Here is a 140,345-nt window from a genome sequence, read left to right on the forward strand (position 1 = left end):
ACGTGCACTATGTGGTGTTTCTTCTGCTCCATCACCACAATTCTGTATCTTTCCAACTGCAATATGGTCAAGAGAAGAGCCGGCTTAACAAAGCCACGCTGCCAAGACAGAAGGCACGTGCACACAGTGCTCCAAGCTTGTTCTTTTCTGCTATGGCTGCTGTAATAAATTCAACCCATTTGCACCAAAACATAAAAGAGAGTAGTATCATCACACACTGAAAAACAGAGGCATAGATTTTAATCAGTCTATCATCTAGCAAATGCATCTGTTTTGTTTTGTGACCGAACATAACATTTTTGCTTTAACTCTACACAAGGTCTTCAGCAGCCTCCTCCTTCTAAAGCCTGCAAATTTTCTAGATATTCGGTGACAGCCTCTATCTCTGCAAACTCCAGCAGTCTGTTGATCAGCTTATCCAGTGCTTCTTTCCCACTTAGAATTTCCTACGAAAAAAACAAAAACAGACAACAGCATTACTGACTGTACATCAGTATTATTCTGAAACTCTTGACTACTCAAACGAGGAGCTCCTGGAATGCACTTCGCCTGCAGTCTTATCTTGGTGCATCCACTTGCTCATCTTTGCGGCTCCCCCGTGGTGCACAGCGGCGGGACTTCGGCTGGCCGCCTGTGAAAAGCACACTGATTTTGGCAGCAACAAAAGGAGCTACTGGTGCCTTCCTGCCATGCTTTCATGTAACCCATGCGTATACATGAAAATCCCCTAGCAAGAACAATCAAGGATTGAAGAACTTGATTTAAATACTGTCTGTTCATGCCAAGAACTAGCTTGTTTTGCAAGCAAAGCTCAACTAACTTTTGTTAGGCCGTTTACCGTTCCAGTTTCGCTCAAGAAAAGTAACGAGTTCCCAACGCTAAGTAACTGAAAAGCTCGACTAACAAAAGTCATTTTTACACGATCGTGGAACTTCTTTCCATCCTGCTCCACCATGGTATTGGTGTACCTGTTCCCCACTCCATTCAGTTTGAACCCTTCCATACTCGGCATGCCCTGTGTTCTCTGAAGTTACCCAGGACGCCGGGGGGTACAGTTCCAAAAGTGTTGCTCCTTACGCAAGAGCACGTACACTTAACTGGATACCTAAGCCAAAATATTGAAGGGTCACCCTAAACTTTGTCCTAAAATTCAAAACATTTTCATAAATTTAATATAGAAAAATGCATTATTAGGTATTTGCTTCCCTGTAAAAAAACAATAAATAAATATGATTCAAGCCGTATGTACAGATTTACTCAGAAATAAGACCTCAGGTAATCTTAAAATGAAAGCATTCAGTTTCTTTTAACTGTGGCCTGTGAGGCAAACATAAAAGTTTCTCTCTTTCTTCACCCTGGCATTAAGAGGAAGAAAAAGTGGCTTATCAAAAAAAAAGTCCTTTGTGTCAGGTTTTTCTTTTGGATGTACTAAGCTTCAAGAATCTCAAATGTCACTTGCCCAGTTTGGCCAAGGGACTAACGCAGTTCACTGAGGACGACATGCTTGATCATTTTTCACTCCTATAGCAGGAGAAAAAACACACAGAGAAATAGGCCAGCAAATTATATCCTTTGCCAGTCATCTTTAACACTACAACAAGGCAGGAAAGAAAGTTTAAGCTTTCTGAATCTACGATATTCTGTCAGAGCACAACCAGCTATCTGATTTCCTCATATATAGTAAATTGTTTGCACTAAGTTAATTTTTTCTTCTAATGGTACACATAAGTATGTAACTTTAAATACTCTCATAAGCAACCATTACCCTGATATTGCGTGCATCATATGAGATCCTGTGGTCAGTGACTCTGTCCTGGGTGAAGTTGTAAGTACGAATTCTCTCTGACTGGGCTCTTGTTCCCAACTGTAGTGAAGCAGCAAAAAACAAATTCTCTTATATTGTGTTTAAAAAAATAAATCACATACTATTCTAAAACATCATACCTAGAATAAACTTAAATGGATCAGCCTGTTCCAACTACAAACCTAGCAGTCATTGGCTTAGCATATGGGTTTTTTTAAATATTGCAGCATTACTAAACTGTATTATTTGTGATTCAGTATCACAGACCATGTTTTTACATCCTCCAGTACACTTCTGTTCCAGCTCTGTAGCTGGAAGAGTTCCATTAACTCTCAGAAGTCATGTAAGGCAAGAGCTATGTCTATACAAGTCCTTAGTTCAAAAATGTTAAGAGTGTTTTTCTTTTTTGGGGGGTTGTAGCTCCCACCAAAAATAATGAAAGTAGGCACCATTAATAACAGAAGCAGCACAGGCAACGTGTGGCAAAGCAGTTCCACTAACGTTTGGCTGTTGGAGATTAGCACTGAAAGAGGAGAAAATTAAGAACACGAAGAGTAGTCCTCTAGTGGTAAAGTGCAAGAATGCAAGCAATTCTAAAAGTTTTAAAACAGAAATCCAGATGTAGCACTGTTGTGTGGTTAAACACTTTATTAAAATGGAGAATTAAATGCTAAAAACTGCTTAGAGAAATAGATGTCTGCTTCAATGGGCTTTTTTAAAAATTTCATCTGCACCCAACATGTATAATTTCAAAACAAGCAATTTATTGAATAAATTCTGAAACATTAGGAAAGATAATTTACTTTTGCCTGATTTTCTGTAGTATTCACATAAATGCACATCTAAGTCCTTTGTGCAGCTTTAAAGGCTCTCAAGCTAAAATTAATAACAAAAGATAAATGGCTTGCTGCTTACAATGACTGCGTTAATAATCTGCAGGAACAATACATTTAAATGCAACCTGAAATGAGTGATTAAACAGCTAAGCTGGAAGCTTCGGAGTACTGAATAATTCTGTAATTCTGAAGTATTTTTATTCCTGACGATCACTGTTGAAGTTTGCACCACAAATGGGTAAATACTCAAAGAATGGGAAACGAATGACAGCACATTTCAAGAGAAAAACACACTTTGCAGTGTAACTTGAGGTAACTTTTTTATGGAAGCTTCCTTAAAAGATTACCTAAACGTATCAAAGAAACTGCTACCTAACTGCGTAGTGGCAGGATTGTTTATATACTTGTTTCTTGCAAAAGGTCTGTATGGTCTTATCAAACAGTCTGGTTTAGAAACAGGTTAAAATACAACTTTTGAGAACTTCTGATCCTAGTTCTCATGGAAAATAACTTCTCACTGATGCTCTATTTGTGTAACTCTGGCCTTAATAGGGGGATTCAGTACATGCTGTTTGAGTGTTGCCTTTTGGATAATCCCAGCAAGTCTTTTGGCTCTTCTTCTTCCAGCTACAGTTGATGTCTCTCTTTCATTGCCTGAGAAGTCTAGAATAGTGTCGAACTGGGATAAGTAAAAAGCAGACTTACCATTTAAAAATACAAGATTCTCCTCTGTAAGCACACCTGATTAGACACACACACTCACTTGCTCTGTCACTGTCACTCAAAAAGATCAGAAAAATATCTACAACACAGCACCCTCTCCAAATTTCAGCAATCACATGTTCTCACCTGCAGTTTTCTGGCACTCTGCTCTTGACTTAGCTGTTTTTCAATGATCTGCTGGTACAGCTTAGCTCTCAGTGTCCGCAGGGCTATTTCCTTGTTCATCTGCTGTGATCGCTCCTGCTGGCACTCAACCGCCAGTCCTTTACAGAGGGGATTCAAGAGAGCTCAGATCAAAAGCCCATTATAACAAAGAACAAACAAGCCAAATTAATTCTAACACATTAGGCAAATGAAACCTTCCAGAGTGCTGGTTTGTAGGGCCTTTCAGCTGTAGGATAAAAAGTCATTTTAACACACTGCTCAGAACCATTAGTATGTTTTTAAACTCTTCACAGCTGCACCAGGGGCTTTGTTCAGTGCTACAGAAAAGTCAGGGATACTTTGAAATTTCATGAAGCAAACAAGTTTCTGACATTGCCTCCAGAAAACAGGTTCACTCCAATTACCTATCACATGATAAAAATGTAATTTGCACAGTCTACAGCAGCATGTTTAAAACAGTCTAATACAAGTTTTTAAAGTCTTAGTCTCGATAAGCTCTTGGAGACTGGCAAATTCATTATTCTAGCAGAGAAGGGTGTCTAAACAATACTGGTGAGTCTTGGACTTAATTATGAATAATGAAATAAAGTAAAATAAAGGTCTTTAAAAGAGATTTAGTACTATTTTTACTTCTCATTTGATTTCTGAAATAAAAAGGCATATAGGAAACAGCTGTTTTCAGGGCACTACTGGAATTTCCTGCGCCTAAAGAGATTCTGCATCTGGACAGATAGAAGCCCACTGAATTTCAATACAAGCAAACCCCGAGAAAGACAGAGTGGCCCAGTCTATCTATACACTACCTTCCCATCAGTATACATTTTCCTTCCTATTCAACATACAATAGCATTATCTAGTACTGAATGAAAATCTTCAAGCCTCCTTTTTTCTCAGTCATGTAACTACACAGGTTCCAGCTAGGCAAAGCACGCCCTCGGTTGCCAACGGCCATTATTCCTGAAGGTAGAGAGCACACAGCACGAATTATTTACATCTTCCATCCCATCCCTGTCACTCTCCATTTGTTCTTTCATCCTTCAAAGGCAGTGTATTCATTAAACACTCCCTGTGAAGACAACACTGGCATAATAGCAACTTGCTGACCATTGTGCCACTGGTACATATCTCTTTTCTTGCACGTTGCCTTGCTAGAAGAGGGGCAGAACCAGGGGGGACTACTTCCTATTTTTGGTATAAGGCCCAACTCTGCAAACTCATTCTAAGAGACAACTTGCAGGATCACAAGCTTTCTCTGCAGGATACAGATTTAGGGTGATTAAAAGTACAAAATACAGTCAGACATACCTGTGGGAAGGTGGACAATTCTCACAGCACTATCAGTTTTGTTAACATGTTGCCCGCCTGCTCCTTTGGCCCTGAATGTATCTATACGCAAATCTTTGGGATCCACTTTAACATCAACCTAGAATCAAAGAAAATTACTACTTTCTGCTCATTCTAAAAATATTTGAATGTCAATGATACTCGGTGTAAAAAAAAAAAAAATCACTTCTCAAAAATTTGCTCCTTTACAACTGTTCCTGAGTAACAGCTATAATTATTATACTTTAAAAAAATGCAGTGTCAAGTATCTCTGTAAAGCAAGTGATGCTTTAAATATTTCACTTATTTTTTCAAACTCTCTCTCCAAGTCCTTCACAAAACAAAGTATGTGTGTGTGTGAAACAAAACAAAATGAACAACTTTTTGTAAAACCACTAGCTTTGGCAGGGAGACTACGAAATAAACAAATAACCCAAAATGACTTCTAAACAGCAGTGCAAGGATCTTGTTCATGCGTCAAGCCTGAATGACTCTTGCAACAGTGCTTAAAAACATCTAACTGAGGAAAAAATGGGTGTATCCAGATCCAAGTAGGGATTGCAGCATTGGAAATATGAGTCCATGATGACCTGGACCATAGTTTGAGCTCAGTGGATGGGAAAGGAACATTCAGATCTGGTCAATATTGCAAGGAAAGCATTACAAGGAAGCAGGGGAATGTGCACGGAAAGCCTACAGGATCTGGTTTTGTTTATTTTGTGTGTAAATTGCTGGTTTAAGTGAGAACTGTCGCTATCAGTGAGATCTCAGAAAGACTAGCCAACACACTCACTCATTCAAATTCAAAGCACACTGTCCTTGATTTAACAGAGGACACCAATAATTTTAATGAAACCAAAAAAAATCAAAAGGACATGCAGAATCACATTACTATGCAACACTGAATATTTTCTTGGATATATTCCCTGTCTTAATACATGACGTAATTTAAAATTGGCTTACTCATAAGCAGTCAGCTTTGTGAGTGTTGGGGCTGGAATACTCATTGAAACAATCACTGATTTACATGCCATTTCAGGCAATAGCAAATCTCTGCAAAGTTGCTTCTGATGACCCATTTAAACATGTAAAGTACAGAGCCAAGGACTATCACCTTCCAGACACAGAGAACTTGTGGTTCACTTGCTGGGACTTGCACAAAGCACTTGAGTATCAGTAAAATCCCCAAACAGTAACAGTAACATGGTTTTAAATAACACCTACTCCAATGCCAAAATGGGTGAGCAGGGATACACTGCCTCACCACCCCAATTAGTTAGTTTACCTCCTCTGGCTGAGGGAGGACAATAACTGACATTGTCCCAGTGTGAATACGCTGCATTCTTGATGATAGGCCCGTCTCAGGGATTCGCTGGACTCGATGAGTCCCTCCTTCATATTTCAGATGCCTGTAGACATCATCTCCTGAAATATGAGCAGCAGCATGATGCAACCCACCTACAGAGACAAATAATGTGTGACAAATATAGCACAGAAACACTGCTTTTAATTTCATTGTCTTGGTGGAATGCCCAAAGAACTACTGTACCTATCTCAGCCGGCGTATAGTTCACGATGTCAAAGGTCCAATGTTTATAGTCTGCATAGTTCTGGTACATCTCAAACATTTCTTTAGTGAACTGTTGGCAGATGTCTCCTAAAAATATAAAGGCACTACAACATAAATAGCAGTTCGCAAAATGGCAGCCACCAGTTTTTAGATTTAGCTGCAACTCTAACCACAGTCGTTAGACAGATTAATACTCTTCTTTAGAAAGTATTACTTTATACCATTAAAGTATAAAAAGGCATTAAGAATAACCCATAAGAGGTTTAATAAAGTTGGATGGAGGTTTGAAGTAATCTTTACTGTGGGGACTTTGCTGACCTCCAGTTGTTCTGCCAGCTGTCACTTCTAATACGACATGACTTCTATCATATTTTTCCTTTGGCACTAGAAGCTGGAAAAGCTGAAAAGGAAAATAAAAAAAGAATGTCATTATCTCCTTCATGACTCTGTATCTCCTCTTAATCAAATTTACAGCCAGCCTTCACAATTGCCACAGCCTGAGTGCACACAACCACTGATTTCTTTTGGCAAACTAGTAAGTAAGACTAAAAACCATCCAATGGCCATTGCAACTCAGTGCAGTCAGTGTGGAAATGGGATATGCTGGTGCATCCACAGGAAAGCTAGCTGAAAATTCAATCCTGAAAAGTCAGGTGCCAGGTCACCCACTCCAGTCCCAACTACCTATGAACACAAAGTTATTAGCTATAACCCAGCCAATCTTTACATTAATCTTATTTTTCAGAAAGTCCTATTTCGTATTATTTCAATCTGAACGTAGAAATGAGCCCAAACATAGAGCTCTCCACTGAATCGTTTCAGCTTCTCTGCTTATAATTAATTTCCCCACTCATGGGGCGCTGAAGAGCAAATGAAAGACTGCAAGTTCCAATCAGAAATCTTTCAAGACTGCATGCTTCGCTGCCACAAACAGTTACTAGGATGTCATATCAGGTCTCAATAGTACAGACTCACCATTTTTTTAATCCCCTTCAGCACGTGCAGACAGACAAGCAAGCAAGCAAAAGTGACTAAAACAATAAGCTTCTAAGACATAATTGTCAGTAAGAAGCTTACTAATAATTAATGTTGCCACCTCTTTCCAGGGAGAATACAGAAGCTGGACTTCTGTTTCATTAAATGCAAGTGTCAGAGTCTATTGATAAGATCACAAAGCAACTTTTTTCTGACATCTTTATTTACAAAGCTGTATAATTTTATCTCAGGCTCACCTTTCTGCACAACATGTTGATTTGTTTATCCAGGGTTTCCTTCTCTTCTAAGGCAAGTTCTAGAAGTTGTTTCTCATCTCTGCTGTCTAGCTCTAAATTCCAATAACAGGAATAGATGTTAGCCAATCTCACCTAGCGTAGAGCAAATTGTCATACAGCTGTCCAAAGACATGCATTGCAGCACATAAAAGCTTGCAGTTGCATTTTGCCAGCATGAAATATCAAATAAGAACAGCCCAAGCCAGGATGCATATTGCTAACTAAATGATCATATTTTTCAGGTGTGCTGGAAGGAGTAGCGGATATCTTACCTCTCAATCTCTACCTTATGGCTCAAAGTCTGCATCAAATAGATGCCAGTCCCACCTGACAGTTACTCACTCTCAGTTATATGTCACATAGATTGACAGTCCAGGGGTAAATCCACAAACGGGTTTGACAAAATACATCAAAAACATGCCTGCAGACAAGAAGTGCCTCAGTTTCCCTTATGACAATTTTCCATGCAACAAAATTTTTTCTTTCTAGACTTGCCCAGAAACACCGAAATATTCAACAATTTGTAGACAACTCTTTAAGGTGAGCACTACAAATAATGGTATGATGATAATAATGAGGTTTCTAACCTTCTGCCTCCTGCTATTCAAGAGATCACTGAGATGTGGGAGTTATGGATGCAAGTCATCAGGATGTGGGAGACCTCACTTGAACTCTTTGCTTTGCTTAAGGAGATTCCCTTCCCCTCTCTTCAGCACATGAGACTACAATCTGCAGTACCGTGTCCAGTTTTGAGCTCCCCAGTAAAAGAAAGGCATGGAAATATGGGAGTGAGTCTAGTTGAGAACCACCAAGATGGCCAAGGGCTGGAACAAAGAATGTATGACAAAAGACTGAGAAAACTGTGTTTGTTCAGCCTTAAGAAAAGCAGGGGGAGGGAAGGTTTTACTGCTGTGTACAGCTACCTAAGAGAAAGACACTGAAAAGGTGGAGACAGACTCTGTATATCATGATAAAAGGAGACATAAGCTGGAATACAGGAAATTCTGATTAGATATTAGGAAAATTACTTTCACCCTAAGGGTGGTCAGACACTGGAACAGGGGCTCAGAGAGGTTGTAGGATCTCTGCCCTCGGATATATTCCAAACTTAACTGGACAAGGCCCTGGGCAACCTGCTCTAATTGGTCCTGCTTTCAGCAGGACATCAGACCAAATGATCTTCAGAGGTCCTCTTCAAACTACATTATTCGATGATTCTGAGATTAGATTGCCCCCTCCTACATTTCAGAGCTTACTACCAAACTAGGAAACATTCTCAGGTAAAGCTAGCAGAAGCTCCAAACCTTTTCTGCTATGGAGGCTCCAGTTTACAATAATTAAAGATGCTAATCACTTAGCATTAGATTATACACTAATTAGAAACTTGGAAGACAGTTGGAGTCAAGTGGAAAACCTGCCACTGCCAAAATAGGGAGCACCCTCTCCTTTTCCATCTTTCTTGCCACTGTTCTACCAGCTGAGGAGTGGCTCTGTCACTCATCTCATCAGAAAGTAAACCAATTTAACTCACCGAAAGAAAAAAACAGGTCTGGGTAAATAAATAAGTGAATGTATTTTAGCTTGCCAAGTTGAACTAGATTTAATTTACAACTGGACAATTACCAGCACAAATGGGGGAATGGGGGAAGACAGCTTTGAACAGCTGGGAGTGAAAGCGAGGGAAAAAAAGCAACAAAAAAGGAGGAGAAAGTCTTATGCCTTGTGGCCAGCATGGAAACCATAGGTTTGCCTCAGACGCAGCATAAAACCAGACACTCAATAGCGGAATGCATCTCCTCACCTTGCAGGACCAGTCGCCTGAGCTCTGGATTCTGTGGCAGGAATCGGGTGTCTCAAAGGCCGGCACAAGGACCACGGGCTCCACATCTGTGGGCATCTGGAGCCTGGTTCCCGTCCACAGCAGCTAACACACACGCACATTTACTGGTGGCCTCAGTGGCGAGTCTTAAGAACTAAATGGGCTGGGATGTTGAATCAACTTTGTATACTGGGCAAGGACAGCAGCAGCTTCTCTGTATCACCATTTTTAATTTATGCTCTGGGGTTTTTTTTCCTTAAATAAAAGATGTCAGATCAATACTTGAACCTGGCATGCCCTGTACATAAGGCAAGAACTGTATAAATTTCCCTACCAGTCTGTCACAGCTCCAACCCAAAGCTGGTACTGAATCAAAGGCTTCTAGCTGCTCCAAAAAGCTTCATTATTGATTAGTTCGATAAACAGTATCAAATTAACTACTGGCAGCAGAGATGAAAGAATGGTCTAGTGGTAACCAACGAGCTTAAGGGTCAAAGGATTGGTGTCCCATTCCTACCTCCCTGCAAACCTGACCTTTAAGAATTCACTTAATCTACCCCATGACTCACATTACCAGTGGCAAACCAGGAAATGATATTTTTCTGCTCCACTGAGTGTTGCAAACATAAAATCCTATAGCAATTGTGAGGAATTCAGGTACTACAGACAAGAAGGTCAGTTATGGAGCTAAACAGAAAGGAAAGAGCAGTGAAATGAAGGGAACATCTGTGTTTTAACTTGGCCACATGATAAACACTAGAGATAGAATAATTTAAATAACTCCATTTAATTAACGTCTTGGTTGTAATTTTCTTGCATTTTATTTTCCCTTCTTTCAACTAGAGCTCACTCCATTCATCCACATTATAATTTATAGTATTAGAAAGATTCTTCATTACATTTACTTGATCCAAAATGAGCCTTTTTAAGTTGAAGTATAGTATGAATTTTCGAGTGTTTTCTTAATACTTTCTAATTCTTCCAAGAACATTTCTTTTTCAGTGTTAAATTTTTGTCCTTCCTTACCTTCAATCCTTTTCCTCTTTCTCCAGTGAAGAGAACTTGAAAGGATTGGGGATTAAAACATTTTCAATAACCACCATTTTTTCCAAAAGCACAAACACCTATCTATCTCTAAAATTAAAGAAAACAAATGTTTTCTACCTTTCTAAACAAGTTACATTTTCACCAGCTTTATTTCAATATGGCTTTTACTGTTTTGTCAACACCCCTTGGTTCTTTCTCTGAAAACTTTCATCCTCCTTCAGTTACACCACTGGCTACCCATTTCCTCTGTCCTTTGCTTTTTCCTGGTTTCACTTCTTTAATGTAAGCCCCATTCTCTCCAGGCAAATGTTTCCCTCTCTTGCCTTAATACCTATGGGTGTAGCAGAATGGATGACATTTTTTCTTTGCTACTGGGTAGACCTCCTCACACTTTTATCAATATTTTTTTTCTCAAAATGTTGCAAATTCTTTTACTCCCTATGTACTTTCTTATTCCTGAACAGTATCAAAAACAGTGACAATTTTTAATTGTTTTTTACCCCAGCTTCTACTGTAGTAGAGTATTGAAAAGCAGCAGCTTCTTAGACAACCATCAATTTTTATTCCTTGAAGGACTCCTCAACTATCTTCAAAGAAATATTAGCTTTTGCCATTTCAGTTGGAAGCTAACAATTCAGGGCCTAATGAAAGTTCATGTAATTTGCTCAACAAGTATCACTGAACTGGCTAGATGGAATCCCATTTTAAATAACACAATCTTCACTGGCAACTGCTCCAGCCACACTGCCCAAGTTGCAGAAGGCAAAGGCAGAGACAGGGAGAATAAATAAGAAGATCAGGTTTGAGACTATCTAAGGAACCTGAAGGCGCACAAGTCCATGGGACCTGATGAGATGCATCCGCAGATCCTGAGGGAACTGGCGGATGAAGTGGCTAAGCCACTATCCATCATAGTTGAGAAGTCGTGGCAGTCCAAGGGAAGTTCCCACTGATCGGAAAAGGGGAAACATAACCCCTATTTTTAAAACGGGAAAAAAGGAAGACCCAGGGAACTACAGGCCAGTCAGTCTCACCTCTGTGCCCAGCAAGATCATGGAGCAGATCCTCCTGGAAACTATGCTAAGGCACATGGAAAATAAGGAGGTGATTAGTGACGGCCAACATGGCTTCACCAAGGGCAAATCGTGCCCAACAATTTTGGTGGTCTTCTACAATGGGGATACAGAGTTGGTGGACAAGGAAAGAGCACCTGACGTCATCTACCTGGACTTGTGCAAAGCATTTGACACTGTCCCACATGACATCCTCGTCTCTAAATTGGAGAGACATGAATTTGATGGATGGACTAGTCGGTGGATAAGGAATTGGCTGGATGGTCGCACTCAAAGAGTTGCCGTCAATGGCTCGATATCCAAGTGGAGACCAGTGACGAGTGGCATTCCTCAGGGGTTGGTATGGGGACCGGTGCTGCTTAACACCTTTGTTGGCAACATGGACAGTGGGATTGAGTGCACACTCAGCAAGTTTGCCAATGACACCAAGCTGTGTGGTGCGGTCGACACACTGGAGGGAAGGGATGTCATCCAGAGGGACCTTGACAGGTGGGCCCGTGTGAACCCCATCAAGATCAACAAGGCCAAGTGCAAGGTCCTGAACGTGGGTCGGGGCAATCCCAAGCACAAATACAGGCTGGGTGAAGAGTGGATTGAGAGCAGTCCTGACGAGAAGGACTTGGGGGTATTGGTTGATGATAAGCTCAACATGACTCGGCAATGTGCATTTGCAGCCCAGAAAGCCAACCGTATCCTGGGCTGCATCAAAAGCAGCGTGACAAGCAGGTTGAGGGAGGTGATTCTCCCCCTCTACTCTGCTCTCGTGAGACCCCACTTGCAGTACTGCATTCAGCTCTGGGACCCCCAGCATAAGAAGGACATGGACCTGTTGGAGCAGGTCCAGAGGAGGGCCACAAAGATGATCAGAGGGCTGGAGCATCTCTCCTATGAAGACGGGCTGAGAGACTTGGGGTTGTTCAGCCTGGAGTAGAGAAGGCTCCAGGGAGACCTTATAGCAGCCTTCCAGTACTTAAAGGGGGTCTACAGGAAAGCTGGAGAGGGACTTTTTACAAGGGCATGTAGTGATAGGACAAGGGGTAATGGCTTTAAACTGAGAGAGGGTAGATTTAGATTAGATGTAAGGAAGAAGTTCTTCACCGTGAGGGTGCTGAGGCACTGGCACAGGTTGCCCAGAGAGGCTGTGGCTGCCCCATCCCTGGCAGTGTTCAAGGCCAGGTTGGATGGGGCTTTGAGCAACCTGGGCTAGTGGAAGGTGTCCCTGCCCATGGCAGGGGGGTTGGAACTACATGATCATTAAGATGCCTTCCAACCAAAACCATTCTATGATTCTATGAAGTCTGCATCTATCAAATGTATCAGGCTTCTAATTTTTTTTCATTCAGTTAACACTGCTCTCGGTTCTATCAAAAAACAACCTTAAAACAAACATTTCCAAACTATTTCCGCTAGATGGATAGCCCTGAGATTCCAGGTGATCCCTACCCTCCCAAGTTGGCTGTATAAAGACCCAAAACTGAAGTGAGGTGAGATGAAAAATGGAAGGATGTGGCTGGATGCAGAAAGCCCTAGCAGCATGCAAGCTCCCAGGAGCAGGTAGGACCAGAGAGTGTCCCAGGGCTGGCTTAACTTATTTAAAACCTTTCCCCAAAGGGCGGGCGATAAAGTTTATCGCAAGCAAAGCTACTGTTTTGAAACAAGTAAGTAGAGTTCTCCTTACCTCTGCACATAGCTTCTAACTCCTGAACTTCTCTTTCAGCCTCTTTGATTTCTTGAAATGCAGCTGCAATGGGGGACAGATCGGCACATCTTCTCCTCAGGGTTCTTTGCTCAAAGTCATTTATTGAGTCAGCATTTAACAGATGACTAACTTGCTGGTACTCCTTGCTTAGAGTCTCCAGATACTTCTGCACAGCCTCATGCTTCCACAATGCTCGAGAATCCTGATGTTTTTTCCTATGCCAATTTTTAAAAGACAGAGTGAACCTTGCTGTGCCAAATAAAGATTTTGGCCTCCAAAATTCCCAGTTGTGTAGTCCCACCACATAACCTATCTTCTTTGCAACAGGAGGGAGAAGACAGCTGTGAAGTTGACCGTGACAGTAGCAATTGGCAAGCAGGCTCTTGAAAAGACAGACACTTTGGAAAGGTTTCATTTTGTTTCTTTTTTTCCCACCACCTGAAATTAAAAGTAGACAACACATGGACCAGTGTTATTATCTAGAAAAAGAGAGCACTCTATTAGGAAAAAAAAAAAATAATGAAACCCAAACAAACACAAGAACTCTATCGAGTCCAAATCCTGTTCTTTATTACACCAACACAAATGCAACTGTCATGGACAAAACTATTCCTGTTTTAGTCCTGGTTTAAACCAGAAACTCTTATCAGCACCACTGTACTGGCTGAGGGTTGGAAGAGGTCTCTTCCCTCACATACTCAAACAGTTTATTTATGTTGTGGAAAAGCTGCTGTAGATGAGGCTTTACAGCAACAGCTTCATTTTGCCATGTGTCTCATTGGAAAAATCCTACCATTTCATGCCTTACTGGTGAAAGAAAAATGTTGCTGAGAGAAGACAAATCTATACTAGAGGTACAGAATCCTATATAGAGAATGTATGAAATGTCCAGAATTACGTGCAGAATTATATCCACTACCATAACAGGATATAACATTGGCAGGAGGACATTAGTAACATGAAGGTGACCTTGCAACAGATTAGTCAACAGGACTACAATACACTTGCAAGAAATTACTCACCCATATATGTACTATATAAGACATAGGAGCAGTGTGTTATGTCCCCTGTGTACTCCTTCCCATTATATATTTACATATAAGTGACATAAATATTTTCCATCCAAAAAGTGAGTAAGAAGCTGCTACTCTGAAATACAGCCCCTGTGTTTTTCTGAGACACTTGGCCTACAGTTTTGCTGGACACAGGCTCCCCTTAGCATCACTGTTGCTCTAGGAAAGATCTTTTCCTCTTCATTTTATATCATCAACATTGCAAACTGTTATGAATTCTTACTGTGTGCTAAAAATTTGTACTGGAGTGCAAGGGTCTACCAAGAGGACTAAATTGAAATCATTTGTATTCTGGGACTACTCACATAGCAAAGGTTTAAAAAATAAAGAAGCACTCCTTAATATCTCTGCCAGTGCCACAATCCCATCTGTCTACTGATTTTTACAAAAAAGTGAACTCAGAGAAAATGAGAGCATGAAACTTTTGCAACAGGATCTCCCTGAAACATACACTTCAGTTTTCTAAGGAAATTATTTTTTACCCATCAGTGACAAGACCTTCTGTGCATCGTCAGACATTTTAGTAACAAATTACTATGACAGTCTAACTACTCAACTTGGGTATTATCACCTATTTACTTTCATCCATTTGTCCACAATGAAGAAAGAGCAATATCCAGTAAAACCAGAAGTACTGCGTCCTGCTTGTCTGGATGCCTGCTTTACTACCTACAGAAGGAGGGAAGGACCTTTATCCCACTTCTGCACCTTCCCCAGATTCCCCATCCAGCAGGTGCTATAGAACCCACAGCGGCAACTTCAGGACAGCTTTAATTTACAGAAAGCCAACAATACCCCTCATGGATTGCTCTAGTGACTAAAACCAGCTGTAGCAGAGGGATCACATTCCCCTCACCAGGAACACAGCAAAAGGTACAAAACCGGCTCATCACCTACAGTCCTGGACTTTGTCGCGCAGGGGCACATGTAGACTCAATTCCAAAAGACCTAATTCTGCTGATGATACTGGAATTGCTCCAGATCAGCATGGCCCATTGTCTTTTGGTCAAGCGCTAATCATCATTAACTCATTGTTAAAATAGTCATGTTATATTTTAATTTAATTAATTAATTAATTATAGAAATTAGAACCATCTAACTCATTTTTACCGGTGTAGTTAAGCAGCAATGTACTCAAATAATAACAGATTTGTAGTATTGTTCTGCCTGAGCTCTCAGAAATAAAATTCTTGATTTTAAACGCCTAAGAAACCTAAGTGATGGCACGACACAGACCTTCAAGGAAGTCAGAAATTTCAAAATAACTTTGCTATGTTAAATAAAAAAGGTATCTCCTTTCAGAGAGATGTTGCCGCGTTACATTTGTGCAGAAATAAGCACACATAAAACTTTTACAGAGCTATGAGCAGTAGATGACCTATTAACTGCTTTCCAAGCCAGATTTTAATAACTTTTTTATGTGACAAAATTACCCTGTGCACATCACAAATCAAAACCAGTAAGCACAAGTGACAACTGTAATTGTCTTATTAAAATAACAAAAAAAAATTAATTAAAAAATCATAATATCCAGAAAGGAAAGAGTTATTGATACTGCAAACACTTTAAGAGGTTTCAAAAATCATTCCTAACAATCAAAGATGCTATTAACTCCATGCAGCTGAATTCAGACATAGGAATATGTAGGTACACGGAAGGAGCACATATTTCAAGGCACGCTGTAACAGGAACAGCTCAGGGCCGTGCCTCCGAGGCCACCTTTCGTACACCTCTGCCTCCCACCACAGCTACCCCGAGCAAACCCCCCGAAAGCCGTGCACGAAGTCCCCCTGGCAGCGCTCCCCCATTGCAGGGGTTACGGGTGGACGGGGAAGGCAGGAGCAGGCAGGAGCAGGCAGGAGCAGGCAGGAGCAGGCAGGAGCAGCCGGAGGTCTGGCGGCTATGAGGGGCGCGGGGGGCTCTACTCCCCAGCATCGGTCAAGGAGCTTTGGCACTCACCGTCCGCACACGTCGGCGCCGGACGGATCCTGCCTCAAAACACGAGGCCGTGGCCGACGGGAAGTAGAGCGGAAAAACTCCCAGTCCCAGAATGCCTGCTAAAAAACACGACTCCCGGCATGCTTCGGCACAGGCCCGCGTGGCCAGCCAGCCCCCCGCCGCACAGCCAGCCTGCAGAGGCGTGGGGGTACCGTCACCACAGGTCTGCGAGCATCGCTCGAGCAATGCTATCAGTAAAGGCTGACTTTGCTTTACTTTGTGACACGCAAGCGCCGAAATAAAAAAATGGGGAATGCGACCTTAAAAATAGGTCTTAATTTTCGGGCATCTTCCTCACAGCTGCACAGTAACACACTCTGACTTCAGCACCACTTTGGGAGAAATGGCAAGAGTAACAACAAGGGGGAATACTCGCTTCTGTTTCCAGATTCTAAGCTGTTGTATTGCATGCACTTTTCCATGTATTTTCCCAAAACACAGGCTGAAAATAAATGTCGTTTCAAATCTGGTTATTAAAAGATTAATTTCAGAGAAGTTTGCATAAAACAACGTTAAGTTTCACTTTATGTCAAAGCTCACTATTCAATTACATTTAAGATTAATTATTACCATGCTACTAAAGACAAACACCAGTTACAAAATATTAATAAACATAACCATTCAGATTATCATTATAATAGGCTGCAGCTAGCTTCCTAATAAGGTATGTTTTAAAACAAGCTATGTATATGCACATTTTAATAGATAACATTAAACAGATTATACAACTACCTCCCTAATTATATTTGCGTTTTAAAAAGACTTAAGTAACACTGGGTTTTTTAAACCTGTAATCACCCAAAAAGCTTTCTTCGTCATTCAACAGGATTAAAAAAAAAAAGGTAAAAATTTGGCATTTGGCACATATAACATCATTGGGGTTTGGTGAGGTAAATATTCCAAAAGACTGAACATGAGACCGATCAATTGGCAGGATTTGTATCAAACCTCGTCAGCACATGAACAACAACTAACCGCTTGTTTAGATCTGAGGACAGATTCTGGCTCTGCTTCGTCCCCTGGGACAGGAGGCAAGGCAGACAGATTAAAAGGCTCTTCCAGAGAATAGGACCCACCCCAGAGCTGATCCAATCTACAAAAGGGCCACAGCAAACAGCACCCTGAAACCTCAAAGGCGCTTCCCCCGGCCTGAGCCCGCAGTGCTACGCCGTGGGAGATGTCATCGTCCAGACGCCATCCCCACCGTGCCTTGCTCTTCTTCCACTACGACCTAGACCTTGGTGAAATGAAATAATAAAATTATCCTTGCATTGGCACTCTAAATATGCAATCTGATACTTAAAACTCTTGGGAAGGTAATCTATGGGAGGACAACCGAGAAGCTAATAAGAACATGAAAAGTGTAAGCAGACTGCGCACTCAAAAATTGATTTTAAAAGAAGTGGGCAGGCCAAGGAAAATCAGATCAGCTTCTACTCCAGCCAGTAATGGCTCTTACATTAAATCCTCTGATTAAAAGCAATCATGATTTAGTTTTTATTATACCTTGGTGGTGAGTTATTGAACTTAACTAAGTGTGAAAACAGAGACTGTAACAAACTCTCATCCCTCCCTAGCAGGCAGCAGACCACGCAGGGACCACATGGCCAAGACAAGGGCTGGACTCTGTACTGTCAGTAGCGTTGCCAGACATACCGTCAACCACAGGACCTAATCGATACATCTCATATTCAAAACATACAAGATACACTCTTCCTCCATATTTACTGTATGCTTTTAGAATGCAGTATGGGAATTGAGTATGAAGGATGGGAAATCCCATTGCTGTCTGTGCTTCCACCCCCCCTTACGGTTTGCTTTGATGCCTTAAAACCTGCGTGGCCGAGGCAGCTGCCTGTAGAGCTGGTGAGGACCAGGGGTTACGGGGGGGAAGCTGCTTGGGGCAGGGTACCACCGCCTTCCTCAGCCACCACGGCAGCCCACAGGGACGTCGGGTGCAGAAGGGAAGAGTGACAGCAGAAATACAGCTGGGCTTCAAGGCTTCGGGACAGACGTGGCGGTCCTGTGCTTTAAAATCTGGCAATCCTAAACTGCCAATTGCTTTAGAAACTGGAGGCAAAGAAATGGCTCACCAGACAAAACAGGCGCCAGGCCTTACAGTGTGCTTGGCTTGAAGGCAGGTCCATGCCCACATGGAGGCCCTGATTCGTTCAGGGGGCCCTAACTGGGTTTAGCGATCTGCAAGCATCGTGCCACAACTTCTCCGGATACTAACTGACGTTGACGCATCACAGAGTAAAGCGAGAGGCACGGCAAAATCACAAGCTTGTTATAATGTATATATCACTTTAATATTGCTCCCGCCTTTCGACCCAAATAGTTTGTCAACAGACTTCTGAATTCTTTCTGTTTGAAGGAAAAACTGGTGACAGAATCATACGCGTCTTGAATACAGTCCTGTTTATTAACAAAGCCTGTAGAAAGAGCTTTGTTTTGCCCAGCACAGTGGGATTAAATGACAAGAAGTTTTCTTGACTGCGCTCCCAAACCTCACTTTCAACTAGGGCTCTGCCTCCCCCAAAAGCTCATTTGTTTATTCTCTCCCAGCTAGTCTACAAACGTTTCTTTTATTGCCTCGTTGCTTTCCTTTTCTTTCTGCTTTTAACACAGATTTTTAATACAGACACATGTCTAAATCGAACCCCTGCCTCTTATTTGCAATTTGTCTATTTTCAGACAGAGTTCTTCCCAGTATCTGGAGTAGCAGGAAACAAGAGACCTTCAGCCATCAAGAACAGCCTTATTGCTTCGGACCAAAGGTCCATCTAGCACAATATTTGCCTGACCATCTCAGAGATGCATCTGTTTATCACTCAACCCAACCGGAGGCATAACATGCCTTTTCCTAAGACAGAACACTAGAGTTCATAAAGTCAAAGCTTCAGCTAGTTATAAAAAGTGCTGAATACATGCTGTTGTACAAACAGGCTCTGAAAGCGATGCAGCAGGGCAAAGTCAAGCTGGCCATCCTTGTCAACAGTACTCCTGCTTTGAAAAAAATCAGATACCGAATACAGCAGTACTATACCACATAGCAAAAAGAACAGTGAATTGGGTACAGCATGTGGAAAATACACATACTGCTATCAGTGATCCAGGTGACTGATATCATTAGAAGCACGCTGGAACAAAAAAGTGAGAAATAAACACAACAAAGATATTCCTTCTACAAAGAAGCTTATTACAGACCATACATCTAAACAGATTAACAAAACAATACCAAAACCAACCACCATCCACAAAAACAGTGGCCATAAACTGATGCTCAGATAAGAAGAACTAGGAAAGCATATGCTGTATTTCTTTAATATTCTCCTCGCCTTTGCTATTTTCATCTCAGGAGGCCTCCTAAGCCTACCACATTTTTTTTGTTCTAATTAGTAGACCCCATGTCAGGCCATCATCCAGGTTACTCTCTTCCAAGAAATTGTCTACGCTCTTGTTCCCTCCTTCAGCCTGAAAGGAAAGCAGCTATCACGTCCATCAGCTTCAGCAAGGCTTGTGACAAGTCAAAGACACGCTGCTTGGGATCCTCAGTCACAGTCACGTAGTCACCTACTTTATGTGTAACCAAATAAAATGTGTTAAGTACACAGCTTTTCTAATTGGCTCATCTCATATACTATTTTCCATACACTTGCTTTACTGTGGGTATCTATCATGTTCATCATCTGGGACTGTAGGTGGATAACCATATTATTACAAATTTAATATCCTTTTAAAACAGACCAAAATATAATTAATATTTTTAAAGGGTAATTACATAAACAGAGATTCTAATTGAAGCTGCCTAATTTTTTTCCCTGCAAGATGGTCTTTTTAATTGGGCGTAACCTTGACAGTTTAACCAGTTTTCCTTCTAAGTAAATGCCCCAGGCCATGTTTCTGGGTGTTGGGGTTTTCGTTTTTGTTTTTGGTTTTGTTTTTTTTAAGTTTTTGCAAAGATTCATTTAAGAATGATTTCTGGGAATAACAAGAAGACAAAAATATTTTCAAAAGACCTTAAACCTCCTTTGGCGAAGGAGCCAAGCCATGAATAAATGCTTACTGTTCTAAGCATGCACGATAGCGCTGGCAAGTTTTACATAACCAACTGCTGAAAAATGCATTAATGCAATAGATGACATCCCCGCTTGCTAAAAGTCTGACTGCTAAGTTCGCTGTTGTTTCCTTAAATACCAGCCAGGGCACAGCAAGCACGCAGCCTCTCAAAGCTCTGCAGTTTACAGAGACTTTGCTCTCTTCCAACCATACCTCCCGGGCTTTCAGGCAGCCTGCCTCTCCAAAATACCAATTTAAGCAAGCTGTTGGGATGGCGGCCACTAAAACTAGGTTACTAGGGGCAGAGAAGCAGGACAGCCAGCACACAAAGGAGACTTTCTGCCCTCCCAGCCGCGGCCGGGGGAGGCCAAACGCCGCAAAACCCTCCGCAACCCCCTCCCCGCAGCCCTCGCCTCGCCGACGGCCCTCGGCCGAGCCGCAGTTACTCTCCGTTAACAACCTCCGCGGGTGGGAGCCCCCGTCCCCCTCCTCCCCTCGGGGCGTTGCCGAGGGCTCCCCTCCTCAGGGCTGCCCGCCTCAGGGCCGCCCGCCGCCGGCCTCCGCTCACGGCAGGTAACTTCCCCTCAGGGCCGCCGAGAAGGGGAGAGCCACAACCGACAACACCGCGAAGCGTCCCCTCAGGCCGGGCGGGTAGAGGGGGGATACGCGGGAGGGGCACCGCGGGAGATCCCCTCACGCCCCGAGAGGCATCGGGGGGGGGGTTGATGGTCTGTGAGGGGGAGCAGCGGGCGGGAGGCAGGGGGGGCCGCCAACGCGCCTGCGCGGAGGGGACCCCGGCTGCCATTTTGCAGCGTCAGCCGGGCGGCGAGGCCTCCCCGGCAGCTGCGCAGAGGGGCCGCGCTCGTCGCGCAGCGGCTGAGGGGAGCCGGCGGGGAGGGCGGTGCAGGCCAATGAGTTAAAGAGTCGCCGCCGCCGCCGCTCGGGCAGGAGTCGCGCCGCCGCCCCGCGGAGTTCGGGGTTTTCCTTTCCTCCTTCTTCTTCTCCTTCCCCTCCCTCGTACCGACAGCCGCCTCTCCCGGGCCGCCCCCTTCCTCCCTCCCTCCCTCCCTCCAGCCGTGCCTGCCCGGGGGCCGCCCGCACCATGCCGTCCGTGCCGCTGCCGCCCAAGGAGAGCAACCTCTTCAAGCGGATCCTGGTGAGCCACCGGCGCCGCTCCTCTCTCTTTCTCTCTCTCTCTTCCTTCCGCCGCCGCTTCTCCCTCCTCTCTGTCGCACACCGGCCTTGCTCGGTGCCCTCCCACCCGCGGCGCGGCTTACTTCGCCCGCTGCCGGAGTTGGCTCCGACGGAGCGAAGGAGGATGCGGCGGCCGCGCTCGCCCGGGGCGGGAGGGAACCGGGGCTGCCGCCGGCCTCCTCGTCCCGCTTCGTCCCCGTTTCCTTCCTTTGTCTGGGGCCCGCCGAGCAGGCCGGGCGAGCCCCCCTCGCTCCCGTGGGGGGCCGGGAAGGCTTGGTGTCGCCCCCGGCCGGGCGAGGGCGGGAAGGAGGGAGGGAGCCAGCCAGCCAGCCAGCCGCTCGCCCCCCCCCCCCCCCACCCCGGGGGCCACCGTTCTCCTTCCTCCCCGTCCGCCACGGTAACTCCGGGGCGAGCTCCGGCTGCGGGGCTCGGTAGCGCGCAGCCGCTCCGTCCTCCCCGTCCCTCCCGCCACAGGCGGGCGGCGGCTCCGCCGGCGGAGGCGGGCCGGTACCCGCGCCCTGAGGGGGCCTGCGAGCGGCTGGAAACGGCGGCTTGTGTGTGTATGGGGGGGGGGGGGGGGGGAGCTGTCATCCCACCCCCGCCTGCCGTACGGCGGGGGTCCGGCTTCGGGGTCGGTGTGCTGGTCACCGCAGTCGCCTCCTGCCCGTGTCGCCGCGCTCGGGAGGGTGGAAGGAAGACCTCGGCGCACGCTGGGAGCGCGGCGGGGACTTGGTGTTGCGAAGTTGGTCTCCGTAGGTACTTCGTTTTCAGTCGGAACGTCAGTTTTAGCGCGGGGACTAGGTGAGAGCTAGTTCACTGAGCAGCCTGAGGTGTAGTTGACGATGTCTGGTGGATTAAAGTATCCTGACTCCGTACGTCCTTTGGAAGACTTGTCTCAACTTTTATGTGCTGGGCTGCTTTGACTCAGTTATTATTTTGGGCTGCTTCTGCTCTTTGAGACTTAATGGCGCAAAGGACCTTTAGTGTTTGTGAGGTAACTTTAAAGAAAGAGCTCACTTTAACTGTGTTTCTGCCCAATCACTGTATATTTGGTAATGCTAACTCTTTATGGAAAGAAACAACCCACCCCCACCTCCACAACAAAACACCAGATTCCCCTTTTCATGAACTTTTCAGTGTGATAGTAATGGAGCTCCAGCCTTAACAAAATCGAGGCATTTTGTGCCAGTTTGCTAGTCCACAGGCAGAGGAGGTCTATGCAGCACAGTGGTAATCTGTTGGCAGGCATGAATTTCTCCAGTTATATCGGAATTTGTTAGGCTAGTTTCAATAACTTCGTGGCTGAGAGGTGAGCATTTTGGTTTCAGGAAGCTGAGCTCAAAACAAACAGTATGTGTAAGCCTGTGTACTCTTTATGTAGCTGGCGCATTTCAGCAGGTGCTTCAGAGCTGTTTTCTTTTACTTGCTTTGGGCAGTACCCAGATTTTAAAAGACTTAATGGTTCTTAATGGTGATTTGTTGCTTACTGCATGCTTATGGTATGCATCCTAGTAAGTCATTCTAGCACTCCTCTTTCTCTCTGCTAAAAATAAATTACTAATATTAGAACAGTTAAGTGATTATTTTTACTAGTAGCAAACAAGTTCACAGTAGCAGTCACTTCTGAATTTTTTTTAACTGAAATATAGAAGACGTTTTCTGGAGATCATATTTTAGACAACCTGGGTTTTTTGGAGGTGTTGTTTTTTTGTTTTTTTTTTTTTTTTAGTTAAGCAGTGGGCAAAACCTAAGTGCTTAGGCAAGGAAAAAGAGAGGCATAAAACTACAGTGAAGCTGATACGGAAATTTACTTGCTTTCTAAAGCTTTCAGAAGGTTTACCTGCTGCTGTGTAGTGGCTAGTCACAGTTTCTGAAGTGTTAATCACAAACTTTTACTTGTTGCCTTGTCACTTCATGTGTTGATACTTCTTGACACTTAATGTCTTACTACTTTTTCTAGGTAGCTTTGACTTTTTCATGTTACATTCTTTCTGGAATACTAATGTCTACGTAGTACAGATTGAATCCTTCAGTTGTTTTACATGTTTCAGAGTATTTTAGCATAGTAGTATAGCTTGTAGTGCTAAAGGCTCTTTGATTGAAGCAGCTTTTGCCTACTTTGGCACTGCCAGAATACTTGAAATTACTAGGGATGCTATGGGCATTTTAAAAATGGGGGGGGAATAATAAGACTTTACAAGCATGTAGTGATTTAATCGCTTGGAACAGATGCGAGGGAACTATACTCATATATTAAGACTAAGTATTTTTACAACCACTCTGTGGAGAATTAGCAGTTATGAAATGGGAAACTCATTTGGAGATCATGAGAATTACTTAGGAGTCAGTGACTTGTGTGTATGTAACATGTGAGACAGGTTATCAAAAGTCTGAACGAGATGCCCACATAACAGCAAACCGAGCTTACAGAGCTACCCAAACTAGTGTGGCCTCATGGAGTTCAGTGTAAGCTGTGAAGTCTGCTCAAGAAGCTGAGCAAATAGTTTCTAAGCCACATCAATTTGTGTGCCTGCATGCTTGGCAGTACTTGAACAAGCTGACTTAAAACTAGCTGTGATGTTATTAGGGAACTAATAGCAATTGCAGCATTGGTAATAGTTCTAGTTTGTCAGTACTACTGTAAGGTAGTGCTAGAGCTTGTTTCTCTTGCTGTCGTGACTTCCAGGTCTGTTTTGTTTCTTAAGCTTTACTTCCACTCCTCTACAGGGGCTTTTTCTCAGAGTAGTGCTCTTCCCCGGGAGCTCTGATGGTGCTTACAGGTGTGATGTTGCCTGAGAGAGAGGGGCTGAGCAACTTCAGGCTCTTCTCTTTCACTTCTCAGTCTCACAGAAGGCATGGAGGAAGTGTTTGAAAGCTTCCTGGCTCCCCCTTTATGGAAAGAGAAAGGCATCCATAAAGAAGAATTAGCACAGGAATGCTGCTGTGTTTCTTGCCACTTAAAATCAGTCTTCAGCTCATACAACTTTAAGTGAATGGTGCAGATGCAATCTAAAATAAACATGTACATGTGGTAACTTGAAAATGCTTGTTGTTAACATTGAAGTTTGGTTATGTGCATTTTGTGTTTACTTCTAGTAAGCTTAGGCAGCTCTTTGTGTATTTAAAACAGAGTTGTAAGCTTGCTTTCAGAGTATGTTTCTGTTTAAGCAGCTTTGATTTTTTTTTTTTCTTTTCCCTTCCACCTGAGAACCCAGATTATAAACTATGTCTCATCTTAAAATTATTTTTAAGCTTTGGCTTTATGGCATCAAATCATCGCTGTCTGGACAGGGCATGGTAGTAGTTCTTAGGAGTGCTTTAGAGAAGAGCCATGGGGTGGTTGTCATACTTTCATGGCTTACTTGCCAAATAGTTTTTGTTTTTCAGAAATGCTTAGTGTCTTGTAATAACTATTGGTGTTGGCCCAGTATCACATAGTGTAAGGTATTGTTTGCTGTTTGTTTCATGCGTAATATAACTGTGGATAGTATCATGCCTGTAAATAATTAATCCTTTGATTTTTTTTTTTGTTTGTTTAGTGAATTTCATATTGTTGCATAAAATAGGGTTTGCTGCTTTAATTGCAAATGTGTTTCCCTTGAGGAAGGGCTAGCCTGTGAATATTTTGTCCTGTTATGAGGGAGCTAAGTCCTAGTACCTCTTCAGGTACGAGGCATTACTCTTACTGAGACCAGTTTAGCCATTTACTCTTGTGTGACTTGAGGTAATTAAATACAAAAAGTCTGCAAGTATATCCCTTTGTAGCAGTGGCTTGTTGCCGCTTAGTTCATTCAGACATGTATCTTCTGCTTTTTTGGGTGAGGAAATCTTAGAAATTACCTGAAGTGCCCTATCTCTGAGGAGTTGTTCAGCTTCACTGTAGTGTCCTTTTTGTTCCCTGACTTCTACAATAATCTTTAGATTTCTTCTGTGATAAAAGATAAATATGCAATTGTTTGTGGGAGTTAATTCTTACTCATAAAATTCTAAAAGTTTTTTTATTTTATTTAATGAAATAATGATGGATTATAAGCATGCAAATAGTCAGTCTCCTAGTAATGATGTGGGGGAGTTACCAAACAACTATTAAACTCAATAATTGGGAAGGTATGATGCTATGCTAATCAGTGCCTCCCAAATGACATGAATAGCATAGCTGAGGTAGCCATTGTAATCCGCTACTGGTATAGTGGATGTTTGAAGTCTCTGTTAAAGATCCCCTCCTTTAATGATAGGAGAATCGAACTGTCAGTAAAAATTTTCTGGTGTAACTAGTGAGACTCATCTGTGGTGTGGTTGTTACTTGTGCTGCTAAGGAGGGGCAGCATAGGAAGAGTGTAGGCTGTTTCCGTGATAATGACTTTCAAAAGAGGTGGTGATGATGCTTGGCCAGCTGCAGACTACTAAAATGACAGAATTGTGGAGGATAGATAATAGACTAATGGTAGGAGTCAGTAAGACTTTCATAAGGGAAAATCATGCTTCATGTTTGTCAGTGATTTAAAGGAGTCTGATTTGGAGAAGACTTTATCCCAAATAAATATTCCTGGTTTAATTTTTCAAAAGGCATTTGTAAAGGGCATTGTGAAAGGCTCATAAAGCAGGCTTCCATGGAATGGTGCTGGTTGGTTATTCACTCCGGACTTTTTTTTTTTTTGGAAAGTTCCCGTATGAATAAATAACTTTTCAGAGTTAAGTCCCATTGTGTTTTGTGCTGGAGCTCTTTCTTAATTGCCTGTGGTTATATTGAACAGAACAAGTGATGAAGGGCAAGGAGAGTTCAGTTGTACTAAACTACTCATGGCACAAGAAGTGAAGGCCACCTGAAAATGTGCAGAAGTACTTCATGTTTCTGGAGTAAGTTGGGTCATAGCAAGTAAAATTGTTTGCAGATGAATGTTAGACTTGGAAATCCTAATTTAATATAGAGCTAGTATAGGCTGTGAGCTGGATTGCCCCTAAGATTTGAGATTTTTAGGGATTTTTGAGGTTCTGTTAGAATAATTTCCTTGTACAGTAGTTGAAAGCTGGTGAATCCTGGGAAAAGGATGCTGTTACACCACTGCTGAAGTACGCTGTAAGTCTACATTTGCAATGCTGTGTGTGTAAGGTTTTCCCTGGACCTGCCCCTGCCCCGAGCCTCCTCAGAAGAAGGATGCTTGTATGAAATTACCTTCTTGAAGGAGAAAGAACTTAATAGAAGATTCTGAAATTATAAACAATCTGGAGAAGTTAAGTAGGAACGTACCTATTTTCAAGCTATCATGCCTAGTTTTCATTTTGGTAGAAATGGTGGCTGCAAAGAAGCAGGCTCCAAACAGAAAGTTCTTAAAAGGTAGTTATACTGTGGAACCCTTTGCTGCAAGATGTGGTAGCTATGAAAAGTTCTAGTTGCTTTAGGGTGTGTGGGGGCGAAGCCCGTCAGTTTTTTGTGTGTGTGAAGACATACCCTTTGGCTCAGGATTGGTGAGGCACAAATAACTGGAGGCTGAGAACATTCTGGTGAGAACTGTAATAACACTTGTCTTACTCATAAGCCTCTCCCTGTGCATCTGACACTTGCATCTTACCTCTAGTGGCCTGTACCAGGTGGGTCTGATCTCTGGCTTGAGCTGTTATGATTCATGCAACTTTTTTGTCTGAATTGCTGTGAAATCTTTAATGGGATGTTGGGATGAAGTTAGTGTTTAAGGCTTGCATCAGTAATTGCCTTGAACTTGCTTTAAGATGTCTAAATAAAAGCATAACTTTTTTAAAGCCTGAGATTTATATGTGCATGTGTATCAGGTCTCACAAAACAGTGCTGATGCTGGTGGTTTTGTTTGCTTAACTGCTCACAGATGCAGTTCCACTAGCTTGTGGAGCACCTGCTAAGTCTGAGTTCTTGCTAGGCAAATTGCAGTTTCATCCCAGGAGATGTTGCACATTGGTCTCTTCAGTACTTCTACACAAAGTGCAGATTAAAAACTAGTTGAAAATGTATGATGGGGCTATGACTGGTCTAATTTCTAGTGTTGCTGTTGTGGTTTCTGCTTTGCAGAGGCGTACATATTTTCATAAAGGCTAGAGTACTAACTCAAATACTGAGGAAGTTACAGGTGCTAAGTACTTGTAAGCAAGAGCTCTTTCTACTGCATGTTCTCTTGGTTCTGCCCCTTTGAAGCGAAGGCTAATTCTAGGGATTCAAGTTGTATTGAGTGTGTGTGCATAGTGCAGAATTAGACTGGGCCTTAATTTAAGGCAAGCTTTTTAATTATGAGCTGCCCCCTTAAAAAGAGGCATAGTTTATAGGGCTTTTAAAGATGTCCCTGACAACAAATGTCGAAACAACATTCTACTATCACACATGTTCTTTCCGATAATAAATAAATACAGTATCAGTTTTACTCTGTCAATAATATAGAATACAAACAGCAGTGATTACGACTGTTACTGTACAGAATGCAGGTGGAAGTATGTTTTTTGTGTTCTGTAGATGTAAGTAACTGGAAAAAGGTGGTTAAAGGAGAAAATGCTGTTGTATACAGAGAATCAGGATAGTGAAAGCTTAGATATTACTGGGACATTAGTACTTTTGATCAAAATGTTAACACTGTACACGATGCTGGCTGCTTGTTCTATTGTACAACACTGTCTGTGGTCTGACTCAGCACTGTTCTGCATTGCCAAGTCCCCAGGTCTGGGGAAGAATGATGTGGCCTGTCCATTTTGACAACTGAAGCAAGCAAAGCTGGAGCTAGGTTGTCTTCCTCTTCTTTTTATTTCAGCTGATGAGGTTAACCACCCTTACCAGCAGAGAGTAGGGGGTGGCCGTGCATATAAAATACCAGTAGGGCTTGGGGGAAGGAGTAGAAGAACATGTTGATACACTGGAAGGGTTGTCCTGGGACTAGAAATCTAAGATGCTGTGACAGGGCGAAAGGGGTAATGAACTTTCTCCTTGGCCTCCATAAGCTGAAGCCCCTTCCAGCTGATACTTTTTTCCATTCTCTCAAGCATCAGTGAACTGAAATCAGTGTGGAGAGAGGGCTGCTGTTTGGGGAACCCCATGCACAGGTCCCTAGTCTGTCTCTGAAATTTAATAGTATCATGATGCTTTCTTTTCTGGTGTTGGTATTGCAAAGTATCCAAATATTTCATGATACAAGGAGCATTTCCAACATAGATGCTGGACTCTTTTGGAACTTAATCATATATCATTCAAACAAGATGGTGTCAGACCTAGCTATCAAACTGGTGAATAATTTAGTAATTATTATTTGTTAGCATAGGAACAGTATATACTGAATTCTGCCTAAAATCTAAGGTACTTGGGTAACTAATTTCATCAGCTGCTGTGAGAAACATCGATTGTCTGTTAGATGCAGATGACATTGTTTTATAGATGTGAAATAAAACGAGGCTTTTTTAAAAGGTCCGAGTGTTAAATGCTAATTAAGAAGAATACTGACAGTGTGCTGATGTTCCTGTATTGATTGTGCCTGGTTTTGGACAGCCCCTAAATACTTGTCAGATAGCTCCCAGGAAAAATTGCTGATCAGTCAGTGATAACTTTGAGGGTTTTTTATTACTGAACTTGATCACCATTGTGGCTTGGACAGATTTCCAGCACAACTGACTTCCAGCATTCTTTCCATAGGGCTTGATGTGTAAGCCTTGTCTTTTTCTCTTGGCGCTGATGTTCCCCATTTACCTCTTGGGTTTCTTCCTTACCCAGCCCCCCCATTGGTGTTACACAGCAGACACACAGTTTAAAAAACTGAAGGTGTAAGCATTGAGAACACAAGATTAAAATTTTGTTTAAATGAATTCTAGGTGTTGCCAAAAACACCAGAGTTTTGCACCAAAGTCTTGGCAACAAGAAAGGAGATGCCTGGCAAGAAGAATGTTGAAACTCTGTTGAGTGCTGAGAGGTCTGCAGGCAGGATTATATGGAAGTACAATAGCAGAGAAGACTATAATAAACTGAAATGGTATTGTTCTTAGAAAGCTTGAAGCTGTTTTTATTCAGCTACTTAGAAATGGTTAAATCAGTTGAAATGCTTATTTTTCTTATTTGTGGTTCTGATGGTCCAGCATGTGTCTGGTGAGGCAGCCTACTGATGTGCAGACCTGTATTAATAGAATGTGGGCTTCACAGGTAGGATCAGAGAATAGTGTTAAATTGCTGGCAGTGGTTTGGATTTAGTATTTGACAAGTTCTTGCCAAGAAACAGCAAAACCAACTTCCAAATTGCAGTATTGTTATTAAAGAAAATTGCACGTAAAATCATAGAATAGTTTGGGTTGGAAGGGACCTTTAAAGATCATCTAGTCCAACCCCCCTGCAATGAGCAGGGACATCTTCAACTAGATCAGGTTGCTCAGAGCCCCATCCAACCTGACCTTGAATGTTTCCAGGGATGGGGCATCTACCACCTCTCTGAGCAGCCTGTTCCAGTGTTTCACCACCCTTATCGTAAAAAATGTCTTCCTTATATCTAGTCTGAATCTATCCTATTTTAGCTTAAAAACATTGCCCCTCGTCCTATCACAACAGGCCCTGCTAAAAAGTCTGTCCCCATTGTTCTTATAAGCCCGCTTTGACCAGTCTCATGGTGAGCATATGTAGCGTGTCTCATTTGGATTGAACTTCTTTGCTGCAGCTCTGTTATAGTCATAGACCGTCTTAAACAACTTAAAACTATTAAAACATTTAAGTTGATCAAGGAAGTCTGGTTGCCATGCTTAACACTACTTTTTGGTTTGATGCGATACCTGTCCTTCTTCGAAGGTGATACTACATTTTATTCAGCCTTTGTATGAAAATGGTTTATGAAATAATATGTCACTTCAGTACATTCAGAGGCAGTAGGGACAACAAGGTGTGAGGAAGGGAATTGGTTGCTGCACCTGCAGTTTCTCTTTGAGTAGTCAGTTGAGCCTTTTATGTTAGATGGCTTTTCAGAAGTGAGCGTTAATGTCTGAGGGCCATAATGAGATGTTCTTCAGCCATAAAATGGCCGATCTGTGTATTCTGTCTTCAGTATGTGAAAAGCATAGCTGTTCTCTCAATACAAGACCTTTTTTTTTAAGCGGCAAATACTTTGTCTAGGGAGGTGTAGTCCGTAAAAGCATCCCTTTACTAACCTGATGTTGCAAATAGTTAAACATAATTTACATGTAAATGGCATATGTGATTGAGTAGTCATATGTGAAGTCCTTCTGTTCTATAAGTAATGTTAGCGAGCCATTCAGATCCCTGATTCTGTTGATATTTAGTAGTAGGAGGGGGTTTGTCTCTAAAAAAAGATGGCATGATACAAAAAAATAAGTTGGAATTTGTGAATGGAAGTTCCTTTAGAAGCAGCAAAGCACTGTAATACAGGATTAAAGTCTCCTCTTGCTCTTCATTGTTGTATCCTTGTTACTAGTATTTTTAAGCTTTATAGTTACTTCCTAGATGCTGTGCCTATCTGACCTCTACGTAGATGCACTTGATACTTACCTGAAAGCGCATAAAATGATGTCTAGCTTAATTGTATGGCAAAGTCTACAAGTGGATTATATCTCTGAGTTAGTGTTGAAAAAGGGAATAAACCAGGATGAGGTGTTTGCCAGAGGAGGTAACATCCTGCCAGGAACATCTGGTAGCAGAAGTTCTGGATAACATTTTGGCCTTGCCAAAATCTCCCTTTGAGGTTTCAAGCATGTAAACATTCATGATCTGGCTTTAGTTTTAGCAGGAAATTATTGCCTTAAAAGGGTGATGGGGAGCTCACATTAAGCACAACAGATAAGGCTGTTTAAAAGCTCAAGTTAATATGCTGGGTTTTGTGGTTTGGTTTTTTTTTTTAATATACCAAAGATGTAATGCAGTGGGACAGACACAAATGAACACATTTTAGCTATTATTTGTTGTGATTAGTACAAAACTTGAGAATACATATGGAGACATCAGGTTTCTCAACTACGAAATTCCCATCTGTACTACAGAATGAGATGGTATTGTATGGCATCAACCTTTGGTCTCCTGTAAACAAGACACAGGTGGAGCACAGTGTGCTTATTCACATTTTTTGGACAGAGAGAAGTTTAAAACAGTCGATTCATGATGTTTGGATGCTTTAAAGCCCCGGGCTTGTCCATGTAACTGAATCTGTAAGCCTTTCAGTATATCTATATAAGTTGATGAGAGTCAATTTGTCTTGCTGAGCAAAGTCTGTTTCTCTTACATTGGTATACATTTAATCCAATGTATTGGTATAAATACATAACTTACACACACACATGTGCATTTGTAAATATTTGGAGGGAGCAGGGCTGGGAAGTCACCTTCTGACTAACCAGCAAGGCTTGTCCCATGAGCAGTGGAATTGTGTGAAGTTGTATTTCATACTGAATCATTATGTTTCTCTAGTCAGTCCCTCTTTTGTCTAGTAACTAGCAGCTGGGCAAGAAATGCTGTGGTTTGTGTCTGGTTTTGAGCTAACCTGTTTATTGACACGTACAAGCATGCTGGTTGTCTATCAGCAAGCCAAACAACTGTGAATGTTGAACTTGTGCTTCTCAGTGGAGAGCATTAACTTCTCTCTCCCATCTGTCTGTTGGCCTTTGGAAAATGTGATCTTTTTTGTCCTCCAAAAATCTCAAATTTGTCTATAATTATTGAAGTTCAGTTCTTATTCTAGGCCTGAGATTGAACTCTATAGGATAAAAATGTTGGAACAAGGATAATAGATATGATTTCCTCAAGTAGTGGATCTATTTTAAGTGTATACTTGACTCAAATAGCTACTGTTCTATGGTTAAGCATTGCTGTATATTTGGAGTTTCACTCAACGTTGCAAGAGCTGTAAAATCATGGATGAATGTTCACTATTCTGTTACTTTTTTTAGGCATACCTGAATAAATTTAGAAAGCATACTTAGAACATTGTTGGTATTTTCTTATGATTCTTTAATACTAAGCATCTTATGTTAAGAAAGGAAAAATAGATGAATGGAAGAATTTGACCTTATTCTAGAGGGGACTCCGAGTTTTGCTGCAACCTGTGTTATTTCTGATAAAGCTGTGGAAACTAGTTCTCAAAGCTCTTTTGTTGCTGTTGTTTAAATGTTAATTGCCATAGTATAACTGTGTGCCTCTGATGGGAACTCCCTGGCCATCCTGCCAGAAGTCAGTCAGGCAGAGCAACCTGTTCTAATATCAAGGTTAGCTCCCCTTTGTTTTGAGGGGTGATTTAGGTGACCTCCAAAGGTTTCTGCTGACCTAAATTACTCTATGATTTAGTCTCCACTTAATCATGGTTAACTGCAAGTGTCTTGAGTTTCAGGCAACAAAGGCTTAAAAACTGCCTGCAGTTAAGCCCTTTCCCACAGACTGGAGGAGGACTCTTGTTCTGGCACCTTAGCCAATTACCTGAAAGTGAGAATAGGCATGCTTCTGTATTGCTTGTACCCTGGGAAGCTATGTGATGATGTATTATGACTGCGAAGGAGTTACTACACTCTGCGTTAATGTAACAAAGATTTTACCTCTGTCCTGGAAGATTGATGGAGTGGGAGTGATCTATGAGAGACAGTTAAAGTACTCAAGCACATAACTGAAATGACATAGTTTCTCCTGAGAATAGCTGTCCAAATTACAGCAGGGCAATACACCTTATTAACTGAAAATGGTGCCAAGTTAAGCCTGGTTTGGGTTTTTTTTCTTCAAGTTAAGAAGACCTTAAATCATTTTCATGCTTACTGATAAAAGCATGCCTTTAACAGGCTTAAGTAAATTTATTTTAAAGTTACCATCTGTAGTGATCAGTAATCAATTTAAATTATGAAGACCTTAATGACTTATTAACATCAAGTAATATCTTTCAAAAGAAAAAAAGGGACCCAGGTTCACATGTTTTTGTTTTTCTTTTTTCCCTTGTGTTCCCACAGTGGAACCACATTGTTTGCCAGTTTACCTAGTGATTAGGTAAATGGTACCCTAAATATATCTAAAAGTAGTCCTTAGCTTTACTATTCCAGCCAGAAATTAGATTTTTTTTTTGGTTTTTTTTCAATGCCCAGGTAAATTCTCTCTCCCTGGATTTTTTTTTTTTTTTTTTTTTTTTTTGGTTACAATAGGCCTAGCCTACTTCATGGTTTCTCTCTTTCTCCCAAAAGTCTAAATCGGCAAGAAGGAAAGTCTTCTGTCTGAGACTTCTTACTCTGGGAGGTCACTAGGCCAGGGAAATGGGATGTTGAAGGGAGTGTCTAGGCTCTTTAACTCTTCTCAAAAGTTCTGTTGAGTCAAGATTTCTAGCTTGGTTCTCTATTTTAAGAATTTCTGAATTGAAGTAGACATTCCTACTTGCCTTTCCTATTTCTGTTGAAAAGGAATTACTAACTTCTTGTAAAAAGGAGACCATGAGGTAGAGCGTTGGCTGCATGTAAATGAAGGTACATACTGTTCTGAATGCTGAAAAAAGGCAATGTAGTATGAATAGTCATATTCAACTAGAGCTTGTTAGTGATCTGATTACCATACCTTACTGAAAGAACTACTGCATTTGTAATACTGTGTTAAGGTACTCTGTTTTTAAATGCATTTCAGTGATTGTATTCCACCTTTTTTCCAGAAATGCTATGAACAAAAACAGTACAAAAATGGACTCAAGTTCTGCAAGATGATCCTCTCTAACCCGAAATTTGCTGAACATGGAGGTAACTACAGACTGAAAACGTATTTTTCTTTTTTTCCTGTCATGAGCTTGAATGTAAAACCAGTCTATTCCATACTATTGGGAAACAAAGGAGCCTCTTGCTGAGTATGATTCTGTCCTTATGACTGAATAACTACTCTGGATTTTCAGTCTTTGTGCATTCAGACCAAGTTTTCACCCTAGCTCAGTCAAACACTTCTGTGTGGTGGCATGATGAAGATCAAAATATATGGTGGAAGCACACTTAAGTGAAGCTTCCAAGTAAGTTGCCTTTAATAGCAAGCCCAGCCTTTTTTTGACTATTACATGAAGGTAGTCTGCCAATGAATTTGAAATCTTGCTTTTTTTTTTGTCAAGTTCATACTTTTTAAATTTTCTGTACTGCATACCAAATTGCTAAGGAGCAAAACTTTGCTCATAAGGAGCAAAGTTAAGCGTAATACTGTTGCTGCTAAGACTTGAAGCTAAAGACAGAATCTGGAGATCCTGTTCTGATAAATATTGTAGGAAACGGGATGGCAAAATGTTGCTTCTATTTACATCTGTCAGAACTTAATCCTCAGTAAGATACTCTAGTCTTACTGTATTACAGGATTTCTTTTGCATGGTTCAGCCAATCTTTCCTTCTGATACAGTGAATTTTTCTTTTTTGTCTGCTGTTGAAGCAACCTAACACTAAGTGTGCATGTACTTTGTCAGTAAAATGATTTTCCTATTTGACTCTGTCAAATCTTGGCAAAATAGCCGACTAATCCTTTTCATGCTTCCACCAGTGTCTGCTGTTTCTTCGTTGTCTTCATTACTTCCCTAGAGATAAAAGTACAGTTATCGTCTTGCCTCAAAGCTAGAGTGGCTTGTCCAGCTCTGACCTAATGCATTTGTCTCTCCTAGCACTTGTGTTTTTGTAACATCTCAGTATACATCTCGGTCTTTTCTGCTCTTGCTGCCTCTTAAACTTTTCCAGGACAACTAGCTGACTTGGCAGTCCACGTACTACTTGGGCTCTGAGCCACTAATGGCTTTGAAGCTTGGGAGCAAAGCCTGGAACGAACAGCTGAAGCAGAACTAAGCCAATGAAATGATCTTATGGGAAGCTGCACTGTTGTCACACTTAGCTTCAGAGACAAGGAATTTGAAAAATGTAGTGAGAAGGTGGCAAACAGATGGATTGCTGTGGCTGGACAGTTATCTCCTTGGTGTGGGAAGGTAGGAGTAGTTTGCCCTCCTTCCCACAGCAGGGATATTCTTTTTTAAGCTTCCTGATATTATTGGGAAGGTATCATTCTAGCTTTCTCTGTTCTTACAGTGTGCATGTAGGACAACTTAAAAACAAAACAAAAACCTTGGCTCTTGTTGGGTCATCATTCACCTTAGGTGTACTTTACAGAAAATGGTGTTAGAACAGGTCTATCAATGAAACTTCAAACTGCTGTTATGGCTGACCTTGAGATGATGGGCTCTTGCCATTAATACTGGCAAAAAGGTTGCAGCTGGAGGAAAAGCAGAGTACTGTGATGAAAATGTGACTAATCTTCTCACAGGGGCCAAAACTAAGTGGTCTTTTATTTAGCAAAAAACCTGAAATATGAATCTGGAACAGCTTTCAGGCATAGTGTGTGTGTTACATGGAACTTCTTTCCCACAGTGCTACTTGAAGAATGGGGGAGAAAGGGGGAGCAATAGTCATATCGATGTCTTATTTGGAATCTTGTGCCTCTCAGAATGTTGACTAAAATGCTGCTACTTTGAGAAGATCTCTTACCCTCAAAATACTGTAGCAGGAAATATGGTCCTCTTAACTAATGATTTGTAAGCAACCTGATAATAGTGGAGCTTACTGTGACAGAGATCTGTTTCTTACAGTATGACACAACCTAATGAATTTTTTTTCTTGTTCTGCCTACCTGTAACTTCAACACACATTGAGAAGCTCTCTAAAATTGCTTTAGCTTATTGATAACTCCCTTAAAGCCAGTTAAATGTCTTTATTAATAAAGTTTGTGTTGTCTGTATTCATCACATCTGTATGATGCTCTGCAGTGGTCTTTTTAAGACCAATTTCAAGAAAGGAAATGCTTCCGTATAACAGTCTTTAGCTGTGCTAGGCTGCTACCCTGATCTAAATCTATCATTTAGTGGGGAACTTTACTGTGTAACAACTTCAAAGGATATCTGCACTGTGAAACTGGCATATGGGAAGTCAGAAACATAAGTATATGATATTTCTTACAGAGACGCTCGCGATGAAAGGACTGACCTTGAACTGCTTAGGGAAGAAGGAAGAAGCATATGAATTTGTTCGTAAAGGACTTCGTAATGATGTAAAGAGTCATGTCTGTATCCTTTGTAATACAAAACCTGATCTTTTTGCTAAGAGTTCTCACTTCTGCAATTGCTACATTAGTACATGCTTTTCAAGTACATAATGTGCTCTGTATAAAAAAAGTCTAAGGTGTGTACAGTGAATATTAATTGGTAATCAAATACTTGAAATAAGGTTTTATTTTCCTCTCTACAATTTTTCAGAATATTTAAGAAAAATGCCTTTTGCATTTATCTCTTAGGAAAAGACCATCTATGCTGTCTACTTTGTGCAGAGAATAGGTATGGCTTGTAAAATCTGGCTTCTTCTAAAGTTGTCTTCTCTCTTAAAAAGGTGTAAGAAATCCAATCTAGAGGTGCTCTGAAAAATACCTATTTTGCCACTGAATTTTAGATAATGCTTTAGGTCTACTGGCTTGACGACTACTACTGTGTTCTAAGCTTGTCTTCCAAAAGTTTATACCTATGAAATACTTAACAGCTACCCAAGAGCTTTGGGAGTAGCTGTCTTCTGTTTAAGCCACAGGTAGGAGGCTGCTTCAGATTTGCACAGAATGCCTTACTTGTTCTGTATGCATTTGAGTTGCATGTTGTGGGACAAATTTCCCATGAAATATTTAAGTTTTTAACATCAAAAAAATCTTCCTTTAGTATCACAGCAAACACTTTCTCATGGCCATCTAGCTAAGACAAAGGAATGGCTGTTTACACCATTCCTATATTAAATGTCCAGGGAGCTTGAGTTTGGGAAAAACCTCTAAGTTTATGGAGGTTGTCACTAGAGGTATGCCGTAGAGCAATCAAAGATAGTTAGTACCTTCTTGATCTTAAAAACTGAACACCTAAGGAATACCAAAGCGACTTTAATCTATGTGTAAGAAGTCTTGCGCCTTAAATCAGGGAGCAAAAGAATCTGGGCGAGTTAGTGGAGAGTTTTGGGGGGATTCTGATTCCTAAACAAAATTCCAGAGTGGGATTTATCAGCATCACTAATTCTTGTCTGTAATTCATGCTGACACTCTTAAAACTGTGTAGAAGACTTCCCTACAAATGCTGGAGGGATCTGTGCTTTTTTCAGATCTAATTTGGCAGATGGGGTGGTCAAAGGGATGCTCTTCCTGGACAAGTTTTAAAAAAAAAAATTGATTTTTTTTTTTTTTTTTGTTATGAGTTTTAGTGGATTTTTATCACTGTGTTACTGACTCATTAAACTTACCTTAAGAAGATGACAAGGATTTTTTTTTTCTGAATTCAGAAAAAGTGTAAACTCATCTGAATCCTATTAGGCACAAATGTTCCTGGTTTTTTGGTGGTTTTTTTTTTAGCTGCATCCATAGAACTAGATCTGACAAAGCAAAAAGTTCCAACTTTTTGCATTCAAGTGTATTGTTACAGCTCTACAGAGAATCCCCTAGAGTAATCTGTCTGTGCAGAATTACTTCTCTAGTAAGCACAAGCTAGCTGATACTGAATTAATGCCAGACTATCCATGAAGTTCTGACGAAAGCTTGAAGGCCTCAGTGGTACATAAGCAGAGCTTGGGAGGTTCTCTAAAATAATGTTTACATTTCCTGTTTTATGAGAGCTTAATGCCTGTCGATTGGTTTAAAGGGAGAGGCGGGGGATAGCTGCTGAAGTCACCTTGTTCCAGTAGCTGGTTTCGAGGAGGTGGAATACATCTATGTGTTCTTAACTTCTTGTGGTAACATTTGAAGGTGCTTTTGGTGTATTTTGTCATACGTGCTTTTTAGAAAGCATCTGGTAGAGGGTGTTTAAAATACAGCTGGTCACTTCAGTGTACTGACTTGTTTAAGGAGGAGTAGAAGGTTTTAATTCTTCTGAGGTTTCCCATATTGAGGATTGGGGGGAAAATGGCTGTTCTGAAATTGTTTAGAAATCCAGAAACTTTCTGGTCAAACTACAAATGAAGTCTGACCCATTTTTGGATATAACTTGAGTAGTTATCTGGTCAGAGATCTACACTTATTTCAAGAATAAATGTTTCAGATAGTGGCATGTTATACTCAGGACACCGTAGGAACACATGCAAGACTACCCAGAGCTGTCTACTATAATAACTTGGTGGCACTGTGCTTTAATGGTTTGTATCAGCTGTTAAAATTTCTTATACAGTAGTCAAGACTAAGCATACACTTATTTCTGAATGGGTTTATGCTTTTCTTTACTTGAATGCTTGGTGAAGAATATGATTTATGAAAGATTAAGCCAGGTTACCAGTTCAGTCCAGGAATGGTGCTGATGCCTGATAAATTACTCAAAGCATTGTCTTAGTCTAAGTACACTGTTAAAGTGCACATAAAGTCTTTTGGACTGAATTGTCTTGCTCTAGGCAAGACAGGTATATGAAGATGCTACATTTAACTTTGATCCATGTCCTGAATACTTGAACTCAAATAGGCAAGGCAGGATTTGCAGGAAGAAGTAGCAGTATTAGACCAGCTGCTGTAACTGTATCCAAAATTGTTTTGTCCCCGTTTCCTGTTTAGTCTTAAATCATCACAGCAGCAATAGCAGCTTTCCTAGCAGTCTCAAAGATGCATATGGAGTTCATGTGCTTCAGCTGGCTGAAATTAATTTGGTGTTCCCGTAGAAATGCAAAACAGTGTCTCTTGCTTGTATATTAGAAGTTTCCCTCAGAGTTAATTCTCACAAGTCTTTTCCTTTGTCTGGAGTCTTTTATCTTTTACTCCTGATAATTACAAACCTGCTTTATATCTTCATATCTAGAACTTAATTTAGGGCATGAGTCTTTCTAAGAAAGAGTGAACTTACAGTTCTGTTTCTTTGATTAATTTGACCACATTAAATTTTTTATGTGGTTTCTCAACTTTGAGATATGAAGTTTAGAAATGATTGTATCTTTGGAGGGAACAGTTGGCTTTTGTTTCAGTTCAGTAGCATAAGAACTCTTAAATATTTTTGTTATTAGCACTGTGAGTTATTTGTGCCATCTTAATTGAAAGCGAGTGAAGGATGCATATGCCTCTCCCCAAGATTTGCTGTGTTTTACTGCTTCAGTGGCACATGGGAGAGCTTCTTCAGAGAACTTTTGAGCCACTGCTAATTTGAAAATTCAAGTAAGTTCAGATTTACTGCTGTGGAAGATGTTGCCTCAGTGAGCTACTAGTAACCTCGAGTAGCAAAAGGTAGATCATGTCAAGTAATCTTTCTTTTAATATGACTTTTGGAGACTGATGTAAACACGTGTGGTGTAATGCGTTGCTATGACATGTTGGTTTCATGCTTTGAATTCAGAGTCTTTCCAGGATAAAAAAAGGGTGCTTGTGAGAAAAGTCTATTGAAATGACACACTGCTGATGGAAATCTGAGATGCTGAAAATGTGACAAAGACTTTTGACGCACAGAAATGCTAAGATTTCCTTTTGTCAATGAATAAAGTGTAGCTCTGTGTTTATCCCTTACTGTAAAATCTGGAGGCTAATTGAGGTTAGATAAGCAAGTGAGGAAAAGTAAAACTTGTACACCGATTGTACTGACACTTTTAGGAGTAAGAATTCCTACTGTCATTACAGTAGTATGTTTTAAACAGTACATCTCTAGGAATAACTCTTCCTGGTCTTGTGGAGTTTGGATCATTTAGTTTGCATAACAATGTTTGGGGGGGGGATTATGAATGTGACTTAAGATTTTTAAAGGAGACTTTATTGCTTATTTAGAAGCATTTAGTGTTTTAAAATGTGTCGGTAAAGTCTGGCTGCAGTAATTAAACTTAATTTGTAAGGGTGCTGATCTTCAAGGAAGATGTCAAGTTGTTTGGTCTGTAACAAATGCATTGCAGTTACTTTGTGAAAATGGTGAATGTGTCTTCCTTAACGTGCATTAGGTTGGCATGTCTATGGTCTTTTGCAACGTTCTGATAAGAAATACGATGAAGCCATCAAGTGTTACCGGAATGCACTCAAACTAGATAAGGATAATCTACAGATCTTGAGAGATCTCTCTTTGTTGCAGATTCAGATGAGAGATTTAGAAGGATATAGAGTAAGTATTCTCTTTGAATTCCTGTTTACTGCTGTTAGCATTCTCTTGTCTATGCAATTCTTAAGTCTTTTATTGGAATCAATTCTGTTGCTGCTTGCTTTTACTGTTTCAAAAGTGTTTTAAGCTCTTGTTCAGGAAAGCATGAAAATGTATTGCAGCAGAGCTCCATATAATGTTGAGAACAGAACTAGAAGTACTGTTATTCTGTGCAATTTGACTTGTGGATCACCTTGTAAAACCTTAGTTCTCAACTCATTTTTCTCTAAAATAATGAAAATGAAAAGGATAAGACTTAAAAGCTTATCAAGTAGGAGTACTTATTGTACTATTGTGAAGTACTGCAAATGGTGGTTTGGGTGTGTATACTGAAAGTGGGTTTTTTTGTGAGAAATACACTATCATGTTTGTTTTGAGTATGTGGGAAACTTGCCTCATGACGACTGATTTCTTGAATGCCAGTACTGATTTTATCATAAATAGAACCTTAAAATTTGTCTAAAAACAGAGTTAGTGGTTTTCAGAATGTCTGAACTGATTTGGCTGTGGAAGGGAGAAGTCCTGTTCCTGTTCCATCCTCTTATTTCATGTGAAGTAGAGGACTGGATTGTGGGCTTAGGCATTAGTTGGTCACCTTCACTGGAGATGTTGAATTTGCTAATGCAAGAAAAGGGAATATCTGATTTAGGGGTATGGTTTGACTCGTAAGGGGATCTGAAGTGCTGCAGCAGTATGAGGACTTTGTGACTAGGCATGAGGAGAGTGGGACTGCTCTTTCAGTAGCAGTGAGCTCATGCTTTCTAATGGAAACCTCTCTGAGATTTCAAAGCTCTGTCTTTGGAAATAATTTAGGCCCTTAACAGGTACTCTTGAAAATGACAGCTTTTGTGTCCCAACAGATAGATCTTACGCTTTGTCGTATGACTCCTATATTTAGAATGTAGCGCCCAGTTTTGAGACAAACATGCTGCTTTTCCCCATGCTGTTAGAATTTTAAAAACTGCCTAGGGCTTTTAAAAGATCTTTTAAAATATTAGCTGGACTGGTGTTAAATCATAATAAAGGTGTAGTAACTCCTTTTTAACATCTCTGTTATCTTTAAATTGCTTTTCTTTTACTGAAGGAGACAAGATACCAGCTACTTCAGCTACGCCCCACACAACGGGCTTCCTGGATCGGATATGCCATTGCATACCACTTACTAAAAGATTATGATATGGCCTTAAAACTACTTGAAGAGTTTAGGAAAACCCAACAGGTAAGACTTCCTATTCTGGAAGGAGAACACTTTCTGTATAAGAGACAGAATCTGAGGCATTAGTTCTTTGTAATTAAGAACAACTAATTAGGAATCGGTTAAGAATTAGGAAGAAATTTGTTATTTGTGGAGCACTCTGCTTTGAGCAGAAAGGTTTCTAGCAGCTTAGCAGCTGATGCAAATTATACAGGAATACTTTTTCTCCTCACAATAAGCTGTTAGGGTAGAGGATGTAAGGGTAGACTGATGTGGAGTAACTGAGTAACTTAATGTCTGTGATACTTGTAGCTAAAGAAAACCTGTGATGATCCTGTCCCTTTACAGTAGGCAAAACTTCAGAAAATACTGTTTAGTGTTGGATGTGCTCATTTGCTTTTTCTCCTGCATAGCCTGGATGCCATTACATCTCTACAAAGAATGTGAAAAGAAACTTTTTCATTGCTTTGTATGCATCTATATATTAAGCACTTAAAATCAGTGCTTCGTGTCAAAGCAACATGAAAGCATAGCTGAAAATTCTTTGTTTGAGAAGATCTGGCGTTACTGAAACTTGTTGAAGTAAACCAAATGTTATGATGCTAAAATCACTTAGTATAACCTTTTTTGAGAGAGACCATTCCCTTGTTCTGTTATTGGTAATGCAGAACTATCAAGTCTGAATTAACAGAACAGAGTGGATGTGTTGATTATTCTGTAACATGGAAAGAAAAGCCATGTTTATAGATGCATTCAGCTTGGGAGGCGTGCTGGAAGTATCATGCAGGTGCAGGTACTAAGATATTACCTGACCTATGGATTGTGATTTTTTTTTTTTTTTTTTGAACAAAAATCTCGCATCCTTTCTGAGAACTGCATTTGAGATCTTATCCAGCCAGAATGGGACTAGCTGTAGGAAAGGAAATTAATAATTGCTAGGAGGGACCAGCGTTTGTGTCTTGATCATGTATCGTGGTCAAAGGATGTTGCAAGCCAGGTATATATAGCTTGATATTTCAAAAGAGCTGTAACTTCAGTGTTGAATAAAAACTGAAAACAATAAGTTTAAATGAAAATTTGGTCATCTTTTATGAGCATTTCACAGCCAAAAAAGTCATGGTTCTTGAATGAGTCGGCAGAGCCCAGTCTGTGTTCAGTGTCGAAATGACTGTTTGAATTAGAATATATAATAGATGGAAACACTGCAAATGAAGTGTAAGAAATTGAGGCTCTTTCAAGGACTAAGAGGGCTTAACAGTAGTATTGGTCCCTTGGAGAGAATGGATGTGATGCTGTTAATATCTTTTCTAAAAGGTTTTGTGTAAATATGCTTGTTTGAGGGTAGTCATGATGATAAACTCTTTAGTCTAGTGACTAAGCCAGATTTAAATACCATCTGCCATAGGTAAACATGCACAGCAGACTCAACTGATTTAGTAAGTTATCAGAGTCTTAAATCTTGCCCTAAAATAAAGAAATCCTGAGAAAATCTCAAGCTCTGCTGCTGCTTTTTTTTTTTTGGTAAAACTGGAAATATTTGGGAAATTTCCATAAATAGGAAAATGGTTCATACTTGAACAATGAGCTGTTTAACTGCTGATTAGCATAATATCAGTCACAGGCAAATGGTGGAAAAGCTGGTTAAGCATTAAAGGACAAATACGCTGCAAATGCTGGACAACATGAGTTTATTGAAAGTTAGTAGTGTCAAGCCTTTCCTCTTTTTCAAGATTAGTAGAGACAGTTAACTGGTGTATTGTATTTTCTCCCCCAAAACACTAAAAATAAGGATCACCGCATTAGTTTCATTTCTCTTGCAAATAGGAAGTCTTGTGCTTTGCTGTGCTAGCAACCTGGGGAGTGCAGGCCCATGTAGAGCCCCAAACACTGGAAAAGAGAATCAATGTGTCGGGTCCAGAACAGTCAGGAGAGCCCAAGCAAGCTCCCAGTTCAATTTTGCCACACTTTGGCTCTTCCACAATAGTCCCCAAATGTACTATTTGTGTGGTCTCTGGATATTTAACAGTCCTGCACTTGAAACAGTTGAGTTCAGGATACTCCACTGATCTTTGAGGAGGTATGCTTCTTGCTTTCTTTACTTTCCAAATCTCCCCTCTTGCCCTGTACTTTGTATGCACTCCAACTCAATAGATGAACTTTTTTGACTGACTTGATAGGATATTGCACGTAACTGTGATAAAAGGGTGATGTTGTTCAAGGTTTAAAAGGAGGGTTGAAAGACAGAAGGGTTTCCAAATCCCTAGTGAATGGGAATCTTCAACAAACTGGTTTCAAGGAGTTTTATGGCAATCTGTACTAGGACTTTTATGGCAATCTGTACTAGGCCTGATACTGTTCACTAGTATTGTTAATGAATAAAGAAGTAAATGGAACATGTTATGTAAAATGCTGCTGTCAATAATTGGTAAATAGTGGTGATGTAGGGTGATCATATTAATTTACTTGGATTACTCAGGCAGCTCTGTCCATTCAGATATGAATTAACACAGCCAAAACCAAGCAGTAAAACTAAGAAAAAGATCAAGGAACTGTCACTTTAGTGATTGTAGGTGAGTATCTGAAGATGCAGTATTACAAAGTAACGGAGCTAATCTAGCTACAAGCTGTTGCCAAAACCAGCAGTCTGACTTTTTCCTGTGTGCTCCCACTGCTTCCTTGTGCAGCACTGGTTGACTCGTGGAGGGCTGGTTCAGGAAGCCCAAGTGACAGAAAAATAATCACTCTTTTGAAGGATTGATTGGCTGAACTGAACAACTGTGAGGTGAGAGGGGAAAGAGGAAGGGGAATAATAGAGGGAAGTGAACTGCCTTTGTTGATCCAGGCTGCAGTTAGATTGACTTAGCTTATTGTAAAATTGTCCCTCAGGGTAGACTTACGGATGAAAAAGCAAAAAACACCTTTATTTCTAAGAAGAAGCAGGGATTTTCTCTATACAGCACTGATTACTGTGAGAGATCAAGACTTACTGATGACCCTGTTTTTAAAAAGCTAGAAAATGAAAAGAACAATATGGAAAGATAAGAGGACTGGAGAAAATGCTGTCTAGTGAAGGGCAGAGATTCTCTTTGTTTACTGTAAGCAGAAAAAACCTAGGTGATTCTAGCACAGTTTAGATACTGCTTTTGGGAGGAATGACAGCTAGGAGGATTGCTTAGTGGGGAAAAATAAAGGAACAAGTGGCAGGAAGTTGAGCAAGAAATTCAAATGATAAATCACTTTTTATCACTGACAGTTTTATTCTAATGGCTAAGTTATCATTGGAAATGGTGAATTCTCTGTCTCTTAGTGTATCCAGATCAACGTTGCCTGTCATCTGAAAGCTGTAAATTAGCCAGATGGACAATATTTCAGTCAGAAACAGGTTATGAGGTTGAATGCAGACATCACTGCAGGAAATATAACAGCCTGTGCTGTCCAAGTTAAATCAAATGATTTAAGAGTCACTTCAGAATTTAAATTTTGGGAAACAAAGGTGTAAAACAACTATGCAATTTGTTTTACTGTTGTATGTCCCATTTTTCCTTTCTTCTTTTCCAGAACAAAATTTTTATTCTTAATTTTTATTTTATTCCTAATTTCTGCATCAGGCCCACAATTACAGATATGGACAGAAAACCTCTGGAGTTTTGGGGGTCTGCTCTTAGGTATGTTTTGGCTGCCTCTTGTCACATTCTTTCAGTGACAGTTATGTTAGGGCATCTACGGTTGTACAGTTGATTCTTTTTTTTGGTCCAGGAGAGGAAGAAATTTATTCCAAAACAGCAGAATTGAGTTCAAGAGAAAGTTGGACATCCTGTGCAAGAATCATAACTCTTCTGGGGGGGGAGGGAGGAATAAAGATGTATTGTGCAGCAATAACAATGGTGTGGAAAAAACTTTTTATAGAATAACTTATTCTTTATAGGACAATCTGATTATTCAGATTAAGTACTGGGGTTATAAGCTGCTTGCCTTCTGATGAATTGCACATTTAAATCATTATTAACTTGATGAGATTTCAAAAAACGAACTTTTCTTAAAAGTACTTTTAAAAATGGCTTTTTAAATGGAGTGACAGTAAGCGCAGTATCTTTCTGGTGGATTTGCCCTATGTTTAAGCAGCAGTTCATTTGATTTTTTGACATTTCATAATTTCTTTTGTTAGTCCAGCCAAGCCAGAAAAGCTACGAGAAGGTTTATTGATATCTGTTTCATGTCTTTTAAATATTTTTTTAAGGGTTTTGGGGGTAATCTATGTTTTGAAGGCCTAAAACCAATTCATGATGTGCCAAAAAGCTGTGCTACTTGTGGAATTTAGATATATGTATTGTCTTGGAGGGGAAGATGTTTTTATGGGGGAAGTGAAGGAGAAAGAAATAAATTGGTGCTCTGCAGTTTCAGTTCTGTGGTATTGCAGTAAGGATAAGCAGGAAGACATGCTTTAATGCTTAACCACTGTTGCATGTGTCAGTGCTGTGAAGCAGTTAAAAATGCCTTCCAGGTAACAAGGTTTTTATTAGTGACTTCCAATATTTAGTATGGATAAAAGTTGAGCAAAGGTGGAAACAGAAATGGAGCTGCAGATAGAGGAAGTAGACTTTAAGAAATGGGTAGGATTTCATGCTACCTGGTGACTCTAGTATGTGCAAGGTCTAGTCTTGTTCCGTTAGCCATCATTTGCTATAATATGTTAGCAGTTACTAAAAAACACTTGAATGCTGTTACTTTCAGCCCCCAAATTGATACTTATTGTTGGATATACACTTCTTTACAGTATTTTATTTAGTGATGCTGTCTTTCAGAACACTTTTATCTAAAAGGAAATCTTCCTTCTAATAATTCACAGTACTATAAAAGCTGCCTCTAAAAATTCAAAGAGCATGTAAACAGAAATGTTAAATCTCATACAATTGATCTGTGCCTAGGGAAGAGCTGGAAGTAGTGATTTAGGACAAGATTCTTTTAATAGAAATGTTAATTTCAATCAGTTTAATGTTTTGGGGTTGTTTATTAAATTACTTGGATCTTTAAAGAAGACAGAGGAAAAACTTTACTCAGGGAACAGAATAGTAAACGGTTTGGTGACCAATGTGACTTCAAAGTGTTGCTTGTTCAGGAAGAAACAAAAGTATGTAGTGTCATGGGAAAGAAAATCACTAGCATTTATCAAGCTCAGCTGCTTATCTTTTTTTGTTATTAAAAAAATCATGTTAGACTCCCTCCTACAATTTCTATTGAGGCAGTATATTTCACATAGTAAACTTGTATAGATCTGCTGGGTATTGTCTGCAGACTTCTGCATTTGGTCTCTGAAGTTCCTGCAATTTTATCATAATTGAAGTAGGTTCTGTGTGTATTAGTGAAGAGCATTTAGTATGAGATAATTATTATAATTCTGGCAAGACTTTTCATTGCCTAAATACACTTTAGGGAGTTAACCCAAGAAAGGAATACTGTTGAATGTCATCCTGTTTCAGTGGCTGATGTATCACTGGAAGGTGGATGACCCACTAGTTTTACTATAGCCTGTAGACAAAGTCCTAGGTATGCAACTGCAGCAGACCTCAAAATAATTATCTGTTGCTTGAAAACACTCTTTGCATGCTTGTGCGCTGTACTTTCTGGGGGATTGAAGTGTAGTACAGAGAACACTTGGTTAGAGAGAAATAGTGCAAGTTTCCTGGCTGAAAATTTCTAGTTGCCAAACTATGGCCAGTATTTGGGTGGTTCATTGTTCTTGGAAATAGTTTGAGTTTTTGGTATGCTGAGTATTGTGATATCCCAGCAATGTGCTACAGAATTTAGGTCAAAATTGTTGTGGAGTACATGAGTTCTTCAGAAGGAGATGATGACCAAGATCTTTGCGAATTTTATTGAATTGTATGAGAGAAGGCAAGGATTGTGTTTTTAATTAGCTCACCACAGTGATAGAGAAAAGAGAAATACAGGAATTCTTTTGAACTGTTCTCTGACAAGGGATATCCTGAATGAATCTAATTCAGTTGTGAATAATGGGAGGTTTACATTTTGAATGTTTGAATGGGTATATAAGTAGACCTGATATGTTCTGTAGCCTGACTCTTGTGTTCTGTAATATTGCATACAGTTGAGGTACAGGTAAATGTTAACTAATTTATTGCTTTTTTTCCCCCCCCAGATTCCTCCTAACAAAATAGATTATGAATATAGTGAACTGATTTTATATCAAAATCAAGTGATGAGAGAGGCAGATCTATTTCAGGAATCTTTAGAACATATAGAGACATATGAAAAGCAAATATGTGATAAATTAATAGTAGAAGAAATCAAAGGTAAGTCATTCTTCTTCCCTCAGCCAATTTTGTTCTAAACTTTTGCTACTGGCTTTTAGATACGATAAAGCAGTAAAAGAAAAAAAATGTGATATCTTTAACTGATTTGAAACAATTACTCTAGGGAAACTGGTAACATCAGACTTATAATTTTGTGCTGAAGTAACTTCCCCTACTAAAGTGGAGAGTGGATGTAGGTAGTTTAACTTGGGTTGACACAAGAACAGAGGAGATCTCAGAGATTATTATACTTCCTCATACTAGAGCAGCTTTCTGTAAATCAGAGCTAGTATAACCCAGTTTTAATCTCATGGAGAATACTGTTTGTAGTACAAACACGGATTTTTTTTTTTGACTGAAGTATCAAGTTCTTGTTTCCTTAAGCTTTCTAATGCACTTACTTGTATTGCCCTATTTAAGTGAATACTGAAGTTGACTTTTTTTTTTGGTTAAAAATAACCCACAGTTGTTTTGTGGATTCCAAGTACTAATACAGAGTTCTGAATATGCACAATTATATAGTGTAATAGCACATATTCTTCACCTGCTCCTTGGTTGCACAGTCGTGGTGGATTGACCCTGGCCAGCAGGTGAGGCCCACACAGCTGCTCACTCACTTCTCTCAACCTCCCTTGTCAGGACAGGAGAGAATAGGAAGAGCAAAAGCAAGAAAACTCATGTGTTGAGATAAAGGTAGCTTAAGTGAAGGAAAGAGGAAGGGGGTGTGGGGGGGAGGACCCAGATGCCAAGCGATGCAGAGGCAATCACTCGCCACTTCCCACAAGCAGGCTGATGTTCAGCTAGTCTGCAAGCAATGGCCATGTGCCCAAACACTCCTTCCCCTTCATTTTTATTACTAAGCATGACACTGTTTAGCATGAAATATCCCTGTGGCCAGTTTGGGTCAACTGTCCAGGTTGTGTCCACCCCCAGTTTACTGTCCACCCTGGTGGGGGTGAAAAGTCTTGATCTTCTACACGTACTGTTTAGCAGTAGCAAAAACATTGGTGTGTTACCAATGTTTAGGCACAAATCCCAAAACACAGCACTGTACAGGCTGCTGTGAAGTAAATGAATTCCATGCAAGCCAGACCTGGTAGAAGAATTTACTTAGCAGCAAACCAGTGTGATTTAACTGGTTAAAAACTGGTTAGTTGGTGTGAAAAATATAGGTGTAGTTGAGTAAACAGCCTGGTAAGAAGCGATATAGTCAAGTGTTGGAGTCCTGAAAAGAAGAGTCGCTTGTTCCTTTGATAATCCCAATAGCTATTTTAAATACTTAGATACAGGCATTCAAATAATCTTTGTTTTCACAGGTACTGAATGTTCCAAACTGTGTTGAGCTATATGTGTGGTAGCTTCAAGTAGCACTTGTAATAAACAGTGAATGCCTCTGGAAAAATAAAGCCTCTTTTTCAGTATCTACATACGATTAAGCCCAATTTTGTGTGTTTAGTTTTGTAAACTTTACTCCCAAGCCATCAGTGTTTTCTCATGTAATTCCCAGTTCTTTACTGTGTTGTTTTTAGGAGAGATGTTACTGAAGTTGGGAAGACTGAAAGAAGCTGGTGAAGTATACAAAGAGTTAATTGAGCGCAATGCAGAAAACTGGCATTATTATGAAGGCTTGGAAAAGGCCCTACAACCTAGTAAGTTAAGATACACAGATACTTTGAAAATATGTATGATAAAGTATATACTTAAAATTCCTGTTTGATATGCTACTGTTTTAGGTTAAAAAGTTTTACGTGGCAGAAAATTATGTACCTTCTAATCTTGAATATGATGTAGTTGTGTTTATCCATCTTAAAAATGTTCACTGAAAAACTTGTATGCATGAAAATACCAACAGCAAGTCTTTTTCTTGGAGCTAAATGTGGCATTTGCTAATGTGCTTACACAGAGAACGTTTCCTTGCCACACACGAACTTGGAAACCAAATTGCAATTCATTCCTGTCTAGTAGTTTATTGTCAGACTACTATCGTATATGACAACATAAAATTGTCATTCTGAAACTTGTTTAGGTGGTACCTCTTTCTAAGGCTATGTGGAGAGATACTCAAATAACTATTTCAGATGGCCTTTTAAAGATAGGCCATCTGAAAAAAAAATTTTTTTCTTTAAGCTGACTGTTCTCTGGAGGAAAAGGTGATAAATGTGATAAAATCTGTTACTCCGATGTCAGTTCACATTACTGCCTTTCTGTCTTTCCAGGAAAATAGCTCATTGTTTGTTTGGGTTTTTTTAGTTACAATATTGCAACAATTTATACTATAGTATAAGTGTTTTGCACTGGTAACTTTCCCAAGTGTTTACCTTTACACAGGAATGGTTTCCTTGTATTTCACTGTTCACTAATTAGTGAAAGTTTTATTGGAGTTATTCTGATGACATCATAAATCATAAGCCGACAAGGATATTATTTGTAGATATTATAGCTGCATTATATTTCTCAATCATCTTTCTTCTAGGAAGTTTTACGGTTGGGTTTTGTAAGGTCTGGGAATATGGCTTGTGATTGGGAAATGAAAATGATTGCATTTGTTACATGTATGCAGAAAGTAGTGTTGCCTTTTGAATGGTTTTCCTAGTGTATCCACAGAGTTGAACTTAGTGATTATTGTTTCGGAAAATAAATTACCCAGGAACTTGATTATTCTGTTTGATGTAATAAATATGTTGATGTAAATGTGTAGTTCTTAACAAAGAACCAATCCAGTAGTTTATTTGATGTATTAAAATCCTATGTAGATTAAAACTGTACTAATTTATAAAACTAATAATGCTACTTTATTTTTTAGGTGGTCTTAGGACTATTTCCTCCCCCATGGTAAGTTCTGGAGCTCCAACTTGTGACTTCAATTAGGGCTTTTATATGCTTTAGTTCCAATCCAAACATGATTTTAGTATAACTTTTAGAACTCTGTATCTCTTGGAGCCACTGGGTAACATATTTCCCCCCCCTTCCCCAGCATCTGAGCTCAGTGACAAGATAAATTTTTTTCTTATGAAAGGAAAACAGATGTATTTATTAACATATATGTTGTGTCATAGTCTTGATCTGTACATTCAGTTTTATTTGAATTGCTTGATGACTTTAATAATATTTAAGCAAAATTGATCTTAATTATGTGAAAATGGCATTTCAAAGCAACAGATTAGTTTTATTTAAGTTCTAACCACATTGGAGCTCCAAAGCATATTATGGGGGAAAGGGGAGGAGTGGGAAGAAAATCTTTAAGTAGCTTTATTTTTGTTAAACATTAAAGTATAAAGAGTTCTGGTGCTCAGTACTTACACTGGCAGTATTGTGCCCTGTTTTTGCTGCCACCAGAGGACCTATAATAAAGGCATGCTTGTATAGTATGCTATTGGTATACCTATGATTTAGAAATGCATTAGATTTCTCTGAATGCTTTAAGTATGTCTGAAATGGATACATAGTGGAAAAAACAGTTAATTGAAACGGAGAGTGTCAAACTACTGTGTGAATGGGTCTGCACAGCATGTAACTGAAAGAAACCAAACTCTAGTACTGTATGATTGAATGTGCAAGGTAATTGTCATGTTTATCCTTACAATGATTAATGCTGGTAGTTGTGTATTGTACATACAGTGTTTTCAGTACAGTTTTACATGGTAATGCTTATGATTAACTGGAAAAAAAAAAGCTTGAAATGTTTAAACTGTTCCAGATCCAAACTGTGTAAGAAGTCTAGCTAAACTAATTCTGAACATCTAAAAAGATTTAGAAGAATAGTTTTTTATCTCTGTTACTTATATCTATTATATTTACTGATAATAGGCACTTTAGAAGAGAGGCTTCAGATTTATGAAGAAGTTAGTAAAAGACATCCCAGAGCAGTTTCACCTAGAAGATTACCTTTAAACTTTGTTTCAGGTAACAAGTTGCATATCTGTTCCATAATAGTTTTTTATTTGGGTTTTTTTTCCTTAAGTTTTCATCACGCTGTTGAATGTGCGTTTAATACCTATTTGGGCATTTAAGCCTATTTGTACATATACACAGATCAGATGTACGCATTTCTCTTGGAATAGACAAAATTATTTGGTATGTTTTAGGAGTTGATAGAAAAAGTTTATGCCCTCCAACATGGTGATGCGAACTATGTAATGTTTGTATTGATAAAACTACAGTACAGGATGGTATATAGATTGTAGGATTTCTTGTACATCATTTTTCTGCATCATGCAAGTTAAGAATCGTAAGTTAAAAGGTAGGGGGTATAGTACACTTGAATTAAAGGTATGGGGTGTGTCTATACACGCACCCTTCCTATATCTTTAATATACATATATTTATAAACTAACTTAAAATTTATAAACACTGAAACCAGGTGCAAATGATGCACGTAACAACCGTAGTTGCATAGGACTGAGTTTCCGGACAGTTTTTGTACTGGACAGAAAACACTAAGGTTTTTTGTTTTTTTTAGGACTGTGCATATCTTTTGGGTGTACAACACTGTTGTAGAACCTCTAGAACTTAAATCTACAACATAAACCAACTTTGTGCTGATAATTTAATAAGAATAGGAACAAAAAGCAGGTCTGTGGTGTTATGTAGCACAAATTATTTGATTTTTAATTTTATAGCTAAGTTGTTTCAGTGACTCTGTCCTTTCAAAAGTTGTTTTGAAATATAGTGCACAAATATGCTCAGTTCTAGAGGGAATACGTATATACTTTTTAAAACAAAGCTATGATCTTCCAAAGTAGAAGGAAGGAGGCTAAATGAAATGGTAAAGCCCATAAAAATATACACTTGGTATGTAGCTGTCTAAGAGCTGTAACTCCAGCAGAAAACTTCTGGAAAGAAATATAAAGTACATAAATTTCATGACACTTGATATTGAACTTATGTTGGGAATTTGCAGCTGAAATTATCTGCTTATGCTTTTAATTTCATGAGGTTAGTTTTCAGTTTAGCTCATTTACTGAGCACTGTGTTTGTTGTACCTTTAAATGCTACAGAGCATAGCTAGTCCACTTTCCTGTTGCTGCTCAGGAGTCTGAATGTGCACATACCTTACTTGTGTAAAATCACGAGAGTTTAACTGCTTCATAGGAGATTTAGCCCTGAAGTTAACGCTTGTTAATTTACTCTGCCTTGCTGAATCCCAGATGTTTCAGTTTCTTTGAAGATACTAGGGCAAATTTTAAGGCAGTTCAGCTAGATTTGAAAAGCTAGGTGTCAAGTAATTGTTTTTCTCCTGTAATAAAATTGTTATGCTAATACATAGCAAACAAGGAAATAACCTGCAAAATGCTTTTCTGTATTTCTATTAGTGTGTTTTGCTGTTGACTTCATTTCACTGTATGTTTTGCAGTAGGTTACCTTATCATATCTGACAGTGTATTTTGACAGCTAATGTTCATTTGAATAGAAATATGTTTGGTACTAAGGACTAATTGTTCTTGCTGTAGCAATAGTCTAAATGAAAGCAAAGTTTGTGATTAGAACAGTCGAGAAAAATCTCTCAGTAGGCTATGCTCTGCAGTGTTTAATAGCAAATAAGAATTTTCCTGAACTAAAACTTGTGTTTCTGTTAATCCGTGAAGCTTGTATCAGTCATGGATGTGTAAGGCTGTTTTTGATCCCCTAGAAATTTGTCTATTTACTAAATGATTTCTGGTGTTTATAAGTACAGCAGATAAGAACTCCTGTTGGCAAAAGTTAAGAGTGAGAATGTGAAGGTGTAGAAACAAGCTTGTTCGCAAATTTCAGGAGAACAGAATTTTTGGTTAAATGAGGTTGCTATTCCAGTGTGGTCACTGACCAGTTGCTTGCAACCAACACTGGCTGATTTAGAATTGGCTTAAAATACTCTGAAGTGCAGTTTGTATTAAAAGGGCAGTCCTTCCCAGACCTTGCCATGCGTTGCATCTTAATAACCTTGTATTTGACACAAATCAGCTCTTTGATCCAGCTGGAAACCACCTGTATGGAGGAAGGCTGTTACAATTAATTTTCAGACTGATCAAGGGTGGGGAGTTGGAGTCTGGCCATCCAGTTTGATTTGTTTACGCTGCTGCGGATTCACTGGTCCTGTGGTCAGGTCTTTTCTGTGCCTCAGAGACTAAATTTTGAGCTTGGCTTCATGTCATAGGTGGGTGCCTAGCTGTGTGTTTTGCATTTTTTCACAATTTGTTTTAAAGCTCTTTTGCTTTCTATAAATAAATATGTACTTAATTGAAATGTGAATCTTGCTTTCCCAAATTATGAATTGCAGTTCTTCCATCAAGAATATAAATTAGAATAATTCAACAGAAGAAATTGAGAAACTGAGATGGATTTTTTTTGTCATATAGGGGAGTTTCTTGTAGTGCAAGAAAACAAGTTTTAATTAATCCACCTGTAATAAAGCATGTACTTATAGTCCATTTATGGATCCCCATCCACAGATAGTAGGAGTTTCTATATACAGCAGGTTTTAGTACAGCGAGGTGAGAACATGAGTGAGTTCTATTAGTCTCAGCGACAGTGCTGGTAACTAAGTGTAGGACAGCCAAGAATTGGTGAAAGTATGTAAGAATGTTATATACAAAGCAGTAGTATCTTCGTTTTACATATATATATATATATATAAAAATATAAAACAACCTGTTAATAAAATTTGTAATGTGTTCTTAATGATTTGAAGTTTATTACAACAGTTTTATCTGTGTATGTTAGCATTCTGTGAAGTGTACTACTGCCTTGTTTAAAGACTGAGAGAAGTCCACAACAGAGTAGGCAGTGAAGTGTAGCAACTTCATCCCTATGCAAAGCAAACATAACCAATTAAAAAAAAAAACAAAACCACAAAACCCCCAAACCACTCCTCCCCCCCACCCCCGCCAAACCCCCAAACCCAAACAAACCAAAACACCACCAAAATTGAAACAACTGAAAACAACCACTTTTCATCATAGGAATAAACACATGAAGGCCAGTTATTCTCCTGACTGGATATCTTCTCTTAAAGTCCTGCTTTATTTCTCTTTTTTTTTTTTTTTTTTTTTGAAACAGCATTTCTCAGAAAGGTAGCATACTGCAAGTACTGTAACTTTTACCTGAAAACACAATTAAGTCACATTTTTAGCTTTCTGCCAGTATATTTTGATAAAGTTGATTCTGCTATGGTGCTTATCCTTCTGAAACCCAGTCTTCTATTTTGTTTCTGATTCCAGAAACAATCATGTTATCATTGGAAGTCATGTCCTGCTCATAAAAAAAAATAAATAAATTAAAAAAAAATAGGACTAGAAGAGAGGTAGAGGGTTCGTTTCATCCATCCTTCTTCCTCAAAGAAGGATAATTTATATCTGCACTATTCCTAACACACATTTGTCTAACTTAATCATAAAAACTTCCAATGATGGAGCTTTTACAAGATCTGCAAGGTAATCTATTCCACTGCTTAGTTATTCTTACCATTATAATTTTTTCCAATGTTTGTTTAAATAGCCCTTGCTATATCCTCTGTAGCCAGCACTTAATACTTTCTCTTTTTAATAGATTTTACAGGTTTGAGGACTGTTACCATGTCTTCGTCAGCAGTTTCCTAAACACTAGCAGCTTAAGCATTTTACTCTGAAATTTTTTTTTTTTTTTTTTGTCCGGAGCATATTTGCATCTTATTCTTAAATAACAGGAAAAATGAAAATCCTTAATTGCAGTTTCTCAGTTACTCTATTATCCAGAGTTGCACAGCAGTTAGTGCTTATATTTATATAACACTTGAAATCACTGACATATAACCAAATACACTTTTGTTTCTAGGTGAAAAATTTAGAGAACTAATGGATAAGTTCCTGAGGGTTAACTTCAGTAAAGGCTGCCCACCCTTGTTTACCACTTTGAAATCTTTATATTACAATCCAGAAAAGGTAAAATGAAGTCTTCTATATTGAATTTCTAAAAGACTATCGCACTGTTTTTATATAGATTTTCCTGTAACTTACAAGTAACTGTTGCTGAACATTTTTCTCCTTAGTGTGCTTTTTTGTCATATGTGAATGATCACTTGATGATGCTTAATATGTATGAAACTTCACTTCTGTAGACAGTTGATGTCAAAATGCTTGAAGTTGGATTGGTGCAGAATGCACTGAAGTTCTTGAAAAATCAGAGATAACCAATAACTTTATTTTTGTGTACTTTGAGTGCAAGTGTGTCAGGATTCTTTCAACTTATGGTTTATGATGTCACCAGAAGTCATGATTTTAAAATATCACGCAGATCGCTATTGTTCTACATACATTTCTGAATTGCATGAATACATGAATACATTACTATTTACCACAAAGGCTTGTTTCCTGTTTCAGTCTTTAGCTAAAACTTCAGTGTTTTAATTTTTACACTTTGAAACTCTCACAGTTTTGACAAAATTGTGTCACATTGAAACTGTTGTTTCAAATGTAGTTTTTTATTCCAAGCTTGTCAGTAAGGTATAGTCAAAATAAATTTCCAAACTGAAGCATGTTACTAAAGTATGTAGAAAATAAAATAAAGGTCAGTCTATTCAGACGTTGCTATCTTTGTTACGAGCAGTAAAACTCTGGGTACTCTAATCTGTTTGTGACTATGTAAAAAGAGGGTTTTGTAGCTGGTAAAACCCTAAATACATGATGCAGCTTTTCAACCAGCAGTGGATATTCCTTTAATTGGACTAAAATTATTTTTGTAAGAATCTCTTTGCTAGTTCTCTTAACGTGAAATTTTCAATACGCTTCTGTTTGGAGAATGTAATCTGTACTGTGTCTGCATGGTTGATGTAATTTTAGTAAATTCTGGTATCGTGTAGTACAAGCTTTTCTACAGTGCCTATTGCTAATGTGTACTTTTCAATGTAAACTTTCGAAACTGGGTTGAAATTTTTAAAATGATGATACAATATCTAGACAGAAGCACAGTCAGTGCTGTGAAAGTTTTACTTCTGCTATTTGAAGTATGAAAATCTAGAAGTTAAAAGCACATATAAACTCATTTGGTGTGTGAAAGGATTTTTAGCACTCAATTGTTTTTGACATGATGGGTAAAAAAAAAAAAAAAAATACTACAGTGTTTTGGGGCAGACTTATCCAGAAAGGTGGCTTGCTGCTCGTTATCTTCATTGTATCATATCAGTGCTGCTTGGAACTGCCAGCTTAATCCTAAAAAGTAATTAAAATCAAGAGCCTCACAATTTCCACATATGCTTGGATTTGTTTGTGCTGCTAACTTCTGCAAAAGCTTTTTCCTCTTCTTTCTTGTCTCTCTTACCAAGACAGGGTCTCTTTCACATTTCAGTTGTTGGGTTTTCATGTAACTATAGTGTAACAGAAGGATCTTTGAAGCTAAGAGAAACTTTTAATTTTAGTCTCTGATAGTTACTTTTAGAATTGCTGAAATTTAGGGGTTAGGGAGCAGAAAATGGTGGCAAACTTAGCGTGTGCTATACCTTTCAGGAAAATGTTGTATTAGGCATCTAACTTGTCTAAGTTGGTGCTTAATACTAGCTTCTCACATAAATTATTGGTATATTTTGGCTGAAAATAGAATTGTAGTCAGGATCATGTTATACCTACTGGAAAATACCTAGCAAATTACTGAATTGTCTATAAATTGGGAATGAACAGTTCCACATTTATTTATTTGGAAACAGGTGTGATTTGGTGTAGTCAACTTCAGTTGCATTTTAAAGTGGCATAGATATGAGGATTTTATGAAAGAGTTTGTGTTTAAGCCTAGAAAGTTCCTTCTTTCTAGAACTCCAGGTGGGTCCAGAATCTTGCATAAACCATGGTTTTGGGAAAAAGGTGAAATAAGCAATATTTATATTAATAGAAGTTTGCTATTTATATGTACTTAACTCAGATAAAGATTGAGCTGCAATATTTTATATGTAGGAAAGCTAAAAGGTAAATTACTTCAATACCTGCACGAATACAGAGGAATAGTGGTGAGGAAAATATAGCTTTACTTTCTCAGCAAAGATTAGGATTACATTTCTCAGTAAGTATCTCTTAACACTTTTGTGTTAAGAACATCTTTTACACCTGAGTGGGGAGACCAAAAGGTAATGTAAAGAGAAGCTGATTAGAGGAAAAATATTGATGTCTCCCCTCTGTTTGGAGAGGGCAAGGAAAAAAAAGATGGTTGTATAGAAGGCAAACATTTGTCAGATGTGTTCAGGAAAATGTTATCTAATTACTGTAAGTTGGTACTTGATACTAAATGTTTTAAAAAAAATGCTGGTATATTTTGATTTAAAAACAGACTCTAGTCTACTAACATTAGTTAACGGTTTGGGGTGAAATCTAGCTTCAGGTACACAAAACTGCAAAGCTTTAGGACTTGCCCAGATCTAAGTGAAGACTATTCAGGAAGGTTTAGAAACTCTTTAGTACTTAAACTGCTTAAAAAGACTCCAAATACCATGTTCCAGATCAGGCATGTGAATTTAGGTCAGTGGACATAAAGAACTGTTCAGCTCACCACCATACATGGTTTCCTACACAGGATCAGTTGAACAGCTATCAAGGCTCCTTTTGACTGTGCTAGGCAGAGAGATGTGATAGATCTGTTTTGATTGTAGAGGGAACACAGGCACCTATATTATAGTTATCTAAGTATAGATGTCTGAACCTGAAGGTGCCTACTGTGTGTCCCATCTGTTTCACTGGGGTGTGTTGGGAAGTCTTTATACTTGTTCCACAGTGTCTGTTATAGGAGTACTTCATATCTAGGAAACTAACGTTGAGCAAGCTTTACCAGTTGCTTCTAGAAAGAATTAATGAATGTCCCACCAAAACCCAAAACTGAAATAACCGAATTGCTAACTGGGTGGAGGGGATGCCACTTTTTCAGCTACCTAATTGAAATTTGTTTACGTACTTGTGCAAATATTAAGTGGAGAAAGGTGTGAAGAACAACTGGTTCTTCATCACTTTGCTAAAGAATACGCTTTGCTTTGGTTAAGGAAGAGACATGTTTTTAATCTTCCTTCTCACTTAAAGTAGAACTATTGTTTAAGATCATTTGGATGAAATCACAGATGGGTAGTGTAAGCGGGAAAGACATCATAGTATGATAATGTAAATCTATTTGTTTCATGTAAAAAGATAAGATTACTGCTGGAAGAGACTTTTCTTCGAGTAACCAAAGGCATGAGGATCTGAAATCTGTTCAGTAAAGAAGGATTATGTATAGCTTTGTTGCTTTTTGGCATTCTTAAAGGCTTCTTTTGAGGTAAAAGCTTCCCTAATAAATAAGTCTCTAATGAGTTAAAATACACTCTATATTATGTTATGTTATGCAATCTGTCTTCCCTAAAATTCTGGAGCAGAAAAAATCATGTATGCGTTGGCCTTATGTTCAATTTGTGACACGCAGAGGTTTATATTTGCACAACTGGGTTGAAAAGGAAACTGTTCAAGATTTGCTAACTGCTTGAAACTTGGACACTTGAGAAGGTAACAGAGCTGGTATTGTGTAGCCTGAGATAAGCAGGTTAGGTGGGTGTTTCATCAGTCTCAGCAATATTTGTTACTTTCTAGGAGTGATTTATTAACCCACTGATACTTGAGATAATTATGTTTCAGAGATACTTAAGGCAGACTAACTCTGGAAGCTGATGAGGAGCAGGAGAAAGCGTTAAGCTTGCTTTGCTGTAAATTACTGTACATGCTTCTGCAACAAGATCCAGTTGAGATTCTATGGTCCTTCACTGCTTGCAAAGCAGTGATCTGACTAATATTTTTCTCCCTAGTTTTAGAAGGGAGTTATCCAGTAAGTTGTTTAATCCTTCAAAGGTCTTTGAATGATGTTGTGATTCTTAAGGTTTTGTGCTGTTACGCTAGTCTGATAAGTAGCATGGGAACTGGTTTTTGACTGTTTCTTCCTCTTTGTCAAGCCACCTAGACTGGAGGAGATACAAGTCATACAGACTGAAGGATGAGAAGCTGGAAGAGATGGGGTTAACAATTGTCTTTTGCCTAGAAACTGTACTGCCATTTAAACTTGATCAAATCTATTGTGCTGTGGATAGAGCTTTTGATTGTTAAAATACTGTATAATTAAAAAAATAATGCCAGCTGTTCAGTATCCTGAGTGTGCTTCTATACCATGCTGTAGCATAAAATTACTCTTAATTTTGAAATAAGAAAAAAAAAAAGAGGGGGGCATTGAATTGCAGGAGGAAAGGTTGACCAAAGGCCCACCGAAAAGATGTGTTTTATCGTTTTCTATAATACTGGCAACTGATTTTTCTACAAATTATGTGGATGAGTAAGGATATGTTATATAAAGAGTTCAAGTTCTTTCTCAAGTGATAATGGTTACTATACTCCCTATTTACAGATACCAGAGGCGTGCACTAATCATTCCTAACTTGCTACGTTGCTACCTAGCCAGATTCAGTGTCTTTCCAACTGAGGAGAACAATTAGAGGGTGATAGAGACTGTCAGACCAAGTCTTACTGTATTTTCCAGAGTGTCTCATGCAAAACAAGTTTGTAATACTATATAGACTTATGTTCAGTGTACATCATTGCTGATACTCAGTCATGGGTGACTTCCTACCTACAACGTCTTAGAGAAATCATTTGGTGAAACACTGTCTTGATGGCTTTGTTCTTACTTGAAAAAAATATTTAGTAAGTAAGAATAATGTTAATCACTGTAGGTTTGTTTCAGATGACTCTTGAAGTAGCCACTGTATGTTGTGAAGAAATTGGCCATGTCTTCTTTCTATTCATTATATGGCAGCCTCTAGGGAATGCTGTAAGTATAGCCTAGGGCTTTTTAAATGTGAAAACTCTTGGTCATGGTGAACTAGTGTAGAGTGAGTGTGATTACATAAAAGACAAAGCTCACAAATGTAAAAAGTACTGCACCGGGTTGTACTTACCTGTTGGGGTTGGAGAAAGGGAAGGAAATGGCTGGTCTGAACAAGAGCGGAGACCTTCCTATACAGGTTACTAGTGTTAAGGAACAGACCTGCATTCTGAGATCCAATACTTGTTTTGCTCAACTGATCTTGTAGTGTCTTGTAAGGACAGTGTGATTGACTCGGTGTGTTAATTAGCTAACTTCTGGGTTGCTAAAACAGCTAGCAGACTCTTAAGTATCACTTAGAGGAACTCATCTCATATGGAGCAAGTGCAGGGAAATAGCTTTTACATGTAGCAAAACAGTCACGAGCAAAATGCGAAAAATTGATATCGCTTCAGAAAATTTAATTCACCCACTTTCCTGCATAAGTTGTTACTGTAGCTGTGCATGTTGGATTGAGTTGATAATAATTTCATTAGTGTGTATTACAAAGTATGAGTTTACCAAACTATGGGTAAAAGAATAATATTCTTGACATTTTTATAGTGTTTTTTAGGTAGTTGCTATCTGTCATTCAGAAACATTTTGCTGTTTTCTGTGAAAAATAGAAAATTCAGTCTTGAGAAGAACATGCTTTAATTAATCTATGTTAAATTTTAATTAGTCATCTACATTAATGTATGGTTGTTAAATTGAAGGAAGAAACTAAGATGGGGAAAATACAAGTATAGACTTGAAGTGTTTCTATAATTTGTTGAAGTTGTTTCATGTATTAAAACAAATACCAGCAACTTCTGGTTCTCTTCTTCAAGAATATCTGGTTTTAAAATAGCTTTTAGAATATGGAACTATTACAAAGATTCCATGGTAAACACATGTGCCTCAGCTATGAGTTCAGTCACCTTCTCAAATACCAGCCTGTGCCTGTTTGTACAAGTCCTCTTGAAACACACTTAGTTCTGATTATTGTTCAAGATGCTGAGCGGGATGGGATCCCCATGAATGTCCTACTGCTCTGTGAAACTCGTTAAAGTCATTCTGTGTGTGTGTGTGTTAGTTTCTTGGGACTTTTTTCCCCCCATCTTAACTTGTTTATTTGGATAATTTCTACCACAAAATGCAAGAATTCTGGGGGAAGAGTTACCTGGAAATGGAAGGCACTCTGCTAAACACCATCATGGTGGTGTTTACACTAAATCTGCAGTTTAAACTGTTCCCTTCATGCATTGAATCTATGCCTTTATTTGGCAGATAGAGCAGATGCCTAGTCTTCTGAGGAGGAAGACATGTCCCAGGCTGGTACTTAGTAGGTGGTTAGTTTTTTTTCTTTCTCAACCTGCATCTTCCCACATCTGCTACAACCAAGACAAACATTGGATATGGTGATACTTTTATTCTGATCTTACAGGTATCATTCACTCCTCTGATAGGACACTTCTTAAATTGAAAGGAGACTCAAAGTAAGGCACTTTACATATATTCTGTAATTGACTGTGTGCAACAGAATAGCAGTGGATACTGACACCTAGTTGGTGCCCTTAGTGCTGTCTTGATGATACTTGTATCTGTTCTCTTACATGCCCAAGAGTGGATTCCTGTTACGTATTGAGGAAAAGCAGAAGATATCAATTGTCAGTGACTTCATTGACAACTTTCACTATTTTGCTAAAAGAAAAAAAAAAAACCAACAACAAAACCCCAAGCCTCTTCATGAGGCAGAATCCAGAGATATTCAAAGCACCTTTCATGATGATGCTTTTTGTCATCTTTCCTAATGAGATTCTCACTTAAAGCTGAACATTTGTGGTGAATCTTCTTAAAGCCTTCTGAGAGTTGCTGATAAGTAGCAAGTTTGGTATACCAAAGCAATAGAGAATGTACACATCTTCTGTGATTTCTGAGGGCATATTGGTGTCACTTTCATTGCTTTCTTAAATACATACATTTCAGTAGAGGAGGATCAGGTTCTAGAACTTTTAAAGAGATTGGATGTGTACATGCCCATTGGACCTGATGAGATGCATCCACAACTGCTGAGGGAGCTGGACAATGTCACTGCACTGCCACTCAATCTTTGAAGGGTCATCATGATGGATGGAGTTTTCTGAGGGCTGGAGGAAAGCAAATGTCACTGCTGTTTTCAGGAAGTACAAAAAGGAGGATCTGAGGGGCTATGGGCCAGTCAGCTTCATCTCAGTCCTTGTGAAGCTGATGGAGCAAATAATCCTGGAAGCCATTACCAAACACACAAAGTGCAAAGTGTGGCTGGGAGTAGGTAGGATGGATTTATGAAGGGGAAGTCATGCCTGACTAACTTGATAGCCTTCCATGATAAAATGACTACTTCAGTGGACAAGGGGAGAGCAGTTGATACTGTTTACCTTGACTTTAGCAAGGCTTTTGACACTGTCCCCCATAACACAGACAAACTGTTGAAGTACAGCTTAGTAGACAGGAAGGTGGACTGAAAACTGTCTGAACTGCCAGGCTCAGTGTTGTGATCAGCAGCATGAAGTCCAACTAGTGTCCCCAGGCAGTTAATACTGGGGCCAGTAGTATGCAATGTCTTTGTTAATGACTTGGTTGATGGGGCAGAGTGTACCCCTCGACAACCTTGCAGATGATACAAAACTGGGAGAAGTGGCTGATGCATGAGAGGATTGTGCTGTCATTCATAGAGACCTTGATCGGCTGGAGAAATGGGCTGAAAGGAAGTTTAACAAAGGGAAATAAAAGGTCCTGCACCTTAGGAGTAACCCATGCTCTAGTACATGCTGAGGACTGACCAGCTGGAAAGCAGCTTTGCAGAAAAGGACTTGGGGCTTCTGGTAGACAGTGAATGGAATATGAGCCAGCAATGTACCCTGTGGCATAGAAGGTCGACAGCATCTTAGGCTGCATTAGTAAAAGCACCACCATGAGGTTGAGGGAGGTGATCCTTCTCTTCTTCTCAGCCCTGGTGAGACACATCTGGAGTGCTGGGTCTAGTTCTGGGGTTCCCTGTACAAGAGCCACATAGACATACTGGAAAGAGTCCAGAGAAAGGCCATGAAGTTGATGAAGGGACTGGAGTGTCTGGCATATGAGGAGAGGCTGAGAGCTAGGATTTTTTAGCCTGGAGAAGAGAAGGCTCAGGTGGGATTTTACATCTATAAATACCTGAAGACAAGAGTGAAAAAAGACAGTCAGATGCTTCTCATTGGTGCCCAGTGAACAGATGAGGTATTATGTGCACAATTTAAAATACAAGAGAGTATATTTGAGCAAAAAAGACACTTTTGTCATGGGGGCTGTCAAACATGGGAACAGGTTGTTTAGAAAGGTAGTGGAGTCATCATCCTTGGAGATAGTCAAAATGTGCCTGGGCATGACCAGGAGTAACCTGTTTTAGCTGACCCTGTTCCATAAAGGGGAGTTGGACTAGGCAGCCTGTAGAGGTCTCTTCCAACCTTAATGATTCTGCGATAGTATCTTACTGGGTTTCACCTTCAAGTCTAGGATCAGCTTGTAGCTGTTGACTTGCTAGTCTGCAACTGGTACTTCAGTACTGGGACAAGTGTGTTTTATGCAAGTCTGGCAACACCAAGATCCTATAGCAAACAGTGCAGAAAGGCACAATAAAGACGGATGTGTCTATATATGTGAGTGCCTACATACAGAAGTATTGAGATCCATAATCTGGATACTGTGATTTGGAATCTTTAGTTGTCATTTTTATATCCCTTTGCCAGCATAGCCCTCCTAATCAATTCCTAGAATTTCTTCCTTCTTCCTTCTGAGACCATTCACAAAGTGAAAAACAGGCACTTATCACAGAATCTGCCTTTTAGAAATGGATTAACTTCAAAACACAGGTGAATAACTGCAGACTTGCTTTAGTATGAGGTTAAATGTGAGTGCATGCACGGTTTACTACATGTCAAGTGAAGCATGTATAATTGCTGGTTTAAGGTAGGCACTTGCCAAAAGTGCAGGTTGTTTACTCAAGAGTGAAGTGCGGTTAGGTTGAGGATGCTATCTATAGATATGAAGGGATCTAATCATTGTTTCAGTACAGTCCTCCATCCATCATTCTTGATTTTGGAGCTGTCAGTGGCACATATGGCATCCCTCTTTATTTCTGCAATGTTCCACAGCGCAAATTCTAATAGACAATGTAATAGTTGTGCATTTGGTATTTTGTCAGAGATCATCTGCTTGTAGTCTCAAGTAAAGAGAAAGAGCTGTATAAAGAATAGTTTCAACTTCTTAGAAATCAGCAGTTACTTGGCCAAGCTGTTGATGTAGACATTTGCTGAAGTTGAGTTTGCCCTCATCTAGTTGGTGAAGGAAAAGTAGAGGAAGACATACTGATAAAATTCTAGTAAAGTCACGATTGCATCCAGATTATTTCTTGTGTCAGATAGCTTGTGTTCACTTTGAGTAGTTGCATGCTGATGGAGACAGTTTGTCCAGCAAACCTACTGATGTTTGTAACGTTATACAGCAGGGACTATTGGTGTGACGCACTGGTGTGTGCTGTGTGCCTACTCTTGCCTTCCTGTGTTAATGCATAATTGTTGGGAGGTGCTCAGTGGAGCTGTTGTCTTTAATGCTTGACAAATGCCATATGCTAGGCTTTAGATGAGGTGCTGTATTTTGGAGATTGGTACTTCAATTTTTGTTGACTGTTACTTATACTCGCTATTCCAAGTGCCTGTTGCCTTCCTGTACTCTAAAGCAACAACTGCAATGGCATATATTTAAAGAGAAAATGGCCTTTTACCCTAAAATAGTCTGCTCTGTGAGAGGTGAAAACACAAGTCCCATGATCTGTCATCTTCATTTTGGAGTTTTAATTCATATAAATTCTGTGCCAGAAAAGTTCATGATCTTTGTATCGCAACACAATTCTGTGTGTTGAAGGTGAGAGTAACAGGCACAGAATTTGTAGGACTCCAGCAGACGATGCTGCTCAGGGAACTGATTCATGAGTGTGTGTGTCATGGAATTCAAAATGGATTATTTAAGGGCCCTGACTCATGGCCAGAGTGGTTCACATTCCCAATTGTCCATTCCACCCTTGTCCTTCAGTTGCCGCTTTTGCTGAAGGAACAGCACAGGTGTTTAAGTACCAGTTTCTGAATCTGTACAGCTTTAAATTTGTGCTCATTTTTGTTTTTCTTAATATGTTGTGCTATATAGCTAAAAGTGCAGTTGCTCAACAAACCATTTCTGCAGCAGCAGTCTCTAAAAGATGGTTGGATTGAACATGTGAAAATAGAAAGCACTGGCTGTCCTCATTTGAAAAATCTACCCGCAGGAGTTAGAAAAAATTCACATGCTATGAGTGAGCTTCTTGTGTGTAGTGGGGCCAATGTTGATAGTGTGTTTTGAAGAACTAGTTATTCCTGGAAAAAAAGTAGTTTCTTCTACTTAAGAACACTATTTAGAACATGTATGTCTCATACTGCCTTTGGAGATTTACTCACTTGATTTTCTTGATCTTGCCATAAAATACTAAACTTCTGCATCATCAATTCATAAGCATACTGTGGAGGTAACTTGCATTTTTAAGTGAATTTGTCATCTTCGTCACTTTTAACCATGGACTAAATAAGAATTGTAGGTGACTAACTAAAATGAATTAATTCTAAGGAAGTGGGATATATAGCAGGATAGCCGGGGAGGCTATAATAAAAAGGCAGATTTGTCCTACATAAGGAAACTTGTGCGTTTGTGTTTCAGGGGTTTTTTTACTAACAAGATATCCTGCTTTCCTCTAGAACTTTGAGATGTTATCTAAACAAAATATGGCTTTAAAAAAGTGAATATAGAGGAATTTTTTACTTACAGTTGATACTTCTCATACTATTTTAGAAGTATCACTTTCATGATTTGTGGAGCCTTTTATAGTAACCACTTAAAGTACTGCTATGTGAATGAAAGATTTTGAAATGTGACTCTGTATGTTTTATTTACATGTTAAGAAACATGGAGCATTTATGGGGAAAATGTCTCAACACAATACAGTCTGTGTGTATATGAAATACTTTGATATGGGTTTCTTAATCCTTTTTTCTGGTATAAGAGACTTACTGTCTAGCTACCAGGCTCTTCCTCTTTTATGTTACAACTGGTTTTATAGTTTTTGTTCTTTGCTTAGTGCTTTAGTTTCTGGAGTTTGTTATTAAAACATGGGTATCAGCAAAACAGCCATTTTCCTCAGTTTTCTATAATGCTAAACCTTTAATTTAAGAAGCCTGCTGTATAGCATAGAGGCTTATTAAATTTTTTTTATCAGGCTTCTTCCAGTTTCTGAATAGCAAGTATACTTGGTTATTTAAACTACTCTTATCATGTTGATATCTTTGTACTTGAATAAAATAAACACAGTTGGCACAATATATGCTCTGGGAAGAAGCTGTAGCCTTCTTGGCATATTCAAGAAGCAAAAACTTGTGTTTAGGAGTGCCACTGCATTGTTATGAGTTCTGTTGTTCATGCAAAGTTACTGTTCAGGGTGAATGTAGCTGTGGCTCTTGGCAGAATGTTTCTGCTGGAAGCTAATAACCTGAAGTATAATCAATTGCATGGGATATAGTATTTTTCACATTCTGTAAACTGCTGTCCAGATGTATTAGAAATAACTAATAGTCGTACTTGTTATTGTTCCTCAAGAGAGGGATCTTGAAATGCTACCCTCACCTCCCCCCCCCCTCCCCCCCTGCAAAGTTCTCTTTGTGCTTGAGCAATATTCAGAAATACTCTTTGGTTCCCCATACATGCTAGTCTCTATATCCATGAGATAAAATCCAAAGAGTGAAGATCTTCAATTAGTCAACATCAAGGTTTGCGTCGATTGTGTTGCAGGTGCGTTGGTTGATTCCATTGAAGCTCGACATTAGTGCACATGTGCCCTTTTTCTGAGTAACTAAAAACATGGAGACTGTGAGGAAATACTGGATGAGAGAAAATGTCTGGCTGGAAGAAGCATCAGAAACAACAGTCTCAAAAAAAGGTGTAAGACTGTCTACACAGGAAGGTAGGCTGTCTCCAGTGAAGATCTTTCTTTAATCCTTTCAGGAAAGAAGGCATTTTCCCTCCTTGATGTGGAAAGCTAAAGTAATTTAAAGCAAGTTGCAACTGTTTTTGTAGTTAGATGCCCTCTGTGAACTATTGGTGGATTACGTAAGGAAGTGAAAAACACTAGTTCCACTAGGAATCTGTCTATGTTTTAAGAAGAAATAACTCTGTAAGATCAACCAAGGATGGCCTTTTGTTCATACTGACTGTCAGTTCAAGTTTTAGAAAGTAGTGTCTCTGAGTTAAAATTCCAGGAGGGGAAATCTGGTAAGTGGACTTGCTTGAGATCTGGTTAACAACTGGTACATTCATAGCAAAAGATGGCATTTCTGCTATATAACTGTGTCTTAAGGAGGAGTAAGGAAACTTTAAAATAAGTGGAGGAAGGAGAAGGATGAGAAACTTCATTGTAGGTCCTGCCCAGATAGGATGCTTCCACTCTGCAATGAGAATGGGTAGTGTAAAACATGTTGGTGGCTGACAATTTGGGTCCCTGAGGTAACATGTAAGCCAGGAGCTGACAGGTGTAGCGGCTGACTTATGAACTACTTTATCAAGAGAGCTTTTTTAGTGAGTGGTCTACATTGGGAATAGCTGCTCCAAATACCCAGCTGAAGACCCACAAGAAATGCTCTCAACATCTCTGCTCATAGTTGCTCCTACTGATGTTCTGCTTATATGAAATTATTTGCTTTCTTTTGTGCAGTCCCCAAACTTGTCCAAAAGCTTTCAAAAAACCAGTTGCTCTTGAAATTAGTTGTGTGATGACCACAGTGACATCTTAGAACACTAGTTTACTCTGAATTTGTGTTCTTACGAGTGTCTTAAAACTTTCAGTACAGACTTGTGCTGCTGTTGTTAACTTATTCCATTGTGTCAACAGTTCTATGACTGGATCATTAGGAGTAATAGTAAAACTGGAAAGCCAAGTGCTCTAAAATGAGGAATGCTATTTTTCTGAATGTATTCACGTACTGTGGTGTAATAGAAATTTTTTGTTTGGCAGTTTTCTCATATGCTGTGGCTTATGTCATATCTCACAAGTTAATAGTCTTGACACAGTACAATAAAGAGGAGAAGTATTATCCGTACTCCACACATTTAAAACAGGCAGTAAGATGTCAAGGCCAAATTCTGCAGGCATTGATCATATAGCCCAGGAGTTATGATTTCAGGGATGTTTATCTTTAGAAGCATTCACTAACATCAGTTGATGTGGAATGCTCAGCATGTTAGACAATCTCATTCTGTATGTTTTAAGGCAATGTGAAAATGAAAGAACAATCTGTTTTGTGGGTGTCAGTACTTTCATGGACTATTATCCCATTTCGTTCCCATTTCATTCACTCTCTGGTGTATGTTAAATGAGGTAAGCGCTCTCTCTTCAGGAAACAATGTGTAACAAAAAACTTTATATTGTGTTGCTTGGTATCTGTATTTCTGTCGCTTTAGAGTGGCTCCTTGATTTGTACCTTACAACCTGTTGTCTTTAGTGTAATTTAGACCCAGGACTGCTGTTAGAACAGTTAAGTCTGAGCTAGCCCATCATCTCTGCATTTTAGTATTATTTTTCTTCTGTACTACACTAATATGAAGAAAATGTCAGTTGTTTTAACTTACCAGATATCTGCAGTTCACTTAAGTGTAGATTTATTTGGGATGGTGCGAATTAAAAAAAAAAAAAAAAAAAAGGTAACCTTCAGATCCTCAGTCTTCTATATGAAGTGCTGTCCTAGCACAACTTTCTGATTTATGACTATCTAACTGTAAGAGTCTGTTTCATAAGGCTCCGACATGTCTGTAACAGTATGTCTGGGGAAGAATAATAGCCCATTTATAGTCTGTTTATCCTTTTGGGCTAATTCCTAGATGAAAGATGTCTAATACACTTAAGCAATGTGTTTTTTCTAGAGCTCTCTCTTTCTGTAATTGGAAATGGCAGATAAATAAGTAGGCTTCTCTAAATTATACACAAACCTCTGTAGTAGACTGACATGTTAAATTTCTATAGCTTATTTTGAAAATGCAGTGGAAGATCAGTGTTTGGAAGCATAAAATCAGAAAAGAAACTTAAATTAAGCCTTTAGCCTTTTGTGCAGTCTCTAGGTTTTATTTTAATTGTGTTGTACATTTTATGACTTGACCGCTGTGGGGGAGTTTTCCTGGGACAGTAAGTCTCTTCTGATGGTGGTTGCTGTCCTACTGAACTCTAGGTTCCTGCACAAAAGTGTTCCAAATTCTGTAACTTCTCATTGACAGTTTTGTAAACTGCTAATCTGTGTTAGCTTTCACTTCCAAAAAAGATAGCCTATGTAGAAATCTGATATGAACATCATAGTCAATTTAGTTAATATTTATGATACAGCTGAACACTAAAGTTCGTACTTTTGAAGTGTTCTGTAGCTTTACTATAGGCAGTGTATTTTCTGCACCTGTAGCCAATATACATTTTCATTGAAGTTTCCCTCAATTTTTGAGGGAATTTAAACTTTATATTGATAACATAGCTAGATGTGTCACTGAATTTGAAAAATTATTTAATTACTCTAGTCATACTTTTATTATTTTCTGAATGGAAAGATGCTACATTTTATGGAAGAGACTTGAGCAATTCTGACAGTTCCCAGCAATATCAAAGTTAAGACCTCATTTCCAAGTCTGGCTGAATCCTACATTTTTCCATCCCAAATAGGTGCCCTAATGGTTTGTTTATAAAGATATTCAAGGAGTATTGCTTTTAAAATAACTTCTAAAGGAGTTGTTTAAATATTCAACTTGTTACATTTGAAGCATTTAAAATTCATGGCTGGCTCTTGTATTTGTAGTCATCCTACCTAAGGTTTGTTTCATTTAACACGAGACTGATCTTGTACTTCTAATACTGTTGCACAGCTCCAAAGGAACTTGTGCAGTTGTACTTTCAGTGTGTAAACATACCTGTGCTAGACCTTTCCAAAGCAGCAGTAAATTCTTTAATGAAGAATGTTCTTCTTGTGACTCATCTGCCATTCTGCTTGAGTAGTCTGCTCTCTGCAAAGCTGGCGTACCAAGCAGCTTTCCCCTAGCTGAGAGTACTCTCCCCTAAGAGTAATTCGAAAGTGCAAAGTCTGTAGTGCGGATGTTTGACACAAAAACTGGTTAATGCAGTCACATATGACTAGAAATGTTGCATGGTTCAGTCAAAACTGCAAAACAATTGCAATGTTTATCCAATGCTACTTGTATTATAAACCTTACAATTCATTATGCTTGTACATAGCATGCCCTAAAAAAGAAATAATGCTGTTTCAGCAGAGCAAGTGTACAAAATACTATGTTAAAGTTACTTTTTGAATGACAAATACAAACTAAAATAATTTAGGTAAATGGAGGAAGCTTTTTCTTCTGGAGTTTAGTATTTCAAATAGTCTGTGTGGTCATTGGTGGTATTGACCCTAGAAAAAAGTATCACTTGTTTTATTTCAGGAGTAGCTGGTACCAGTGCTAGCAGCAGTGGACAGCAACAGAAGTCTTCACTTCCACAGCAAGTTAGTATTATCTTGAGATGCTAAATCGGAGTAGGATTTGATGGTGTATCTAGTCACGTGTGTACAGATTACACACAAACTTACTGAAATGCAGCTGTACTGTTCAGGAAGACATGCAGTTTACTAGCAATGATGTATATAATAAAGCACACCTCCAAACTTAATCCAGGGCAAAAAGGAGCTCTAGCTGTGCTTGATTTTTAGGAAATTTTAAATTCTGAGTGTATCTGACACTGCATTGGATGTATTTCATGTTAGAAAGTGATGACAACTCATTAATGGAGGTGTTTAGTTGTAAGGAACTAAGTGTAAAGAAAAATCTAAAGGTGAATAAAGCTCTTGCATCTCAGTCTTTCTATGAAAATATACAATAAACCAAAATGCGTGAACTTCCTTAGGGTATAGATCAGCTCTGAAGAAACATATCTAATAGAAGGCTACTTTCTCTGCTGCTTACGAAACATGTAACTGATTTCTTAGATGGTCAGGGAACAAAGAAAACTTATAACTTTCCAGGGTTCTGGGGTGGCTTAGTTTTTTGCTTTTTATTCTGTTTTGTTTTAAATACAGTACTGTGGAGTTAATGCTTTGCAGCTAGCCAGTCCTTACAAGCTGGTAGCTCTTTGAAATTCTTGAGAATTATGTCTGCTTAGCCACCACACACTGAGAAATGCTGAAGTTACTGACTAAACATGATACCATAGGATTAGCTTTATAGAAAAGTAAATAATAAAAATTTTCTGCTAGCTGGGTCAAGATGGCCAGTTGCAAGCCAAGTGGAAAGGTGATTTTACAGGTACTTGAAGCTGACTGTAGAATATCTAGGTTTCCACTGAAAGGTGGTGCAAGATTCTGTGCAGCTGCTTAGCAGACTAGATCAAGGAACAGATCTGAATGAAAACCCACTGATTTTTTTTTTTGGCAGTTGACTCTTATTTAGGTTAATTTAAAATGACTGTGGAACTTCCCTTTAGATGTGTGTTTTACTGCAAGTGACAGATTTTTGTCTTGCCCTGTGTGTATGCATGAGCATACACACATGTTCAACAGTGCTTTTCTTAGGGAAGCAGGAGTGAGTATTGATGGGTCAGTTGAATAAATTTAAAAATAGAGATGCACCTGCATCCGAACTGCTGTTAGTTTCAAAGGAACACTTTCATTGGGTGTTACACAAAATAGTAAAGCTTCTTGCAGAAAAAACTTGGCATCTGTATATGTCAAAGATACGTAAGAAATCTAAGGAGACTTGTGTTAAGTAGAAGGCTGCTTGTCATGTTTTCCTGTTTCTACTTTCATGGTATGAGGTGAGAAGGTAACTTTTAATTGATTGTGGTTTTTATTGCATTCAGATGTTAGCCATATACTAAAATGTAACCAGTGGAAATCCTCCATATGAGGCTGAATAACCTTTCACAATTGGAGTAATTTATTTGAATAGTCTCTATGGGATTGTTCTGTGGTTCATACCTCATTGGGTGGGGTAAATTATATTGGCTATATAACAAGTTGTGGACCAGAAACTTCTCAAGTAAGACTAAGGAAGTTGTTGCAAGTAAGTTAATGTGTAGCGGCCTTGAGTAAAAATGGAAATATTTAGTCATTTGGATACCCTACGCCTTTTCCTTTTTGTACTGATGAATCTGTCTATATCTTATGTTTCAAAGTAGCTAGATGGGACATTAATTTTTTAAATAATGGAGGAACATTGCTTTAAAAAATTAAAATCAACCAGCGTGAGCCTTGCTGAAGAGGTTTTTTGTTTCTTCTGTGAACTGCGTAAGCTTCTAAATGTTGTGATCTTAAATATTCTTTTAGTGAAATTTATAGTAAGCCATAGGAAATGGAACTTCTTTAGGTAGCTACCCATATACACCTTCCTGTGTGGATACACTGGAAGAGCCTGAACTCAGACCTTTTGTGCAGTGCAAGTGTGCCAACTGGCTCGTATGTTTGGCATGCTCTGTTCTTTGCTGCCTGGATAAAAAGCACATCTCAATTCATGCTAATCACCTCTTGGTTGTAGATGAAGATGCTTCTTGTCTTCGTTAGGCTGTAGTAAAACCTTTTTTCTAAGATGTAGCTTCCCCCCCCCCCCCTTTTTTTTTTTTCCTCTATGTGATTAATTGAATTTATGAGCTTTTTTTTCAGTCTATTGGCAGCTGCTTTATTTGAAGCTTCCTTCCCATCAGTATTTCCATCCAGAAAGGTACGGTCAGAGTGCCCTGGATTGAAATGCTGTTAATCACGTGATGGGGCCATGCTAGATGAAATAGATCATCTGAAGTGTACCTCTGCTACCATTCGTAAATATTTTTCAGGTCTGAAAGTTCACATCTAAGCATCTGTATTAGTAGAGATGGGGACTCCAGGTTGCAAATTTAACACATGGGCAGAGCTTAACTGGCTCCAAACCCAGGATCCTCCTGTGCAGTGTCTCTAGGGCCCTAGAGAGGGGGGTACAAGTTCCTTGCCAAACTGTACGTCTGTCTCATCTATCGCAAGTAATCAAGTAGCCCTTTTCAGGGAGGCTGCGAAGTTGCCTCTGTGAGCAAAGGGAGTTTTGAAACAGAATTATGCAAGAAATAGTAGTTTAGAAGATGTTCTTGTTTGTGTCATTATTGTATCAGAGTGGGGTTTTTTTAGTGCTAAGCTGTTTCTGGGGAAGGTTCTGTTTAGAATGGTGTAGACAGCATAGCATCAAAAGAAAAGCAACTCTTTATAGTATGCCTCTTCGTTATTTTGTGGGTTCAGCTCACCAGCTTTCAGCTCTGTTGTGTTGGCTGGTTTTGTGTGCGTGTGTGAATGATTACCACTGTCTCAGAAATGGACTGATAATGGAGACAACTCAAGAAAGGGGTGGTTTAGTACTGTTATTGTGTGCCACAGACAAGCCACGAGCCCTGTTCAAATGTTGTCTTAAAAGGCCTTCCTCAGAACTCAGAGCCAGCAACTGCTTTCTGTTTTTTCTGTCTTAACTGATTTGGTACTAAGTTCATAAATATTTTTCAGGGTCCATTGATACTGATTCTGCACATTGTGAGCACCTTCTTATCTCTTTCTTAGATAACATCTCATCGTAGCGAAGACTTCCAAGTATTGACGTAGTACTCTTACGGACTGTTTTTATTGTTGCTTCTCCATTTCCCATGAGGCATTTAGAGTATTGCTTCAGGGTATGTACTGGATACTTCTTTCTGTCTTGTGAAAGATACTCCTAATAATTTGGCCACAAAGACTATCTGTTAATGTCAGCGTGGTTTTCTTCTGGCCCAAGGAAAACACTTTGCAAAGGCTGCTGTTGAAATGCTTAGTTTGTCATTCAGTCTTTAGGTATCCCAACTTTTCTAGGTGATGAGGACTGTTCTGAAGCTGCACAACAGCAGTTTCCTTTGGGTACTCTGTAGCAAAACAATTTGCAAATGTTTTCTAGATATTTTGAGAAGTACAACTATTTTTCAGCTTCTCGCACGGACATAAAGATTCTTACCAAGTCTAGTGGATGCCTCTTCTGCTGTGCTGGAAAAGTGGTGTCACAAACTCGACTACACCCCATTCTCCTGAATAAAGAATACTATTCTTACTTGGGGAACCAGAAATCTTTGTTCAAGAACCACTGCTTAAAATACTGGTGATGGGAAATACTGTCAAAATTCCATTGTACTTTGAGATGAAAATAAAGGGATTGATTTATTCAGCTTTGAGACATACTTTTCTGCTATTAAATTGGAATTTTTGCATCTTTAGGAGTTGGTTTTTCAAACAAGTACTCATCTGATTCAGAGATGTTTGATTTGTTGATCGTAAATCATGTGGTGCTTGGGGATCAGTTTGTGACCTGCAGGGCCACCGTTGTCAGCACCATGCACATTACCTGCAAGAAACAAGTTTTCTTCAGGAAATAAACTACTGTGGAGAATTCTCTATTTAAGAAGAAAGGTTGTTCAATTCCCGGTTTCAAGGACAGATAGCATAACCTTTCTTTGAAGGGCAAGAACACATGCTCTTTTTTTTTTTCTGTATGCATTCTTTCACCTTAGTGAAAATGCGACATGCAGAAATATTGCCTTTACAGGTTGGTTTTTGCAGTCCTTCTCCCACTCGGAACCAGTTGAGAAATCAAGCTTCCCAGTGATGAAGACCACCCATGTTGACACTTTGAATCATAAGAAAATGCCGCTGTCTGACATCTGAGCCAAATTTTCAGATTCCAGAATTGAGAATATCTGTCTTAGGAAACACCCTATTTCATTGCCAGCACAGAAGACCTTCATCCTGTGGAAGATGAGCAGGTTCATGAAGGGTATCCCCTTCTACCTCCTGTTTTCCCTCTCTCTTTCAGGCCCTTCTGCAGTAGACATCTTTTTGCTAGAACAGTAGAAGTGCTTTATCAATATAAGAGAAGATGTTCCTGTGAAATTACTCCCTTATTTTGAAGGGAGGAGAAAAGTTTGGCAGCAACCCACTCCCCCCTCAGGAAGGGCTACAGTTGTCTTTAAAATTGTCTGCAAACTGAAGTTCGGAAAGGTAATGCTCCATGTAAGAACTGCCTCTGAAATGAAGGGAATGCCTGTATAGGATATATCTGATACTTGTGCCAAAATACAGTTAGTGTTTGAACTTTTTCAGGCTGCTAACTATTTGGAAGATACTTGCTCAGTAATACCAAGGCAGTTCTGATTCCTGGATGTTACAGATCTTTTTCCTGCAACAGAAGGTTTTACGTACTGCTTCACTATTGAGTGTTTCGAAGGAGGTGTGTGTTTGTGCAAGCCTTTGTGTATGTGGGGAATAAGAAGCACCCAGACTTTCAGCTCTTTGTTTTTTCCAGTCTAAGTACTGATACTAGATGGCTTTTGAATATAGAATGATCCTTCTATGTCATCCTTCTCTTACAGTTCAATTCAAGAGCTTTCTGAGACAGATGAATCTGATTAGGTGAGATTCTTGTGAAATTTCTTTTTTTTTTTTTTTTTTTTTTTATACCTATCTGCTGTAATTAAGGAGAAGTAAATACTCAGAAGTTTCTTAAGAGAAGCCTCATTGGGTCACGTACTGGAAACTGAAGAACTGTTGGCTAATTTTTCTCCTCTAGCCCTTTGTGGAGGGTTATGAAGGGAATCAGGCAGAGTGTTCCCACATGGAAAAGTCTCCAGCTCTGTCATGGGGGGCTCTCAAACTTGTAGCATCCATTGAATTTTGTTTGAAGAACAAGGTACAATTTGAGACGCTGAAATTTCAGAACCTTGTAGATTTGCCACTGAGGCGAGGTTGGACTATTTTCTGAGACAGCAGCGTCCTCTTAAAGACACCAGTTACTGTTTTGGAATGGGTTGCAGTGAACTGTGCAGCTGCTTAAAGGAGAAGAAAAAGTTACTCTCATTAAAGTAACTGAATAATTAAAATTATTGTAGATGTAGTACAGAACTGTGAATAGCTAGTCTTTAAAAAGTTTTAGTTCTCTTTAAAAAACAAAACAAAAACAACCAACATGCAAATACTTAGCTTCTAGTATATATGATTATTAGGCATTCCATAAAGAAACATTCAAAGTGGTTTTGTGAAGCATCAGTCTCCTACTGTGTGGTAATTCCCAGAAGTGATCCATTCGATGCATGATGATGATGGGCCATCTGAGTGATTTAAATGTCACTCTGCACATATTTGTGCCAAGTAATGTGTGACCTTGTTCCTGTCTGCTGTCTTTTTACACTTCCCTGCTGTTTTGTAGCCTTTTCATTGCTGATGGTGTTCAAGGCAAGATAATGTACACCTTGCCTGTGTCTCAGTAGTGTAAATATGTATGAATTTTGTAATAGTTAAATTTCTTTACAAAAGCACATAATAGAGCACATTTTTCTGAAGTATTTCTGGGATTCGCCTGGAGATTCTTCTGCACTAATGCATAACTAAATTTTCTTAACCTTAAGACCACCACTGCATCTATATCTACAGGTCAGTAGCGTATTTCCTTGTTTGGGCAGCTTTATAGATGCACCTTGAAACTTCAAATCTCAGTAGCAGTATTCAAACTTTCCCTTTTGGCTGTTTGCTATTGAGAACAGTGCAGATAATACTTAACATGTTCTCAGGCATTCAAAAGGTAGGGACTCAAATCTGTGCTAAACCTTAAATGTATGGATTGCTTCTGAAACTGCCTACAGTAGCTTTTAATCTGTGCACTGGAAGTGCTGGTAACTTCTTACTGATCTATAATGGCAGCAACTGAAAAAAAAGCTTAAATGTAGTGATTGTGACTGATAAATTAACAAGCTGAATCCTTTAAAAAAAAAAAAAAAGGCTGTTGACACAGCTTAAGTCTGACCACTCTATAGGACATCACAATATTTCTATGATTGGTATTAATAATTCAGTTCCTTTTCTTGTAGTTGTTTCATTGAAGAAGGAAATATAGTATTAGTGTTTTCAAGGCTGTCATTGAAACAGAAGTCTATTACAAAATATTTTGCCCAACTGCTGTAATAATAGGATATACAATCAATTTAGTAATTTAACTTCCATAGTGATGAACCATAGAGTTTGGGCCTTCTCTTTGAAAAATTTGCATCCCTGCTTTGTGCTTATGGGCTGATTTCATCTTCCATTATGGATTTCACCTCACTTTTGTTACATATGTTTCTTAAAAACCTTTCAGTGTTGCTTTTCTCTTTACTTTCATTCCTTTGTCATTCCATTCAACTTACCTCTTACATGGAGTATAGAGGGGAAGGAAAAAATCAAACGAGGATTTAGGCTACTGTAGCCCTAACATCCCATTTGTTCTTATCTTTGATAGTCCCCTTTTGGTCTTTGTCTAAAGAAAAATTTCTGTGGCAGGAGTCACTTGGTATATGGCATAGCATGCAGCACAGATTTCCATTTAATGACTGGCCCATAGGTGCCACTGTAATAGCTACAAGTGATGATAAAAGAATTCTAGCCATCAGCCATTCACCTGGAAAACAGTAACTTTCCCTTAGGCTGTCCCTTACAAAAGGGGACACAAAATATTTCTCAGTATAATCAGGGAGTTAAAAACTAATGCTCACAAGAAGAAGTAATTCAGAATTGGCGTTGAAGTGAATTGTGTTCTTGTTTCTTACAGCTTAAAAAGAATTTAAGAAGTGTATGTATGATATTTATTCCAGTCTCAGTTTGTATTTCTCAAACAATCATTTAAAGGCATTTACTCAAAGTTTACTTATGAAACCATCTTTTCCAATGGAGATAAACTGCACGGGAATGGATAAAAAAGACCATTCTGGCCTTTGTGGAATCTTTGCCTCAAGTAGTACAGAGTGTGGAAGATGCTTTTTTAACTTTCCAGATTTATTACACTTGACAAGAATCTGTACTGGTTTGTGAGCATGTGCAATTTTAATCTTTACATAAGGTATAGGAGGGAAAACGAGCACTTCATTTATCTCTGCTAATGGGGAAGGCTAAAGCCCATTTCCCCCTTCTTGGATTCATGCTTCTTAGCTTATTGTTCTTTTGTAATGAAATTAAAGTTGTAGGTAGTGACCTGTGAAAAGGTTTGAGGTTTGAATTTTTATTATTTACGAGGCTTCTGAAGCTGGTGGCCCCAGTTCTGGAATTGGCTCCATTCTTGTCATAACAAAACCTGAGATTTGTTGATGACTTCACTTATGCTTTTGAAATACCTTAAGCTTTTTCAGATCCATGGCAAGGGAATAACTGAAACTTTTTTCCTAGAATAATACGGTTTGAAATTAACTCATGGTCAGTGTCATGGTATTTCCAGATACCTCAGCTTGATTTTTAGAAATTGTAAAATGATCTTTATGAAGAATGCTGTAACATTTAGAAATAGTAAAATATTATTGCCTTTAAGATGGCAGTGGTGACTCCAGAATACAGCTAATATATGGTAGTAAATCCAAGAGACAGATTTTACTGCTAAATTTGCAGTTAATATGCACACAGAAATTAGGGTTCATATTTCCAGATCATTTGTTCCCTGAAGCAGCAGATGAACATGGAATTATTTTCCTAAATTACTAGCAAGAGACTGAAGCATAAGCATAAAAAGGGAGGAAAAAAATTGAGTAATCATGAGAAACAAAGATACTGTCATTTTCATCAACAATGTCTGCAATAACCTAACTGACAGATTTACATTGTTTTTGTAGCTGTTGCTTTCATTGAATACTTGTTTCCAAATGTGTTGTTCAAAGTATTTTTCATTAATGACAATTCCAGTGTAGTTTCTTGGACTGTAGAAGCCAAAACCACTGCAGAGTTCTGAACATGGAAGGACTTAGCATCTTTTAAAACATGGTACAGTTTGGTATTCTCCATCACCTCAAGATCAGAGGATTTGATTTTACTGTTGCTGTAACCTAATTGAACACCCTCCTGCTAGGAAGAGAGGCTTTCTTCCTGTATCACTACCCCAGATCTATCCACTGCCAACTCCCCCGATGATGGAACTAGTAATTGGGCATCTGTATGCTGAGGTGGAGCAGGGAGTAAATCACTTGTAAGCCTGGATACAGCCACTAGCACTGACCCAAAGCAGAGACCAGGCATGTGTGGCTTGGAGATGATGGCACCATTCTTTTTGGTGGTAGCATGGTGTTTGTCCAGCTGTGAAGCCATACTCCAAGTGTGCAGTACTGGAAAAAATGGTATGGGGCGGCGGGGGGGTGGGTATGTTTATTAAAGAAATGAAGGGGTCTCTCTCCCTTTACACGCAGTTCACTTGCAGTCCAGTAAAGCTGGTTGGTGTCAAAGGAATTTGAGTATACTAACAGCCAGATGAGAATAACTTTGGGAATACTTCGAAGTTGCAGTGAAAAGCAGCAAGGAAATAACACTTAGCTCTGTTGCATTTACATACACACAGCAAGCCTGCTACCTGAAGCAGATGCTTACTTCTGCATTTGGACTCATTGTAGAGAAGAGAATCTTCAAAGATTTTCTGAGGTGGTTGAAGGTTTCTTTTAGGAAATAGATTTCTGAGGCCAGAGAACAGCTTAATGCATTTATTTGCTTTTGTCTATTTACTTGTGACTTCTTTACATTCCTTTATCACTTTGTAGTTATTTGAAGTCTAGTAACATTTTATTATATTTGATGAGATTTTGCTACCAGAAACCATTTCGTACAAGATTTGCCCAGAGCTTTCCAGAATGTGTATGTGTTTATATGTTTTATTATACTTGAGATATTTACACTGCCTGTGTATGACTTGGGCATCTCACCTTCTCTGCTCTCTTTGAAACAACTTGTTCTGCTTTTCTTGCCTGTTGTGCTGAATTAGATTAAATACAGAATCCTTCAAATTGTATACTTTGATCTTCTAGAACAAGGTTTATTCCCTTCCCGTTCTCTCCCAAAGTGTATCTTGAAGTGGATGCATGCTTTGTCAAATTCTGCTTTCTTAAATTTTGCTGTCTCTCCATGACCTTTTTGATTTTACTCTTGCAACCAATTTTTTTTTTTATGTGAGATCATCTTACTTTTAACCACTGAAGGTTTAGTGTTTAACCATCTATAGGTTTCACCTGATTGGTGAATGTAGCTGTTATCCTCCTATGCTTACAGTCAAATCCTATTTTTTAAGTCCCTTCTGTGTTTTGGGTATATATCATAGATCGTATTTCTTCAGTATTGTTCTTGTTTCCTTAAGAGGCTGGTTACTTGCTGGATATGGCAGGCACCTTTAGAATGTAGCTACAAAACAGGTTGAGCATTTCATAAAATGCTTAGAAATACTACATGGCACTTGTAAGCCATAGTCCTGGTATTGGAATAGTTCATTGTCATGAAATGCACAGATACTAACATTTGTATGTATTGTAAATGTCAAACTTGTATAGTGTGAGTGCAAAACTCTGTGGGAGAATTTTGAGTCAACTGTGGAATGAACAACAATATTGTTGACAAGGTCTGATTTTGGAAAATGTTAGCCTTAAATCGATCAATATATAGATTTTTATAGGAAAAGATGCAGCCTGTATTCTAGGCAACAATACCTTTTTAACAACAACAAAAGATCTTTAATGGTACATATCAGCCTGCCAGAAAACCACAGAAGTCTCTTCTGTATCTTCATTGTTATGGGAAGTTCATGAGGTCTTTTCCAAAGCACCTTTCTTCAGTTGGATCAGTTTGGACACTTAAAAACTAACAGCATAAATAAAAATTCCAAAATGCAACTGAAAAAGGATACTAATCAAATGTACTCAATTACTTTCTGCTGTAAGCTGCCAAAGATTACACCTGTTTCCCTGCTGTATCACCAGTCGAAATGGGTGATCAAAGGTAGCTTGTGAAAGGTGAAGGAAACTATATGAAGATACATCCAATTTTTTTCCAAATTAAGTAATTATTTTAGTATAGTTTCTCTAATTTTGCCCAGGTATTTTTTTCAGTGTGTTAATTTCTGTAAACCTGATAGTAGAACATAACTTGAGGGTTTTTTTATATGCAGGTTTCTACAATCCAAGAACTTGTTACTGGTTATGAAGCCTCTTTGAAAACTTGTGACCTTTTTAGTACATGTGGTAAGTTTCTATGGTCTTACATTAATTACACTGTAATTACTATTACTGTTTATGGCAGTTACCAAGAACTGTTGAAGTGCTGATACTTTTTTGCAAGAAAATAGTTGTAATACTGTAATACCTTCTAGTAAATGAATGCATTGCAGGAAATATTTGCTGAATTCGCCAAGCTTTGTTTTTTGTGTTTGTTTTTCAAATGCAGTCTTCAGCCTTACTGGTTACTGTAACTTCTTCCATTTTGTTGCAGAAAACGGAGAGAAAGAGCCCCCAACGACACTGCTTTGGGTTCGATATTTCCTGGCACAGCACTTTGACAAACTTGGCCAGTGTTCTTTGGCCTTGGATTACATTAATGCTGCAATTGCAAGCACTCCAACATTAATAGAACTATTCTATTTAAAAGCAAAAATTTACAAGGTAAAAGTGAATTTGGACATGTAGAGTACCTAGTTTATTAAAAAACCAAAAAAAAACCCACCACCATCAAACTGGTGTGAATGTGTGGATAGTATTTCAGTTAGCAATGGTTTTGGGCATCGGTTTTCATGCGGGTTTTTTGGGGGCACTGTTCTGTCAGGAAGAAAATTAAAACCCTTTTGTTTATGTTTTGCAAAGCAAGTCACAACTTACAGCAAATTGTCATTCTGAAAAAAATCTGGGGGCGGGAGGGAGTGAACAATAATACTGCCTTTTGTTATTTCTGAGGGAGAAATAGCAGTAACTATAGATTTCAGGAATTGGTCAATAGCAGGCTTATACTGAAAGGTAACGATTTAATTTTTTCCTAACAGCATGTAGGTAACCTCAAGGAAGCTGCCAAATGGATGGATGAAGCACAGTCTTTGGATACTGCGGACAGATTTATCAATTCTAAATGTGCTAAATACATGCTGCGAGCTAATATGGTGAAGGATGCAGAGGAGATGTGCTCTAAATTCACGAGGGTAAGTATATTGCTTTAATGAAGAGCGGTTTTGTTTGCTTCTGGCAGTTTATTTTTCGCTCATGCAACTTTTGACCAAAAGTTTTATTAGTGTCCACTTTTAAGATAATGAATGCTCTTACACTTAGTGGTAAATAACTATAGAGAATCAGAATGGTTTGGATTGGATGCGACCTTTAAAGATCATCTAGTCCAGCCCCGCCCCTGCCATGGGCAGGGACACCTTCCACTAGCCCAGGTTGCTCAAAGCCCCATCCAACCTGGCCTTGAACACTGCCAGGGATGGGGCAGCCACAGACTCTCTGGGCAACCTGTGCCAGTGCCTCACCACCCTCACAGAGAAGAACTTCTTCCTTATGTCCAATCTAAACCTACCCTCTTTCAGTTTAAAACTGTTACCCCTTGTCCTGTCACTACAGGCCCTGGTGAAAAGTCTCTCCATCTTTATGAGCTCCCTTTATATATTAAAAGGCCACAATAAGGTCTTATAGATCACAGAACGGTTTGGGTTGGAAGGGACCTCTAAAGATCATGTAGTTCCAACCCCCCTGCCATGGGCAGGGACACCTGCCACTAGACCAGGTTGCTCAAAGCCCCATCCAACCTGGCCTTGAACACTGCCAGGGATGGGGCAGCCACAGACTCTCTGGGCAACCAGTTCCAGTGCCTCACCACCCTCATAGTGAAGATTTTTTTCCTAATATCTGATCTAAATCTACCCTCTTTCAGTTTAAAACTGTTAGCCCTTGCCCTGTCACTACACTCCCTGCTAAGAGTCCCTCCCCATCTTTCCTGTAGGCCCCCTTTAAGTACTGGAAGGCTGCTATAAGGTCTCCCTGGAGCCTTCTCTTCTCCAGGGTGAACAACCCCAGCTCTCTCAGCCTGTGTCTTCATAGGAGAGGGGCTCCAGCCCTCTGATCATCTTCGTGGCCCTCCTCTGGACCTGCTCTAACAGGTCCATGTCCTTCTTATTTTGGGGGCCCCAGAGCTGGACCCAGCACTCAGGTGGGGTCTCACAAGAGCAGACTAGAGGGGGAGAATCCTCTCCCTCAACCTGCTGGTCACACTTCTTTTGATGCAGCCCAGAACGCAATTGGCTTCCTGGACTGTGAGTGCATGTTGCTGGCTCTTAGTTTTTCATCCACTAATACCCCAAGTCCTTCTCCTCAGGGCTACTCTCAATCCACTCTTCGCCCAGCCTGTATTTGTGCTTGGGATTGCCCCGACCCATGTGCAGGACCTTGCACTTGGCCTTGTTGAACTTCATGAGGTTCACACGGACCCACCTCTCAAGCCTGTCAGGGTCCCTCTGGATGACATCCCTTCCCTCCAGTGTGTTGACTGCACCACACAGCTTGGTGTCGTCAGCAAACTTGCTGAGGGTGCACTCAATCCCACTGTCCATGTTGCCAACAAAGCTGTTAAGCAGCGCCGGTCCCAGTACTGACCCCTGAGGAACGCCACTCATCACTGGTCTCCACTTGGACATTGAGCTGTTGACTGCAACTCTGAGTGTGACCATCCAGCCAATTCCTTATCTCCGAGTGGTCCATCCATCAAATTCATGTCTCTTCAGTTTAGAGACAAGGATGTCATGTGGGACAATGTCAAATGCTTTGCACAAGTCCGGGTAGATGATGTCCCTGGAGCCTTTTCTTCTCCAGGCTGAACAACCCCAACTTTCTCAGCCTTTCTTCATAGGAGAGGTGTTCCTCTGATTCTTTGTGACCCTCTTCTGGACCTGCTCTAACAGGCACATGTCCCTCTTGTGCTTGGGGCCCCAGAGCTGGATGCGGTACTCCAGCTGTATCAACCGAGTAAATACTGGAAAAAATAGTTGTTCAAAAGTAGTTGTCCAGAAGTATTTTTCATTATCATACTTCTAAGTACCTCTCTGGAAATGCATCTGATGGATACCTTGTTTGCAAAACCTGCTGTTTCCCAGTAATTCCATCTGAGCTAACTGCACAGGAATGTGCACTCTATTCATTATGATTTAGCATTAACTTAAATTAATTTGGACTTTAACATTTAGTTCTTTTAAGCTAGTACTACAGACAAAAATTATGTTAAAGCAAATCCTATCCTTAAAAGGTGGGGTAAGCACTTTAAATTCTGTGTTTTTGACATTGGTGTTTAAGAATCTAAATTTGTTCAGATTTACGTATTATTTGTGTAACTAAATATGAAGACATATATGGGATTTCCTGGAGCACATAAACTTATTAGGCTTCTTAATCCTTCTTAATTTTAGGTGTGAAAACACTTGGAAGTGAATCTGAGCTTTCTAGATATTTTCAGGAACAATTGAAAATTTGATTCCTAGAACTCATTGTGTATGCTTGTTGGAAATGTTAGAGCAAGAAATACGGAACTCTAGCATAGATACCTGTGGTGAGATAGGATAAATCTGATCTTAACTCACATTTAATTATTTGGGTTTTCTTTCTAGTATAAAGACTGTTCTGAAAATTTGGTGCTAGCATTCACGTTATGTGGAACGTACTTTCATTTTGTTTATTCTTAATCTAGAGCACTGAAACTATAAAAAAATACATCCTAGGATTTTTTTCGTGTAAAAGTATGAAGTATAAATCTAATGTCACTTATTTAGACTAACAAGTTCTAAGAAGCGTGTAATTATTCATACTACATGATAAATCCGTAAATATATTGGTGGATTTTTAGACTAGTAGATGCCACATACCCAACAGGGGAAAAAACAACAAAAATTATTTGCTGAACTTTAAGATTTTTAAAAATAACATTGTTTTCTGCCCCCAAATTGTAAAAGTAAGACTGTGTATACAAGCATGAGTTAATCTTGAAAATCCGTTGAGGTGCTAATTTTGTTCAGATAATTTTTTTTTTTCTTAAATCGTTTAAATTATTCCTTTCTGTCTTGGGGAGCATAGGGTATCACAAGTATTATTCTCAGTCACTGGGTGATTACATCCATTTTCTGTTGTATTCCAAGTAGTTGAAAGATTGATTGTTTCCTACTAATGGCCTGAAACTAGCCATAGTTGAAAGAAGCAGCGGGTAAATTATAATAGCAAAAAATGATCATGACACTTGTTTCAGGAAGGAACTTCTGCTATGGAAAACCTAAATGAGATGCAGTGTATGTGGTTCCAGACTGAATGTGCTGCAGCTTATCAAAGGCTAGGGAAGTATGGCGATGCCTTGAAAAAGTGCCACGAAGTAGAAAGGGTAAGTAGGTGTGAAGGCCATCTGTTTCTTTTCCAATATTTCTCACACACTAATGAAGATATTTGCTGATGTCATCAGCATAATTTTCTTTCCGTATAAAGTTTCTAGTATAATGACTTTTAAAAACAGGTTAATACTTGATGATTTATTGTAATAGATAAGATGTCATCCCTCGCCATTATGTGAAAAAGGATTATTTGAAGTGAAAAGGATTCAATATAAAACACCGTGTCTCCTAATTATGCAACTATTTGTGCATTAACTTTATGCTGTCTTTTGCCAATTGTTTTTTTAATCAGAACAATGACATTTCAGTTTGCTTTTTAAAAAATGCCTAAGTCTTTGAACAATCACATTATAGTTCCTGTTAACAAAATGAGATTTTTCTGGGTGGGCTTTTTCCCTACTGACAGGTTCTCTTGGATAGTCAGTATTATAAGGATATTTCTATGCCTGTTAGATATTGCCTGTAAATAATACCAGTTGTAACTTTAGTCGTCTCCATCTAATTAAAAAAATAGACTAAGCAGGGGAAGTGCATAATAGTTGTGTGTTTTTTCTTTATTTCTTGAAGCATTTTTTTGAGATAACAGATGACCAATTTGACTTCCACACATACTGCATGAGAAAGATGACTCTTCGTGCCTACGTAGATCTTTTGAGATTAGAGGATGTGCTCAGGAAACATGCCTTCTACTTCAAGGCTGCTCGATCAGCGATTGAAATCTACTTGAAGCTCCACGATAATCCTCTTACCAATGAAAGCAAAGAACAAGAAGTGAATTCAGGTATCTAGACCATAATGGAGGCTCATATGTGTATGACACATGTAAAAGCTTATTAAGCTAAGTAAGTTATGTGCCATAGAATAAATATGAGCTGTAACATACACAAGTTTTTCCTTTTTTCTGTCGCAGTATGGTAACTGAAAAAAATCATAGATAGTATGCTACAGCTTTCCTCCTCTTTGTTCTCTGCTCTGTTCTCCTCTCATCATATTGTAAAACTAGGTCATGAATGAACATAGCTATAGTTGGAATACTTGGGGAAGAATGGCATTTCAGAATATTAAGAGGAAAAATCAAATTCAGTTCAACTATTTGTCCATTTAAACAAAAGATAAATGTCATTAACAGATAAATTATGAAACAACAGATGGATTTTGTGGGAAAGCAGTCTGAATTGTAAGAATTTTATTTTGATCTAGGGTATCTAATTTGTTACATAGTAATACTAGTTAACATTGCATTAAATTGTATCATTTTCCACATAACTTCAGGACCAGAGAATACATGGATAAGTGTGTATTAGCAAAATAAATATATTTAGGAAATTACTCAAAACTAGTGTAAAATGGAAAGCAGACTTTCTTAGGAAACCAGCGGGGTGTGGTTTGGATTCAATGACAAGTGAGTTATGAGTTTTTTTTCTCTAAGATAAATAGTTGCTTCTCCTTTTGTGGAATCACAGCTACTGGCAGCACTGCAGTGGCTGTTGACTAAAGGGGTGAAATTAATGTCTGGCTCTTTGCAAAGGGAAGAATGTTTGACATGGGGGAAGAAGTTAAACTAAACCAAAAATGCCACTTAATATTGCCAGTATATTCTTATCTTTCATTCAGAGGTGAATAAGTTTTTCCATGTCTGTCTATGTATAATGAAGTACATAGAAAAAGAAGCAGATTTCACAGCACAGTTGAACTTGCATCTTTTTTCTCTCCAATTTTAATTTGTTCCTGTATATAATGTAAGATCGGTGAGTGACAGAGGATCTTGATAGCAATATGTCATAGAAACTAAGGTGGGGAAGGGTCTAAGAAGTCATGTTAGTTCATTTGCCTGCTGTGCATTGGGATTCAGTAGGTTCAGCCGCCGGGGAAGACAGCACTGTATGAATAAGGTAAAAAGTACATTTGCTTCTCCTTGCTTCCCTATCTCCAAATGGTGGCTGGGCCCCAGTGGAGAGGTCGTGGTGCCATAGCCACAAAAAAAAATGTGTTATTCCCTTAGTAGCCCATTAGTCTGTTCCTTGCCACATTATTAGCACAAATCCTGTTCTCAGTGAAACACCACAGTAAACAGAGTGGAAACTACAATGTTATTCTGGCCAAACTGGTCAGGTCAGTGGGACAGCAGGAAGGGAAAAAGAGGGGTGAATGGAAAGGCTGAAGGCTCTCCACTTTTATGTGAACTTGTAGGAAACCATGTTTTGTGCATTCTGCTTTTCATGCAACTGTTAAACCTTCTTGGTTATCTAAATGCTAGTCCAGCCTAAAAATCTGAACACAGCAAGCAGCCTGAAGATTCATATAATGGTCCTGCGAATACATACCAGAATATTTTATCTCTCCTCATGCCAACAGTATCAGTTTTTGCTTGCATCCATTTAGCGATCCCATGGCACTTGCAGAAAAGCAATGCAATTATCATGGCTGTATATTGTTCAGACACTTTAACGAAAGATAATAAGTTTGTTATAAGATGGAGTGTAAATCCATCTGGATGTTTCTAGTTAGCATTAGAAGGAAGCTGAGCTACAGTTAATATGGGAGTTCAGTATTACACTTGAAAACCATTGTCCGTTTTCTGAGGTAAAACCTGTCATAGATGTAACAACTTTACATAGTTAACCGTTCAAATAGTCAAGGTTTCCATAACAACTATGTAGGAGAAAATATGCAAGATCAAGTGTTGTGTTATGCTGTAAATGGTAATCCAGTAGTAATGTTGGACTGTATAGTGATGATGGTCTGGCAAGTGCTGATATTTATGGAAATTGCTGTAAAAGTATGCCGTTTTGATATGGGGGAGGAGTGTAGTGGCATGTCTGAGTTGTTTGAGAGAAACAAGATTTTTAATTAAATACTCTGTTAATACAAGTTACCGTTTGTTGCCTTAATCTGTAGAAAATCTCTCAGCCAAAGAACTGAAGAAAATGCTTAGCAAGCAAAGGAGAGCACAGAAGAAAGCAAAACTTGAAGAGGAAAGAAAACATGCAGAAAGAGAGCGACAACAAAAGAATCAAAAGAAAAAGCGAGATGAAGAGGAGGAGGAAACTAGTGGACCCAGGGAAGAGCTAGTTCCTGAAAAACTGGAAAGGGTTAGCATGGTCTTTCATGTTAAATTCATGTGATTATCATAAAAAGCCTATAATATGGGATTACTATCAGGTTCTCCTAAAAGAATCCAAAGGTTTTTATAAAATAATTTTTGCATGCAAAGATAGCTTTTAGTAGTCTATCTCTGTTTACACTAAAGAAAAGTAATATTTGTCCTCTAATTTGACGTTTATTTTAAGCTTTAAATTTCACTCTTTTTATTAAAACAGGTAGAAAATCCATTGGAAGAAGCCATTAAGTTCCTTATACCACTTAAGAATCTTATTGGAGATGACATAGAAACACATTTATTAGCATTTGAAATATACTTTAGAAAAGGTAAAGTACTGCATAATTTTATTTTTGCTTTACAAAATTTTAACTCTTCACTGCAGCCTATGTTATCTGTATGTAGCCTAAAATGGTCTGGAATAGATATTTACTTGACTGAAGCAGGGGTTTGCATCATACCCAGTAATAATATGGGAAATAGCACTTCTGTTTAGCCACCCTTGAAACAAAAAACCTAAAAGCAAAGTAAGTTGTAGTATATACCAATAAATGCTGTAGAAAGATATTTGCAGTGTGATCTTTAATTATCTAGGGGAAAAAGCAGCCCAACAGATAGTAACATCATCTATGCAGTGTTGCCAGAGTTTGAGCAGCAGGCATTTCTATCTTATTGAGCAATTTGGATGGGAAAAATAAATCTCCTTTCTAATTCTGTGTAGGCTTTGTTTCTAATGTTTGTGCTGGATTTACTAAAGAAAACAGTAGTTGATATAAAGAGAAAAAGTTCTGTATTCTTAATTTTGGTATGTTTTTGTTTTTTCTCCTTCCCACAGGAAAGTTTCTGTTAATGTTACAGTCTGTCAAAAGAGCTTTTGCTATCAACAGTAATAACCCATGGCTACATGAGTGCTTGATTAAATTCTCTAAAGCTGGTATGTGCGTAGGAAGTACGTATGTATGTATAAAGATACAGGAAGTTATATTGTACAAGGACATAACTACATATTTTTGTAATGTATAAATACTCTTGAAACACAAACTGATGTGAAGAAAAATTAAATGGTTTGTTTTCCATGGTAATAACCAAGAAAACACAGGTTGTGCTATGTAGGGTACTGTGTATGTATTGTATCATACTCCTTCCTCCATTAATCTACCAGGTGGACCCAATAACTCATTTTGGCTAGATTTCAGAGGAGCAGGTGTTCCAAAGATCCTTGAAATTCTGAAGTTTTAAGAAAATAAGTGGCAGATATGGGAGAGAGATTCTGACTGAAGCGAAGTATGTTGTGAATTTGCCCCACAAAGTTTACATGACAGAGCGTCCTTTATGAATGTTTCATCTATAAATGTGTCAGTAATGTTTGTGTTGACGTGTTTTGTTTCTTACTGTGCCCAAATTTTAAAAATGGGAATTTTAGCAGTGATCTTCATGGTTTCACGGTTTCCTACAGTTGTTTAAATGGCTTTTTTTGCTTCTCTCCCTTTTACCTTCCCCCTTCTAGTATCTGACCACAGTAACCTCCCAGAAATTGTGAGCAAGGTCCTAACTCAAGAAATGCAGAAAATCTTTGTTAATAAAAACTTGGAAAATTTTAATGAAGAATTTCTCAAACACAATGCTACCTCCATTCAGCACCAACTGTCAGGTTTGTATAACTTCTTAATGCTCTTGAAAAGGAGATGATTGAAGTGATTTAAATCCAGAATCTTTATCTGCAGTTCATAATTCATACATAAATTCTAATGAGCCAGAAATTCACATGTTCACATTGGGGTTTTTTTTCTGCCTGCTTTTACTGTGTTAAAAAAAGTGAATGAGTTTTCTTTTTTTATTAGATGCATAAGGAACCTGCTTCTTGCCTCCAAAAAGTGCGATCAAACCACCACAGATACTCAAGTATGGAAGCACTGTCATCCTTCCTGTTGCAAATTCTAGTTTTTGAAGTGATATAAAATATAAAACAAAAAAAATCACTTTTATTAGATGCAGTGCTTTTCCCTGTTTTCTTATCAGCTGGAATGTCTCTGTTCCTACTCGTTGCGTTGTCACGTAGTAACAGCATCAGTAAAAATACCATGACAGACTTGTTATTCTCCTTTTGCTTTACAGCTTCATGGTCAACAAAGAAAATGTTAAAATATGACACTCTTACACTGTTTGTGTAGAAGAGCTACAAGTAGCTACTGAAGTTTAAGTCAAAGGAAGTTGGAATTGAAATTTGTCACGTCTATTGAGTACAGAAAGTTTTGGAATAAAAATTTGTGACCTGAAAAGCTAATAGAGGAGAAAACAAAACATCTCTGCAGCAGTTAGGAAGCAAAAATAAGTGTAGATTTATCGGGCACTTAAAGTACTTAGTACTAATCTCACCTAGTTTGTCAAAGTTACCCAGGGTCTGCCCAGAATCACCAGAGAAAGTTAGCTTCAGAAGATTGCTCATCTCTCTTAAAGGTAGGTTAGGTAACTTACCCCAAAGTTATAGAGGCCGTTAAAAGATCCCTGTTTCAGGACAGCATCTTGAGAGGAATACTCGCACCACTTCCCTGCGAGCAGGCATAAGATTTGGGAAGTCAAGTACAGATATCTCAGCAGGCGATTGGTCCCGATTCTTACCAATGTGTTCTTCCACTCTTGTCATTTAGGCATCTAACTGGATGTTTTCCAGGTTCTGCTTTCTGGTCCTCCATTATTATGGAAAATAGTACAGTCACTTTGTCATAGTAATTGTACAGGCTAAGACTGTCATATTTCCGAGTTTGGCTTCACACTGTGTACATCCTCAGTGCCTTTAAGAAGAACCCAAGCTAGATCATTGACAGTGGTGGCACCCATGTTAGAGAGATGTCAGGGACCCCTTTGAAGAAGGTGAGTCTATCCACACTGTGTGGAGGTGAGGGGCTTAAATGCATAAAAGCTCCTTAGGGTCAACCAATGGCCCTTAGGGTCCATTGATCACTGTGATCAACAGTGTATCAATTTACAGGCAGTGGGAACAAAGGTGGGATTAGGATTTTAAAGTGAAATCAGGAGTGAACTAACCATAGACGTGTCCTTGGTAGCTCTAGGTCTTCACCTATGTGTCAGTCTTCTGTTTATGCTGAAACGGGTTTGAAGTGATCGACTTAAATTTACTGTACAATTTATAACTTCTTAAACTGTAATCTTTAATTCAAGTTTGAAAATGTAAGGGTCTGAAAGACCAAAACCTTAAGTCTGAGGGTAACAAATTAGTGTTTTCTTAGCTTAAGATGATTACTAGTAAAAAAAATTATAAGCAGAATTTTAATTCCTTCTCAATTTCTGTACCATAGCCCCCCTGACTTTAAACAAATGTAACTAGTTTAAGTTTAATAAGTTTTTTGACAATGATGAGTCAAACCCACATATATTCAGTCTAGCAGTTTATTTTCTGAAACCCTCTGGATATAAAAAGCAGTAGGAACTAGGAAACTTTAATTAGGAAAACAAATTTAATAATTGGGGAAGTGAGTTGAGCAAAAGGAGATAATACAGTCAGAATGTGGGTGTTTATTTTTTTCAGTAAACGATTTCTTAAGCTTTTTGTTCTTTGTAGTAATTATGTAGTGAGGTGTGTCTGAACTTTATATTTAGGAAAAGTATATGAAATGCCTACATGTTCATTAAGATGAGATTTTAAGTTACGGCAGCTATGATATGAGGAGCAACACAGTATTTTGCAGAGATGGCCAAGACCAGTTTTGATAAACTAACTGTGGTCTGGGAAGCTGCATAGGTACATTAATGCAGTGTCTTACTTCTCCCCAGTGTAGTCTAGTCCAGGTGAAGCACCGAACTTGCATTACGCTTTCCTTGTACCGAAGCTATTTCACTCACCTCCACGTTAGTGCCCCAGCTTGGCCTTACTTTCTGCCACAGGGACGTATACTGGTCTGAATTTCTTCTGGACTGTGTTCCACAATTGTTTAGTAACTGTATTGTTCACTTGCTTCCAGTACTTTCCAAAAGAATTTGAAGTATCTCTGAGAAAATGTCCTTTATTCAGTTCTACATTTGTAGGATGGATTTCATTCAGCATGCTGATTTGAAGGACTGAGCCACCAATGTATTCTTCATGTGTATTTCCTGACTGACAGGTTTTCAGTAAAGTGAGGCATTTCACTTTTGCAGAAGCAGATCTCCTGTGTTACTCAATCCTTACGCTTCTAATAAATTTCAAAATAGCTTTAGTTTTGTTAGTTTTTAGTTATACTTAAGCGAGAAAGATATGGTTTATTAAAACTTGTAACAAGTCCTAATTCACATTGATCTCTAAGTTTTTTTGATTGTGTGTCTGTATATGCGGAATTGCATTTAGGAATGCTATTATCTAAATGTTGTGTTCTTTCTTGTAATAAGGTGCAAAGATGATGTATTTCCTGGACAAATCAAGACAAGAGAAAGCAATTGCTGTTGCTACTAGATTGGATAAAAACATGAGAGACAAAAATGTGAAGGTAAAAGATACAGTATTTAAAGACAAAAAATGTGTGGGATCTTAAATAATGTATATTTAACTGCAGGATAATGTACATGCTTCATATATCATGATAAATTAGTATTATTTGAAAGAACAAGGTTTCAGATTTTTTCCCCTAAGTAACTACAAGATATCTGAATACCAACAGAGAACCTGTGTTTGCTCAGATTAGTATTGTTTAACAGTACATCTTTGTAGTAATAAACCAATTGCAAATCACATTTATTAACTGTTACTTTTGTTTCTTTAGACATTAACAAAGGTTTTTGAGGCACTGCTTGATGGTAGTTTTGGAAGCTGCCACACTCAGTGTGAAGAATATCAAGCAGCATGTCATAAACTGTTTCCTTTTACGTCTGCCTTTATGCCTGCCACAAATGAGGACGATAGCAGCATTGCATCTGTGAATCATACAGCCATTAACCATGATTTGCTGTCTAATGAAATTTGAAGTAGTGTGTGCAAGCCCGTGTGTGTGTGTATACCTACATGCACACATGTATACAAAACTCTGACTCTCATTACATGCTGGCTGGATACAGATCAGGGTTGCTCTTCCGGGTTGTATTTTAATATCTTTAACAGGTAAAAAAACAAAATATTTGGATAGTTATATGAAATGGAGTATGCTATTAGTTTTTTTTTTTCCTCCCAACAAAAACTGCCAATATTTATGTAAACATTATCCTTAATCAGCATTTTTCATGTTTATACTTGTACAGTTTTAAGTCTTTTAATAATCCATCAGCCCTCCCTCACAAAAAATATGGATATTAAAGACTGCTTTCACGTAAGTGTTGTTACAGATAAATGTGATCATATCTTGTTAATAAATTATCATTTGAGCTTTTTTAGCAGATTAAGACTGAAGTGCTGCTTGAATTACCCTCTTCGTCTTCTACTGTTCTTTAGGTTTTTTCTGGGTTTGTTGGTTTTTTGTTTTTTGGGTTTTTTTGTTTGTTTTCTTGGTTTTTTGTTTTGTTTTGTTTTTTTGTTTTTTTTTAATTTTATTTTTATTTTTGGTCAGTTTGATTTCCTTTGAAGCACAATGGCAATGAAAGCATTGGGGGTTTGCATGTTTTTGTCAGGTGTGTGTCTTATATGGAACCAGTGTTGATGGATATGAAGATTAAGTTTGTGTTAAAAAAAAACAAAAAAAAAAAAACAAAAACAAAAAAACACTAAGGCTTTTTGAAAACTATTCTATCTACCTTGTGTTCCATAGCTATTGTTTCCTTAAGTTTATGGTCAGTTTAACATTTTTGAGTATCCTGAAGCAATTTCCTGAGAAAACATAATGAATTTGATACTGTTTTTTGTCCTTTGTTCCATCTTCCCCTTCCTCTTTTTCCTTCTGGTTTCTCCCTATCTGTTCACCTATTGACACTTAAGTTGAAAAAGCTGCTCCAATTTTGGGCAAATGCAGAAGGTACAGTAATGGGGAATACAGTCCTTCTCTACATCATAAAAATTCACTGGTAAGTTTACTGTATTACCTCCATTAAAAGTCTTAGTTGTCCACATATGGCCAATACTCCAGTACTTCTCATGCCTAAATACTATTGCTTTAGGTGCTGCAAAGCAAATGGTATGTGAGGAGTATGTTTTACACTTAAAAACTATTTAAGGGAGCACAAAGAGGCTGACTACAAATCATAATGAACCTTTTTCTTACTTTGTATTCTGGTGCATTAACTATTAAGTATACAACACATCAAAATGGAAGTCTGAATCTAATATACCTATTTAAAGCATAGTATTGCTGGACAAAATGGCTACATATGACAGCTTTACATTCTATAAGAACTGCTATCAAAACATAACTATACTGTGGCTTGTACAGAAAATCTGTTTTCTGGAAACTGTAATGGAATCATTCAATCTTGGTTTGTTTTTATTTCACTGCAATGTAAATAATTTCAGTAATATTAACTAGCCCCTCAAAGGCAAATACAAGTTCATGAAGAGGGGATTTTATTAAGACAAATAAACTGTTCTAATTAAAATTCTCCTTTGTGTGTCATCTGTTTAGATTCAAAATTGTTGAATGGAAAACTCACTGTAAAATATTGCCAACATATGTTATGCTGTAATAAATTATTTTGTACACACTTGCCTTTGGTTTGGAATTTTTGCGTATTTATGGACATCAAACTTCAGCCCGTGACATTCTTTAGGTTTTTTCCATTTAGCTGCAACATTCACTGGTTTAATATGAACTCTCTAAGTAGTTAGGGGGGGAAAAAAATCACTATTTAACACATTGAGAGATGTATCTCATATATAGTAACATATCACCTTGAAAATATGACAAGGTATTTTTGTCTTATGTATTCATCATGTGCCATTTGCTGTGGAACAACTTGCTCAAAGATGTCTCAAGCAGGGAGAGGTAGTGACCATAATGGGATTGGTTTGGCTCAGCAGTACCCTAGCAGCACTTGATCAGCCCACATAAGGTGAAGACATGAAGTGGTACGGTGCTCTTCTGTCTTTTATAGTGATGACACTTACATTGCTAGAGGTTTAATTCAGGCCTTCAAAAGAAGGCTGCGGTGCTATAGATTAGACTGCTGATGCAGTCCTCTGGTATCTGTTTAGTTGACACTTTAAATCAGACTTGAGCAAAAATACCTGGGCTATTTTTTCAGCAGTTTCTTTCCTTGAGAAAGTAGATGAATAGTTTTGATTTCTAGACTAAGAATTGTAGAAACTCTTGAGAATTCTGAAAATATAAAAATTGAGTCTTCTGTCACCCAGTGTATGGTTTGGTTTTCTCTTGGAACCACTGAAGGCATAAGCTGCTGAGTTTTCTTCAGGGCTCTCATCGCAGATGTGACCTGCTTGGGATAATAGACGCTTGGCACTCCTGTAGATAATTCCCAGGAGCAAGTAGGGTTGTACGGGAAGGATAACAAAAATAACGGAGAAGAACAGATGTCAAGGAAAGGTGTTTTTCTTTAAACTATTCTGAAAAGATCTGGTGTCTTTTCAGTAACTTGAATTAGAAAAGGCATCAAACTTAACAGGTCTGTGAAGTTGTCCCAGAGGCAATGTGCTACAATATATGAATGCTAACTGTTTACATGTCATAGAATCAGTGCTTCACATTTCAGTGTTTAAACTTTGAAATATATCGGCTGGCCTAGCTCTACTCTGTCTTTCATACTGTCTTTTTCATCTGTCTGTTGACTTCTTTCCCTTTCTAGCAAATGTGACATCCCTGGAGGTAGCTTCTTTTTTCTTACCAGTCCATTGGCATCAGAATAACTGCTTGGCTGCATCAAAAATTTGTGGACAATGCAGATGGAGTCAGCATGTGGGGGTGACTCTGAGGTTGAAGAGGCTCACATCTTTGCCCCAGCACAGTTGCACCCTATACCTGATCTTGGGTCTCAAATCTGAGACTGGCTATCTTCTCTCAAATGAGGCTGGCTGAAAATATCCTAGGCGGAGACTAGGATATTTCCTATTTTCAGCACCCCCTATTCCATTGACCCACAGGGAGGTAGAAGGAGTGACCTGTTTATGCTACAGCTCTCCTTTCTTCTGTAACTCTGGCCTGGCCTCAGTGCATCAAGAGCGAGGCAGCAATTTCATCAGGCCCTGAGTAAGTTGCTTTAAAATGCTTCTGTGGCCACCCACAAGCAGACCTGTGTCAATGAAGCTGTTTATATATAGCCTATTTCAAGTGGAGACAGTCTTTGTGGTAAGGGCTGGTAAAGTTTTGTTTGGTTGTAGCAGTGGTTCTCCTAAGAAAAACTGACTAGTGTAGGAAGTGAAGCTGTGATCATCTACAACTGGAGCTACAGCTAAGTCTTGGAAACTTGTTCCTGAGAAATCTAGAAGAATTGCTGAAGACCAAAACAAATTCCAGGTCTTCTAACATGCTTGAGTATGTTACCCTTTTTTTTTTTTTTTTTTTTTCCAAAAAGGAAGAACCCTTTGACTAATCAAGGAAAGCATACTGTCTTCCTCTGGCAGATTCACATTTCTATATAGGCAAGATTGAATAGATTAACAAGAACCATTTTTTGTCAATATATCACTACAGTTCTTTATCAGTACCATGTTCAAATGCTTCACAGTCTTGTAGTGCATTCTCACAACCTCCTTCAAATTTAATCTTTGTTGCAGGTGGGCAAGGCGTGATGTGTGCCCTAACAACCTGCAGGAACCTTAAGATGGGATCTGCTGTCCAGGCAGAAGGCAAGCACGCAGATGCAGCAACAGTCTGGCAAAAGGCTGCCTGCAGAATGCAGGACCTTGCTTATCTCAGCGTGCCTGGCAGTACGAGATAATTCAGGGCATTGTGTAGTGAAGAGCTAATTCAGCTTGCTGAACTGACAGAAACGTTTCACTTTTATTTTTTGACTAGCGTAATTTCTGGTGGTTAATGAAATGAATTCATCAGATGATCACCAGAACTAGTGCAGGGGAAGCAGTGGCAGAAGGAACAGTGTGAGACAGGCGAGCTCATCTTCAGTTGCAATGCGAGCATCTTGCTGGGTAGCGTATGTGTCTCTTCTCGGGATTCACTACCAGCAGATTGAACCATGAGCCATCACAGCTCGTGATTTATCCACGCTGACTAGCTGGGTATCGAAAATGCTGCACCTCTTTTGGTGGCAGGAACGTGCCTATATGGCTGGGTGTCTCGGTCCAGATCTGCTGTGGCTGTGCCCTTCCTCGAGGCCTGTGAAACAGTTTTAGGAGGAGCTGAAAAAGACACTAGTTGCAGCGGTGCTTCTTAAGTCTATAACTAACTTAGCTATGTACATGATGGAGAGGCACGGATGCAGTTCTGACCTGAACTTCGGTTAGGTGTGTTTGCTGCTCTCTACAACATGTTCTGCAGCTACGTGCTCATAGAGCACCTATATGATTACATTAAGTATTCTGCTGTAGTGTGTATCTATAGGTTGGTTAGGCTTCTTTTGCTCAATCTTAGCAAAACCTTCAAAATGCCTTACATAGTCTGGGTGTGAAACTATTGATGCATTAATTTTGATTGCTATAAATTACGGTAAGTAAGTTTACTTACCAATCTTGTTTTGTGGTTCTTGGAAAATCTTTTGGTTTGAGCTGGTTTATTGTGGGTTTCTTTTATAAATCCCTATCATTTATCCCTACACAAATCAAATAATTGTGTTAACAACATAAATGTCACGAGAACTTATTGACCCAGCACCAGTCTTGCATAGGGTCCACACGAGAACCCCATCTTTCCTCCTCCCGTTCCCACAAGCGGGCAGGCAGGCGTACCCCAAGGCTGACAAACTTCTCATTGTAGGGAATAAGCCTGTTCCAAAAGTCCAGGCTCTAATGGAAAATCCTGTACCTGATACTTGTATGGATAACAAAAGCTTCGTCCAGAATTAGTAGTGATGGTGGAAGGGGCAGTTTCCCACATCTCTTCAGCTCTACCACGTCCAGACTTCCAAATAATGACTCACTCGGGTAGGAGGAGGTTAAGCTTCAAGTGTGACAAGATTCAAACGTAATCCTGCCTTCATATATGAATGCACTTGCCATCTGTTGTTTCAAGAGCATCGTATGTACTTCGGGCATTTGTTTTTCATGCCTGAAGCTGCAGGTGTTAATGAGAAGCGGTCAGTTCGTGGATTTTCCACTAGAGGGAAGTCTTGCATCCAGAATATTTTCACAGTAAGGAAAGGCTGCAGTCGTCTTTATTTTCAGGTGTTTCCTGGTGTTGCAGTAGGCTCGTAGGAAAACGTTTATCTTTTTCTTTCTTTCAGGCGGCAGAGAGAGGTCATCGGTGTTTTGTATGTGCTTAAATGGCTGAATTAGACTCGTAGTCCTATATCTCGGCTCTCTGTAGACGTTGATTTGGGGTTCTGAAGTCGAGAGCGTAGTTGCTTGGGCTTATTTCGTACCAGCTGAGAACAGAGACACTGGGAGAGGATATCTGAGCCCACAGATGGTCGGAAGCACCTTTTGGGAGAACCCGTTTCCTACGCAGAAAGCGTCAGTCAATTCAGTTTCTGCCTTGCTCTCCTCAGGCTGTTGAAGAGAAGCAGAATGTATTGGCTTTGAAGATTAGTCTTCGCTCCAGTTATTTATCAGGGGCTAAATACACTGTCTGTTCACCCCTCAGACTTTACTGCTTAGACATATTTCAAGTCTAGACAAAGTATTTGAGAGCATGCTGTTAACACTTAAGAGAAGGTTTGGGTTTTGAGAGGTTCTTAGAGGTATTTTAGGTATGCAGTAAGGCGGGAGAAGGAAATACATGGTATTTTCAGGACTGATTTCATATGATAAATGCTCAAACTTAAAGCAAACCAGGAAGCAAGGATCAGAGCGGGAGCTGTTTTCCTGTTCTCCATGCAGAGGGTTTATACCACAAGTAACAAACTGTCATAAAACCTAGCTATAAACATAAGCAAACTATTCTTGCTCGAGGCCTGGCTCTGTAAATAGCAGCGCAAAAGATACGCAGGGATCCACGAAAGGTGTCAGGCACCAAAGGAGTCTGTTAGATGTTTACTCAAGTTTTAGCTAATCCACATACCCGATTGATTATATTTGAAATGAGCTCAGAGAGTACCTGAAGTTGAAGGAACTTTTCTTTCTATTTTTATTTCTATAAATAATCTATTGACAGTCTCGCAATACTGGCCATCTCGGAGGAGCAGAACAGGGGAAATGGCAGCAACAAATAACTGATCAAAAGAAAGTTGCCTCTGCATTTGGCTGTTTACCATAGACAACCTCTCATCAGCATTGCCCACCTTGACAGGAGCCCTGGCCTTCCTGAGAAATGAGGGCCACAGTGGCTGGTGGCCACGCTGGCCTGACCAGGTACGTGACCTACCACGACACAAATTGGCTATGGAGATCCGACTACCTTTTTTCTCCAAAACCAGCTATTTCTATCTCTGCTGTCCATCTCTTTCCCTCTGTTGTCTCCTCCTGCTTGCTGAGGGCTCGTAAACTTGCTCTAATAACAAGAAATTCCTGTTTGTGTCAAGTGCTAAGCCCAGCACAATGCCATGTAAGTATTAAGCTGGTGTGTGCTGTTTGAGGTGTGCTTTCAGGAAAACTCGTGGCCTAAGTAACCCTGGATACAATGGCATGTTTTTCAATACCATGGCAGGATAAACCTGGGTGTGCAGAGCTGGGTTTTTAAGTGTCTACAGTGGCAAAGCCTATGTTTTTCAGTGATATTTTATGTTCAATTTTTTTTTTTTTAACTGCTGTTCCCTTGTGTAAATGCTCTGATTCTAGTTTTGTATGCAAATCCTCTGCTGTAGAAATACAACTGGTAAATCTGTGCTGGGCAGTATGGAGTGGGCAATTCTGAAAGCCTGTTATTTATGAAATAAAAGTTGGAAATAGAAAATGAACATATGGAAGAAGTTGCTGTCACAGATCCTCCCTCTGACTGGGAGAATTAGAGCACGGTTTACTTAACTTTCATGTGTGAGGAAGACAGGATGGCTTGTCACAAAAATTATTCGAGGCTGAGAAAAATGGAAAAAAAACCCAGGGCTTTTAATAATTATTCTTAAATTGAAATGTAGTTGTCTCAGAGGAAAGAGCTGGATGCGGTACGTGATCACTGACTGTAACACTGATTCTTTTCTTCCCATCTACACAACCCCCTGTGCACTCGTAACAAGAGAGGCTCCAGTGGACTAAAGCATGGTTATTTCCCAACCATAAATATGCAAATCCCTGTCCCTTAAAGGCGGGTGATTTACTGGCTAACCAGAGCTCAAGGATTACTGCTTTTGTTCCACGTTTGTATGGTGACTGACTCAATGGGGTCCCAGTCCATGATTGGCACTACTGCAACACAAAAAAATGAAGAGCTCCACTTCGGTTCTAACATATGCAACCACATGCCTTCAGCAAACAAGCTTCTCCTTTTGCCTCCTACTGCCTTAAAGCCAACAGAGCATGGGAGGGAGAGTAAAACTTGATTTTTTCAGCCTGCTTCGGTAGCTTGCTTCAGTAGGGTGGGTGGGAACGACATCCTGCACCCCGTGGCATTCCTGACTTCCCCTATTCTTGTGGCTGTACTGGTCTAAGTTACCTCAAGATTAGTATGATGCAAGAGAAGGATGCTTCTGGACCATGGAAAAACCAAAATATTGGTTTAGTCACACAAGGGCAAGTAAAACAGACAAAATGGAAACCCATGTACATTTTTAAAAAGGAAAAAAACCCTTGGGCAAGCAACATTTTTCTTCTTTGGATGTGATTAGTATCTTTTTGGCCAGGTATTTTGGCCACAACTGTATTTTATTATCATTGTAGTTATTAATTACATCAATTTAGAATCTATATTTCTTGGCCAACTTTAAGGCTTTGCAAAACACACAGTCCCCAAACAATGTTGGATATGAAGTACAAGATGACTGAGCCAAACAGGCTACGTGTATGTGACTGTGTGAAATATCATAATAGAAGCAGTACAAAATGTGTAATTTTTAGTCAGAGCAAATAGCATTGATGTAAAATGCATCTGCTGAAAATTTCACTGCCTTTTGTTTTACTTATGGAGGAGATGAATTAGGAGTGATGTCTTGATATTTTAATACAGAAGAGCTCCCTTAAATGTTTCACTTCACAGGACTTAAAATTTGTTTCCAATGTGGTTTGTGTGTCAGATATTTTTCATGAAATACAAGCCTCTTAAGCCTTAAATTCCCATTTGTTTCTTCTATGTAATCACCCACTGTTGAGTCAACATTCCTTCTGCTCTTGACAAAATTACCATTTTTTTGAAGCAGCACAGTATCCAGCAATTTTTCAACAATTCAGAGCAAAAGCAAGTGGAACAAACAACTGTTTTTCATTTGCATTTGAAATGGTATAAGTTTCTTGATGGAGTGGTAGTGGTGAAAGGTTTTGAGGCAAAACTGGCAGAAAAGTAAAGAACTCGGCTTCTCCGGTTCATGATCCAGCACATTAATTTACACCAACCCTGCTGTGGTGGCAGTAGCATCAGGTAGAGGTAGAAACAGTGGTTTGCCCTGAGCTAGAGCCCGCAACCTAATGACACAGAAAATGAAGTTCTTACATTGCATTCATATGCGTGCTTTTTCCATTATTTTTTTTTTTCCACATTACCCTTTTAAACTGATATTTACTGCTGCTGGACTCTTTTGGATGGCTTCTGCTGGGGGAGAACTTAATGGAAGAAGAACAAACTCTTTCCTTCACTCAGTCTTGTGCACAGTCTCGTGTGCAATCTGCCCATGCAGAGGATACAGGCATGGCCTTGTTTTCCTGAAAACAGTCAAAGTGAGGCAATTTCTTCACTTCCAGTTGCCACACAGCACTCCAGCTGCCAGGCTCTCTCCCCCTTCTGGCTTACTGCCATGGTCCCTTTGCTTACATTTCTCTTGCTGTCTTCTTGGCTTTTTGACCATTTCTCTCTGCTTGTTTTCTGGTTGCTCCTTTGCACTGCAGGGAAAAAACTACCAGACACCATCCATCTCCATTAAGATCCAGAAACAGTAGTACAGCTTTCAAGCAGTGTTTTGGTTGTTTTCTCCTACATCTGAAGTGATCTCACTCTAAAAAGGAGTTTCTAATGATGTCTCTCTGCGATCTGTTATCAGAGGAGGATGACCAAGATGGTGAAAGGTCTCGAGGGCAAGACTTAGAAGGAGCAGCTGAGGTCACTTGGCTTGTTCAGCTTGGAGAAGAGAAGGCTGAGGGGTGACCTCACTGCAGTCTACAGCTTCCTCAAGAGGGTCAGCGGAGATGGAGATGCTGATCTCCTCTCTGGTGACCAGCGATAGGACACGAGGGAATGGAATGAAGCTGAGCCGGGGGAAGTTCAGGTTGGAAGTCAGGAAAAGGTTCTTCACTAAGAGGGTGGTGGGTCACTGGAACAGGCTCCCCAGGGAAGTGGTCCCCAGCCTGTCAGAGTCTGGACGATGCTCTTAGTCATATGGTTTAGTTTTAGGTGGTCCTGGGAGGAGCAGGGAGTTGGACTCGATGATCCTTATGGGTCCCATCCAACTTGAGATATTCTGTGATGTACTGCCTCTCTACTTTATGGTCAGTGCATGCACCGTGCAGTTGGATTTTGAGGATTTTCTGATGGACATGAACTTTTGCTGTGACTTCTAGTGAATTCAAGATTGAAAGTTCCCCAAAACCTGGGTGTAATATATATTACAGCCCAGTATCTCTTGTGTTTGATTTTATAATGCACTCCATTTAGTTTGCTTTGCTCCTAGACATTCTTTTCTCTGGATATCGACAATGTTTTGTACTAGCAAAACAAGCATAGGCATCATTGGAAAAACCTGGTGATCAGTGAGGTAAGGAAGAAAAAGACTTGTCATGCAGCTTGATATTAGAAGTGCTTCTGCAAATGTAACCAGGAATTAGGTTGTCAGCAGTTGTCTCTTTTGACCCAAATAGCTAAAATTTAGCTTAAGTTATACCAAGTGAAGAAGAAAGAGAGGTGGTCCTAGGTACCTCCAGCAGTTCTGTACCAAGAACATGCAGAGAGTACTTCCTGAGTACCGAAGAATCAAGCAAGCAAAGACCACCTCCATGTTTTCAGGTCCAAGCCTTTGGTTGGGACCTGTATGTCTCCTGTAGAGTTGGAGTACATTTGGGCTAGTCTTCCAGTTGAGTTTCCTCTGAAAGAGAAGTCAGCTTATGCACAAGAAAAATGCTTAGAAACTGAAACCACCAGAAGGCAGCTGGAGACAACAGCGGATTTGCGTCAAAATTACTATTGCCCCAAGTCAGATGGATAATATGAACATACCTTTCATTAAGTGATACTATTCCTTTCATCTTCTCTCAAAAAGGTACTGAACAGAATCTGATCGAGTTATTTTGAAACTTCCTTATCTCTTATTTACTCACTACCTTCCCTCTCCTTACCTGAACTCCTCTCCCTTTCCCATGCAATGCTCAGCCAAAGTCCCTTGACCCAGAACTTCCAAATTCTTGAGTGGTTTTGCATATCTCTCTGCTGTGGACAGAAGCTCACACTGAACTGTCCCTTCCAACAATGTCAATATAGGTTACAATTACACCTATCAGTTTCAATGACTTTTAATCCAGCTGCAACAATAGTGATTACATCTAAACTGCCATAAACATGTTTCAGAGTAAATAACTGATTTAAATATCTCTATTCAAAACTCCAAGAGCTTCTGCCTCACGTTACTGAAAGACAGAGGAAGAGAAAACTGCATGGGCTATATTGTGTTCGCGTTTAGGAGGTTAATTTGACAAGCAGAAAATGTAGAAGTGTAATGGGTCAGAGAAAGTGAGTTTAGGTTTTGGCAGAATTCAGCTGGAAGATGTCTGCTTTGCTCTCGAGGCCACAGTCATGGGTGGCAGTGAGCTAGTCCATGAGTTTGCATCCACTGCGTGTCAATCAGAGGGAGAGAGAAAAACAAAAGGAATTGCATCAGTTTGTTGATGTGTTAAGTCCAGGTTCAGATTTAAGGTCTATGGAAAAGGTTGGGAGAAGAGGAAGAAAAGTCCCGTGAAAGATCTCTGGCAAAAGATTATTTTTTTTTAGCAGTTTTTCAAGATTAATTATATTGCTGTAAGTCACTCACTCTTCCCACTGGTGTTGTGGATTGAGCTACAGGTCACAGGCTTGTATTTTGTCCGACTGGCAGCAAATGCAGGTTGTTACGCCTCTGATGGTAGTTAGGTAGCCTATGTAAAATGCATGGCTTGTCTCAGCCAAGTTTTAATTAGGCAGCTGTCCTCATTACAGAACAAGTTTAGCAATTCACTCGCACAGGCAATTCCACTTGCGGCGTGAAGGATAAAATGGACTGGAGTGTTAACCACTGTCTCACCCTGCAGAAGAGCATCCCGAGGGCAGGGTTGTGATGCACAGAACAGGGAGACAAGTTATACCGATGATGTTTGGTCTATTCCTGCTCCGTGGCTTAAGGAGTTGGGTTTCCCCGCGTGCCAGTCTGGCTGGCACCTGTGCTTTTCCATCCTCTGGCAGTTTTCATTTTTCTCCTCCACAGCTGTCTAAATTTTGGGTTCCCTTGCTTTCCTTCAGCTAGAAGTTTGGCGATGATGGGCTTGTGTTTGTCATTTCCAGGTTTTAAATGAGTATCTACTTTAACCACTGGGTACAGTTACTTCTGTAAATAATTATTGTTTTCATAGACTGAAAAATATTAGAAGACTCATGGAAATTATATGTTCAAAACTCTAGGCTGCTTCCATGGGCAGGGATCTGTGACTGGCTTTTGTCTAGCACCAGTACCAGTGAGAAGACGAGCTTAGATTTCACAAAACGTCTGCTTTAACTGTGGGAACATGGTGCTTACTTAACAGGATTGATATTTCGGGGTACTCGTGATCTTTGAAGTGGTGAAAAGAAATGATTGGTTAGACCAGAACTTTTCAGCCATTTCTGACTTGCAAATTCCCCCCTTCTGCAGCTCCAGATTCTGCATATGTGCATATTGGGCTGCATATGTACTGTGAATTTTAACCTACTTCCAGTAAATTTGCCTTTCTTTTTTTTCCCGTCTTACATGAATGCCTCAGAAGTTGTTCACGGATCTGTAGGCATCTCTGGATCATGGTTTGAAAACCACTAGATTAGTGAACCTGCAGCACCAATGCCTTTGTAAACCAGTCCTAGCTTTCTCTTTGGTGTAGCGACACAAGGTTTTGTGTCCCAAATTACACCATGTTTCACTTACAAAACTAGTACCTTGTGAGCCTTGCAACTTGGCTATATCAAAGTACCTGCTAATGTTTTAAAAGTCTTTCCCTGAAACATATGTACAGGCAGGATTTGTTGATTTAAATAGCTATGTGGCTCACGAGTTTGTGAGTTTAAAAATGCAGAAGGAAACCACTGTAAACATTGCATCACCAGCTGAGGAGGGTCTGGAGACACTGTGTCGAATGGTCAAGAAGAAATTCACTTTAAATACACCTTGGACTGCTGCCTGGAAGACGGGAGGGATTCAGTAGGTGAGGTTTACATTACAAGTTGCGTTGGATGTTTCTACTGATAAACACGAGCAGCCAGGCACATCGGTCTGCAGTGTTTCCAGGCACTGCGCTTGAAAGTGACTTCTTTTTGCCAAATGCGGGCTGCTCCTGCTGGCGTCAGTGGCAAAAAATGCATCTAGTTCAGCGGGAGCATGTTGGCGCCCTTCAAGAATATTTATGAAGGTGCGTGGCTATATGGTCTATAACATAGAACCGATAGGCGTAAAAGTCAATCTTCATTTCCTCATGTATATGGCTAATGGTTTATGCAGAAAATTAAAATTCGCCAGCTGAATCTCAGTTGCATTCAGTGGAATCACAGGCTGCTCAGGAGAAAACATGAGTATTTACTGGAAGAAATGTTAAGGGACTATGGAGCAGTAAACATGACCAAGGATTTTTAAGCCCAGGTTTTCTTAAGGAAAGGAGGTTCCCAAGCACATGGCTGTAAAGAAGGGAAGTTTATGGAATCATTTCTTCAGCGTACCTAGAAATTATTCTGAAAATGGTAAATTTGAGTGTAAAATAATAATTAAAGAGGCGGCCAGGGGTAAACTCTTGTATCACTACAGGGAAGCAGTTGTTCTCTCTCCCTACCCACGTCCCCAAGCGCTCTCTCCTTTTATCAGCTCTGGAGCTCACCTGCCTGAGCTGAGCCCATTCAACTCAGTCCAACAGAAAATTTCTCACTTTTTTGCTGGATTGGTTTTCTGCTGTTCTAAAGTGTTGAATTGGCTCAGCAGAAGATGAGACAAGCCCGTCACAAAAGACATGCAGAAGGTCTAGGCCAGGAGTACAAGGGGGAAGAAGTAGGGCAGGTCGTTCCCCCTTTTGTGGCCACAAGGCCCCTGAACAACTCAAGCCTTGTTGTACAACTTCACCCCTCTACGTGTGCTCTTTCTTTGCGATGTGACCTACAACCCCATCCCAGACAGCTGTGAGCTTGCTTGACCATCTTTAGGAGAAATAATAGGAAGGGCACGGGAGGACTTTGAGCCTTTGGTTATTTTGCCTGTATGCCTCACAAAACAGACACATGCAAGCCTGATCTAAAACATTTTTTGCCTCTAAGTCATGTGTTGCTCTACAAACAAACGTGGAACCAAATAATCAGTGCTTGATGGGGATGTGTGCGGACAGTAGGGTTGATCACGTGTGGAGGTGCTTGGGCAAAAGAGAATTGATGTCAGCTGCAGGGCCGGGTCTTTGTCTTTTTGGGCTGCGAGTTCTACCTAGTCACGTACTTGTCGGTTCTCTTTTCTGCCTTGTGTCTGTTGTTGTTGATCCTGTTCGTGCTCTTGACGTCATGCTCTCGTATCTCTGTGTTCCCTACTTTTTAACCTTGCTTTCCATCTGTGTCACTGCTGTCTTCAAAAAGGATTGTTTGTAGCCACTTTTATTAGCAGAGAGAAAAACAGAGGAAGACCACAAGAAAGGAGGAAGCCGCAGAATAAATAACGACTAGAACTTCACCATGAGAACTTCTTTTGATCCACTGCAAAAATAAATACATGCCTCCCTATCAGTCGGTAAGGAGAGGTGAACGAATCTGTTAGATACAGATGGTTTATTGTCTAGAATATTGTTTTTCTCATTTTATGTCTTGCAGGAGCAATGACAACGTGTCTGAAAATGTCGAGAAGTTTTGGAGCTATTTTTTTTTTTCTTCCCTTTCCCTGTCCTTGACTCTTCTATTTTAATTCTAGATATTCTCATCAACACACAAATATAATCATAGCTCCTGACGCATACGCATGGAATAGCACCTGATGTCTGTTTTCAGCATTGCTGACTGTAACTAAATGTGACAGAGTCTTCCCCAATGGGTATTTAACAGAGCGGGTATTTTAGCCGCTCAGACAGCTTCTTATTTAAAACGAGCGCGAGACAGCGCAAGAGCAATCTTTGGTAGCTATGGCACGTATAAACGTCAGGCTAACCTGACTTCAGGACGAGTGCTAATACCTTTCTCCTAGGAGTAAGGAACCCTCTCCGCTGGAGAACGTCTTGGCCGACGCAGCTGGGGCCGCGGCTCCCTCTGCTCGACCAGCTCCATGTGTCGCCCCACGCGTCGCCCCACATGTCGCCCCACGCGTCTCCCCCTCTCACGAACCGTCCCAGCTGCCCCCGTGGCCGTGACGAGCCATAACCGTGGACAGACGCCAGCACAACGCGGGGCGGCGATGGCGGCGGCGATGGGGCACCCCGCCGCACGCGAAGAAGCCAAACCGAGCTGCCTCTGTCCGTAGGGCGACGAGCAGCCGTGGGGCTGGGTGAGGATGACCCAGTGGTGTGGTTTTGAGAGGTGCCCTCCTCGCAGCTGCCTCGCTGTGCCCTCCACCAGCAGCCCCGGCGCAGACGCCGCAGCTAGCCGGGCTTAGCGAACCGAAATCGGCCGGGAGAAGACGCGATCGGGCTGTCCGGGGTGACGATGGGGAGGGCACGGGGCCATACTTCCCGCTTGCGGTGAACTGTGAGAGGGACTCGAGTTGTCTGGAAAACCCCAGCCTCGGGCCAAGCAGCCGTGCCGGCCGGCAGGCCGTGCCGCTGCCCGCCCCCAGCCCCGGCCCGGCGCACCTGCGGCGGGCAGGGCCGGTCCGGTCGGGCCCGGTCCGCGGTGCCACCTCCCCTTCCCGCCCTCCCCGCCTCAGCCCCCAGCCCGGGCGGGCTATAAGAGGCGGTGGCGGCGGAGCGGGGGCCGCCCATGCTGGTGGCGGGAGGCAGGGGCGGCAGCAGCGGGTCACCTCAGCCCGCCGCCGCCATGAAGTCGCCTCAGGCCCAGCGGGCGGCGGGTCGAGGTGGGAGCGGCGGGGCTGAGGGGGAGCGGCGGGTCAAGGTGGGAGCGGCGGGGCTGAGGGGGAGCGGCGGGTCGAGGTGGGAGCGGCGGGACCCTTTCCCCTTCCCCGTGGGAGGCGGGCGGCGGGTCTCCCCTCAGAGCGCGGGGGTCCGGGGGCGGGCGGCGGCCGGCGGGCCCTCACGCTGCCGCCGCCCGGCAGCGCTGGGGGAGGACGACGAGGAGGAGGAGGAGGAGGAGGACGGCGGGGGCCTGGCCGAGGCGCTGGGGGAGTTCGACGCGGTGCTGGCGGAGTTCTCCTGCCCCGCCGGCCGGCGCCGCTTCCACTACGGCGAGCACCTGGAGCGCATGAAGCGGCGGAGCAGCGCCAGCGTCAGCGACGGCAGCGGCCTCAGCGACTCGGAGAGTGAGTGTCCGGCCGGGGGGGGGGGGGGGATCCACAGCGGGTGTTAAACCAGCGCGTCCCCCTCCTTGAGAGGGGCAGGGACCCGTCAGCGAGAAACCCGTCCGTTTTTTGGTTGTTTTTTTTTTTAACAAACCCACACGTTTTCATTTACTTTTTGGGGGTTAGAAGTCGGAAGGATGCAAAGTCCGGCCCCGCTGGCTTTATTCTCCCGGGAAAGGCTGAAAAACTCGCCACGGGAGAAGGTCAAGCTGCCAGCAACAGCCAGGAAACCTGGGGTCTTCCAAAAAAAAAAAAAAGGTGCCTCTGGGGTTAACAGGGACCGTCCCTTGTATCTCAGTAGCCGAAATGCCAGTTGAAAGAGAGCGAACTAAAGCGTGCTGACCAGAACAGATGGAAACTCACCCAGGTTTCTGGTTTAGTGTTATCACTGATTTGGAGGTGATCATTTTAAGCTAACTTGCCCCCAAGTGTATTAGGTGTATGCAAATGGTGCGTGCAGAACATGGCACAAGGAGGGTGGGGAGCAGATACTGACTCATGCCCTGCTATGAGCAAGAAAACATAGACTTGGAACTAAGTTTTTTTCTAGTTAACTTGGAAAAAAGTTTTAGCCTTTTTTTTTTTTTTTTTTTTTTTTTTTGGCTAGTCAGTGAGAGAAAACATTTTTCCTTTTCCAGACAGTGAGGCTGGAAACTGCTGTTCTCTTTGCGAGCAGTAGACTCAAGGGCTACTTTGTCAGAAGCAAGTTCTGCTAAAAACAAACTATACCCAGTTTTTTAGTTCCTAACTATACAGAGAGTTTTATGAAACTTACCTGGTTTTCAGCTCTTTATAGTAAAATTGCTTCTTAAATCTCCATTGTGCACCTTTATCAGTTCAGGGACTTTCTGCGCAGTTCTGTTGACTTAGTGTTGAAACATAATCTTCCTAGTACTTAAGTTGCGAGAGCATAGCTTCTCCGTGTTATCAGAGCCCTTCAGTTCATCATCATGGGTAGGATTCATTTCATTTCATTGACAGGTAACGTTTTACCTGCCCTGAACTTGGATACCTTGCCTAGCAGTGCCTTTGGGGTTTTTTTTCTGTAGTCAGTGGAGATAAGTGGATCAAGATGCTGTTCTGCTTTGTCATAAGGTAGTGGGCGAATCACTCCTTGTAAGTATCTCTCTCCCTCTGAGGAAGATTTGGAAATGCGTGCCCAATTTAGGCTGGACACGAGCCTTTTGGGTAGCTGAGGGTGTGTAAGGTGAGGTCTGCCTTTACTGAGTCAAGCTGATGAAGTCTGTAAGCTGTGTTATAAATCTAAGTCTATTATCAACTATAGCAGTACAGCCCTACTGTTACTATTTCTTGTGCAGTCTTCAGTATTGTAATATATTAACCTCTCACATACTCTTACCACAAATGAGTTGCTTAAAATGATAGAATGAAATAATCTACTGTTCAGAAAACCATACCCTCCTGCCGCCTCCCCCCCAGTATCAAGAACTTCTTCTTGCATGGATAAAGCCATTTGTAGTTGCTTAGAATATCTGCTGTGGTTCAGAAAACTTAAATCTTGAATGCTGCTTAAAATTGCTCTGTTACAATTGACAGGAAAGACCTTTGGAGGAAGATGATGGTGTTCTCTGGCAGGGCAGGAGGCCTGGTGAGAAAAAGCATGCTCATGTAAATGGGCAGACCAGATCTTCAGGAAGATCTGGAAAATAAAGATCTGTGTGATCTGCAGTGATTTAGGCTGAAGACATTAATGGCATAGCAGGATATACAGGGTTTGATGGCTCTCTTGAAAGTCCACAGGGATCTTGTATGAGGAACTTGTCAAGCTTCCAAATCCCATCCTGTGCTGGGGTTCCTGCCCTGGTCATGCATCATGTGAAAGGTGGCTCTGGAGAAATCAAAATCACTGTCTTCTGGACACTGGCATGTACTGGACCAGGAGGGTGCACTAAGAGTGACCTGTTGGCATCCAACAGTGTCAAGTGTATGAGGATATGTTTAACGGAGGGGAAACCGAAAAATAGTCAGCTCTCCTCATTTCTCAGAAAAGGCCCAGTAAAACACTTCTTTCTAAAGGCATCATTCAGTGCAAGCAACTTCTTATTTTGAAGTTATAGTAGGATTGGAGAGGAACTGCAGATTTATGAAGAGCTCCTTTTATAAAACAGGCTCCAGTGTCTGATGTAATCCAGCTACACTCCCTACATCTATTTTAAGAATGGATGCAGGGAGTTTCCTACTTACCCAGGCTCTGTCTGTTCAAACTCAAGGTTTTTTTTCCCCTAGGCTCACCTTTCCTTTGGTCTCTGTCGTTTAGTGCAAGTGTAGTGCTGAATTCATGACCTTGCTATTCCCATGGTAATGCTTAGGTTAAACACCACTGCAGGATCAAGGAGAAGCTGGCGTGAAAGAGCAAGTTCTGACAAAACAAATCTGTAGCAACGCAAAAGAAATTCCAATAATATTATCTGCAGATAGTTTGAATGATCCGCTTGTTCGTGAAGACTCTTTACGTCTTTGCAAAATCTCGTTACCCAGTGCCAAGACTATTCCAAGTACCCTTTGTCATGTATGTGCAGAACAGTTCAGACTATCATCTTTTAGTGCTATCTCTTCTTGTTTGTTGGTTAATCTAATCCTCGTAACTGATGTGGTGTGGCTGAAGGTCAGGCGTATATATCTTTTAGCCACTCCTGCAGTGGTATCTTTTGACTCTAGGGTGGGACTGTAAGGGAAGGTAAAATCTTAAACTGTTGCAACTGTTTGTTTCAGGGCCCCTGAATCAGTCTTAAATTCAACTTTATGAGAAGCCAGTAACCAGTGTCAGTGGTCATACTCGAACAATACCGTTTTGTACTACGGTAAGGAAAGCCTTTCCTTTCCTGGGGCTTCTGCCATGAGGATGAGCCCATTTAATTTAACAGGAGTATTTACAGAAGATTTTTATCGATATAGTTAATCCTGCAAATATTGCTTTTAACCTTAAAATCTCCTCTTGAGGGACCTAGCCCCAAAAGCATTAATTGAAATTCTTATATTACGTATTTCAGCCTCTTAAGAAAAAATAAGAATTTGAAGACACTACTGTGGAAAATGGGCATGATAGTACTTGGCTCTCCCACATCTTGTCCTGTTATTTGACTAAATGATCTTTGGACAAGGTCTGTCTTGGCCGTGGTTAAGTATTGTACATAACACAGTGGACTCTAGACCTTACACTACTAGCAAGGCTCACATGTGCAGATGTTCATGATGATCTTAGTACTTGGCCCACAAGTATTACATTAACCACAAGAGCTGATTGGGTCAGTGCTGGAAATCATGATGCAACTGGTAAGTTACTCCAACAGACATTCTTGAGTTGCTGGACTGTGAGTGAGTACCAATTATGTTTCAACTCCATATATTCAACCAAAGCGAAGTATAACAGCTTTGTACTTTAGGTTATTCATCATGCTGAAACTTTGAAGTTGAGGGATGCCTTAGAGCGCTTTGCTATTTACAGCATATGTTGGTTGTGATAAAATAGGATTTGAGTCAGAGTGCTGTGCTGGCAGAAGCCTCGTGTAGATGTAGCTATACTGACGAACTCTTACAGATATCACTTGCTTCTTGTGTGTTGGAATAAGCTTGCAAAGGGAAGTGCAGGCTTGCCTCTGTAAATTGTATGTCCACTCAGTGCATTGTGCTAGTATAGCATATGGCAATGTCAGGACAGGCTTCCAAGTTTAGGCTTAGGATAATGAATAGAAAGTTGGACTTTATGAGAGGTTGTGAAGGGAAGCGCTTTAACATTTCTTGTGCCAAAGCTATAACCACACTAGAAAGCTAAACGATATGTTGTGCGCTCAGAATTGTTTCACGCTTCTAGCTCCGGATGTGTTTCTTGAGACAGGTTCAGCTTCCAGCCTCTCTGTTAAAAGCATTGCAAAGTAAATGTATCGATTCAGTTCTTGCACTGGTACAGCCATCAGTGTATCTTCATACTTATTTTTAGGAGTGTGTAAGTGCTTTCTGACAAGTACCTCCTGGCTTTTAAACACAACATAAGACCTTGAGTGCATCTAGAACTCTTAATTTTGTAATTTCAAAATCAAGCAGGTGCAGGGTTACTAAGGGGTTGCACAATGCCTGGTGTAGTGCAAGCATTTGTGGTTACATGCCATGGATGTCTCCGAGTGGTTGTGCTAATGCCTCCACTGTATAGAGATGAAGCATAAGCCACTGTTAATACTGCAGCACTCATCCTGAAAAGCCTGCTTACATTTGCAGTCTTTTGTAGAGAAGGTACAGAAAAAGGCAACAGAAATGATTGAAAAAATAAAATAGTTTCCAAATGACTAAATAGACTGGGACTGTCAGCCCAAAGGAGAGATGACTTGGGTGGGAACAAGCTAGTCTTCCAGAAAATCCAAAGTGACATTAGGAAAGTGACTGCTACCTCACCCAGTATGAGGAAATCAAATTAAATCAGCATGTTTCAAAGAAATAAGAGGAACTATTTCTTCTCATGGTGTATTGTTAAACTGTAAAATGTATCGCCTTAAGGTATCATGGATGTTAAAAGTTTACATAATCAAAAAATAACTAGATAAAATCACAATGGGAGAGATGGGGCCATCGGGGACTGCTGTAGGCTAAGATGCTACTGCTGTCTTAGAAAAGATACTTATCTGTGCATTGCCAGAACTTGGTAGAGTTTATCTTGAAACTATCAGTGTGTGGCTGCACCACTCTTAAACTCCTCTATAGGCATCTGCTATGAGTCACCGTGAGAGAGAGAACGTGGGGTAGGTGAGCCTTTGGTCTTACCAGCAAATCCCAGTCTTGTGTGATGAAGGGGAGAACATTTTAAGGAGGTAGATGGTTTGTTTCTGAGAACTTCTAATGGCCTGTCTCTAACAAGAAGGCAATACAGTCTTTAGAATGAAAAAATGGAAGCAAGACTCTCATGGAGAAATAACCTTTTATTAAATCATCTGAGAAATAATGTTTTATGAAATTACTGGTATTCAAAAGGAAGAAAACCCAGAAGTTTCAGATGCATAGGCTTCTCTCCTGGTATTTTAATTTAATGAGAAATGTGCTTTTTTTGTAAGATTTCCTGTTCTTGCCTCTCCAGCATACCTGTTTCTCTTACACTTTAGAAAGGAAGCATTAGTAAAGGGGAAGGTTGGAATTGGAAACACTGCCTCACAGATAGTAAGTGTGGTGGGGGAGTGGAATGGTAAGCTCTGTTTATTATGAGAAGGCACACGTGTACATCTGAATTTCAGGCTTCCTAGATAACTTCCGTGTAACTATGTGATTTGAAATCTTTTAAATCATGAAGCCTAGATGTGTAGATAGTGAAAAGGTGTGATTTTTGTGTCTGTTGGAGCAGATGTTTGTTAGCTAGGCAAAAACCAGAAAAAATAAACAATGCAGCCAAGTGTAACTGTGTTTATGATAAAAATAAACACTATCCTTGAGGGCTGCAACATACGTATTGTGAAACAAGCTCTTTGCATCATGAGTATTTCTCACTTTCTACTGTTGGCATTAGAAATTCCCAATTTTATCTTTTTTATTAATTTAGCAAGTAGGCTATGTTCTGACTAAGAATGAGTTGTGCAGTCTGTTCATTAAATGCTGAACCATTGTTTTATAAATAAATTCATGGCTTGTAGAAACTTAAGTGGAATTTTAAAGCTCCTTTCTGAAAACTTTAGGGATGTGATTTATTTTTTCCTCTAAAGCTTTCCACACTGAAAACTGCAGTAAAAATTATACCCACTCCAGTGCTCTTTAAAATTGTATCCTTAACTATGGTACTAGAAAGAGCATAATATTGAAGAAGTCAGACAGCTGAACTTTTCCGTTGTCTGTTTTAAAATGAAAAGTTTGAGGTTTTCCTCCTTCAGTTAATTGCTGCCCAGAACCTTTCAATTGCTCATTTCATGGGGACGTTCTATATTTACATGGTATTGCCGTGGTTTTTCTTTGTGGTTTAACCATATACTGGAACAGCAAAGGTCAATACTAACTACAGATTACTTTGCCAAAGTAAAATACACCCATATTTGTTCCAACCCCCTAATTTTGCAGCTATTGGCTTAGTTTAACTCCTGTAAGTCAACTCAGTAGCTTAAGTCTCAGATTTTTAAGGTTTGGGGTTTTTTTTTTTTTTTTTGTTAAGGAGACAGTATTAGAGTGTTTCTTTAAAACAGCTGAAGGGGCATAGTTTATATATGTGTGCAGGCAGTAGAATCAAAATACAAAGTGAAAAATAAGTAATGAATGATAGATAAACTTGCATCACAATGGGACAGAAGGGGCTGGATGAGGAAGGACAGCAGCGATGAGAGATCCGTGGCATCAGCCTCTGGTTATTGGGTTGCAGGGCATGTTGTATTTGTGTGGCAGTGGAAATCTTCCAAGGGCCATTATTGGAGGTGAATGAGCAAATCTTGGCTGTGGCAGCTGGTGGAGAGCAAGGACCAAAGTGTCCTTTTCCCAGAGCTTTCTGCCCTACAGCCACAGTTTGCCAAAGCGACTGGTTTTTGTGTGATGGATATCACGAGGTTTTTTTTTTTTAACAGTACATTGTTTTCAGCCGTTAAAATGACCTTGACGGTGGAGTCAATGCATTTCTCCTTCCATCGCCAGAATTTCTGCTGCTTGGTGGCACGTGTAAGCCACAGCCAGTAGCTATAAAGTGTGTTTTTCCTTTTGAGAAAGAAATGTTCATATTTTCCTGAAACTATTAATATTATAACCCATCAGAAGATACCACTGTTTTATGAAAATATTTCACCTTTTCAAACTGGAAGAAAAACACTCAGATACTTAAAGCAACAGTTCTGTCTTATTTTCTCTTGGCCCAGTTGTAAATATTTCCCAGCACAAGGTTTGTGGAAGCCAGTACGAAATAATGCTTTCTGGTTTCAGTACATTGTGAGGTGAGTAGTCTGTACTTTCAACTGCTTATAGAAGGAATATGGAGAGAAAACCACAAAAAGAATCAAAGGTGACTGCTAGCTCGGATGTGTACATGGATATAAATAAAAAGAATTGTGTGAATAGTTTGTGGCCAATTTAAATGGCTTATTAAAACTTTTGTCATTTGAGTTGCCCTCACAAGCATTTACAAGAAGAACATTTTATTCCAGCTATATATAAGAGCAACTGGAGCTTTGGGTTTGGTGTTTGAGAAGGATTGGTTTGTAGTATAAATTCCCAGCATTGCTGCATTTGGTGTCTGGATACTAGTACCATAGACTCCTCGTTAAAAGTACAGTCAGTTTTGTAGCCATTTTAATCTGGATTATTTTTTATTAATGAGCTCTAAAAGCTTTAAAATATGAAATAATTTGGAAGTTCTTGGTTTGCTTTTTTCAAATACATTGCCTGGGAAGTGTTTTATCTTTGATGGTCTGTTCTGTCAGTGTTTCAGTGAGTTGTACTCTTGGCTACAGGACTGTTCGGTGTGAGGTGTTGCAAGTTATTTGGCTTTTTTGTGATGGTAGGGGTTTTGTCCTGAACAGCTAGAATTTTCCGTTCTAAGTTTCTTGGTCACTAGGGTTTTTTTTGGCTGAAAAGAAATGTGGGTTTAGTAGAAAGTTGGTCCGTAAGATGATTTCAGGAGGAAAATTGTCATACCTTTAACTGTTACTTTCAGTCCATTAATCTACAGGGTTCATATTGTATCATACAAAACTGGTAACAGACATCATTGCAGAGCAGTGTCAGATTTCCGCCCCCTTAGATTGTTTTTTACATTTTTAGGAGCTACTTTTAAAATAGCTTATTTTTCCATTTTTCTATCTAAAATTATCTCAATTCTGCATTGTATTCATCAAACCTTTCTTATATCTGAAGTTTCAAGCATGTTGGTTTTGATCTGCTCTGGTTTAGAGAGGAGAACAGGCACTTAAGAGTGAAGATAAAGAAATTACAATAAATAGCTAGCGTGAAGAAGCATACCCCTCTTTCTAAACAAGAAATACCCACTGGTGGCTGATTTGGGCAAGCAGTAGTCCCAAGTACCAGACGTCGGTCACATCATCGCTCGCGTTTGCATGGTGCTGTGGGTAGCACGTGCATTTGATGGAACAGGATCCGAGCTGATTGCAGAGCGAACTGTGAAAGATGCAGTGCTGTGGTGGGCCAATATGCATACAAAAGAGGAAAATATTCCAGGTTGAAGCTTCTCACACAAGCCTCTTCAGTGTTTATTGCAACAGAGGTAGGCTCGGAAGCTGGCACAGAAGAAACGAATAGACAATCAGCCTGTGACTGGGGAAACATCTGACAGACTTAGTAGACGCAATTGTCTGGTGTGATTTGCCACTGTACCCGTATACTCCCGTGGAAGGTGGTTTTATGCTGGTAAGGACAGCAGGCTAGAGGAGATGAGGTGTGGACACGCACTCTTCTTCCCGAAGATGGGGGAACTTGTGGTAGAGGAGTAGTCTGCTGGAGCACAGTCTCTGCGTTTGATATCTGCGAACATCGTGGCAGTGTTCAGTGGCGGTGTAGAAGTGCAGATCTTGGCAAGGCAAGCTGTGGTCCTGCCCCCTTTTGCTAATTCGGCAAGACACGCTTAATTTAACTAAGGCAGTCATCTCCTGGCATAGCAAATGAGACAGGCATGCAAGGAAGTGTGGCAATTTTGACTTGGATGGACTTAATTCTGCAGCGTAACCACCTCCTAGGCTGGGGCTCCAAGGACAAATGCTATGTGTGCTGCAGGGAGGCACAACTGCTGGCCTCAATGGCAAGAAGTGGTAGTCAGCATCCCATATAATGAGACATACATTTATTTCCTAGGAAATGTGCCAAATAAATGGAGACCATTGGCATGTTCATATTACAATGGTTTCTTTTTGTAGAACTACCGGTTTCAGGTCCCTGGCTCAAAACTGCAGGAACTAGCAGTTTTAGTGTCTCTAACACAGTGACAATTCCTCCTTCCAGTGGAGCCATGACTAATACTTTGTGCGCACTGTACATCATGGAACTCTTTCCATAAAATGAGACAAGACAAAGATCATTTCTTGATACTTTCGAAACTTAAGGCCTTGTCTAAAATCCAAGAACATCAGAATGGTATTGGAACCTTTCCCATTGCTTTCCAGGGCATATAAAGCTTTCTTTGAAAGATCACCTAAAATAAGGTTGCAGAACATCTTGTGTACAGATGTACTGCTTCACGAACTCCAGAGAGTTACAGAATAAATGAAAATTAAAAGATGCCGTACCATTTATCTAGAACGCAAGACCTAAAGCAGCAGAGTAATGTATGGAGAAATGGGTGGGTTTGCTTCAGGGATGAGGACAACGCTGAATATATTCTCTGTTCTGGGGGACTGCCCTTGTCCTGGAGCTTTTTATTCAGCTTGTTGAAAAGCTTTTGAAAAATTCAGGTAACCAGAATTTCCCAGAATATTGTGAATTAGGCAGGTCATACCAGGCCTAATTTCGTGGATGTGGGATAATTGCCATTCCTGTTATATTTTCCAAATGATGCTGACTGCAGGGAAAGCTGACACTTTCCTTCCTGGGTGTGAGGGTTGGGCCTAGGACTGCTTGCTTTTTAACAGTAGGTATGGGAACAACAGCCTTCACACAACAGATGATTTATTTATCCCTCTGGTTTTGAAGTCTGTAAATTTGAGTTCTACAGACTTTGAAGCCCATATAGGAAAGGCTCCATTTCTGGTTTTAATTCTATTGCAAAATTGCAGAAGGTGTTAGTTTTACTTTATCGTGTAACTTTTTTTACAGGTGCAGATTCACTCTACAGAAACAGTTTCAGCCTCAGTGATGAAAAGCTTAACTCTCCAACTGCATCTACTCCGAGCTTGCCATCCCCATCAGTAACTCCATGTAAAGGTATGCTTAATTTTAACTGTTGGCATTTCTTCCTAATTCTTTACTACATAGGCTTCTTTCTGTGCGCCAGGATTCGCATGCATGCATTGACTTTTTTTTTTTTTTTTTTAAAATGATAACAAAACTAAGGATTGCTGTTGAGCACACTACAGATTCAAGTATTATTGTCTTGATTATAAACAGCAATAACACACTGCATCTACACTTCTTGGCAGGTGACCTGGCAACTCTTTGGTTTTGAAACACCAAGCTAAAGAAAATTACAGTTTTTTGGTTGATGAGGAATCATGGTACTACTTATGGAATACTTCACTTAAGAATTAACTTGTGTTTCTTCTTACTGAAGCGACTAAGTAACTTAAGCGTCCCATCTATATACAGAAATACTTACAGACATACTTAGCCTGAATGCAGGGGTGCAGTAGGTGACTCCTCCAAAGCCATATGGTGCCATTCAAGTTAACACAATTTCTCAGATCCATATAGACCTTGCATTGCTGATACAACCCATGTATTAGTAATTCCTTTCTCCTTTGTAGCTATGCTGTTTCAAAGTGGCTTCTGTCTTGCAGCTGATCTAACTCCCCAGGAATTTGTTTTATTCAGGTTAACTTAGATTAACTGTGGAGTAGACACATCAGTAAATGAACAGTCATACATAATGTGCTACACGGTTACAAGTAGTCTTCTCAGATGCATGCTCAAGAGCTTTTCATGCTTTCATGTCTTTTCCACAGTGACCAGTCACAAAAACCAAGTTTCTTTCTTTCTAATTAGCATGATACTACAGAGAAGTAATGAGTAATAGTTAATAAGAAGTAGCAAAAAAGAGTTCAGTTAAACTGGTAGGAAATACTTGGCAAGGAATTACGCTAAAGGTCAAGATAGTCTTCCTGATGAGGAGACAGAAAGACAGAAATAGAGTTTGAAGCGGCTTGGAGTAGACCATAGAAATGAGATAAGAAAGCCATTTGCAGTAAAACTAGATTGAATGGAACCAGTGGTGTTCTCAGGAGTGGAAATTTAGGTGGATGTTTGGATCCAAATTTATAGTGTGTGGACCAAGATCAAAGGACCTGACATCACAGCAAACCAGTGATACTGACATGATTTAAGACGCTTAGATTTGGGTAGGACTGGGAGCTAACTGGGTGGGGTTTGATTATACATTATGAATTTTACATTTGATTATACATTATGAATGCAGTATCTGAATATATGCAATAAGCAAGACTCCCACAGTAGCAAGGACATGGATTAGTTGGCATACAGCTTTATTCTCCACTTCAACCTCTGCCTTTTAAGGTAACTGAACAGAGGATTGCTTTGCTTTGCTTCTGTCAAATGGAAAACTATAAAAACTAGAATTTGAATTCGGTCTCCCCTGTTTTCTAAGAATGCATTTGGACATTGCAGCAACCCTCTTGAACTTCCCTGAAAATGATCTGCAGCATGTTTGATAACACTGAAAATGATTTGGGGGATCATGTGATTCCAGTGTTTCTTTTGGCCGGAGAAATATGTCATGTTTAAGCAGTATTGACTCTCATTTTGCAGCAAAGCTTGGAGACACAAAAGAACTGGAAGACTTCATCGCTGATCTTGACAGGACACTAGCAAGTAAGTAGGTTTTTATTAGCAGGCTGCATCTCGGTTGGTAATGTCAAAGAATGATGAAAGCCAATATATGGGGGGAGAGGGAAGGGAGGGGTAGCAATAGTTTTATATAATGTGGCTTCATTTTAGTTTGCTAGACCTGTGGATCATTATGTGGATGAGAAGGTAAAATAAACTGAATTCTGGTCTTTGCCTGAATGTTCAAGGCCTGCAGTTTAGCTTGTGTGACAAAGGCTGTACTCCAGTGAACCCCTGTCCTCCTCACCTCTGAGGCAGCTGCAGTTCACCCCGCCTTGACAGTGTATAGATCAAGTAAACATCACTTTCTTAAATACTCAAAACTCAGCTAAAAAGTGGGGGGTTGTTTCTTCATTATAAAGCTGAGTAACTGCAGGTGAGGGGAGACCTTCTTATTCTGGACTTTGCTTTATGAAAGAATTAAGGAGCAGGTATCTGTATCTGTTGACTTAGATGAAATGTCAAAATCCTGTTTGTGCTTGTCTTTACCAGGAACAGAATTGAGATCACTTTTTCTGTCACTATCTAGAAATTGTATTTTCCAGTTACAATACTAGAGTCTTCATTATGATTTTTAAAGAAAAACAACAAAACCAAAAAAATGCCCTCCTATTCCCAACCATGTACTCTACCTATTCTTTCTGCTTCTTCCTGTACTGTTACAGACATGATACTGGGTTTTTTTGTATGGAACCAGACTACAGAGCCCAAAGCGAAAAATTGTAGGACTGGACCTAAACAGCAGCATGAGCAAACACCACCCCCCCCCCCCCCCCCCAATAAACTATGAATTGAGAGTTTCTTGCATTCATTAGGTATTTTCCCTTCCCTGTAATTCTTGAAGCCTTGGCCATCTGCCTTGGACGTAAGACAGCTGCTCTTATGAGTTTCCTACTTCCCCGTTGTCTTACTTGTCTCTTAATCCTGGTTTCACTTCTCTTACTTAAAACATATTTCTAGTTTCCTGACTTCTGTCATGGATGTATGCTTGAGCTAACTCCATATTTACCACTGAAACCTAATTGACTGCTCTTCTGAAAAACTTTTGAGTTTTTGAAGGTTTCTGTAGAACAATGAAACCCCAAACCAGCAAATATTTACCTTGCTGTATCTTGCACAGCTCTGTTGCAGCTAACTCTTAAGGGGCTGCCTATAGTATATAGGTTTTATTGTCTCCTTGCAAGGCGCATCGAAAGTGAGGGCAGGGATTGCCACCTGCTATAGTGGGTTTTGGTTTTGGGGGGTTTAGGCAGGTGTTTGTTTGTTTTTTTTTTTTTTAATCCCAGCTAAGTGAATCTCTAGTGATGTCAGCAGAATCTCATTTATACAGTGTCACTTGTCTTACAGTGATACACTATCTTTATCATACACGGGAATTCTGAGGAAGAAGTCCACCTTCCATCTGATATTTATCATCACATTTTTGAGGAGTTGTATTTATATGCTTGAGGTTACACAGACCTTTGTACAGATGTCTTTTTCAAGCCTAACGCACTTGTTAGAACAGTAATAGCCTTAAGTTTTTACACACTAACCTTTTGGCTCTCATGTTAATTAAAAAAAGGCATAATTTTGGCCTGTCAGGCAGTCTAGCAAGCTAGGTATAGATAGGGTGTCTAGTATGTCAACAACATGCAATCTTATTTAATATAGAACTTAATGATCTTTCTTGGTTTTTATGGCCAGGTATGTGAAATGAATCTTCGGCATTGTGCTTGCCTATGAATGTCTTCTGAAGGATAAGTGACATCAATCACTGAGAACTGCTGCCCTTGTCTGATAACTTTGCTACCCAAGATACTCGCCTTCTGAACATAACCTTTGTAAACTCCTACAAGTATTTAACTGGCAACATCAGTTTTGTTACTTTGCAGCAGATGGAATAAGATAACTTCACTGTTATAGCTGTATTTTGCTTTAAAATATAGCTTGAATTTTAATTTAAAGTTGCTTTTATGAAAATATATTTGTAATTTTATATAGTTGAGAACTTTTAATGCTTTTTTCCATTATAATATATTTTTGTATGCAAATAAACCCTGAACTGGAATCCAGATGTCTGAAAGCTTCATATGAACATGCGAACTCTGAAACATAAGTACAAATTAAGCTCTTACTGAAAGCATCAAGCTTTAAAATATCTGATAAGGGTGTATTTCCTGTTAGGCAAAATGTGTTAGTGCTGGCTTCATGTGGAACTTCACATTTTTCTTTTCAAATTGCTTAAATAAGAGAATTTTGTACTGTGTAAAATTAATACAATCGGGAAAATAATAAAATTCGTCAAACCGTTACTTCAGATTTGCTTTAATACAAATGAAATAACACTGACTTGGTACAGATTTGAACAATAACACCTATTTCAAACCCCATGTAAAAGCTAGCTTTAAAATTACATACCATTCTACATGAAGTGCTCGTTGGGAGGTCAGACATTTAGGCCCGTGCGTTTAAAGGTATGGAGATCTTGTAGCACCAAGAAAATACTTAAGTGTCTGGATGTTTCTGATACCAGACCCTTGGGTCCAAAACAGTCTACCACTCTAAAAAGACTTCCTGGCCATCAGTGTTATGCTGAGAGAGTGGAAGGTGAACCTGTATTTTTACAAGGAACCTGATTCTTTCCATATGCATTAGGCACTGGAGATGTCATTATGTGAGCTCTCCTCCAGCTGCTGCAGGCATTACACTTGGCTCTGCTGTCTGAGCTGCTCATGTGATTGCTCTCTCATCTGTTCAGACCAAGTGAGCTGGGCTGGTTTGAATTCTGGGTCGTATTTTGACCAAAGCAGGCTAGTGAGCGATTGCATGAGTGGTTCAGATATTGTGCCCCCTTGGTCTGTTACCATCTTTGAGCGTGTCTGTGTCTGGAGAAGGATGGGTCTGCCTGTGGCACAGCTAGCAGCCAGTTACGTAGGGACCTTAAAGGATGGATTTGGACCTGCCTTCTGCAGCTAGGGGAAAGCCTACTGTGTATTCGCTAATGGGAATGCCATGAGGATGATGCAAATGCATCTCCCTGCTTTAGATTTTCTAAAAATTAACCAGAACATTTGGGTCTTATTAAACACTGTATGATCTTTCCAGTTTTATTCATTGGTAAGAAAATGAAATTCTGAACCGGGTACGTTTTAATCAGTCTGAAACAACCTTGAGGTGGTTGCGTGGGTTTTTGCCTTCTTTCAGGCAGAAGGGCAATGTAAGATGGTGGAGTATTTTTCTGAAGAGCGAAAAAACTCCCTTCAACGTTTCCTACCGCAGTTTCAGTTTGTAAATTGTCCCTTAGAATAGGAATGGAGTGAACTGATTTAGGAGGGTGCAGTTTCGTGTTACTGTAGGTTAACTATAAAATCTGTGAGGGAAGGTGGGGTGGTTCAAGTCTGAGACAGTGATGTGCTTCTGCATGCTCTGGGACCTTCTCAGAGGCACCTGTTTGGCAGGAAACCCATTTTGAGCAGCAAGGTAGGCTTGCTCTGGCAAAGCCCGAGCGCTTTGGAAATTCACTGCCGCTACACTATGAACACACAGGAGCAAATCCTCTTGGCTGCCTCTCTGAAATTGGAGAGGGGAGCCTGGCCCTTCTCCCTGGTCCCAGATGCAAAGGGTTGCGTTGCTGTGCAGAGCCAGTAAGGGGGATTCCCTTGGCTGGTATAGGACTTGCTGTTACCTGGAGAGGGAGAGACGCTGTGCCTTTCAGCAGGAGCCGAGGGAAGGGGAACCAGGACAGCAGAGACGAGCTTGTGCTTTTCTTTTAAGAAACATCATTAGCATAAGGCATGTTTTTAAACCTGCTTGAATAGCAGCAGCAGGTTTGACTCTTTTTCTACCTTTTAATGCTCTTTGGTAGGGTGAACGATGGAGTGGTGGTGAATGGTGGATGTTACCATCCCCAAGGCAGAATACCCCGACTGAGTGTGTGTTAAATAAGCCATGAGTTTCAGAGGAGTCCACCTCAAGCGATCACGAGGTTTGCTCCTCCGTTCCTCAGGTTGGATTGTTTGAGGCACTGGGCATGAGTTTTCCACTTGCCCTCTGCACGTTCAGTTGTTGCTTGATCCCGTTGAACACTCTGGGCCTATAATCAGTATTTAAAGTTGGATGTCTCTATAGAGTGAAATCACCAAATTAGTACAGTACTTTGGAATGGTAATACTTTGTCCTTACAGACACCCAGTTTTGAAGATTTTTTCCGGTATAAGCAAAGGTTTAAAGCAAGGCGTGTTCCTCATTTTGTGTAATGTCAGTTGGGGATGGAGTTGGGGATTAAGTCACCATCTGTTTGGGTTTTTTAATCTTATTTGTGCATGAACAGGTGGAGACTTTTGCTCGCTTATACAGCAGTTCTGGAGATCATCGGCTGCAAAATCTGGGAGTGTCTTCTGCAGAGCCGTTGATCTGAATTCCCTCCAGTTTGTTATGCTCTATTTTGGATGTCTTGCTGTGTCAGAAGGAAGGCACTAATGTAGATATCATTTCACTGGAGTATGCTTATGACTTAAGATCATCATCTAATTACATATGACACTGAAAAATGCATTGCTGAGAAAAGTTCCTGCGATACTCTATCCCCAGTGAGCATTGCTGGAGGCTGCACTGTCCTGATGGACCAGCCTGACTTTTTAATCCTTGTTTTGACCTCCCTCTTGTGCTGTGATACTGAATTTGGATTCAGAAGAGAGTCTCAGCCCTGTTGTGCCAACGCCATGCATCCAGAAATGGAAACAAGGAGCTTAGACTAAGCAGATGTGTTGCCGCAGCTTAACGTGTGTAAGGTGAGGCGCAACAATTACTTGCACGTATGCTCTTTACCTACTGCAAATTCAAGGTTAAATCGATTAGTTTAAACCTCCATCACTGAGGCTTGAGCTGATGTGTCTTATCTTGGGTTTGCTATTGACTGTGTGTCCTAGGTGCCATCACCCAGGCTCAGCTGATACGGGGTAACTCAATAAGCTTGCTAAGGTGCTCATTTTTCTAAACCCTTAATAAGGGGAAGAGAGGAGCCAAAGGAGATTTTTTTTTATTTTTTTTTTTCTGGCTGCATGCGTCTGTGTAGCCACTATTGATGCACTGACAGCCAGGTGAGTTTTTGGGAGGGAAGAAAACAGTTGTGTTGGCAGTGACGGAGCTTGCATATAGGGAAGGGCTCAACCCCTGCCACCTCCCACAGCCTGTTGTCCCGGTGCCTTCCCCCCTCCTTCGTTACTGATACTTGCTTTGCAGTACACGCTGGGCCTGGAAATGATTTTCAGCAGGGTTGTCTAATGCGAAGGGTCAGAGAGAGGAGGAGAAACAGTGTTCAGAGCTTCATAGATTCATTAAGTTGCAGTAGTGGATGCTTGCAAAAAGAAAACCCACCCAGAGTGCTTCTGCCTGCTGGGAAGCATTCGTGTCTGCAAACAGATTTTTTTAGTTCATATCATTAATTGTTGCTTTTAGATCATTATCCAGCTGCTTCACACCCCGTGTGAAGTGAAAAGAATTCACCAGTGGGAAAGGTCCACCCAGCCTGAGTCTCTGCAGAGGAACTCAGATGGAGCCGGTTGACCACCTGAGAGGTATTTGCACCACACTGGAGCCCGTCTTACGTGAGATTTCATTTATCTGAAGGTGCCTAAGTGTGCTAGACATGACATCTGCTAGACTGTTGGAGAGAAACTTCCAACGCTGTGATGTCTGGAAGCAAAGCGAGTGTCATAAAGCCAATATGACGGCAGCAGCTCTTGAACTAAATCCAGCTCTGCATACTAACAGTGCGAACTCCATATTCTCAATGGGGAACACTCCTGTTTTCTATGTTACATTACTGACTTCATTGCAGCCTGGCTAACAGCTCTAGCTGTCTAAATAACTTCACAATAATGTAAGATGATCCTGGCTGCTATATCTCATCAGCTTAGAGTTGTAAACCAGATCTTTTCAAGGTCCTTTCCTTTCTTAGAGATTCGAAGCTATCAGTTAAATGCTGTAGATTGGCTTGTGGGATTAAAACAGGCCAGTCAATACAAAGGGACTCTAATGCTTTGGTTGCTTTTGCTTTTTCATGTCTATGTTTTGGAAACTAAAATACTCATCAGTTCAGCTTTTAAAAACTACAGGCTAGAGGCCTATGCCTTTGTTATTCCAAGGCATCAGAGCTCACTGGCTTCTCTGGGAGGCTTGGGGATGCTTAAATGGGCTTCAAGCTGTAAGTGAGCATTGCCTTCTCCATGGTGCATGGCTGTAATACTGACCGCCATCCTTCGGTTCTGTTTATAATGTATTTCAGATCAGTATTTATAATAAAGAACTTTGCCCTTGTCTCAAAAAAACAAATCAAGGTATTTTGGTATATATGCAGTCTTCGCATTTCCAAAAAAAAAAAAAAAATCTTGCTAGTGTATCAGATCAGGTCAGGACCAATCCCACCTGGATTAGGCACTTAGGTAAAACACTGAAGTTAGGATGTTGCCCTTGGCTCCTTCAATAGCCCTTACAAGAAGGAGAGGGAGGCTGAATTATCCCCTAATGATGTTCCTTTGCTACAGCAAATATTGTAAAAGACTACAGATAAAGCAGACTTTTCACCTGGGCTTCTTAATGACCTGCCTAAAGAAAAGCGCGTGTGTCAAAATAAACCCACCTACGACTGGCCTTAGAGCGTAACAGTTTGTGGGGCTGGAAGAGCGGAGGCAAAACTACCCAACTGGCCAGGGTTGCCTGGTTTTGGGGCTTTGCATCACATCGCGCAAGCACGGCAGCTTGCTTCAGCCCTGTGACCTGGGGCATGGCTGTGCCGGGCAGGGTAACGCCTGCTGCCACGGCACCGCTGTGTGCCGGGACCACGGCTTGGGCGCTAAGCCCACCTGAGATGCTGCAGGATAAACCCACGGGAACTACACGGTACGAAGCAGAGTTGCCAGAACAAGCCGGAGGAGAAACGTACTCCTCGTCCTCGCCGCCGCCGCGCTCCCTGCCGATTCCCACCGTGTCGGGCAGGGTGGGAAGCTCCAGTCAACTCATTTGGCAGGACCTAGGAAATAACGGGGAGTCCCAGGTTGGTGCTTGGGTGTCGCGGTGCTGATCTCCAGGTGTTTGCCCTTTGGCTTTACGTACCCTCAGAACACGTTCTCTCTCGTCTTGCACCGCTCCCCGCCAGTACTTGCATCAGCAGCCCAGCTCATGCGCCTTGCCTCCTGCTCAAAGCCAGGCCAACGGTTGCTGGTTGGATGTCTGGAGGCTTTGGGTTTTTTTAAAAAAAAGTATTCTAGGAATATATGGCAAATAGGAGTTTCCGGACACTATCTGAAACACCTCAGGAGACCTTTAGCTTAATATCTAGGTTAAACTTGAGTGGGTCCGCTGCTTTTTCTTCATCTCTCTGAGAAGTGCAGTGATTCGTGATGGTGGATGGGGCTTGTCGCCGTTCCCCCACGGCTCTTGGCAGCAGAGTTGCGCTAAGAGCTTATATCCACAAATATTTCACACTTTCGAGCTGTGACTTCAGCGGGCTCTCCTGCAGCGTTAAGCTCTGACCTTGGCAATCTGTCTTCATAGACTAGTTCTTAAGGCTGTGTATAGTTTAATAGCTTTATGCTCTTGGAAAACTGATTTATGAGCAGTAGCTTTATGTTTGTTTATGTATAGAGTTTATGACGTGAAGCAAAATGCATGTTTTTCTTAGAGGCCAGACAGAACAGCTCAGCTCTCAGTCTCCAAACAGTATCCTGGATAATTTATTTTGTTGACAGCTGGTACAACGTGCCGCTAATACAACGGTAGTTATTACACATTAGCAGCTACACGTCAGCTGCCTCAAAGCTCTTTGGCATGCTCTAAGAAATGCCACTTTAAAGCATAAGGCAGATTTCTCTAGCATGCAGCAACCCTAACTTAGAGGGAGATGGTGAAAGTTTGGTCAAAGGAACCTGGTGGTACCATCAGTGGTCCGAAGCCTGCATTAACGCTGAGTTTAGAATTAGGCCCTCTTGCTCGCAGCACTTCTGCAGCTTGAAATAATCTCGTAGGAAATGCCTTGCACTACCAAGTGCCTCTGGCATTCCCAAGCCCTCACTGAACAAAATTAAGAGAAGCAACTTGGTGTTTTTTTCTGAGCTTGCTACTGGGTAACTCCAGCCCCCTTGATTGCAGGGGGAAGTTATGGAGTTTCCAGAAACGTGTCCAAAAAGCATTAGTATCCTTGCCTGGTGTTTTCGGTAATGCATTTCCTCAGGGACCGTGTGGTTCTTCAACCATGCAAGGTACCTCTCAACACGAAATGCTTCCCATGAGCTCTCCTCTTCCCTCTACTTTCTTTTGTACCTGGCAAACCCCCTCCTTCCAGTGCCCCCTTCTCAAACCGGGCCAAAAAATGAGCATCGCAACCCACCCGGCAGCCGGACCATCCCTGGAAAGGCAGGAGGAAAGGAGAGGGACGCAGCCAGAGGTTGCCGACTTCTTTTCCTCCTTCACCCCTTTCCGTGGCTCAAGGTTCACGTGGTCTTCTGTACGAAAGTGCTGCGAGACATGAGACCCTTTTCTGTAGCCTCAGAGGCAGAAAGCAGGCAGAGCCAGAGCCGAGCTAATGAGACCCTGCTTGTCTCTCCAGGACTTGAAATCTCCCGTATCCTACCTGGCCCCCTCTCCCTGGGTTATAGAGCCATAGGAGAAGTGTAGGAGTAAATATTGTGCGTACGTAACAAGCCTTTAGACTCTTCTTCCCTGGACTCTGGCCTTCCCCAGCATCGTTGGTGCCTCGCCGCGTAACGAGGGACGGCAGCTCCCTCGTCACATCCCTCCTCGGTGGCCGGCACGGCGGGCCGAGCTGCAGCTCCTTGGCTGCCCTAGAGCAGCAGCGAGCACCGACAAGCAATAAAATAAGAAAGGGGCTTTATGTGTAAGGGTTTCCCGAGATCCGATTTCACGCTTTCTCTCCTGGTTCATGTAGTTTTCTGTTTCCCCTGTCCGCTTTGCAGGGTGTTTTAGCTGCAGGATTTTTAATTAATGTTCTTTCATGCTGATGAGAAAAGGTTTCGTTTTACACTTGGCTCTGGTGTTAGAGGGAGGAAATCTTGGCGTGTCCAGTTGTGCATGCTTCATTTAACGCACTTGACAAAAATATAAGGTTTTGCCATCACAGAACTTGTGCTGCAGAAAGATACATCCAGCAGCCACTCTGACTTGTTAATATTTTTAAGTCTGTGTGTGAATTAAACTATATTTGCTGGTGATTTACCTGTGATTGGTGTTGAGAATCCCATTAGCTTCACCAAACCCAGCTGTTAGGTTTCTGGGTAGCAGAATTTGGTAGCTGGCCTGAAAAATATTATTTTGGTGAGGCATAACTCTGGCTTTGTAATGTGAGTGTAGTTATGCTGACTGCTCTATGACTTCTCTATGGCTGTCCTGGTTTTAGCTGGGATAGAGTTAATTTTCTTCCTGGTAGCTGGTACAGTGCTGTGTTTTGGGTTCAGTATGAGAAGAATGTTGATAACACACTGATGTTTTCAGTTGTTGCTGAGTAGTGTTTAGACCAAGTCAAGGATTTTTCAGCTTCTGATGCCCAGCCAGCAAGAAGGCTGGAGGGGCACAAGAAGCTGGGAGGGGACACAGCCAGGGCAGCTGACCCAAACTGGCCAAAGGGATATTGCATACCAGGTGACGTCATGCCCAGTATATAAACTGGGGGGAATCACTGCTCGGGGACTAACTGGGCATCGGTTGGCAGGTGGTAAGCAATTGCATTGTGCCTCACTTGTTTTGTATATTCCAATGCTTTTATTATCATTGTCATTTTATTATTGTTATAATTATCATTATAAGTCTCTTCCTTTCTGTTCTATTAAACTGTTCTTATCTCAACCCACGAGTTTTACTTTTTTTTTCCCGATTCTCTCCCCCATCCCACTGGGTGGGGGAGAAGCGAGCGAGCGGCTGCGTGGTGCTTAGTTGCTGGCTGGGGTTAAACCACGACAGTAACTCTATGACTCCTCTATGATTCCTCCATGACTCTGTGACTCCTGTAAGACTCTTCTATGACTCTGTGACTCCTCTATGAAGTGACCATGGTCATTCTGGTCACGGTCCATAGCATGGTTGCCTGGGATTGCCCACCAGCTGAGCTGACAAGTCACCTCCCTTTTCCAGTGTCTCTCCTGGAAGTTCACCTGCTTTCTAAAGCAGCACGTCCACGTGGGAAGCACGCACAGCTTCTTGGCAGCTTTTCTAATCTCCCAAGCACCTGCGTCAGAATTAAGGAGAGCAAAACTGATGGCAAAGAGTCCTTGAGACGAGTTCTCTTCAGTGAGGGCTGTGGTGGCACGGTCCCGTCCTCTCAGCCACCTTCTTGCGCTGCTTGCCGAGTTTAACCTCGCGTGTGAAACACGTTTGTTGCACCTCAGGGAAGTAAAATTTTTGCCTCGCGTGAGTCTGGTGTTTCTGGCTTTTCACAGAGCTGCTTGGAGCCATTGGTCACACTTTTGTTGGTTTTCGCAGGTCAAAGCACCGTCTCCATTTTGTTTAATACTCACCAAATCCTCTCATGTGCCAGGTGAATATTGTCCCGTGTGTTTATTTTGAATGCACACTGACGGGTATAAGCTGATCCATACATACCCTGAGTTCTATGTGTTTACATTTTATTGCTTTCAGTGCCGGTATCATTTTCGGTACCATTTTGGCCTGCTGCATGTCAGTTTAAACATCAGTCACGGTGTTTTCAAACTCGCCGCTTGCTGTAGCTTTTCTGCGTCTCCTGGTACTCGCGGTAGCTGCAGTCCGAGGGCTCTGCTGGTGCTGGCAAACTCTCCCAAGGACGTTCTCGCATCTTTCCTCGCCGTGCGGTGCGTGGTGTGGGTAGCAGACACGTGCTGCGCTGCCTCGGGGCGTCTTCGATCCCTTCTGCCACGGAGGTTTTTCACCATGGACGTGTCCACGAGGCCAGAGTCCCTACAAGCAGATACCTGGGTGGCTTCTTTGACTTGAGGAGTCTTTCCAGCTCTTGATAAGTGTTAATTGTGGGTCTTTGCGAAATGTTGGCCCGTGTTCTTCTTTTTCCTTTGTGTCCTGCAAGCTGGCTGCTGAGGAGGCATTCCTTCAGCTCCAGCAAAGACCAGTTTCAGCTTCAGCTGGTCACCAGCGTTGGTAGAAGAGGATGAGACCAGAAAATTTTGTTTAAATATCCCAACGCCCTCAGATATTTCAATTCCACAGGAGTGCAGTTGGCCCCATCTTGCTAGAATAGTTAGCTTCTTAAAAAAAGAGCCAATTCTGGAAAAAACTCATTGTTGGCAGCAGTAACGCTACCTTCTCTCTGTTTTCTGGGGTGAAGTGTCAAATCATCCCTGTTCAGCATCTGCGTTTAGCAGCGCATTTCATTTCTGCTTCTCCCGCGGGTGAAATGCCTTGCTAGAGTGCCATAAAATCACATTTGCCCACAGATCTCAGAGTGGATATCTTCGTGAAATGCTCGTGCTAAAATGCTGCCATCCCTCCAGCCTGGGATGAACATCAAGGCATTGCCCATGGTTGGGAGTGGGAATAGGACTGTGATGATCCTGAGCAGAGTGCAAGTGTGTGGGAGTGTAGGAACTGATTTGGTAAACTCCCATGGTACACAAAAAAAAAAAATCACCAAAAAAATCTCCAAAAGAACTGTGCCGCAAGGAAAAACATTACTTTTCTCCCCAGATCATTAAATTCTCCTATCATGAAACATAATGATAAATAAATGTGCACCTAAAGACAGCCAGATTTTACCCTTATTGGGCTCTTTGTTTTCTTTACCCCTTAGGAAAAAAAATTACCTAGCTGTATCAGCAGCTCAGTCTGCATCTTTGGGAGGATTTTCTCCCACATAGGTTTCTACAATTAAGAGCATTGACACCAAGTTACTGGAATTTGCTGTCTGTTGTTGGTTTTTTTTTCTTTTCTTTGTGATTAAATGCCTTAACTTCAGAGGATGGGCCCTGGGTGTATGGGCTGCTTTGTTTATGCCTATCAGGGACGGGGATGGAGGGGAAGGGAACATGCACCAAAATAGTGAGCAATCTCGACTGGAAAATATTTAAATATTTAAAATGTCAGATCCGTTTTAGTATTTCTTTAATATGACACATCCACAATGGCTCACATTTAATTTCCGGAGTCTATGGGCTTGTGTTTGAGACTAAAACAAGCTTTTCTCCCAGCGATGGCTGGGCTATCTGCCACTCTTCCCTAGTCCTCATGGCTGGGTGGCTAAATAAGAAGGAGTCATTCAGCTAACCTCAGCATCTGCCAATTGTGCTTTCTTGGTGACCTTTCCAAAAACTTCTTTTTGACTAAAAATAAATTTTACATTACCAAGTCGAAGAGGCAGAATTCCCTATGCATTTTGAATAACATCTTTGTTTTGAAATGTCTCTTGGCTCCCGTGTAACGGAAGCCTGACATTAAAAAAAGGTGTTTTAAATTGGTGCTGAGTATTGGCTGATACTCAAAATACAATAGGACAGTTGAGCCTCTGTGCCATCTTGTGACATGCCATCATTAGCACCTCATGAAATGGAGGGGAAGGAGAATAAAAACACTCAAACATTTCTGGAAACCTTCCTTGAGCTATTTTGTTATGCAGGAATTTTCACTTTCAGAGTGCCTCCCGTTTCAAATCGTTTCACCATAACGATGCACCTAGCTTCTGACGAAAAATTTTCAGGCAGCTTTTATTTCTCAGGCTTCTCTCTTTCCACCCAGGGAGGAGCAGTTGGTGTGGCGATGACGATAGCCAAAATGGGAAACAGACTCTGAATTGATCCAGTTCCTCAAGGAAAGCTTTTCCGTTTGGGGTTTGGCATGCATATATATGTGTGTGTGTGTGTATATATATATATATATATACACACACAGACATGTAAAAGCTTGGCCTGAAATATGACAGTGATGGTCCTTAAAATGAGAGCTCGGTAGCAGAAGTGAAGCTGCAGAAGCAGGGAAAGGGCAGGTGGGATTTCGAGGGGACCGGGCTGTGATGGTTTTCTTTCTCAGCTTCTACCATACAACAGAGTTCGGTGAAGAGCGTCCACAGCCAGAGCTACACGAGCCGGAGTGTCTTTGGATGCAGTACCATGCTAACAGACTGGAAACTGGTCTCCCAAAAGCATAATTCCTGCTTTATATCTGTATGTAAAAATGCATTTGCAATATGAGTCTGTTAAATCACTGATACCATTTCAGATGATTTCCTCTACAGCTTACAGGCCATTTCCCGAAGCCAATCCAGTTCCATTGTATCTTTTGCCTCTTGTAATACATACTTTCAAGATAAATATTTATTTTTCCTGGCTTTTGTGAGAGCCAAATGGCAAGATGACAGACCTGCCAGCCTTGCAAATGTAGACTTTTTATCAAGAAGGAACACCTCTATATGGTAGCGACGTGTGGTTGCAAACTGACCATGCTAAAGGGAGGAGGCAGGAAAACTGAACTCTCTTAGCTTTGCTCAGACAAGGGCTCGGCCTCTCATTTTGCCTATTCTTTGGGTTTTCTCCAATTGCTGTGTTGTCGAACTTTTATTTTCCCCATAATCAGGCTGATATCATAGGGATTTGCATGGAAACTGATGCCCTCAGCTCATCTCAGTGCCAGAATTACAACAGTCTCTTGTTCCTAATGGAAAAAAGATGTAAAATCTCCAGACAGCCCCGGTTCATGTGGTGAGTGATTTTCTAGCCTACATGAAGAGCCCAGTTTGATGCCTTCATCTAATTTCATGAAACCAGAGGAGAAGTTGAAAAAAAAAAAGGTATATATTTATATGTTCTGTGCGTGTATACATTTCATCGGGTCAGTGCTTCTCTGCTGCTTCGGTTTGCAATCCCCATGGGACCTCGCCTCTGCCACCTGGGCAATCTCATCCTCTTCTGGGCTGTGGGAAGAAAAGACCCCAGGATGCTTGGTTATCCCCAGAGGGAGCGAAGATGCCTTTGTTTTGGGACCCTACAGCTATCCACTGCTGTGTCAAACTCCCTGCAGATTCAGGCAAACATCACTAACGGCTTCTAAGTTTTGCTGAAATTGTCGGGTACAACGTCCAGCTATTTTGGGGCTTAACTTCTTGGTTTAAAGGGAGTTTGACCCCAAACTCTTCCAGCTGAAGTAAACTACTCCTCCTCCGTCTACCAGTAGGTAAAGGGAGGTTCAGCAAAGGTGGAATGAAAACCCACTAAAAGCCCGATGCCCTCTGTCTTGGGTACCCTCATTTGGTACCATCAAAGGAGGGCTGGCAGAAATGGGTTCTGAATCACATTCAGATGTGCTGGGTAGATGGATTAGAGTGTTCATAATACTGTCACTCTTCCAGAGGAAAGAAGGTGACGGATAGGCCTTGTGTGTCTTGCCCCTTCTAGCATATTTAGTTCGTGGCCAAAGCTTTGGGAAAAATAAACTGCTTTTAACAGAAGCTTGCCCAAACAACACCCAAATATTGACACAAAGGCTGTTGCTGCACGGAAAGATTGAATCTACCTGGCTTGTCGGCTCGCTCCTTCGGAAACGAAGCCGCAGACCAAGCTGCAAACAAGTCGTAGTGTGACGCTCCCGCCTGATGCAATTTGAAGCAGCCGGTGCAGGAATTTGCACCGGAGAGCCAGCTCAATAAAAATCAAGACCTACTTTAGTGGTGGATTATGTGTAAGCCACAGTCATTTCAGCTTTTAAAGGCTTGGCTTCAGATGATTTTTTTTCCTGTTTAGCTCACTACTTGCTTTAACCAGAGCTGAGAAAGCTGCTGACTCCGTACTGCGAAACCCCAGCGACCCGGGCGAGAAGGTGATGTGACTTAGTGCCAGCATCGTGCTTGAAGTTACTGGCTGTTCTGTAGTGACGTTCAAAAGACCCCAAGCTCCTACGCCTGACCCCCACGGGAGACTCTCTCCTGGCATTCCCCATCTGCAAGCCAAATCAACCCGAGTCGCTAGCCATTTCAGGAATATGATGGTGGTTTGAAATAATAGGCTTCACATGGGTCCTTTTCCTGGGCAAGTAAGTTCGAGTGGATGGTTTCTCCTTCTACATGCACTCAGGTATTCTCTCTTTATAAACCATGCAGAAACAGTCCCTCCCATTTATGGTTTTTTTGGGTGACTTTGCAATCTTGAGGGCTACAAGATGCTTCAGTGAAAGGAAACAGAGAGTTTCGAGGTGTGCGTGGGGAGGAATCCTGCCTTTTCCTTGGGGTTGCTAAAGTTACCGAATATCTGGGGCTTTTGGGCCGTTGGGTCTGCAGGGCGTGTGGGAAGGGGCAGTGGGTGGGTGTCTGCAGCTCTCTCCTTGCCTCCCCCCCGATGTGAAGGGGGTCTCTGAGGAGTGTCTGCCCCCCTGCCCCGGGGACTGCAGGTGCTGAGATTCCCCCCCCCCCGAACATCAGCAGGCACAGCAAAAGGGTCTATTTTCACGTGTGACAAAATAAGGGACAGAAAAATAGTTATTTATTTACATAGTATGTGTAGGTGCTTTTCTGGCTTTCTTGGGAGATGTTCTCTTTCCACTCCCCCCCCCCGCCAACTCCATCTTCTCTCCTGCTTCTCGTGCTCCTCCCTCGCACCCCCCCCCGATTAATTACTCTCGCTAACGGGAATTGGGGCTGGCAGGCTCTCCTGCGGCCGGAGGGATTGGCCTCGGCAGCTGCACGAGAGCCGGGGTGGTGGATTTTGGGTGTCCTCCAGGACCCTGACTCACTGGAGGGGGGGGGGTGACCGCGTCCCTCCCGGGGAGCGGAGCCCCTCCAGTTTGAACTCCAGGCCCCTTTTCTACCTCTTTGCCATCTACTTTGGGGTTTTAGGACTCAGAGAGGAGCAAGGGTTCTCCGAAAGGGACCGGGGGTGCAGACGGACGACGGCACGGCGCTTGCCACCCGCTCTGCTTGGGAGAGGCTGCGAGAACATTTTTCTCCGCCCGGTCGGCCGCGTAGTGTTGCTTTGGCGTGACTCAGGAGTGACTGACTTTGCGTGAAATAAAGACGCCTTGCAAGCAAGCATCCCTTTTCCAGGAGGAGGTGACTCACTGGAGATGTGCCTCCTCCCTTTTCGGGTGCAGACCCCAGCTGTGATTCCCTTCGGAGCCCGTTTTGGGTTTCCTTCACCCCAAAACATGTGCTGACTTTGAGAAGCGGATTTCAGCATCCTGGGCCAAATTCTGCTCCCATGCACCGTGTGTGGGCCAAGTTGCTCCTCGGTCCCCTGCAGGTGACATCCAAATTCTCCTTTTTGGATTGAGTTCACGTGTTAGGCGAGGGTTAAAAGGCACTGTTGTGAGCATTTATTCTGACTTTCCGTGTTTAACATAGACCCTAGGATTTCCTCCAGTATTTCTGCTCCAAGCCCATAGTCTGTGGCTGGTCGAGGACACAGGTCTGCAGCCAAGATCTGGGGTGGGGGCCTGTCTCTGTGACCAAATATTGGCAGCAGCTGATCATAAAACTTCTCCAGCCTGTGGAAAGGCTTCCAAGGCTTTTAAATTACTGACCACATTGCTGCTCTCGCTGACAAAGACTTCTGTTTCTGCGAGATGAGATGCTGAAACTGTGTGTGTGGGGGGGGGGGGAAGATGCTTGAGACAGGGAGCCGCAGCTGCCTACAAGCAGTGCAATGAGCCAATTTTAGGGTCTGAGACCCAGGACCTTGCTGGTGGGAAGTGCTGGCCGATGGTCAGCACCGAAATCCAACCCCGTTCCCGAAGACCTTTCTGCTCCCCAGCGAAGTGCCTTTCTCACCGCTGCCCTCCAAGGATCCCTACCCAGGTGTCCGCTATTGCGCAAAGGCAAGGGTCTCCTTGGTGCTCAGAGATACCCCATGACCACTGGGCTTTTAAAAGTGAAGTATTGCAATGCGGAAGTTTTTATGAAAAAAATTGGAAATCAGTACTTTAAAGATACTGTTTCACTCCCATGAAGTGTCACTAATAGTGACAGCAAAATCAGTACTCGTAGCCATTTCTTTTCCTTGCAAAAAAGCAGAGACTTAGCAGTAAATTACAGCCAGGGAACTGGTATCGTCTCATTCTGGACATGTGCATCATGGTTTGGCTGGACATCTTTCCAGTCCACTTTTGCCAACATTAATGGTGCCCATGGAGATAAACCTCTGTGAGAGAAACGTACGATTTAGGTTCAGATTGACTTTGCATGGGAATAGCAGCTGCAGAATAACAGTATTTTGTCTTAGAAGTTCACAAACATAGGGGTTGGGTTTGGAAAAAAACATGTTAAATTAGCATATAGCATGTCTCAGTCTCTTTTTGCCTCACACGGAACTGCTGCAGCCATCAAAGAGATGACAGCTGCAGCACGCAACAGTGTGAATAAAGCAGGTTGAAAAATCTATCTATTGCTTTATGTAGTCCACTGAGAAAGGAGAGCACATTTGGCCAGAATGGCCCCGCGGGGGCTGAGATGTTTGCGTTGAACAATCTCCTTAGGAAGCTCAGGGATGCTCTGGAAAACAGCAAGAACAAGTTAGCTCGCTTCTGAAACACAGCAATTCTCTTGATTTCCCGAAGGAATGGTGGGTCCTCAAGGTTGCGGTGGAAGGACGGAGTGGTTTCATATCCCCCCCCCCAAATGCGGTGTAAGCGTGGGCTGCAGCCCAAAGGGTGACTCTTCTCTCTCCAGCCCCACATGTCCCTTCCCGGCCCTGGGGTGGGGGCCGGTGACGACCCGTGTACGTGGTACCCCCAGGCTGTGCTTTGCTTCGGTGGGGTTGGTTTTCTGTTTGGTTAGCTGACTTATTCGGCGTGCCCAGCAGCCCCACAGCGGCCCTGTGTTGGTTTTGGAGAGAAATGGTAGTCACCTGGGGCTGAGCTGGGGCTATGTCTGGGGAAGAGTGAGACCACTCCTCCCCTCCTCCCACTTGCCAGGGACCTGCAGGTGCACCAGATCAGTGTCAGATGAGTGTGGGGCCACTCTTCTTTTTTTTTCTTAATAAGCCCATCTGAGACTATAGTGAGGTAAGAGCTAACCCTACTGCAAACCGTTTAAATGACAAGTGTTTAACCACCTGAAGTCGGTTTTAAATGAAGCAAAACCACAGGAAAAACAGCAGTCACTGGCTGTGACTTGACAGCCTGAAACTCACGTGAGCTTGGGCACAGCAGAGCGTTTTCACAGGGGAAAAGAAATGGCCCCTTCCTTTCAGGCAGTGCGGTGACTTCGGGGGAAGAGTTGTCCTCAGCTGGGAAACAAACTGATGTATGGAAGAAGATAAAAAGCTCAATTTCTTCTCTCTGTCCATGGAGGGAGAGGGGGGGGACGTGTGGCTGAGCTCTGTCGCTGCCGAAGCACTAAGAGCCAAGCAAATGGCTGGAGATCGATTCAGCTCGTTGCTCCATCATTTGCATATGTGGCTTAGGTTTGAATACGCAAATTTTGATACTGTCAGGCAGAAAAAAATCTGTGGCAGAGTTACTGCAGCTACTTGTATTCTTGTACTTAGCTAATGCTTAAAAAAAACCTCATGTTCTGACACGGACATTGGGAAATGCCTGGGGTGGTGGGACGGGGTATCCCTGATGGTCCTTGGCCCCAGGATGAGGGTGGTTATCAATCCCTGCTCGCTGGCCACGCGGCAGCACCGCGGTGCTGCTCCTCGTCCCTGTCCGAGAGGCTGGGGTCTGGCGAGGGGTGATGTGGCTCACGATGCTCTCTCTTCCCGGTGAACCCTCGGTCCAGAGCTGCCCCTGATCCAAGTCAGCCC

The 140,345-nt window shown here is 40.6% G+C and overlaps 3 protein-coding genes across 16 annotated transcripts; 2 read left to right on the forward strand and 1 right to left on the reverse strand.

Moving 5' to 3' along the window:
* Positions 1 to 223: 223 nt before the first annotated feature.
* On the reverse strand, positions 224 to 21,715 carry MTRF1 (mitochondrial translation release factor 1). Of its 4 annotated transcripts, none has more exons than XM_030036399.2 (11): positions 21,565 to 21,666; positions 16,778 to 16,843; positions 13,310 to 13,768; positions 7,654 to 7,745; positions 6,740 to 6,821; positions 6,401 to 6,508; positions 6,137 to 6,309; positions 4,834 to 4,951; positions 3,490 to 3,626; positions 1,766 to 1,864; positions 224 to 446 (listed from the first exon to the last, which is right to left on the reverse strand). In XM_030036399.2, exons 2-11 carry the CDS (start codon positions 16,821 to 16,823, stop codon positions 324 to 326), a joined length of 1,437 nt encoding a protein of 478 aa, XP_029892259.1. In that variant the 5' UTR covers positions 16,824 to 16,843; positions 21,565 to 21,666; the 3' UTR covers positions 224 to 323. The 4 variants fall into 4 exon arrangements, with proteins under 4 accessions (XP_029892259.1, XP_029892258.1, XP_029892260.1 ...); XM_030036398.2 differs by lacking the exon at positions 21,565 to 21,666 and adding an exon at positions 17,478 to 17,638; XM_030036400.2 differs by lacking the exon at positions 16,778 to 16,843 and having other exon boundaries at positions 21,565 to 21,715.
* On the forward strand, positions 21,197 to 96,054 carry NAA16 (N-alpha-acetyltransferase 16, NatA auxiliary subunit). 11 transcript variants are annotated; one of them, XR_005933927.1, is made up of 20 exons: positions 21,201 to 21,619; positions 34,260 to 34,344; positions 36,576 to 36,680; positions 40,531 to 40,688; positions 41,809 to 41,943; positions 48,077 to 48,230; positions 49,760 to 49,879; positions 52,038 to 52,133; positions 56,019 to 56,125; positions 82,101 to 82,173; positions 82,421 to 82,590; positions 82,965 to 83,117; positions 86,201 to 86,329; positions 86,904 to 87,117; positions 89,235 to 89,428; positions 89,657 to 89,765; positions 90,272 to 90,385; positions 90,944 to 91,087; positions 93,820 to 94,038; positions 94,098 to 94,161. XR_005933927.1 is itself a non-coding variant. In XM_041128649.1 (20 exons), the coding sequence occupies exons 1-20, from the start codon at positions 21,566 to 21,568 to the stop codon at positions 94,389 to 94,391; spliced, it is 2,613 nt and encodes an 870-aa protein (XP_040984583.1). In that variant the 5' UTR covers positions 21,203 to 21,565; the 3' UTR covers positions 94,392 to 96,054. The 11 variants fall into 11 exon arrangements, 5 of the variants coding, with proteins under 5 accessions (XP_040984585.1, XP_040984583.1, XP_029892249.1 ...); XM_041128649.1 differs by lacking the exon at positions 94,098 to 94,161 and adding an exon at positions 94,191 to 96,054 and having other exon boundaries at positions 21,203 to 21,619; positions 93,820 to 93,917; XM_030036389.2 differs by lacking the exon at positions 94,098 to 94,161 and adding an exon at positions 94,191 to 96,054 and having other exon boundaries at positions 21,204 to 21,619; positions 90,272 to 90,370; positions 93,820 to 93,917.
* Positions 96,055 to 109,570: 13,516 nt separating this feature from the next.
* On the forward strand, positions 109,571 to 123,935 carry RGCC (regulator of cell cycle). Its single transcript, XM_030036618.2, has 5 exons — positions 109,571 to 109,728; positions 109,927 to 110,130; positions 119,899 to 120,006; positions 121,564 to 121,626; positions 123,328 to 123,935. The coding sequence occupies exons 1-5, from the start codon at positions 109,635 to 109,637 to the stop codon at positions 123,333 to 123,335; spliced, it is 477 nt and encodes a 158-aa protein (XP_029892478.1). The 5' UTR covers positions 109,571 to 109,634; the 3' UTR covers positions 123,336 to 123,935.
* Positions 123,936 to 140,345: the final 16,410 nt, after the last annotated feature.

This window comes from Aquila chrysaetos, chromosome 14 (genome assembly GCF_900496995.4).
Source record: "Aquila chrysaetos chrysaetos chromosome 14, bAquChr1.4, whole genome shotgun sequence".
In the NCBI taxonomy this organism is placed as follows: domain Eukaryota; kingdom Metazoa; phylum Chordata; class Aves; order Accipitriformes; family Accipitridae; genus Aquila; species Aquila chrysaetos.

Coding starts and splice junctions, on each gene's coding strand:
- MTRF1 (XM_030036399.2), bottom strand. CDS start 16,823: ATGGAAAAGTGCATGCAATACAACAGCTTAGAATCTGGAAACAGAA. Junction 4,952..6,136: donor TCCTCCCTCAGCCAGAGGAG/GTAAACTAACTA, acceptor CTTTGATTCTAG/GTTGATGTTAAAGTGGATCC. Junction 447..1,765: donor ATGATGCACGCAATATCAGG/GTAATGGTTGCT, acceptor TTTTTTTCGTAG/GAAATTCTAAGTGGGAAAGA.
- NAA16 (XM_041128649.1), top strand. CDS start 21,566: ATGCCGTCCGTGCCGCTGCCGCCCAAGGAGAGCAACCTCTTCAAGCGG. Junction 36,681..40,530: donor TGATGTAAAGAGTCATGTCT/GTATCCTTTGTA, acceptor AACGTGCATTAG/GTTGGCATGTCTATGGTCTT. Junction 52,134..56,018: donor ACCTTTAAACTTTGTTTCAG/GTAACAAGTTGC, acceptor TTTTGTTTCTAG/GTGAAAAATTTAGAGAACTA.
- RGCC (XM_030036618.2), top strand. CDS start 109,635: ATGCTGGTGGCGGGAGGCAGGGGCGGCAGCAGCGGGTCACCTCAGCCC. Junction 109,729..109,926: donor CCAGCGGGCGGCGGGTCGAG/GTGGGAGCGGCG, acceptor GCCGCCCGGCAG/CGCTGGGGGAGGACGACGAG. Junction 110,131..119,898: donor CGGCCTCAGCGACTCGGAGA/GTGAGTGTCCGG, acceptor CTTTTTTTACAG/GTGCAGATTCACTCTACAGA.